General features: G+C 33.4%; 10 protein-coding genes across 18 annotated transcripts in view; 3 read left to right on the top strand and 7 right to left on the bottom strand.

Moving 5' to 3' along the window:
• Positions 1–25373: 25373 nt before the first annotated feature.
• On the bottom strand, positions 25374–34522 carry LOC148606613 (uncharacterized). 3 transcript variants are annotated; one of them, XM_088547169.1, is made up of 5 exons: positions 34366–34522; positions 29208–29332; positions 28206–28335; positions 27589–27768; positions 25374–26590 (listed from the first exon to the last, which is right to left on the bottom strand). In XM_088547169.1, exons 1-5 carry the CDS (start codon positions 34373–34375, stop codon positions 26283–26285), a joined length of 753 nt encoding a protein of 250 aa, XP_088403295.1. In that variant the 5' UTR covers positions 34376–34522; the 3' UTR covers positions 25374–26282. The 3 variants fall into 3 exon arrangements, with proteins under 3 accessions (XP_088403295.1, XP_088403297.1, XP_088403296.1); XM_088547171.1 differs by lacking the exon at positions 34366–34522 and adding an exon at positions 30352–33888; XM_088547170.1 differs by lacking the exon at positions 34366–34522 and adding an exon at positions 33815–33888.
• A 327-nt stretch (positions 34523–34849) lies between these two features.
• LOC148606612 (uncharacterized) lies at positions 34850–55018 on the bottom strand. Of its 5 annotated transcripts, none has more exons than XM_088547159.1 (7): positions 54772–55018; positions 52640–52716; positions 47043–47167; positions 45343–45472; positions 42605–42784; positions 40885–40955; positions 34850–37889 (listed from the first exon to the last, which is right to left on the bottom strand). In XM_088547159.1, the coding sequence occupies exons 3-7, from the start codon at positions 47157–47159 to the stop codon at positions 37575–37577; spliced, it is 813 nt and encodes a 270-aa protein (XP_088403285.1). In that variant the 5' UTR covers positions 47160–47167; positions 52640–52716; positions 54772–55018; the 3' UTR covers positions 34850–37574. The 5 variants fall into 5 exon arrangements, with proteins under 5 accessions (XP_088403285.1, XP_088403284.1, XP_088403288.1 ...); XM_088547162.1 differs by lacking the exon at positions 54772–55018 and adding an exon at positions 39590–39636 and having other exon boundaries at positions 37784–37889; positions 52640–53001; XM_088547158.1 differs by lacking the exon at positions 54772–55018 and having other exon boundaries at positions 52640–53029.
• Positions 55019–56272: 1254 nt separating this feature from the next.
• On the bottom strand, positions 56273–62172 carry LOC148606611 (uncharacterized). The gene is made up of 4 exons (XM_088547174.1): positions 62019–62172; positions 58498–58666; positions 57145–57514; positions 56273–56666 (listed from the first exon to the last, which is right to left on the bottom strand). The coding sequence occupies exons 2-4, from the start codon at positions 58651–58653 to the stop codon at positions 56470–56472; spliced, it is 723 nt and encodes a 240-aa protein (XP_088403300.1). The 5' UTR covers positions 58654–58666; positions 62019–62172; the 3' UTR covers positions 56273–56469.
• A 1974-nt stretch (positions 62173–64146) lies between these two features.
• LOC148606610 (IQ motif and ankyrin repeat domain-containing protein 1-like) lies at positions 64147–68862 on the top strand. The gene is made up of 6 exons (XM_088547175.1): positions 64147–64320; positions 65404–65539; positions 65870–65957; positions 66832–66966; positions 67638–67766; positions 68297–68862. Exons 2-6 carry the CDS (start codon positions 65413–65415, stop codon positions 68451–68453), a joined length of 636 nt encoding a protein of 211 aa, XP_088403301.1. The 5' UTR covers positions 64147–64320; positions 65404–65412; the 3' UTR covers positions 68454–68862.
• Positions 68863–74659: 5797 nt separating this feature from the next.
• LOC148606609 (N-acetylglucosaminyl-phosphatidylinositol de-N-acetylase-like) lies at positions 74660–91020 on the bottom strand. The gene is made up of 7 exons (XM_088547163.1): positions 90756–91020; positions 87559–87658; positions 85730–85820; positions 84354–84421; positions 83746–83777; positions 80542–80672; positions 74660–79804 (listed from the first exon to the last, which is right to left on the bottom strand). Exons 1-7 carry the CDS (start codon positions 91006–91008, stop codon positions 79688–79690), a joined length of 792 nt encoding a protein of 263 aa, XP_088403289.1. The 5' UTR covers positions 91009–91020; the 3' UTR covers positions 74660–79687.
• Positions 90946–105647, top strand: LOC148606608 (uncharacterized). The gene is made up of 9 exons (XM_088547131.1): positions 90946–92556; positions 93391–93513; positions 95791–95835; positions 97016–97148; positions 98527–98627; positions 99715–99764; positions 100620–100737; positions 103711–103808; positions 105395–105647. Exons 1-9 carry the CDS (start codon positions 91080–91082, stop codon positions 105590–105592), a joined length of 2343 nt encoding a protein of 780 aa, XP_088403257.1. The 5' UTR covers positions 90946–91079; the 3' UTR covers positions 105593–105647.
• A 291-nt stretch (positions 105648–105938) lies between these two features.
• Positions 105939–112613, bottom strand: LOC148606607 (serine/threonine-protein phosphatase PGAM5, mitochondrial-like). 2 transcript variants are annotated; one of them, XM_088547152.1, is made up of 5 exons: positions 112393–112613; positions 110838–111028; positions 109433–109647; positions 108660–108793; positions 105939–106550 (listed from the first exon to the last, which is right to left on the bottom strand). In XM_088547152.1, the coding sequence occupies exons 1-5, from the start codon at positions 112563–112565 to the stop codon at positions 106400–106402; spliced, it is 864 nt and encodes a 287-aa protein (XP_088403278.1). In that variant the 5' UTR covers positions 112566–112613; the 3' UTR covers positions 105939–106399. The 2 variants fall into 2 exon arrangements, with proteins under 2 accessions (XP_088403278.1, XP_088403279.1); XM_088547153.1 differs by having other exon boundaries at positions 108660–108790.
• A 4839-nt stretch (positions 112614–117452) lies between these two features.
• On the bottom strand, positions 117453–122276 carry LOC148606606 (cytochrome P450 1A1-like). 2 transcript variants are annotated; one of them, XM_088547143.1, is made up of 5 exons: positions 122036–122276; positions 120979–121711; positions 119972–120751; positions 119152–119251; positions 117453–117969 (listed from the first exon to the last, which is right to left on the bottom strand). In XM_088547143.1, the coding sequence occupies exons 2-5, from the start codon at positions 121337–121339 to the stop codon at positions 117720–117722; spliced, it is 1491 nt and encodes a 496-aa protein (XP_088403269.1). In that variant the 5' UTR covers positions 121340–121711; positions 122036–122276; the 3' UTR covers positions 117453–117719. The 2 variants fall into 2 exon arrangements, with proteins under 2 accessions (XP_088403269.1, XP_088403270.1); XM_088547144.1 differs by having other exon boundaries at positions 120979–121694.
• A 21-nt stretch (positions 122277–122297) lies between these two features.
• Positions 122298–140708, top strand: LOC148606605 (methylcrotonoyl-CoA carboxylase subunit alpha, mitochondrial-like). The gene is made up of 17 exons (XM_088547137.1): positions 122298–122466; positions 123520–123566; positions 124140–124279; positions 124565–124660; positions 125502–125623; positions 126109–126256; positions 127182–127303; positions 128026–128137; positions 128963–129044; positions 129628–129755; positions 131386–131569; positions 132712–132821; positions 133282–133495; positions 134364–134450; positions 137348–137535; positions 138585–138764; positions 140459–140708. The coding sequence occupies exons 1-17, from the start codon at positions 122411–122413 to the stop codon at positions 140606–140608; spliced, it is 2166 nt and encodes a 721-aa protein (XP_088403263.1). The 5' UTR covers positions 122298–122410; the 3' UTR covers positions 140609–140708.
• A 33-nt stretch (positions 140709–140741) lies between these two features.
• Positions 140742–144179, bottom strand: part of LOC148606604 (uncharacterized) — a 7839-nt gene continuing 4401 nt past the window's right edge. Inside the window, exons 3-6 of the mRNA XM_088547178.1 lie at positions 144151–144179; positions 143538–143657; positions 142345–142446; positions 140742–141688 (exon numbers count right to left, since the gene is read on the bottom strand). The exon at positions 144151–144179 is cut by the window's right edge and continues 76 nt beyond it. Of these exons, the coding sequence (XP_088403304.1) occupies positions 141583–141688; positions 142345–142446; positions 143538–143657; positions 144151–144179 (357 nt within the window). The 3' untranslated portion in view covers positions 140742–141582. The remainder of the gene's footprint in view (positions 141689–142344; positions 142447–143537; positions 143658–144150) is intronic.

Here is a 144179-nt window from a genome sequence, read left to right as displayed (position 1 = left end):
TCTATTGGTAGTTCAAAAGAAACAAAAAAGTTGATTAACGTAATTTGTAATGATCTTTAAATCAACGAAAAGGTAGCCTTTATTTTTTCCTAAATGTATTAGATCATCATTAGTTCACATAAACCACGTTGGACCTCTGTTAATAGTTATGTTAATTAGTCAATTAGACCAACAAACTGATAGACACGAGATCCTTCTCATGAGTTCAAATTACTGACTGGAATCCTTATTAATATTTTCATAATATGGATAAAACGAGAACAAGGAGACATTGATTTTTCAGTCACAGTGGTTAAAGGACGTGAGGTCCTTACTTTTGAAACGAGTGAAAGTTTTAAGTAGGTCAATGAGTGCCAAGGCTACATCAGTTTTCAAAGACCCCGATGTAGCATAAACATTGTCTACTATACATGACAAATATGCTGTCGTACCAGCAGACAAAGCCTAAAACAACATTGTTTTTTTTTTGTCTGCAAATCGTTTTACATCCAATGTTCATCATCAGAGGTAGACGTAAAAAATAATAGCAGTGATAAGACCTATACTGCTACCACACTCTCCAAAGAAGAAATTATGGAAAACCATAAATGTGTAATATCCTCTTTTGTAACACTTGTTACTCCCGTAGTGGTATTAATTCAATGTGGATCCTGAAACATTCGAAAGATCTTTTGGAGACGATCAGTTCAAGACTATTATCAGAATATAATAGAATTAAAACCTATGATTTTTCAACACTATATACTTCTATTCCACATACTCAGTTAAAATATCCCGACTTAAAAACATAATACATCGTGTTGTTTTCCAAAACAAATGGTACACCTAGATATATTGTTCTTGGTAAAGATTCCTCATACTTTGTAGGAAATAATTCCAAATCACGTTTACAAAATGCTGGAATTTTTAATCGACAACATATTTGTCCAGTGTGGTGGACGTGTTTTTCAACAAACGGTCGGCATTCTAATGGGATCAAATTGTGCACATCTACATGCTGACCTATTCCTTCACTCTTATGAGGCTGACTTTATAGCTGATCTGATCCGAAAGAACGAATATCATTTAGCTAGATCCTTTAATCTCAGTTTCCTCTATGTAGATGACGTATTATCTTTAAACAATCCTAATTTTGGGGATTTGATACATCGCATCTACCCAAAAGAACTTGAGATAAAGGATACTACAGACACTGTAAAGTCAGCCTCATATCTTGATATACACTTAGAAATCGATGGTACAGGAAAACTATTGCCCACACTTTACGACAAACGTGATGCCTTTTCATTCAAAATTGTCAACTTTCCTTTCATCTGTGACAACATCCCTTCAGCACCTGCGTATGGAGTGTTCATATCACAACTCATATGTTATGCCAGAGCTTGCCGAGACTACGCAGACTTTTGGTATCGCGCTAGATTTCTAACATATAGGCTACTGGAACAGTTATGTTGCTACAAGATTGAAGTCATCACTACAAAAGTTATATGGCCGTCATCATGAACTCGTGGATCGTTATGGTGTATCCATCTCTGGTTCAACATACATAAAAACAACCATTTTTGGTGCTTTGAATATTTTCATTTTACTCTCATATTTTCCAGAATACATAATTCCATTTTTAATGGATTCAATAACCTCCCATATTGTTGATTTTCTGGCTCACTCTTATAAAAATTTACCCCATGTGGGTCCATTTCCACAAGCTGCAGTAGGTCAACCGAAGAGTGAAACAAATCTGGATTAGACTCTCCTTTAATGTTATATGCTCCGTTGATTTTGTATTGCTCCAAATAAATAAGGTAATTTACATATGACTGGCTTATTAGGTATACATTGTGTGATATTTTAATTCTATTAGTGGTTTACATGTATTATGATATTTTGTATTTCTAACACTTTTAAATTTATTATATAGTACGTGAAACATATGAGTATTTAGAATAAACAAAGCCGATGCAATTATACGCCATTACAAAATTAATTTGAAAATTTTGAGTTCAATAAATATCTCGTCTCAATAAGAATCGATTGGTGTGGTAGCAAGTGCGGCATCTTTGTTCATTGCACAGTGTCGGTTAGCGACATCAATATTCTGCAAGTTTTCAATCCCTTATTTGATGACTTAAAAAATGCAACAACAAAAAAAAAACAAACAAACAAACAAAATAACTACAAACAAAAAACAATCAAAACAAAAAAAAAAAAAACAGAAAAAAAAAGAAAATAGAAAAAAAAAAAAATAAAAAAATAAAAAAATAAAAAAAAAAACAAGTATTATACGGACATGGTTACATATACTTAGTATTTACTGGAGCTTTTAATTCTACGGAAAATTTCGTTTGGAATTCGGTTAAAATATAACTTTTATTGATATATTTCACATGTTTCAGTCTGATATCAGGAATGCAAGTTAACTTTAAACAGAATTTAGAGGTAGTTCAGCACATCTTCGCGCCTTGATTGTTTTTCTACTCTTAACCGATACATTGATCATATGTATACAAAATCATCTGTATGAGAATTATTTTTCAGTTGGAGGGACATTGAATACAATAAATAAGGATACAAATTTAACAAAAAAATCTGACTTTAATATATTTTTTTTTTAAATAAATGTAAATAATATTTAGATTCAGAATTACAAAAAATAATTTGATATATATTTTTTTTAAAATACATATAATATTTAGAATCTAAATGAACTATTAATCATATTTATAAAAAAAATTCTAAAAACACCATATAATTAAGGAATATTTGGTTATAACTGAACAGAAACTTAAGTCATAGTATGCTCTAATTACGCCTACCATAGCTCGAGGTAGAGGCTTCGATGGCTTCTGCATTTGCTATGGTTACACAAATGCCTGACGAATGAACTTCCCCGCAGACTTTACTGTAAAATATGCTGATAGAAATCTGAAAGGAAATTAGGACTTACGTGTTAATAAATTAATCACATGTGTATTTTTGTAGATCATTTCAGTATATTGTCTAGATATTAATCTGTCATGGGTAGATCAAACGTAACTTTGCTAGGTCTGTCAATTCGTCATCTGTATTCATCTCACATTACAAACATGATAGCAGATCATAACTTACGAAAATATACATTAATAAAATAAAAATGAAAACGATACGGTAAGTTGCATTTTTATTATAAGTCGATAATTTTAAACGTTTTAGGAATACTTTCTTTTCCTGTAATATCGACAAACGTTTTGGAAAACACAAAAGATGAAATAAAGAAATAATAATTCCAAAATGATTATTTCTTCTTGAGATGCTGTAAATGATAGACCATGGTCAGCACGTCCGTTCAGACTCGTTAAAACATTGATATTACGATAATGAACGATCAACACAAGCATTCTTCAGAACGTAGAGCAGCTGCAGCTCTGTAAACATGTCAGACCAAACATTTCACAATTGTTTACATGATAAAATTTGAAATCGATTCGCCTTGTCATGCGTGTACCACTAATCATATGTCATTAGAGACTACGCTTTGACTGGAGTCGATGTCATTTGAATTTTTAAAAATGTTTATAAACAAAACAATTATCTAACATACTTTCATAGAGAAACCAAATTGACAGTAAAATGTATTTATCCAATATGCTTAAAAATGTAGTAGCGACTGAAATGGCAGTTCACATATTTTAATGGCAAATGTATCGAATATTTTCTCATGCAAAGAAATTGGAACAGGAAAATAGATGATGTCAACCAATTAACACATCAACCGATAGCACAATCGCTTATTGCTTTTTAACACACTTTTATGAAAAATGTTAAAACTAACTATAATAAAGAAATGAAAGAGTCAAATATTGTAGCGCTAAAATGCTGAATTTTCAATTTCAAAGTCAGTTTAGTTTTAAAACTTTAGTTCAAGTACACTTCTTATACAAACTCCCTGAAATGCACGTACAAGTCATAACAAAAAAAATAGCTTACCGTCGTCTTGGTATTTTCTGTTGCCTATTTCAACACCAAACCATCCAGGTGTTACCAAGGCAATCAAAATCATGAGGCCACTTGTCAAACTAAGGCTTAAAAGGGCAATATTACCTGACAGTGACATAGTTGAATCTGAAACATGCTAAACTGATTACAGTTGCGCACTACAAAATTTATCCCAGCTTTTTTGTTGTACCACACCGTGTCAGCACTTGAATTTGTGTCAATTTATTTATTTTAATATAGATGCGCTTCTGCGAAGAAAAAGGACCACAGCAAGTAAGGTACATGATCCTGCTCAACGAGTCATGTATTGAAAATAATACTTTTCATAGTGTCTCATTTACCGAGAAGCCTTACACAAAAATAACGTTTTCTACTAGGTTACCGGAACGGCTGGACAGGTCAAATTGTCAACAAAAATTGCCCTTTACACTCTAGTTTTTTAAACGATTGCTTTTTATAAATAATTTTGTTTTTATGCACGCAAATGCTATTTCATCACCACCGATACACCACAATTAAAGATTGAGATTTGGCGCGCTGTAAAACATAAATTTACCCCCCCCCCCCTCTTGATATTCTCTAATACTAGCTTTTACATTTAGTAGTTACTAATGCTACAAGTAATATTTAACTAAGTCTACCCCGGAGCAACTCGGCGAGTATTTATAGAAGAGCAATGGACTAACCTTCCGGTGCACCTGGTCCATGCTTCCAGTTTTCAGTGCAGTCCGAGTTGTTTATTCAATTTTGTTTTTTACATTGAACTTCACTTATTATATAGATAGCAGTGAGTTATTGAAATTTCCGTGTGTAAATAATTCGATTAATAAATTCGGTTAATTCACCCCCAGACTTTTTATACAGGAATATCAATCCGCCGATGACAGAAGTTATAACTTATGTTGAAAACAGCAATAAATTATGGAGAAAATTTATATATTAAATAGATAATCAATTGATTATAGTGAATAAGTAACGTACAACTACTCATGCCAAGAACGTTACAAGATTTATCTCGTGTGCGGAACAAGTTATATTTGCCACTTGTGATTATATTTTGGTTATTCACTTTTTTCAACTAATTATCAAATAATGATTAAAAACCCCACCGGGATGAACAATATCAGCTCAACACAATCCATGGGTTTCCGATAAACGACTGGGATACCCTCAACAGGAAAGACTGTCAATTTCTGTTAACTAAAACATTTAAACAAAATGTACATTTCACAGTGGAAAATGTTAATAAGTCATTTAAAAAAGAAAACAGTAATCTATTTGAAAATCATTTTCAGGAGAAATTTATTCCAGTGAAGATGGAAATGATGTAACACTGTAGACCTAGAAATTACATACGAGCCTCAGATAGAGTCATCTAGAAAAATCTTTTTTTTATAAAAAAAAAGATGATAAAGCGCAAGTTTATACAAAGAAAAACATTTAAGCATTAAAAATTATTTTTTTTTTACAAATTCTACCGCCAAAATTTGTCTTGACTTGCCTTGAAATCAAACCAACTTGAATTCATAAATCCAATTCCTGCTTTAACTTCACATGGTATTGTGGCAAAACTGTCGTAAACAAACATTTCCTAGCAGAAGTTATTGTATAGAAAGTCGTCATCGACGCTTCTATGTAAAACTGAACTTATTTCATGTCAGACGATCGGTATTTGTTAACAAATTGTATCCTTCACTTCCTGTCGTTTATTCCCACCCTTTATGCTTTCGCAACTCGAAAGGGTAACAAATGTTATAATGATTGCTTTCATTTGTTTGGTGGAATACATTACTTAAGGTTACCTCGCGCTCAATTCTAATATATTAGTATATCACGTACATCACAAACGGCGCAGATGAAATACACCGTAACAATCCACGAGTTCATGATGATGGCCATAAAACTTTTGTAGTGATGACTTCTGTTATGTATTCCTTACAATTTATCTCATAACAGGATTGAGTATAGAAGGCATTTGTTTAGATTAGCATTCTATTCTATACTGAATTACATTATCAATCTACATGGTATATAACAAGAAATCTCTGATACGGCGGTAGGTACTTTTAACCAATAGAACAATAGAATGTCACTGGGAAATGTTTATCATTACTTCATGGGTGTATGGAGTTTTATCAGTAAACTGTTGATTATCAATTTCCTAATTGTCATATATAACAACCTCAATCTTGTAGCAACATAACCCTGCTCCAGAAGCCTATTTGTTGGAATTCTAGTGCGATACAAAAAGTCTGCGTAGTCTCGGCAAGCTCTGGCATAACGTACGAGTTGTGATATGAACACTCCATACGCAGGCGCTGAAGGGATGTTGCCACAGATGCAAGGACAATTTTGAATGACAAGTCATCACGTTTGTCGTAAAGTTTGGTCAATAGTTTTCCTTTACCATCGATTTCTAAGTGTGTCAAGATATGAGGCTGACTCTACAGTGTCTGTAGTATCCTTTTATCTCAAGTTCTTTTGGGTAGATGCGATGTATCAAATCCCCAAAATTAGGATTGTTTAAAGATAATACGTCATCTATATAGCGGAAACTTAGATTAAAGGATCTAGCTAAACGATATTCTTTCTTTCGGATCAGATCAGCCTCATAAGTGTGAAGGAATAGATCAGCAAGCAGAGGACCAAAAGTTGTTCCCATTGGAATGCCGACCATTTGTTGAAAAACAAGTCCACCACACTGGACAAATATGTTGTCGATTAAAAAGTCCATCATTTTGTAAACATCTTCCTCTGTATATTTGGAAGATGATTTGGAATCATTTCTTACAAAGTATGAGGAATCTTTACCAAGAACTATATATTTGTATCTAGGTGTACCATCTTTTTTGAAAAACCACGATGTATAATGTTTTTAAGTCGGGATTTCAACTGAGTATGTGGAATAAAAGTACACAGTGTTGAAAAATCATAGGTTATAATGCTATTTTATTCTAAGAATAGTCTTGAACTGATTATCTCCAAAAGATCTTTCGAATTTTCACAGGATAGCACAGATTTCCGGTTTTCTACAATTTCTTCTTTGGAGAATGTGGTAGCAGTATAGGTCTTATCACTGCCATTGTTTTCTACGTCTACTTCTGATAATAAACATTGAATGTAAAACGTTTTGCAGACAAAAACAATGTTGTTTTGGGCTTTGTCTGTTGGTACGACAGCATATTTGTTATGTATAGTAGACAATGTTTTTGCTACATCATGGTCTTTAAAAACTGATCTAGCATTGGCACTCATTGACCTATTTAAACTTTCATTCGTTTCAAAATTAAGGCCCCCACGGCCTTTAACCACTCTGACAGAGAATCAATATCTTCTTATTCTCGTTTTATCCACTTTCTTGCGTAGTCCTCCACGGCATCCATAAGAACTTTAAAGTTATAATTCAATTTATGGAGTGCGGTTCACGGTACTTGGGATCTTTAGAAAGGATATTACGCAGAGATTCGTTTTCGATGATGGATAATCTCACGTAACGATGTGACCGGAAGGGCCATATTTGAATGGAGAGTTTTTGCAAGAACTGTTAGATGGTTTAGCCTTGAAGTCCCTAATCTCGAGGTTCTGCAACAGCCTTTTATACATTTTGGATGCAATTGGTGAAGTATAGGAATATGAAATAATAGGTATGGATTTGTCTTTGAAATATGGGGGAATTTTGTTGGTAACGTTTTTGTGATGGAGGATGTCAGCCAAATTAATTGCATCTATACCTTTGTTGACAAACGGTAGTGGTAGAAATAATCATTCTTCTTCATCTTAATTTTTCATACAAATGGGTTTAAAGAGTCAGTGGAAACCAATATCTAAAATTATAGCAACAAGTCAGTATAATGATAATGTAGGGTCAGAAACAGGAGTGTCAAGATTTGTTTTGTAAAGGGAGTGTAGTAGAGTGAGAGGTATAGAATAGAGTTTGGTTCTTGTTTGTTTGTTTGCTTGTTGAAGTTTAACGTCCGAGCAGCAATATTTCAGCTATATTTAGACGATGAATATGAAATTGATGATAAAATGAACGTGAAATGATGATGAAATGAAAAAGGGATGGAACACAAGGACAATGGAGTCGACAAATGTTGATTGCTACTGGAAATAGGGAGACGTGGGTAGGGTTGGCAATTTAGCCTCCTGTGGCAGATCCCTATGGTTCGTACTCCTGTAGAATACCACAGTAGGGTTCTTTAACGTGCGAGGAACATGGCATCTTTCCCAACATGGTGCACCACTATGGTTTGCGGTCAGGTTTTCCGTATTATAGCCTGACAGGCCCATAATGTAACACGCAAGGGGTACCCCATATTCCACCACCTGGGGCACACATCCCAGTTGCTCTGTGGGCAGAGCGCCCTAGCCCCCCGCTAGGGTTCTGAGCACTATTTAGTCGCCTTTTACGACAAGCTTAGTGCTGCTGCAGGCCTATTCGTTGAGCTTCTGGACCTGCACGGGGCGAGTTTGGTTGTAATGTGATGAAGTCCAAGAGGTTTTTGAATGAAAGGAAGGAAACCATATATTGAAACATCATATAGCTTAAAAATAGTGAATTTTAGAATCGTTAACCGAACACCTACCTTCTATAGTTAAATCCGTTTATGTTCAATTCTTTTTATGTAATAAACAACAAGAAGTTATGCATCAGTTATTGTCTATCATTTGAAACAAATAAAAAAAAACTTGGTAATTTTTGTTTATAAACATTTAGTTTTGTTTAGGTATTTCTTTCTTACCTTTTGTTCTTTGTCTTGTTGTTTTTGTGTGGGGCTTTATTTAGTTTACGAATTTTCCCTCTTTTCTTACTTTTTTTCTCAATTAATTCTGATAACGGTTTTTTTAATATTTTTTTTAATACAATAACAATCAATACAATAAAACCCAAAATAACTAAATTTGTAGTTCTCCGTATTTCCATTATCGCTATTAGTATTTCTATTGATAGGACCGTAAAGGTTTACTCTTCTAAGTATATTAAGTATTCAGGTTTAATTGAAATTGATTGTCTTACCTACTTAATTCTGAATTTTATGCATTTACTTAATTTATTAACATATATATTCACTTTGCTTTCATTTGTAGCCAGTAATGTAAAATAGAGCACTGAAAAGCATCATATAGTTTTACTCGTCATTGTTTCCGAACTATAAAACCACATGTCTTTCTGTAATTTTCATATTTTTCATTATGGATAAATATTAAGAGGGCATGCATGCACAACTATGCAGTGCGTGGCACATAACATTTTTTAAAAAGATTTTCCTCCATTTCAAAGATCGCAATTTTAAATGGTGGTTTCTGATTAACTACAACAAATAAAGAGAAAAATACATCAAAAGAGTTGAAAATTATTGAAAAATGAAGATAACTCTTTATCTTATGCAAAATTAGGTTGATCTTTTCGGAATCTATATAATCATTTTCTGAGCCTTCCATTATCGACTTAATGAAATCTTAAAACATATAATTTAAACGTTACATTGGGTCGAAAAAATTCAGGGCAATTAAATTTCCCCTGTGCCAACCATATCATGGGATCCTGATTTTTACATAGACTGCCTCTAAAGTAGTCTTAAGTATATTGACAATCTTTTCTTTCTAAAACTATACGTAAACCCCATCGAAATTAAGATATCATGGATTAATGACAGTGCCAATAATGTGACATTAAAACATAACAAATTATATTCTTTATGTACATCAATGTCACCCTTCTATGTATAAATAAGAGTATCTCACACAAAAAAACTGAATGAGAAAAGGGGACGGAGTGGGTAAAAAAGTTTGGCACGATATGTACGTCAAATCATATTTCCACTTGGCTTGATTTCAACTGTGCAGTTCAATACAAAGTCGTCAAATATTCCTGATTTTAATTTTTGAAAAAAATACGATTGAATTGTTGCGAATTTTGTCTGGTTTCGTATCCTTCCTGGTTCTTACAGGGAATATAACTGAATGTGTTTTAATTACTTTAGTTCGTCATTAAGTTTTTTTGTGTGTGTGAGATACTCTTATTGATATATATATAGACGGGCGACATTGATGTACATAAATACAATGGACAAATGATCGCCTGTCCCCTTCTTTTAAATGCCTTCTTTTTCGCACCTTCCTTTTCATGAAATTTTCGATCCGCTCCTGTGTTTTCTGTGTGTACTCATAATGTTGTTTTACCTTTTCAGAAGAAGCACCGCTTACTTTGGTTGTCGGTCGTTGGCATGGCAACGGGCATATTATTTATGATTAATAACATCAACTTGGACTTTGGACAAGATATATCACCAGTTTCGAGGTTTACAATCTATCCGATTTTTAGTGGCCGTCTGGGAAATCAGATGTTTACCTTTGCCTCTTCGTACGGAATAATGCTGTCAAAGGGAATGCGAAACAAAAAAACCTTAAATTCTTCTCTTTACAAAACATTCAACCTTTCTATTGGAATTCAAAATTATATTTTTGACTGCCATTCTGGTATAAGAGACATTAAAGAAAATAAATCAGGAGCCTTCGACAGAAACATAATGAACGACAATTTTGATGAACTGAAATATAATTTCAGTGAAATCTACTGAAAATGAACATTTCAAGGGCAGATAACTCTGTCACAAACTTCATTTTTCTTACATTCTACTGAAAAAAATTAGAGCAAATCCAGTGACACAAATCATGTTCTTTCCAAATAGAGAATGTATCTTTGATTGAAATTATATTGTCAGATTGGTGGGTTTTTGATATGTATGTTTCTGATTGATTGATTGATTGATTGTTGGGGTTTCATGCCGGAGCTGCAATATGTCAGCTATATTCAGGCAATGGACATGAAATGAATGATAAAATGAACATGAAATGATAATAAAATGCAAAATGAAATGGAACAAAAGTAACAGGGTCAACAAATTTTGATTGCCACTAGATAAAGGGAAAGATGGGTAGGGTCGGGCAATTTAATCTATGGTTCCTACTCCGGGAGAATAGCACAGAAGTGTTTTTTAGCGTGAGGGGAGCGTGCACCACTATGGTTTGCGGTCAGGTTTTCCGTATTATGGCCTGACGACCCCAGAATGTAACATGCCTGGGTCACCCCATTCCACCACCTGGAGCACACAACACAGTTGTTCTGTGGGCAGAACGCCCTAGCCCCCGGCCAGGGTTCTGAGCACTATTTAGTCGCCTTTTACGACAAGCTTAGCGCTGCTGGGAGGCTATTCTTTTGACACCCGGACCAGCATGGGGCAATATGCACGTTTTTGATTTTCCCATTAGCCTGATCCTTAAAGAAACCCAATGTACCAAAATGATATGAAAAATGTTGTCTTTTTCTCCTTAAGTATGATGGTGCAAATAGTCAAATTAAACTTCCATACCATTCCACTAACTACTTAATTCTTACAGAGACTAGCACTTAGTGATACATTTAAGTACTCGTGTGCTCAATTAAATAAATGAAACATTACTGCATATGCTTTGTTTGTAAAAGATGCAGTTTTGCTGAAAGCGTTGAAAAAGTAACACAACGGGCATATTGTTTATGATTAATAACATCAACTTGGACTTTGGACAAGATATATCACCAGTTTCGGAGGCCTCCTGAGATTTTAGATGTTTACTTTGCCTCTTTGTACGGCATATCACTGTCAAAGGGAATGAGAATCAAAATATACAAAAAATTATCTCTTTACAAAACATTAAAACTTTCTTTTGGAATTCAAAATTATAATTTTTGACTACCATTCTGGTGTAAGAGTCATTAAAGGAAAGTAAATCTTCGACAGAAACATATTGAACTTTAAACCAAACTCGTCGGTTTGTTTACAGAACTTTGTACAATCGTATCTTTGTTTCAGTAACTATACCGAATTCAACAGAAAGCAATTTGTTTTTTTTCTGAAAGTCGAATGATATATTCAAACGTGAAAAGCATGGCATTAAAGATAAGACGAGTCACACATTTATAGGTGTTCATGTCCGGCGTGGTGACATGGCGAGAGATAAAACGTCCGGTTATAGTTTACCATTTATACTAAACCTAAAAAAGCAGTAAAATATTATGAAGAAAAATATAGAAAAACTATATTTTAGTGATATCAAGTGATATTTTCTGATACCTCGATATTCACCTCGCCCGGAAGTCAACAAACATAATCCTGCTGTCATGTAACTTCCACTCAAGCTCCATGTTTTAGTTTTTCATGGTGCCGAAGAAACCATAATCCACCGTAACATGAAGAGGGGTGGTTGGGTTGGGTAACATGTCGGGTAGGTATAATTAATTTACAAAATTTCAATTTTAGAACAAAATTTGGATTGGTTTTTATAAAAATAACCGACCTATCTGACATATAAAAAATATGGATTTACCTTGATTTAAAAGCAATGATCCTGCTGTAGTTTCACGATGCATGGATTATGCTGTATCTTTTCAGCTAAAAGAAAGGCTTTGTCTAATAAAAGTTGAACCTATTCTCTGTACATCAATAGATCCACCTCTAGTTTTGAAAGATTAGATATCTCCCACCATTCTGAAAGTAATTGCATTTAAGACAAATTTCTCCAATTTAAATATTTTAGTCTCACAAATTTCATAGGTTCAAATTGAGGTTGGTTAAAGAACATCTAAAACAAGAGACATATCCTTTCTGGTAACAGCCTTCGATCGGGAGAAATGCTGACATTCAGGAATCTTTTCAATATGCGCAAAAACTGATCATACCATATACCGATATCCTGCGATTTTACTATATTTAACCCCTGGTCAAACAAGTCTGTTAAAAAATAGCACAATGGTCTATAGTTGCATTTTAGGGATCAAAATCTGTTCACCAGCAACTTAATCGTCTGATGTTTCAGTTGTAATTCTTCACTGTTCCTGTCCTCCAAAATGGTTTACACAGAATCAATTTGCGTTGGTACTTTTTCATGTGACACAGAATTTTTGGGACAAGGCACAGAGAATACGCATAAGCAGACATCCCTTCCTTATCTATAAAGAGAGCATCCAGAACAATGCATCTAGCTCTCTTGTCCACGAGCAACAGACTTCTGTTTTCCTATTCCTTTTGGAAGAAACAAGTCTATCATTGATTTTTCCAACAGATTAAAAATTTTATGTAGAACCTGTTCGTTCATACACCACTTTGTTGACTTGACTTGAAAGCGACTCAATTTGTCCGCCTGACATATTATTACGCCGGCAATGTGGACTGTTGTTCACACAACATTGTCCTCTAAATTTCCCAAGTCATCTGACACAGTTGTGGAAATCTGGTCAAATGTGCTTGTTTAAACATTGGACTACTGTCGTGTTGTCTGACCGAATTAGGACATTTTTTTGTTTTCTAATTAACTCAAAAAATATCTGAATGTGAGAATAACACTTCCAGCTCTAAATTGTCTATGAGTAGTGCTTTTATTTTGTTGGTTGATTGATTGGGTTTAACGCCTGAGAAGCAATATTTCAGCTATATTCAGGCGACGAACATGAAATGGATAATAAAATAAAAATGACATGATGATGAAATGAAAAAAAGGATGGGACACAAAGATAATAGGTTCGACAAATTTTGATTGCCACTAGAAAAGGGAAAGGATGGGTAGGGGATGGGCAATTTGACCTCCTGTGGCGAAGCGCAAAGGTTCAAATACCACAGCTGGGTAGTTTAACGTGCAAAGAAACGTTGCATCTTTTCCAACACGGTGCACCACTATGGTTTGCGGTTAGGTTTTCCGTATTATAGCCTGACAACCCAAACATGAAACACGCTAGGGTTACCTCATTCCACCACCTGGGACACACAGCCCAGTTACTCTGTTACTCTAGCTCCTGGCCAGGGATATGAGCACTATTTAGACAAGCTTAGCGCTGTTGCAGGCCTATTCTATTGACACCCGGAACTGCACGGGGCAAGATAAGGTTTCATTTTGTTGGACCATAGACCCTGAACTGTGTGACTGTTCATATGACGTCTCCTTACCAATGAAGTGTCTGACGTGATTGTCCCTGTTGTCGGATTGGTTGAGAACATCACCTTCATTGAACTTTTCTCTGACAACCAACAACGTAGTCGAACTTTAAGATATGCTGTATTCCGAATTTTGTAATCGAGACTCATTTTGGACGCTTCTCATTACTGAAGTAAATGTTTTTAAATCGGTTTAATGAGCAATCGACCGTACGAGATCAATTCCAAGCAAGATACCATGATTCCAAATACTACTAGGTACTGTCTTGCAGAATTTTGACCGGCTATTAAATATATTTAATTTCTTTCTTTAGTTGTTTCATCTTTTGTTCTGTTGGATAAAAACTACCCTGAATTTAATTTGACTTTTCCCCCTATGCTCGTATTTCTTGAGAAGGTTCTATGTGAAATTTTTGACTGTTCACAAAGAAACCTATTCGAACAAGGAGATCCAGACCACCTGTCGATTCTTAATCAAGACACTTTTCGGCTGATTGACTGCTAACTAATTGTCTAGTCTTAAACTTTATTTTCTCTGATGGGCAGCTATCTTTGAAATTATTTTTGAAAAAAACCCATGGAGAACTGGTCGGTCCGAAACAGAGTGGTTGAAATTGGTAGACTATCCTCGGGACACAAAACCTTAGACATTCCGGAAGAAATTGGCACATATGCATCTGTTAAACCCTAAGGTTACTGCCCAGTATCCTTGTTTGTCTAGATTCAAGACTGTCATCGTTTCAATTTTGACATGTTGCTTCCGAAGATACCTGGTTAAAGATCGAAGATTTATTACCGGTCTTCAATTCCCGGTTTTCCTTGGAACAAGAAAACGTTCCATATTTTGGTTGTCTGCAACTAATTCTATTGCATTTTTAGAAAAAATTTATTTCTGCTTTAATTTTTTTCTGGATTTACTAACGTTTGCTTGACTTCTAAAAATCGTGGTTTCTGTATGAATTCAGTTTGTACCCATTATCTATTATTGATCACATCTATTTGTCTATCACTTTTTCCTATGAAGGGAGAAAATTTCACAGTCGATCTCCAACAAGTTACTTTGGAAGTAATATCGTATTGCTTAACGAGTCATTGGGACTTGCCTCCCCTGTAGGCACTCCTTTCTTGAGTCCATCTGATTTTTTTTCTGCTGGCTGTTTCCTTTTCCCTTTTTGTTCTGCTTTTGTTCTGATTTCCGTTGACCTTTTAGATACTAACATTATTATTTTCTTTATTACTTGTCTGATCGAATTCAGATTTCTATTTTTCAAAATTTGTCTTGGCTTTATTAGGACCTGTGGTCGAGGCATCATTGTCAGATTTTCGTTTTCTCACTTTGATCTCATGACTTTGAAATTTGAGTAATAAATCATCTTTGTTTGACTTTAGTGTAGAAGCTAAGTGGTCCCTAAATACTCCATTTGCACAAAGGGGTAAATCAAATATATCTCGTTTATCTTCTAAAATGTGCCAAACCGTATCTCCGAAGGTTTTTTCCGAATTATATGGTGGAAAGTCCAAGTTATACCTTTTTGATCCAGACATTGCAATTGCGTATCAACTTGTCCTGAAAAAAAACCGAGTCTCTAGACAAACTCTCTATAATATTACCCAAGGACTACTGAATATACATTTGCATAACTATGCATAAATATTCAGCCTGCTGACCCCGGTATGCCAACTGACATATACCATTGTGTTTGGTTGTGTAAAAATATTTCTGCCCGACCAAGAAAATGCTGTACGTTTACTAAGCTTGTTCATGAGGCACCTTTCTAATATGTTATTTAATGATTGTTTTTGGTCTTTCCGCCTACTGGCCGGAGAATATTTTTCAGCAAAGGCGGTAATTGAATTTGGTAAACTTAACCGCTAACTACCTTCCAAAACTTGCTTCTGAGAATCATCAGGTTGTATTCTTGATTTCTGAACTGATTTGTTAGTAATGACATCAGAGCCAAATAATTCTCTGTCCTCACTTCCACTTTGCTCTGACTCTTGTGAATGTCTTTGTAACAATTTTTACCTCTATCATGTCTTTGTAACATGTTTTTAATGCTCTGTCTTTGTGACCTTTCCGAAGAAGAACATATTTGTCATGCCCTCTCAGGAAAAGCACAACTTCGTGCCGAACTTTCAGTAGATGCTGACCTTTGTTGTGCAGAGAATCTTAATAACTTGACAAAATTGTATAATTTACTATCTAGACATTTGTCTAGCTCATCCAACTTGTTACTCCATTTCTCATCAAGTAACTCGTATTTTGATTTTCTCTTTTCAGATCTATTACTGACCTTCAACTAGCACTCGATGTCCGTGTGGTACAGCTACATGTATGGTGAAAGCCACAATAGTATAACTGTCGAGATTGTCGCGGGAAAGTAACATCCGCAAATTTGCATATTTTCCACTGCGACGTGGCCATGGGCGGAAGTGAAGAATCTAGATAAACGATAAACCTACACGATTTTATTCTATCCAAGATACAACATGCAAGTTCATTAAAAACCTCCAGCTTACTCCTACACCACGCCCTCATGAGCCCTCACATTTACAAACACTCACAGCAGAGACTCTCCCGTGCGTCCCCTCTTCCTACGCACATCAGTAAGAGAATCAGCACTTACAATTCAATGATCCGCATCAAAACACACACCCGAATATATCGTCAAACTTTAGCCGTAGTAGTAACGATAGTCATCACCTTCAAAAGCTCACACTTCCCAAATTCGCCAATATCTCACTCACAAATGTACAAAAGTTCAACTACATCAAATCACAACTCGGAAATGAAGTCCTTTGGTCAATCTCAGGTTTTGCGCTCACGAACGTAAATTACGACGAGGCTATAAACGTATTAAAAGACAGATTCGGAAACAATGACACATTTTTCAGCACGTATCTAGAAGCCCTGGTTGAAATACCACAACCCAGAAATAAAATCCGAAGTCTGAAATCATTCTACGATCAAATTGGGTCATACGTTCGAAGACTTGGTGGTCTAGGTGAATCTCAGAGAAACAGCCAGAAGAAATGCGTAAAAACTTACGCAGAGTACACGGAACAAGTGCAAGGGTACTCAGCGATCTAGGAAGGAGTTTACTGGAGGAGATTCAAATTAAGGATGAAGGACAAGACCCCGGTGAACGCCAAAATATACCAACCATGTCATCTTTGGTAGCTGGAGCAAGATCGAAGCCACGATAAAATCAGAATTGGTACGTTCCACAACCACAAAAAGTAGAGAATCGCCCATGTATTTTCTGTCATGAAACTCACTAGCCGATCCACTGCACCGAAGTTAAAGATGTACCAGCACGTATAGCCATTGTTAAGAGAGAATAAATAACTGTCTCAGCAACAATAGAGTGAATGAATGCAAATCGAAATCTACACGTGTAGAAACTGCAAGAAGAAACACCACACAAGCATTTGTACACACAAGGGTGCAGATAACACCCAGAAACAGGGGATCAAATACAAATGACCTACAGAGACCAAGGACCACAACACGAAAACGCTTCCGTAAAATGATTAGTGAAGCTGAGAGTTTCGACACAATTGTATTGTACTCCCATACCATCGAGTCTCGGGTCCACATACTTCTTAAGACAGCTGTACCGCCAGTAGGATGCTACCAGACTTTCATATATACTTTCATTTTATTCGACGAGGCAGCACAGTGATCATTCGTAACAGAGGACCTTGCCAAGAAGCTAAACCTGAAAACAACAGGAACTGAAATAATTACCTTGTAAACGTTTGGCGGTGGAAACAAAAATACTAGGAATTGAGATACCACAACAGTGTACTTGAAAACGGAGTATGGTTAAAACTTACCAATCAAAGTATTGAAAGTACCAAAGATAGCTATGCCATTAAAGAACTGCATACGCAAAATTGAGAATACTTGCGTGCTAGCACATCTCATTACCCAACAAGAATCATTTGAAATCGAGCTATAAATAGGCGTCGACTAATATTGGGGCATCTTGGAAGATCGCATTGTCAGAGGTAATGGCCCAACAGCCATGAAATCAAAGATTGGTTACTTGTTATCAGGACCAGTGAAAGTAAACCGCGAGCAAAATGCAGATCAGCGATAGCTAGCATGCTCAACATAATGATATTGCACAGATCGATAAGCAAAACATTGAGTAATTTTGGAATCTTGAGTCAATTGGCATAAACAGCAAGGAAGCCGATGAGACCGAAAGTAAAGAATACTTGAAATCGTATCAAGAAAACTACATAGAATGTAAAGACAACAAATACATTGCAGGATCGCCGTGGAAACAAGACCATGATGAATTACCATCAAACTTTATCGTTTCAAGGAAGCAAACTGAGAGCTTTTTCGTAGATTGAGTCAAAAGCCGGACATGCTAGAGAAATACGGCAAGATAATAGTAGATCAGGAACGCCGAGATTTCAATGAGAAAATGAGTGACACAAAATTGAACGCACCCAAATTTCATTTTATACCACACTACTCAGTATACAAAGAGTCAGCTTCTATCCCGATCAGAATAGTATACGACTGTAGTTGTCGTCAGTCACCAAACAACCCGAGTCTAAATGATTGTTTCATGGACACCCCACCGAAGTCGAGTGATTTAACCAAAATATTGCTGCGATTTCGAGCTAACCCAGTTGCTATCACAAACGATATCGAGAAAGATCTTGAGACACATTTCGCAGGTATATGATCCTCTAGGACTAGTTACCCCCGCCACAATCAGATCTAGACCTAAAACATTTATCAACGAATTATGGAAAAGTGGACTCGACTGGGATGAACCGATATCAGACAGATTGAGAAATACATGGATCCAAATAGATAGCGATTTTCAAAAAGCTACCACAATTGCAATTCCAAGATCTTATTTTCAACAAAAGAGTTCGGACAACTTCACACTGCATGCCTTCATAGATGCAAGTCCGTTAGCTTATGGAACAGCTGTATATATGTGTAATGAATCCAATTCAACACTGATGATGGCAAACTCGAGAGTTGCGACCGTTAAAATACTAACACTTCCACAATTAGAACTAATGGCAGCCGTTACACTATAGAATCCAGCCTTGCGACACATATAAAATCAACGATGGAGTTGACGAAGGTGATTTTTTGGTTCGGCAGTTGTAAAGAATATTCAAGGGAACCAAGGTTATAGCGGTAATCAAAAGAATGTAATCCAGAGACAAAGACCCGACATGGAAAACAGACATACTCAACAAAGAACATAAAGTAACGAAAATCATACATACAAAGTAACAAAAGCAAATGAGCAACTCGGACTCCACTAAAAACTGGGAGCATGGACCAGGTGCACCGGTAGGGTAAGCGTCCTCTGCTTGTCTAGAAACACCCGCCGAGTTGCTCATAAAAAGTCAAGTCCGGGGTAGACAAACGAGGAAAGGAAAACGATGACCCGTTGAATAAATCAGTTTTCATGGTGCAGATGGATACACCATAACGATCCACGAGTTCATGATGACGACCATAGAACTTCTGTAGTGATGACTTCAATCTTGTAGCAACATAACCCTGCTCCAGAAGCCTATTTGTTAGAGTTCTAGTGCGATACAAAAAGTCTGCGTAGTTTAGGCAAGCTCTGGCATAACGTATGAGTTGTGATATGAACACTCCATACGCAGGTGCTGAAGGGATGTTGCCACAGATGAAAGGAAAGTTGACAATTCTGAATGAAAAGTCATCACGTTTGTCGTAAAGTGTGGTCAATAGTTTTCCTTTACCATCGATTTCTCAGTGTAGGTCAAGATATGAGGCTGACTTCACAGTCTGTAGTATCCTTTATCTCAAGTTCTTTTGGGTAGATGCGATGTATCAAATCCCTGAAATTAGGATTGTTTAAAGATAATACGTCATCTATAAAGCGGAAACTGATATTGAAGGATCTAGCCAACCGATATTCTTTCTATCGGATTAGATCAGCTATAAAGTTAGCAAGTAAAGAAGCACATGTTCCCATTGGAATGCCGACCACACTACAAATATGTTGTCGATTAAAATTCCAGCATTTTGTAAACATTTTCCTCTGTATTTTTGGAAGATGATTTTGAATTATTTCTTACAAAGTTTGAGGAATCTCTACCAAGTCTTACACTAGTTGAAATCGACAAAATAATTAAAGATTCGTAGCAAATAGGGTATACGAAATTCGGGAATCGACTAGCGACTCCGAGTGAAAATATTGCCCTACAGAACATAATCCCGCAGATTTAGTTACAAGAAGGATAAAGCAGCGGAATTTACTGAAAGTGAGCTTTGGAGGAAAGGACCGAAATGGATCACAGACAGAAATCAATAGCCAAATCAACGATTGAAAGCGAGAGAAACAGTGATGTCAACAATTGCAAAGGAGTCTGCAATCGAGATTACTAGTGAGAACGAACTTAACAAGTTATGCATTGATATTACAAGATTCAGCACTCATGGACAATTGATCCGTGTGACCGCTTACAATATGAGATTCATATCGAACAGTCGAAAATGTAAGAACGATAAACAAATTGGATTATTGCAACCTGACTTTGCCGTCCGTACTTGGATAAAACATTGCCATCGTATGCAACCGAATTATCGATATTGAGAAACACTGGAAGAACATCACTGAATAAGGCCCAGAGAATTCGACAACTTGGATTATTCATGGACAAACAAGGATTAATCAGATGCAATGGAAGAATCAACAACGCACCCATCCCATGTCTACAGCATAAAGAATATTTGTACAAAATTGGATTTTTCGTATTCACTATATACAGCTATCAATTAGAAAAATTAGTACCACATGTAATATGAACAAACCAATGTAACAATCCCGTAATTCCAAAAATGCTAGAAACACATTGAAACATATGGTCTGGGGAATTTTCAAAATTTCTTCATTCATTTTACATCGCACGAGCATCACTGGTTTGGATTTCTCTGACCATCTCTGGAGTTTCCCAAAATCTCTTCTTTCGTGTATTCCTACCAACCCAGTCACTCAGTTGTTTCTAGAAGTGACTTTTGTCATTCACCGAGCTCTTCATACCCAACTGTCTGGATTTTTTTTTAATTTCTAGTTTTCTTTTATTGAGTGTCCGTCCCTGTGAGGATCAGGCATCAGTTGAAACATGGTATAAAAAAACTCATCATTTCAATAGTGTAATTTGACTATTAGCACCATCCGAATCAAGAAAAGCACAAGGTTTTCCATGTCATGCTGGACCATTGATTTACTATTTCACTGAAACTACAAATTGAACATTTCAAGGGCAACAACCTTTTCTACGATTCTATTGTAAACTTTCTGCGCTAAGCCAGTGATTCAAAGATACAAAAAAAATGGTCTTTTCAAATGGTAAGAGTATCATTGAATGATATTACAATGACAGATCGGTGGGGTTTTGACAAATCTTACTGGCATAATTCTTGTGTATAGACGTTATTCTAATTCAAGATATCCAGAATTATTTTGTAATCAAACAGTCCAACCGAAAAAAAACTTGTACCAAAATAAACATATACATAAAGCATTTCTTTCGTCTGAAATGTTAATGGACTTCAAAAAGATCATAATCGACGCCAATGTTCCGTTTGTATATAGTAAAAGCATTCTTAGGCTTTAGGGATCTTAACATTTAAATTTTAAATCAATAAAAAAAATATTTCCATTGTTCTGCCCTGTTTGACCTGCCTTTTTACCCCCAAAAAATCTTCACTGGAAATGGGGACAAAGTTGAACAAATAAATATATTTAAAAACGTTCTTGTCACTATGTTACCCTTCTTGTCGCTTAATGGTTTTGTCACTTCTTAGCGCTTTTTGTCGCTAATTAGTGAGGGCGGTATTACTTTGTGTTTGCACTTAGTACAATCGGAACTACTCGGCCATTTCCGCTACACTAAAAATAACCTTGGATGCAGAAAGGAGAATATCTTCTTGAAAAAAAATTGCTGGAATAGTAGTCATACGAAAGTCTAATTAGTGCTATCCACCAGGTGGCGCTAAAAAATTTTTAGTTAAATTCGAGATTTTTCTTTTGTGTACCTAGAAAGGCTGACGTGTTCCGTTTGCGCTTAGTACTTTCTGACTAAAGCCTGAAATGCCTACTCACTCTTATGGTATGTTGGAAGCAAAACAAGTATCTGAATTTAAAAAATTATAGAAGACCATATTGAAAGATCGGAACAGACTTGTCACTTAAGATAGCTATTTATTAATGCGGATAGTTGGTAGGTGACGTTGAAACAATTGTGCCCGAAGGTTTAAGACGAGAGTTCGCGAAATAATGGATATTACAATACCTCCCTTATTTAAAACAATAAAATTATATAATGAAATAGCTAAAACTCGTGAAAAGGTCTCTAAATTAATTGTACTTCTCCTTGATTTTCACTTAAAGTATTTGCTCTATTGTTCCCATTACGAAGTCCTTAAAGAGTAATCAAGGGAACCAAGGTTATAGCGTTAATCAAAAGAATGTAATCCAGGGACAAAGACAAGACATGGAAAACAGACATACACAACAAAGAACATAAAGTAACTAAAATTATACATACAAAGGTGCGCGTTTATCTTTTTGTGGACTTATAGATGTTTGAACAGTCTGTTTCATTTTTCAACCCTGGTCTTTCTCTTGTTACTCTCAATAGCCTTTCTCTTCATTCAGCCTCCTCCTGCGCCTGTCTTGCGGGGGCCTATATTCTGTATCATCGTCTGTGTTGTTTGAATCCTTGTTCTTCTGCAAATTCCGCAAATTCCTAGGAATTGAATGGCGGCCCATTGTAGCTCTCTACTCGCTTCGGTGTTCCATGTGCTGAAAATATCATCCGGAGTTTTTCCTTTGTTTGGTTACATAGTGATTGGATTTTCCACAATGTCTACTTTGTTTTCCGTAAGCTGGACATCTTTTCTCGTTTCCGTGTCTGAAACCACAGTATCTACACATTGTCATCGAATTGTTCTCTCTTTCTTTAAATCGCTCTTGTTTTTGTACTTTGTGTGCTGACACAGCATCATTATCTCCTAATCGCATCTCATTTTCAGTGGCGTATCTTCCATTTGTCCCGCTTCCTCCACAAATTTATCAATGGTAACCTTTACTTACAGCTTTCCTAATCAGTTCTTGATTGGATATTGTTTGTTTGTTTTGTTTGTTTGCTGGGGTTTAACGTCCGAGTAGCAATATTTCAGCTATATTCAGACGATGAACATGAAATGGATGATGAAATGAACATGAAATGAAAAATGGGATGGAACACAAGGATGATAGGGTCAACAAATTTTGATTGCCACAAGGTAAAAGGGAGGGATGGGTAGGGTGGGGCAATTTAGCCTCCTGTGGTGGAATGCAAAGGTTCCTACTCTCATCGAATACCACAGCAGGGTTCTTTAACGTGCGAGGAACGTGGTATCTTTCCCAACACGGTGCACCACTATGGTTTGCGGTCAGATTTTCCGTATTATAGCCTGACAACCCCAGCATGTAACACGCCAGGGGTACCCCATTCCACCACCTGGGGCACACATCCCAGTTGCTCTGTGGGCAGAGCGCCTAGTCCCCGGCTAGGTTTCTCAGCACTATTTGATCGCCTTTTACGACAAACTTAGCGCTGCTGCATGCCTATTCTTTTGACTCCCGAACCTGCACGGGGCGATATTGTTTGTATGCAGTGTTCCAGAATTCTTTTATCACATACGTCACCGAATTAACAACATTGAGCTTTTTTTCTCTCAATTTTGTCACATATGCTGTAATGCTTTTTCCATTTAACGGTTTCAATCTCAGGAATAAATACCGAGCGTGGTGTTTGTTTCGTTTAGGTGTGAAGTATCTGTTTAACTTGTTTCTCAGGATTTCATAATCGTTCTCACCATCTTCATTCCTTAACCTCCTTTCTAGTCTAGATATTTCCTTTTCTATATAGATGATTAATGCATCCTTTCTTTCCTGTGGCTCATTTATTCTAAAATATCGAAATTCCCTCTCTATACTCTCCAACCACTCTTCCCATTGTTTCCCTGTTGAAATGTGGTCTTCAGAAGGTATGAATGGTGCGGATCGTAAATTTCTACTCTCTGTTATCACTGTAATCCGTTGCAGTTCTCCTCGATTCATTACGAATATTGTCATTGGGTTTTTGTTACTTCTCGCACGTTTTCCAGTTTTTGGCCTCTTCTTGAAATGAATCAAGTTCCAGTATGAAATTTCGTCGGTGTCTGCTAGCTTTCATCTGTTTTATCATCAATTTGTCTCATTTTATCCCATCCTCGTCGCCATTGAAAGATCGAAACAGACTTGTTACTTGAAGTTACATACCATTAATTCAGCCAATGAGCTTTTAGAGAGTACGCAAAAATAGTCCTACACAAGTTTTAGTGCACTTGTGTTATGTTGCTGTGGAAAAAGTGCACATCAAATCTGCACAAGTGAGCTTGTGTTTGGCAGGGAATTATATTTCCTTTATTTCTACAAAAAATGGTCACTATAACTTACTGAATTAAATATTGTTTATGAGTTCTGCATGAAGACCTCTTTTTGTGAAAGTTTGGGGAATTCCCATTCTATTTTAAGCATATTGTCTTCTAGGAGCCGGTGTCGCACTGCAAGGTAGTAAACTTCACATAATATTTTCAGGGCTATTAGCGTACACATGCAGCCTTTAGGTGATGTATAGACTTGTCCAGGTTAAACTTAAGGTAGAAGCTCCACAACTCATTGAACGTAGTGAAATTAACATCGAAGCCTATGGAAAGTGACATTAGTGGTTTGTAAACTTGAGTAGCTATTTTATTAATGGCGGATCGTATACATAATAGTTGGTAGGTGACGTCGTAACAATTGTACCCGAAGGTTTAAGACGCGAGTTAGCGGAGTAATGGATATTGCAATTTTTAGTGAAGAAGACATCTATCTTCGAAGCCCATGGAAAGTGACATTAGTGGTTTGTAAACTTGAGTAGCTATTTTATTAATGGCGGATCGTATACATAATAGTTGGTAGGTGACGTCGTAACAATTGTACCCGAAGGTTTAAGACGCGAGTTAGCGGAGTAATGGATATTGCAATTTTTAGTGAAGAAGACATCTATCTGGTTCTTAGTGTTTTCATGCTATGACTTTATTTCGCATTAAAAGCTTCAGCTTAGAATAAAGTTAATTTTCATAAAGTTCAGCGATCACGAGGATTGCAAGGATTTTTAAAAGGCGTTAAAAATCTGAAATAGGCTAAGTCTGAAGTAAGTACACTGTAAAAAAAATAATCAGTATGATAAATTCCGGATTGAACATTAAAGCGAAAGATAATCATGTGTGTGGCGTACAGGGAGACTACAATACTAGACATATGTGTCGATGACAATCAGTTTAGCAAAGTTAAGCAAATAAAGAGTTTGTTTTGGTGTATAAAAATACTTACATGCAAATACTATTTTTAATTAAAAAAAACATAAATACAATGAAAAGGAAAAAAACATATTCAATGAAGGCTTCATTCTCCATAGGACATATCCATAAGTCTTCAATTCGGTACAGATCATTACTGAATTAAAAACGTAACGTCCCCTTCGAACATTTAAGTAGTAATCAAGTTAAGAATCATGTAAAATGTGATTCATGGATGAAAAGCCTGCATATTATTACTTTTTTTATATTTTGTTAGAATCGCCATAGTAAACAGAAATTAATATTTGGTTTTTCATATAACCGGTGTTCTTAGGAGATAAAAATTATACTGAATGCACCCTAGACTTCACAATTAAGGGAGGCAACTCTGTAAATGACACTCAAATACAATAGAATCTATTGGACTTTCAATGTCGATTATCTTCTATGAGCAGACAGATTAGAATGAATAATTACACATTTCATAATATACACACATAAAACAAATTAATTGCCAAAATAAAAATAATTGCAAAAATAAAAATAAGTACATGTAGCCTTTTTGGGATTATTACATTTTTCAGATTTTGCAAGATTCTTACACAGACTACTACTTAAGTAACCGATAGATTTTACCATTTTGTAACAAGACACATCATGTCTTTGATATAATTAAAGACATGATGAAGTATGGAAAATCATTGCAAATGTCAACTTTTGAATTTCTTTATGTTATCAATAGAGTGATTAGAGAAATTATGTAACATTTATGCAAATATATTCATATTTTTTATGTTATTCAAATCCTTCATATTTTGTATCAAAAGCCATTATATTCTCTTAAATCTTAGTCAATATTGAGATATATACAACTACAAAATATTTTACAAAAACTAATCAAGCCAAAACAGGTTTTGAGAAGTATATATAATGCATTTGCAAAATTATGCAAACTGTGAATATGGAACTGCAGATCTTGTTGTTGAACTCTGGACGATGACTGTTGGTGCGTTTACGGAGGGAGTAAGAATTATCCCTGCGGCATCAGCTCGTCCTTTTGATCTTAAGCAGGCAATATGGACACAAACAGCAACCAATTCCACAAAGAGTCCGAACGACATGATCACGATGGAGTATGGGAAAGTTTTGTTCATGTCTACTGTCGCTTGAAACGATTCAGCCATGTCCATGGCTTCGTTTATTCTGGCATGTGCAATGATAGTTTCGATACACACGATTCCTCCACAGATTCCTAAAAGAGAAAAATCATAAAATTTAAGAACTGCCTTTGTTTTTCACAAATGAATATACTTGCTTTCCCAATAACAGAACTCTAGTATACCATCCACAAATCTATATGGTCAAAAGTACCAACATTAACACAAAGTGGTTGATTGACCCTAGTCAATTTAACAGACCTTGCTATGCACTATTCAGACATACTGAGACAGATCTTTATTACGCTAGCTCACATAAACAACAGCCCCACAAGAAGGCATGTCACCCTCCCTCGGACATATTATTCTAACACCATGCCCAACCAGCCGTCACTCGAACTCGATGGAGAAAAGCAATTTTTGAAGTCTTTCGAACGATTCGACTGGGGATCAAACCCACGACCTCCAATGCACACTCGAGGCATACATGCTACCATGGGAGAACCAAAGCGGTGATACAGAATATATATACTAGAACGTGATTTACTTATTCCAATGATGGATGGTACCAGTTATGGAAACAGTGAAATATGTCTAATTACCAAGAAACATGTTACCTCCGTTCGTGTTTGTTCCAATATAATTTAGCCCTCTGTCAATAAATGGGAGGATTCAGACACTTTGAAAAGAGGAGTACCAGCCGTGGTTACTCAGCAAAATGGGTACTAGGACATTATGTGCCACTTTTTGTCAATATTACACAAGAAAATGACATATTTTCCAATAAAAAGCGGGTGCCAACCCCCTGCACCCTCACCTGCAATATAACACAAGCTTATCAGTCAGAACGTGGTTCGGTACAGCAATCATTATGTTCGTTCCTGTAGTTTTGTTGTAAGATTTTGTTTCTGATTCTTTTCTGTTATTGGTTTTAGATCGAACTTCATTTATTGGTTTTAGATTGAAGGTCATTTAGCTCCTTTACTTAAAAATGTTTTTTACAAAATTAAATTCGTTTTATCGAAAACAATTCTGCAACACTGCTACTCAAAGACCAGTCATATTCTAACATACATCTGTACCAAACCCTTACCTCCAATGATAATGAACACCAACCCCGCTGTTCCTCTGGAAGAAGATGACTGTAAGGGGAGATTACTCCGTCCCCGGTTGATATTTGATACAGCAAATAAAGCGGTCAATACCGTACCTATGCCAATCCCAATTAACGAAACTGATGCTTCTACCATGAACTCAGTAAACCTCAAAGAATCTAAAAACAAAATACAAATGTAGGTTATATAAGTCTGCGGCTGAAACGTGTAAGGGGGCGAAATTCACGGATAATAAAAACATGGTGAAGTCAACAGTGGCGGATCAAGGGGGCACCTTAGAAAATTGCAATTTTTTTATTTAAATTGTGGAAAATTGTTCAAGATACCCTCAGAATACAAAATTTGATGTTTAATATTTCAAAATTTCCAAACCCCCTAGCAAATTCGGATCACCGGTCGTCCCGTCAAGATATTGTTTTTGGGGCCCCTTACCTAAAACTCGGGATCCGTAAAGGGTCAAGGATTCAAATTAATGTGGGTCAGAGTGAAAACCTCACATATACTCCCGCGAGGTAGGGCTTGGATAGAACAAAAAAGGTCTTCGCGGAAGTGTACATTGGAGCATGCTCCAAGTATGTTCATCGACTCTTCTTACCATAATTCGACATGCTGGATGCAGAGGCATGTTTATTCATGGCCTCTGCATTCGACATGGTAAGGCAGGTCACCGTGTCCAACAGATCACTTGTCACACAGACTTTACTGTAAAATATGCTCATTGACATCTGAAAGGAAATAATTGACCTGTCACATGTGTTTTAATTAAACGTGGTCTGATGCGTAGCATTATTAATTTCTCGTGTATCATACAACCTTGTACATGTCGAAAGTGTTTGTTGTTCAATTAATAATTGGCAATAATATAAATTTTGTCTATTGAAAAATAAATTTTCCATGTGCATATTGTTTATTGCGCGAAGAACAAAAAACAAAATATGCACATGGAAAATTTATGTCATTTTTCAATAAACAAAATTTTTATCATTGCCAATTCTTATAAATTAATTTTAAAACAAATTTTTATCTTTAAACATGAGAAAGGTAGCTCTGAATTTAACTGAAAATAACTGTCAATATTTTTTTTTATCCATTGAGAAATAAGAAAATTATTTTAACCAATCAGAATACAGTATTGACTTCAAATTAATTTATAAATAAATAGAGAAAATCCTGTTTTCCCAATAGACATAACTCTTGCTGACCAACACCAAAATGCCAAGTTTTTTTTTTCTCAATCAGAAATACTTGTGTTGTTAGTAAGATTAGTGGTGAAGGTTCTCGTATAACTTTTGGTACATGTAGTGCATACAAAGTTTTGGCAAACATATCGAATATCTTCGTATGCAAAGAAATTAGAACAGGAAATTGAAGAACATAAATTGATTCCACTTCTGCAAATAGCACAATCGTTTATTTCTTTTTATCACACGTTTACAAATATGTTCAGACAAGCGATCATACAAGCAAATAAAGAAGACTGACATGATAAATTTTCAATTATAAAACACTTCAACTTTTAACTTTAGATTCAAATACACTTTTCACCAAACTTTCGGAATTGCACATACAAGCCTCTAACCAAAAGAGATTATTTTACCTTTATCTCGGTGTCTCTGGAGTTCACATCAAAACCAAACCATCCCGGCGTTACCAGGGCAACCAAAATCAGAAGACCACTTGTCAAACTGAGGATCAAAAGGGCATATCCTGACATAGTTAAATCTGCAAGAAACAAAATCTGCTTACTGTTCTTGTTGCTCATAAGAAAGTTTGCCCGCGCTTTTTTTTGTTTGTTTTGTTTGTGTTTTTGTTTGTTTTTGTTTGTTTTTTTTTTTTTGCATGGCTTTCAGAAAAAAAATGAGGATATGGTACCTCACTGAAATAATCATAATAGTTGTTTATAAACTGGTCAACATCGTGACATTTAGACTGCCCGTAGGACAGTGGTATTGACTGCGACAGCGATAATGACCTCGCCTACAGCGCGGTCTTAGTCAATACCACTGTCCTCTGGTTAGTCTAAATATCAGGATATTGACCAGTTTATCGACAACTATTATATAACAAATAAAGAGAACCTAGATTCTAGTGAAAATCAAAAGAATGTAATCCAGGGACAAAAACCAGACATGGAAAACAGACAAACACAACAAAGAACACAAAGTAACTAAAATCATACATACAAAGTAACAAAAGCAACAAAATTGTAAACTTGTGATAACAATTAAGCTAAGCTGTAAACTTGTGATAACAAGTAAGCTAAGCTGTGAACTTGTGATAACAAGTAAGCTAAGCTGTTATCACAAAGATAACTAAGTTGATATAAGATGAGCCCCATATAAGAACTAGTCAAATGAGTGAAATCACCCTTTATTTTTCATTTATATAATCTGAAAATATTATGCAATTTCCTTTAGCAAATTATCACTCCTCCATTATTATATGAATAGAGTAACTGATCATGATGCATTTTGCATGTTAAGACTTACAAAGCATATTGAAATGATATCAAATGATCAGTTTTAAGGAAGAAAAACAGACCAAGTAGAGCTCCTACCAAATATACTGTTATTTCATTATTTTTTTTTTGTACTTAGCAGGATTGCCTCTTTGAACAATGTTTTTCACCCTTCAACTTTTTCAAAACTGAGTTTCTTTTTTTCTTTTTTTTGCTGATGGGTTTTAAGACTCTTTTGAAGACAAAACAAGTTATTTTGCCCTTTTAACTGATTAATAACTACCTTCATTTGGACCTCAGATTATAGTAAATATCTAAATTAAAGCAAAAAAATATCTAAGATTTAAGATTGAGGTAAGTTTCTATCACACAATCAAAACTACTCGGCCATTTCCACTATAATTAATACACAGAAATTAAATCAACGATTTTATACGACCGCCATTGTGGAAAATACGTTCGTATCTTGTTCTGATGCTATCATCGTCGTTGTAAATTCTTTGTTTACGTGCGATAACTTTAGTTTAAGAAAACTAAATGTCTTGAAATTTTGATATTTTGTTACTTGCTGCTAGAGGATGCTTCCTCTTTAAAATGGGGGACACCAGCATATACCGTTCTGCAAAAAGGGACCAAAAGGAATAATATATGTGTTTATTTAAAATTGACGTAGAAGGTTTATTTTTCATTCCATTTTGACAAGTTTTGCTTTAATTTGTTTGTAATGAATTCGGTGTTACGAATATTAATAAAATTATAAATAGCATATAGCATTTTCAGTCTATATTGGACCAAGATGGGGCCACGCCCTAAAAATCATTTTTTTTTTATATTTGGTTTGATTTATATTTTTTATATGACAATCCCAGTTTGTATGCTTCAGTCAAATTAATGGTATCTCTAACGGTTATCGAGTCACACAGTGGTCTAGGATTCCTATTTCCCGTTACCTGGGGCAAGTGAAATTTGGGTCAGGGAAAGTTAGGTACTTAGTTACACTTTCCCGTGGCAAGTTGAAAAATTCATATGCTGTAAGGATTTGTTTTGTTAGGAAAGCAGTCATTGACTGTGGGTAGTTGATTTTATAAGGATTTTTCCCGAGGAAACCTCAATTTCTGAAAAATCCTAGAACACTGGTCATAGGGGTCAAGCCACACACCCCAAAAAATCAACTGTTAAAAAACTTTAGCCCGATTTTGAATATTTTTATATTTTATTTCTTCTGGAAGTCCATAACTGCATTTCTATCTTCATTTGAATATTTCTCTCATCGTTTTTGAATAACAAGGGGTAAAAGGTGTAAAAAGCATATTTTTTTAGAAGACGAAATATTTCTTTTTCATCTTATTTTAATGGTTTTCTTTGTAAATTGTTCCCCTTTACAAAGGGTTTATGAAGTATGTAAGCAAATTTACTCTATTATTCACTTTTTTGAGATACAAAGTGATCCATAAAGGCACCATGAAAGCAGAGCTTTTTACCTTCTTTAACTTTTTCAATTTCAAGATATTGTGCATTAATGTTTCCAATCTGTAAATCTCTGCGTTTAAGTGTGTCAAAAACTAATATTGTGTCCACACTTGCCTGCACTGCGTCAACTGACTGCGGATGTATCATGCTGCGCTCAGCGAAGCTTTTATTCTACTTGGTAAAGAGAAAGGCTGAGTAGATCCAATTGTCTACAACAATGACTCATTTTTCTCTTGTTTAACAAAAAGATAGATGTCTCGCAATGGGAGGTTGTGTCAGAGAAACAGAGCCAAGTAATTAAACTTCATTGCATTTCATTGACGGTTTAATTTAATGTAATATGATTTTTTTTCTATGAATCCTGATTACCTCATTTTTGCACACAGTTAACAAATTTTCAAAAAGGGGGCTGCAAGCCCCGGACCCCTTAGATCCATAACTGAATCTTTCATTTAAGTTTGTTTTCGTGTCAAATGTACCATGTGGTTGACAATTTCGCTTAAATATCAAGAGTAAATTCGTACGTGCAGGGATTTTAAATACTATTTTCAAATACATTTTAAATTTGTCCAAATCGCTACATTTAAAAACTAGGAATGCATTGACTGATCATGTACATACGAGTAGGCAATTTGTAAAAGTAAACCGTATTTAAATTTTAGTCGAAAGCTAAATGGGGTAAAACAGTTCATTCCCAACCTAATTTAAGCAGTATGGGATGGGTCCATTCGTGTCAATAAGTACTTTCAGAAGTATAATATGTGTCACAAATATATTCTTGAAGTTACTGTGAAATTTGACATTTGGGCGGTAATGCAGTAAATCTATTGAGTACCATACACTCTACACGTTGACGTACTTCTAAAAAAAAGTTAGAGTGGGGAAACGCTCTCGGACCCACGTGGGGTCTGGGAGTAGGCCAGAGCGCCAACAGAGTAGCCCAGCCGCTAGTAGGGCATCCTCTGAGTTCTTCGGTTAGGTATCCCGAAGGTTGGGCTTCGCTACCTTCATCTACTAACAGACATAAAACCACAGAGGTAACCCGAAAGTTGGGCTTCGCTACCTTCATCTATTAACAGAAATAAGAATCAGGCATTTTTTCTAAAATTTGTCTTTTATGCCTCAAATACATTCAATACATCTAGAAACGACCGAAAAGCTGTTTGGAATTGAACGTGAAGCATCTATGACATAGTTATTTTTTGACTGCTTATATTGGGAAAATGTGCTGGAAAAATCTTCCTGCCATTTTTCCATTATGCATTTCAAGTAAATTAGACCTATTAATATCTTAAAAAGGAAACGCAAACTTTACATTTTGTTGTTTCTAGAGGTCATGAGGTACAAATACCTGGAAAATGCCATAAAATATCAGCGTTTACACCTTCATGCGCCACTTCTTAGACCGAGAAATACTTAAGACGTGGTCGGGAGAAAAATACCCTCTCACCATGCTTACGTGCACTCCATTTTAAATGGGATAGGAAAAGTATTGTTCAAGGTATAAAAATAAAAAGCTATTCACTAATTTATAAAAAAAAAATCATTTAAATGAGGTATCTAATCTAATAAAGATGGAAGTGGTGTACAATTAAACAAGAAGTTTATTGAGGAGAGTACGGAAACCGGATAGGGCCACTTAAAAATATATTGTTGTAATTATGGATATCTTAATTACAACATCACATTTTTTTTCAAGAAGCCCTAACCAGCTTCGGTAAGGACAGTCATACCGATGAAAATATTTTTAAGATCGAGATGTGTAACAATTATCCTTACTTCGATTTTACATTTCATAGTGTTAATATTGGCGTAAATGAATACCCCACAGCAGTAGTAAAAGCATAGTAAGTTTTACTCGACTCTTCTCTGCAAAAACTAACTTTGAAGATTAGAAATGTGAACCAACTTGTATCTATCCTATCCTGTCGTCCTACCCTCCCCCTTATTCTTTCACATAACAAAGGAGACAGTAATTGCTAACATTCGATATGCGGAATACACAAATCAATATCTCTTCGCGTTCAATTCTGATTATCATTACTTAACTTATTGATTTCAGATGTAATTCATACGCATTTAATTTTACAACTACGATCAAAAGTTAAACGTTTTCAAAACTATGATAAATTGTTTATTTCGTAAAATATTTATACGTTATGAACAACAAATACCAAGATGACTAATGCTATTGATTTTTCACAAAACTTAAAATTGTATTTATTTCCTATAACTAAAGCATTACGTAGAGAATAGTTAACCATAAACATACCTACCTTAGTTAAAATCAGTATTTAGTTTTATCTCTGAAAACGATTGGGATGGTTCGTTCTTTTTCTTTTTGTGTATTACACAAGACGTTGCGCATCATGAGGCGCTTGAAGATAATTAATGGAACGAACCATTTCAAAACGTTGTTTTCGTAATGAAAGCACAGTAATATTTTCTTTTTTTTGTGAATGAAAGATTTTTATTTATATTGCTTGTTAAAAAGGTATTTACTGTACAACATATATTAAAATTTTAATTAGTCATATGTTAATTAATAACGTATTATTTTTACTCTTCCCCTTTGGTGACCCCTTTTATTTTTCAAAGAAGGTAAACCGGATATAATCATAAATAATAAAAGTTTGTGGTCTACGTGTTTGGTTTTTCCTGATTTATAGTAATTGAGGACGGGGTCTAAAAGAAAGTTTTTGGAGAAAAATTGAGAATTAAATGATGACAAAGATTAAGAAGAACAATGATGACAAAACAGAGTTTCAGCAAAGTGCTATAATTATCCAGTGCTGTTTAACTTACTTCAGTAATTTTCCATACTCACCATTGTACATATTTGTAACATCAGCACTTTATATATCTATTTGTTTCAGGTACTTTCTCTTCAGTTTAAAAGTAAATAAATTTCAGATCGATGTATCACCGTCCGTCTAAATATCTCAAATATCTCAGGAACATGAAAAAAAAACGAATTGTTTTAAAATGGGAGAAACAGATACTCCTTCAGTAAAATAGAAATATTTTATTCCAATCGAAACAGAAGTAGAATCTATCATATATAATGTACATTTGATTTGGGATTTCACATTATACACTAGAAATTAACATCCAGACCAATTTTAAGCCGACTTTCACATTCACTTCCGTCCCAGAAAAGTTCTTCGAAGGGATTTTATCATATTCACGACTTTTACATTTAATTTTAAGTAGAGGGAAGAAATTCCCCAAACCGAAAGACTGGTTTAATGTCCGGTTGCATCAACAGACAACAGTAGACTTTTAAATTGAAATTTTTTGAAATTATTGAAGCTCCGATAGTACTTGAATACATGAAATAACTTACTTCAAATATAGGAACTTTCCGAAGTGAAAATTGTTGAAGTTAAAAAAAAATCTGTTCTCTTGTCCCAGATCCAGCCATTTTTGAAAAGGAGGGGTGCCAGTCGAGGTTCCTCAGAAAAAGGGGGTTCTAGGACATTTTTTGCCTTCTTCTATCAGGTTTACCCATGATAATGATAAACTTTCCAAAAAGGGAGGGTGCTCACACTCTGGAAGCGCCACTGAGTTCGTAAATGGCGAATGTGAAGTTCGTCTATATGCTGCCAGGTAAAATCAAGATTAGAAATGTTATGGAATTTTCATATGGTGCCTTCCAGTAAAAAATATATTTTTGGTGAAAGTAATCATAGAATATATTGGCAAAATTAGTACCATCTCCTGTAAAAGAAAATGATAGTGTATACCATTGATTTTCCCGCCACTAGGAGATAGATGCCTCTAATGAATTTCGAGTACTCTGGGGGATTCTAAACTTCTTTTTCTTCTTGTCGTTTGCCATTAACACAGCATATAAATTATTTTAAAAAATGTGACCCTTTAATGACCCCTGCATGATTGTTATGTAGACTGCTGCTACAAAAACATGTAAATGCGTTGATCGATCGAGTTTTGAATATATATCCGCATCCATTTTTAGTCTTCAGGCAATGTTTACCTATGTTTTGTTCAACCTATTTTTTAAACGGATGTTGTTCTTTTCCATGTTTTTTATGTCTTAAATTAACCTTTTGACGTACCCTTTTTATATGTAAATAGCATATTTTTTTTAATTTCATTATCATATGAAGAGACTTTGATCTCATTTAAAATGTTCTCAGATTGTTAAATGTTGTTGCCGTGATATGGCCTTAGTCGCCGAAACGGTATTAAAAACAACAGTCAATCAATCTACAGAGGCTCTAGAAGGAAATATTCACTATATACTTTGACTGGATTTCGAATAATGTGCGTAGTATTTATGATTGTGTTTTAGGTAACATTTACAAGAGTGGCATATATCGAAGCCCGAAGTTTTGAAAAGCTTGTATATCTAATATTTGATGCAAATCATGAGTATATATAATATGTAAACTGAGAAAAAAACGTGAATTGTATACAGGAGTTGGTCCAGATATTTACAGAAAGGTTGTAGTCGAGGCTTACATTTGCTCAGTTTTGCGCAAATTTTGCAACAACAAAAACAAATGACAAATTCACCCTTTCTACACTTCATCGCGGATATATGACGTCGGATATAATATTTCTAGAAAAGCACCTGGTTTATGTTCGTTCCTAGTTGTCATTGTTCTCAAAGTTTACGTTGTCTCCTCTTCGTCCCTTGTTAGACTAGTGTTTAGATGGTTAAATGATATATGTTAATGATGGCGACGACTGAATGGAACTTTTATTTTGATGATGCATAATCCAATTCTTATAGCTTATATATTAAAAGCATGGTATGGTACAAATCACAAACTCGAGTATGAACCTAACAGGGATGAATCCAAACACTTTGAAAAAGAGGATAGGACATTTTTTACATTTACATTTTTTGTCAATTTTACACATGAAAATTTTCCAAAAAGCAAGGAGGGGTGCCAACTCCAGCAACCCCACCCCTGAATTCGCCATGGACGTAAGACCTAAAAGCTCCTTTGTGGACTGGTTGGAATTTTTATCATTTAAGAACGGAAAATCAACGACATGAGTTCAGGTTCCACTCTTTACTTAATACACTAATATTATGCCACTGCGGATAATTTTATGACATTTTGTTGACGTATTGAGACATCCAAACAAGCAAATACCACCAATTTTTCTGTAAAAAATATATTTTCCAAATCCATACATCATGGAAATCCATGGGAATGATTGATACTCCCTTATATTTTTTTCATAAAAATCTGTAGCTATAGTAACACAATGGAAATAAATATCGGTTTAAATGACAAACTTTGGGTGCCTTCTCAAAATTAATTGTCAAAGACAGGTTTTCATAACTATCAGGCACTTTAAAACTGCAAGGGAAAGTAGGCAGGCATTTTTTTTTTTTTTTTTTTTTTTTTTTTTTTTTTTTTTTTTTTGTGAAAACAAACAAACAAATATGTGTACCCTTTTCTGCTCATTTGTTTATGATTTTAATTCTTAAAAGTTCGTGCATAATTGTGAAAATTAGGCTAGGTTTGTTAACTATCTTATGTATCTTATACATGTATTTTTATTTCTCGCCAATAGGTCCTTTTGTGCTAACTGTGAAGCATGCCCAAAATACACTTCCGCGAGGAAAATTCTTTTGTTCTACCCAAGCCTTACCTCGCGGAAGTGTATACTGAACATGCTCATCAACTAACCACAAAAGAGTCTTTTGGCTTCGCAAACATACAGTACACATCACAGTGATGTTACCGGTAATTCCATATGAACACTGAAAACGTTTAAACATGATAGAGTGGTCTATGATGTCAAATGCCGCAGACAGACCGAGCATTACTAACAGTGTGATTAATTGTTATCATCGAAGGCGATCACAATGTCTTGGTGAACCCGCAACATCACTGTTTCTATCGAGTAACGACCATTGTCGTGTGTCATTCGAATCAATGTGATGTTGGAGACGCGTTGACACAGCCTTTTCTAAAATCTTTGAAATTACAGGGGATTTCGGAACAGGTCGATAGTTATTTTGTGATTTAATGTCCAAACCTCGTGTATGGGTTAATTGCACCACCCTAGAAATCCAATAATACAAGACGGAACGAACATCTGCCGCTGCGTGGAGCTTGCTGAGAGAGTATATTGAATACGGGGGGACTGAATTTTTCGAGTTATAATTATAATAGGGAAAGTAAGATAGAAGTCTTTTGAACAACCTTCTCCGCTTCCTGATTTACTATAAGTATGTATCACTCCGCTAGACTCTGTTATATATGACAAGGCATCGACACTCCTCAATACAAACCCGCCAAGTTGTCCAAGGTGTAATGTACTAATTTGCATATTGAAGGATGTGGGTTTAGCGTTGAAGGTAACCTGAAATTACAAATAAAACCTTTGTTCTGGAAAATGTCTTTTGAATAAAGTCTGCATTAAAGTAAAAATGAAATTAAAAAAACAGTTATTTTATTATTTATTTAAAAAAAAAACAATACAGACATCATACTTCTCATTTGGCCGAAAACAAACTATGCTACATTAAAAAATATATCAATGTTATTCCCCTTATTGTTAGTGATAAGCATCTTGTCAACTTTCCTTTCATCAGTGTTAACATCCCTTCAGCACCTGCGTATGGCGCGTTCATATCACAACTCATACTCTATGCTAGAGTTTGCCGAAACTACGCAGACTTTTTGTATTGTGCAAGAATTCTAAAAAATAGATTTCTGGAACAGGGTTATGTTGCTACAAGATTGAAATCATCACTACAGACGTTTTATGGTCGTCATCATGAACTCATGGATGGTTAAGGTATATCCATCTGCGCCATGAAAACTGGTTTGTACAATGTTCATAGTTTTCCTTTCCTTTTCGTCCAACCCGGATTTGACTTTTCATGAACGGGTGTTCCTAGAAAAGCGGAGGACGCTTACCCTACCGTTGCACCTGATCCATGCTCCCAGTTTTTATTGGAGTCCGAGTTACTCATTTGCTTTTGTTACTTTGTATGTATGATTTCAGTTACTTCATGTTCTTTGTTTTGTCTGTCTGTTTTCCATGTATGGTCTTTGTCCCTGCATTACATTCGTTTTATTACCGCTATAACCCTTTTAACGAGTTCTGTGCTACAGGGCCGATCATCGGCCCAAAATAGTACTCCTTTCAGTGCCAGAGGGCCTATCCTTTCGAAAACATGTTGTTTTCTTAGCGTCACAGTAGCAAGGCCTTTGTGACGCCGGAACGTGACATTGAGAGGCAAAAAGGGGAGGGTCCATAAAGGAAAGTTTTGGTAGTTCACCAGTCATTTTATTTAATCAATTATATATTTTTTTAATTACCTTCGCTGGATGACTGGGGGTGAGTGCTAACGTTTATCATAAGAATTAAAACATTTACGGTAACATATAATCTTTAATAAAATGCTTATATACAATTTAGTGCTAGACAAGATGTTACATGAATTCATGTGTACATACATTCATTTAAATATACGAGCCTTTGCTAACCTGAACCTCATTTCCCCAATTAATTGTTTGTGTTTTAAGATGGCAATTGAACCGTTATTTGATTTATATCAGTTGCTACAAATTTTTTTTTTTGATTTTTTATTTTTGTTCTGTTGTTTCTATTATGACTTTTTTCTATGGAACCGAAGGCCACGCGTCTGGTCTTATTCCCTTCATTACCCTATAAAGCTGCAGGCATTGTATTTCTCTAGACATGCAAAGCTCGAACAGGAAGCTGATATCGTGGATCAACCAAAATTACTTATAATGTATATCACATCTTTATAAAGCCACACCAAATTTTGAAACAAACCCATCCATTTGGAGCCGAGATAATAGGACGGAATGACGTACAAACAAGTTGGCTTCAATGTCGTTTGTGGGGGGGATAGTCCGAATTTCCTCTGACCCTGCAACCCTCCTCTTTTTTATTTGGATATTGATATGTCGGGTTGGGGTCAGAACGATGTGCCATACCAAAATTTGTATATTTAGCGGTACCGCGGAGTGACGCCCTTCAACCGCTTGTAACGACTTTCAAGTTGAAATTGTGCATGTCACACCTACCTAGTTCGATTCCAGAATCATTTTCCTGTATGCTGATACCAAATTTGCTACAAAAATTACATTTATTATTGAAGTTTCGATAATTTTCCACGAGAGACCCTGTTTTGTAAAATAGTGTGAATTTTAAATCTGTCAGAAGCTTAATTTGTTAGCTATACCCCCCCCCCAAAAAAAAAAAAAAAAACCAAAAAAACAAATAAATAAGGAGTGATGGGTAGGACTCGTAATGCATGTATCTTGTCTGTCTTCCAATGTTTTGTTTGCATTTTGTTTGAATGTATATACGATGCAGTAAAATTATGACCACGTACGCCTGCAAAAGGGAGATCTTTCGATGGAAGTGTTTATATATTTTGAGGCTCAAAGGTTAAACTCCTCTTAAACTTTTTATTGATTGGAAAGACAATTGGATGCAAACTAAACATACTATCATTTTTATATGTATCGTTTGAATAGCATTTTTCATGAAGTCATTTTTGTCTGATAGTACTCACTGTCCTTTTTATGTTATTTTTTGCGGGAAAATTTTTTTATATGTACAATTTAAGATAAAAGCCTATAAAAAATGTAGGTAAAGTGAGGGAGCATCTTTTTTGCATTAATTTTATTTCCTTCAAAAGGTCATTCCCTGTCGACAGTGTCGTCTGCTTTTTGTTCATTTAGGTCCACATTTTGTAATTGATTTTTAATGTTTAATGTTTAGCTGCCCTTCAATATTTTCAGACTTTCAATCAAGGAAAAGCAATTTTTAAAAATGGCAATTAGGAAACAAGTGCGTGGTATTCATTCCATCCTCTTGATGCCTCATATCGGAGGCAGCATTGTAACGTCATACAATCGTTGCACGACGAAACGTCACAGAACAACAGCTCGGAAAACATTTTTGAAAATACGTCTGGCACTCTCTTAGAGAAAACTCTGGCAGTCAAAGTGTCAAGATGCACTGAAAGACTTGCAAATGACGCCATGATTTGAAACATAGGAGAATGTTAACAATTGTAACAGTTGAACTGGTAAACAAAAATATTCAAGTAGAAAACCAATACCAGTATTCTAGTCCAATATCAAGCAAATTTTGAATACGGAACCGAAGAAGTTGTTGAGCTCTGAACGACAACAGATGGTGCATTTACAGCAGGAGAGAGAATAATTTCAGTGTCTGAACGTGGTTTTGATCTCGTGCAGGCAATTTGGACAATGCCAGCACTGAATTCAAGGAAGAGACCGATGGACATGATGACGATAGAATAGGGAAACACTTTTTTCATAGTAAGCGTCGATCTATAGGAAGCTACCTCATCCATGACGTCGTTCATTCTCACGTGTGCTACGATTGTATCAATGCACAAGATTCCTCCACAGATTCCTAAAAGAGAAAAACACACACATGAATTAGACTCAGCCTATACAAGTGTTATTACTGCAAATGAATTAAACTCAGCCTTTACTTGTGTTATTGCTGTACACGAATTAAACTCAACCTATAGATGTCTTACAACTTCACATGAATTAAACTCAGCCTATAGATGTGTTATTACTGCACACGAATTAAACTCAGCCTGTAGAATGATGTGTTATTTCTGCACACGAATAAAACTCAGCCTATACATGTCTTATAACTTCACATGAATTAAACTCAGCCTTCATATGTGTTATTACAGTTTACTGCACACGAATTAAGCTCAGCCTATTGATCTGTTATTACAGCACATGAATTAAACTCAGCATATACATGTCTTATTATTGCACATGAATTAAACGATAAACAATACCCACAAACAGATTGTTAAGGATATCGTAAGGGGCATTCACGCTCGTTTGGTTACAATGAATATAGTAGTTTCAGATGAGAAGATTTTGAAAGTTGGAAATGTATGTAAAATTCAGGAGAAAATTCCATTTCATGACCCATAACTAAATCTCCATCAACGTATCTTTCTGAAAACTTCGGCATATGTCCTTCCCATCATGCTGAATTATTTTACTCCCTGCCAGATTTTAGCTAAACCCAACTGTCTTTGAGTAATTTGCAAAATTCTGCAATTTGACCCCTATGATCTATTATTTGTAATGGCGGCCATGTTTTTCGCCAGATGAAAAATTTGTACACAGGAATTGTTAAATATACCCTACGGAATATTCAAGCAAAGTTTGGTTACATTTACTCCAGCAATGCTAGAGGATGTCTGGCACGCTATTTGCTGACTTGGTGCCATCCTAACCTCCAGCATCTGACATGTTGAAAGCCACCGCAAATGTTAATTAGCTGAACACGTGTTTTAAAATACTTTATGTCTTTTATTTACACAAAAGAAATCTGTCCTACCAGATATCGGATGATAAAAATCCTAAATATTTGTTAAATACCTAGAAAACATTTGTAATGAAGACAGTTGTCAAAATGACAAGCAATTTTGAATTAAGTTACTAATTTTACACAATACAATATATTTTTGACAAAACGAACTTAAAGTTGGTAAAGGCAATTCGTTGGTTAATTTGATATGTTCATTTCGCAAATTTTAAATCCGTAATTTTATCAACCGGAATTACAAACTCAAAAAGCCAAAAACCAAATATGAAGTTCATTTTAACTGCTTTTACAATGGATTTCCAGGATTGCTGGATTTTCTCATCAGGTAGGTCATTGTTTTTCTTTAGTTTAGTCACCATCTCCCGTGTAATGGTAAAGAAAGAGTATAATACGTTTTAAATGGAAAATAATTTACTATAATTCTGCCGAATTAATGAACGGCGGAACGAACGTTATGCAATATGGCGCTCGGAAGTAAGAGGTTGGGGTATGGAGGAATGGAATTCCCACCTCTTACGTTGTAGGAGTAGGTTACATTCTGTTCAGTAGTTTCAGAGAATAAGATGTTTGAAAAAGTTTATAGACAACTAAGAACGACGACAGACATATAGAGATGGCAATAGCTCACATAGCCTGCCAAGCCAAATGAGCTAAAACAAAAATTTAAAAATCCGAACTGTTTAGTCTTAACAAGTCTTTACCTCCAATAATTATGAATACCAGACCTGCTGTTCCATTGGACGAAAAACCCAAGTGGGATTGGTTATTACTTCCACGGTTGATGACTGACTTAGCGAAAAAAGCGGTCAAAACAGTGCCTACGCCGATGCAAAATAGTGCAAATGCTCCCTCTACCATAAATTCAGTAAACCTGAAAGCATCTACAATTGAAAAAAGTAAATACATGTAAATACGGATAAACAAATATAAAAGGAAATAGTTTAATTGTAAATTAAGAATACTTGAAAACAAAAACAAAAAATACCCCGCAGTCTAATGAACACTGTACGTTTGGGGATCAGTGAGGACCCATGCTTAATATTGGACACACTTTTTATGTTGGATATGTACTAGGCATCTTTTACACACAACTATGCTGTCATTTCTACAATGTAAAACACACTCCAAACCACAATCAGTACTATCTTTTGTTGTTGTTGACAACACAATGACAGAATATGACCTTTAAACGTAAATTTCTGACAAAATGGTAATTTAACACTCCATTAAGTTGCATACTAATCCTGCAAATTGTTGAGGAGGGGTTGCGGACAACACATCAGACCAAGTTTTGCTGAAAAATCTCTTAGTCCTTGTGACTACTTGAAACAAGTGTACTGGTAAAACTGGTATTTTTTTATATTTAAGTACCACTGGGTCGATACCACTGCTGGTTGACCCGAGGTCCCCGAAAGTATTCACCAACCCAGTAGTCAGACTTGTCTGACCCCTATTATTATTATATTTGATCTACCCTATTTATAAAATCTGGCAGTATTCCAAATTTAAAAATACGTAAAACACCGAGGCTTCATTCCTTGCATTGCATATGGTAGAACCTCTCGGTGATGGATTCGGCTTCCTCTTTCGATTGTTTTGGTTATGAGTACTTCTTGTATACAACTAATATTTTGATAATGATCTTCCTACATACTTGATTTTAATGTTGCTGATGAGAGGTTACTCCTTGAAACATGTGTACAGCATATCGAAATTTACAATATATAAACTGGTATTTTTTTTGTATTCCAAACAGCCGTCACTTCTCCAATTTTTGCACAAACAAAAATATCTGACAACATGCACATTCCAACATGGTCGTCAAACACTCCATTGAGTTACAATTCTGCAAGTCGTTAAATTAAGGAGGAGTTGCGGACAACGCATGTAACCAAGTTTTGCTGTAAAATAATGCCTAATTCTAGTCCTCATTTCTACAATTCTTAAACCTAACGTGAAGCCCTGGCAGTATGTACATCTCCATGTGATTATATTACATCCCACAAAGTTTCATAACAGAACTGCAAGCTGCTGAGAAAAAAGTTTGGACAGAAAGGTTGAAACTTACATACCCCCAAACTTCGTTTGCAGGAGGGGGTGTATAACACAAACAATGTTTGTTGAGGAAAACTAGTTCATGGTAGAGTCTTGGTGGAGTGATGGTGTTTTCTTGCTATGTCTGGCATGCATGTAGTTTGGTTTTGTGTCCGTGGCCCATCGGACACTGCATGCCTTCGAGGCTGGCCTGGTAAATAAAGATTTCAAGTTTTCAGTCTTTATTGTCCTAAACGTACACAGTGATATCAGGGCTGGGTTGAGCTCCCTTAAAAACCCAGTATCACGCGCTGTCGGACCTGTCTTTTATTTACCAATGAAATCTCTTAATTTTATTTAATTTCCAAAGATGAATATTCATAACGCCTTAGTATAGGAAAAGTTTGGTTATGTAAGATTACGTTTACTCAAACTTACTTTATCTTTTTATGACTGATACTGTTTTAATTTATTTATCCTTAAACAATGGAAACTATTACCTAAAGCAATTAAATATATTTTGCTAATCTCTATAAAGTGTCAGTTGTTTACCTAAATTATTAGCAAGACAATTGAGCAGGCACCACAGAATTCAAACCTATTTAGTCTATCGTCACAGATTACGTATTATTTAATGTTACAAATATTTCTTTCTTTAGGCTAAATGTACAAATATCTCAAGACATTATCAATTTACTTAAGCTAAAATGCAATTTTATTTATTTTTAATTTTTGCTGAATCATATAGAATTTTACTGCATCACAGTTGTTCCTAAAGATATCACTCTCTGTCGTGCTTCCTGGTGATATTACTCTGTCGTGCTTCCCCATCATATATCACTCTCAGCTGTGGTTCTTCATATCATTTTCTGTCGTGGTTCGTTATAATATCACTGCCATGGTTCATAATCATATCACTCTCTGCTATGGTTCCTCATGATATCAGTTTCTGACATAATGTCACATAATATCACTCTCTTCCGTGCTTCATCATGATATCACTCTCTGACGTCCTTCCTTATGATTTTTTTGTTTTTGTTTCGTACTTGCTTCTTTTTGGGGAGGAGGTCGGTTACTTTTGTTTTTGTTTTGATTTGTTAATTCAGTTCAATTTTGTTAATTTCTTTTTGCTCTTCATGTCAAGTAAGTTTTTAAATATATTTTATGCTCTCAAATTAAGGAAGTAGATCTAAGGTAAGGGACATAACTCTAAATTAGTGATTTATTTGTATTATATTGAATTTCAATTTCACCAAAGCCTTTCAAGCTTTCCTTTGAAACAGAATGAAATCAGTCCAAGTTACTTTGATTCTTACATGAGATGGTTGTAAAATGGTAAATACAAACGTTCCAATGATTTGTAAGAGTTGTGTCTCTTACCCTAGGTCTACCTCCTTAAACTTACATTTATCTGACATGCGGGAAGTAGAGATAGATCTACTCGCGGCATCTACATTTGAGATGGTCGTGCATTCCACAGTACCCAATGAGTCACTTGATAAGCATACTTTACTGTAGAATATACTCACTGCTACCTGCAAAGATTTAATTTCAATCTAATTAGCATCTATTAATGCCTTTTCGGTGTCTTCTGTAACTTGAAGCACAATATAAAATAATCCACAAACGCAGCTTGATGTGTTCACGAGGGTCGCAACCATGAACTGTTGGGTTAAGTATGGATGTTATATATTTAAACTTGATGTAGCTTTGAATATTGAACATGGTTAGATTGTTGAAATGAAATGAAGTTTAATTTTGAACCCTAGTTAGGACAAACTCCACAAAAACGGGCCCAAAATAAAATATCTACATACACAGTAAGATTCAGCTGATTTAAGTATCTCATGAATTCTCTTTTTGTCAAGTGAAGTTTACTTTCGAACCCTAATTTTAGACTAACTTGAAAACCAGACATCTAATAAAAACAAAATAAACAGGGTCAGATCAGCCTATCAAAGAATCTCAAGATTTCAATATTAGACTGATCGGACCTCCATTTGGACTAAATATAAAGTTGGGCCAAAGAAACCAAAACTTAATTAATGGTGAGATTCAGCAGATTTCTCATGCAAAGTTGCTGACATTAAATTAAATCTAATTTTGGACGCCAATTTGGACAAACCTGACAAAACAGGTCCCAAAACAATATTCTAAATACTGGGTTTCAAAGAATCCAGAGAAGTCTTTTCTGTTGCAATAAAACAAAGTTTAATTTTAGACCTTTAATTGTCAGTTCCTGTAAGAATCAGGCAGTGGGCGAAACACGGTATGAAAAAAAACATTTTGATAGTGTAATTTGACTATTTGCATCATCAAAATCAAGGAAAAAAGACAAGATTTTCCATATCATGCTGGCCCTTTGAGTTATACAATTTCATTGAAATGCACTGAAAATAAACATTTTAAAGGCAAATAACTGTCAAAAACCTCATTTTTCTAACATTCTATTGACAAATTTCTGATTAAATAATGGTCGTTTCAGATACAGAAGGTATCTTTCAGTGATATTTATCGTCAGATCGGTGGGGTTTTGATATGCATGTTTCAGATTTTTTTACCTGATTCTTACAAGCACTTACACTTAATTAAGTTAGTATCTAAATTTGAACAAATTTGAAAACAGATCCAAATTTAAAATCTAAAGGCATGAAGTAAGTTTCGGCATTTCAAATAATTTTAATCAGAAATCTTAATGCATGATTTGATTCTGCATTTCATAGAATCTTTAGAAGTCGTGGCTTTAAATTCAAATGAAAAGCACAATCGGAACTACTCGGTCATTTCCGCTAAACTGAAAAAAAAAATAAATTGTGTAACGAGAATGTCAGAGGAGTTACGATTATAATTAAGCTTTTTTTTTTTGGTTCGTCATTTCTAAACAGTTAAAGCAACGTAACTAACCAACAATATTAATCTCAACCTTCTTATGTGGTATGGAGCCTAGCTTATGGCAAGTTTTTATTTTGTATTATTTTCAAAATCACTAATTGATACGAATCAACGAAAATGTTTGCGTGTTAATATCAAATGCTTAAATGTTGTACGACTGGAAATAAGTGGTGCGTTGTTTCTGTGTCCTAGTATATAAACATATTGCCGTACCTTTATCTTGACTGTAGAAGTGTCCATATCAAGACCAAACCATCCCGGTGTTACTAGAGCAACCAGAATCAAAAGACCACCGATCACATTGAGGGTCAAAAGAGCATACCCTGACATCGTTTAATCTAAAAGAGGTTATTATTAATTACTCAGTTCTTTTCCTTCACCATAACCATTGCATGTACACTATGACTCGATTTATCATTTGTGTTATAAATAATGTACATTGGCGATACATTGATTCTAAAAATGACTATTTTGAATTATTTCTCTCCACACGAGATGGTTCAACGTGTGAATTTCAGAAAACATGTTGAAACCTTAATTTTAACAATTAGAGCGTGAAGAAATGGTTTAAATAAAAAAACAACCTTGAAGACTGGAAGAAAGAGTCATAGATTTGTAGGGCGAAACAAAAAAACAAACAAACAAACAAACAAACAAACAAAAACTAAGACAAGCCATATTTATGGAACGCCATAACTGTCTTATCTGGTCAATTACATTTATACGTGGTGCTGTTTTCTGTATATTTGGTACTATCTTATTTAAATGCGGTTGTATTATCTTTATATGTAGTGGTTTTACCTTTATATTCGGCGGGTTTACCATTATATGCGGTGGTTTTATCTTTATATGCGCGGATTTACATTGTATCTTTGTATGCAGTGGATTTACCTTTATATGCGGTGGCTTCATCTTTATATGCGGTGGTTTCATCTTTATATGCGGTGGTTTTATTTATATATGCGGTGTATTTTCCACATCAGATCTCTTCTTTATATACTGTTTATACGACTTTACATGCTGTTCAAACTTCATTATATACGAATTATATGATTATATATTATGTAAAAAGCTTTGATTATCTCAACGCAAGGCTTAAATGTTCGGAACTTTTAAACATTTTGCACAGCACATTGTGAAAAAAAATCGAGGAAACTTTGCGAGAATTATGATTCGAGAATCTTGTAGAATCATTTTTAAAGGAAAAAATAACACCCGACATCTATCTTTTTCTCTAATAGAACAGTTAGGTGTAAATGGTTGATCGGAAATAATGAAATTACGTCTGAAATATTTGCCTTATGGAAGTCGATACCAAGTAAAAAAGGTCAAAACAACAGAATGAAATGAACTATAGCAAATTAATTACAGGATTCAGAAACAAGACTTCAAGTTTTAATATATCAATCCGTCTCCTGAAATCATGAATAATAATATATATCATTTATATATAGCATAGCTCAAGGAAGTAGTGCTCTTATGTTCATACATCGTGCATTTGGTAAATTAGGTGCAAAGTGAAGAATGTAATGCTCTAAGTATTTACTCAGGTCATAAACAATTTTCAAAATTATTCAAAAGAAATAGCTCTATAATTTAGGTTTTTAATTTGAAGCGTTGGATCTGTATCAAAACGGTTTGAACCTTGGTAAACATTTCGACGTTTTATTCACCCGATATCTCATCTGATCCATATTACATTGTAGTCCATGGGCTGCTGGGGGGTCCTACGTGCATCCCCTCACCACATATCAACTTCATGATGATTTGTAGGCACCTTTATACCTCCCATTACAGAATCAATTTGTCGCAAAAGAATATTCTCGGATTACTTTTCAGCATTAGCCTATAATTGTACTCCACTGGGTCAAAAAGTCTAGATTTTTATGATTCAATTGCTTGAGCGTCTAAGCCTTCGTGGGATAGCATGTGTAAACAAAATAAACATATTTAGGTATCATCATATAGCCTAATGTCTCAGCTTTACAGTGGTACCTAGAAAGTTGCATAACACTTGGTGTTTTTGGGTTAAATGAAAAGAATGTACCCCTACCCTGCCGAAAAAAATCGCTTATATTGACATATTTTTCAATATCAAAACCCCTAGAGTATTTATACTTCAGTAAAGAATGGCTTATTTGGTATTTTCTGTTTCATATTTTCAAAATTTATACTTCTGGCGATCTTTGGATGATTTTTGGCGATTTTCGTAGCCATAATTTGTCCAAAAATGCAAGAAATGGAATTTTCGAATTTTCCGTTAAAAATCAGATAAATTCGATTCTACAAGTTATTGCTCAACAAAAACGTCTCAAATTTGTCATCATTCGATGGATAATGTAATTTTCTACATAAACAAACAACGAAAAACTAATTTTCATGACAGAATTTTCAAAAAATGTTGAAAATATTACCCACACCCCTAGAAAATTGGTCTCAATATCAAACAGAATTCTCAATCACAGCATACCGACACTGTAGTACTAATATTTTAAGCATTCATAATTTTAGATTAAGATGTACCAAACATATCTGATCTATTCAGGCACTTAGATTTTCCTTTTAGAGTGACAATTACTATAAAATCGGACAAATGGGAATTTTCAGAATTTCAGAATTTTCTTCTACATCACCCGTGATTGTCCTATATCGCGTATTTTTCGGTTTCAATATGACAATTATGAAATTTGCATAAAAAGTGGATTTTTCGGAATTTCACATTTTCTTCCATTTCCGTAATTTGCGTTTTTTTTCAAGTACTCTACTTCAAACAAGGTTTTGCATATTCAAACACACATATGAAGCATCTAAGCTGTCTAATGAGCCAAGGCAATACATACTTTAAAGTATTCCAGGCCATTTAGGCGAAAAAATTGTACCCTATACCTACTGAAATTTCCGTAACAAAACACAATTCGTTTGTGGTAGATTAGCATTTTTTAAATGGTGTTGGGTACATGTTTGCAAATCGTTCACCGTAGCTGGTTCTATGAAACCTTATCCTTATATGTGTAAAAATAACGATAGCAAACAAAATCAAATCATGTAAAAACTGTGATATTTTAAACAAAAATTCACAATTTACGTGCTAAAATGCCTGATAACCTGTCTGATTCTTAAATTTCCCTTTTTTAATATTTTGTCTCAAAATAAAGGGGGCAAAAAAATGTTTGTTTGTTTGTTGGGGTTTAACGTCCGAGCAGCAATATTTCAGCTATATTCAGACGATGCACATGAAAAGCATATTTGCTTGACAATATGATTGATACAAGATCTCAATAATAAATACCGGACAGACTTTGTGTACAGTTCGTGTATGCTATAAACGATCATTTTCCTCCACATTGGGGCAGAATTTATTAATTTATTAATTTAATTGGGCAATTCCTTGGCTCATTAGTAAAGTAAGATGCTTAATCAATGTTTGAATACACAAAAGCTTGATTAAAGTGTCGTAGTTGAAAAACAATGCCTGTTACAGGTGAAATGGAAGAAAATATGAAATTTCGAAAATTCCCAGTTTTACGAAAATCTCATTATTGTCAGATTGAAACTGAAAAATGCTCACCTGAACGAGAAGCTATGTTAAATTACATTCTTTTGATTACCGCTATAACCTTGGTTCCCTTGATTACTCTTTCAGGAGACGGATTGACATAAGATTTTAAGTCTTGTTTCTGAATCATGTAATTAATTTGCTATAGTTCATTTCATTCTATTTTTTTGACTAGGTGTTAAAATATGCAAATAGCTTGATACATGTTTAAAGAGTAATCAAGGGAACCAAGGTTATAGCGGCAATCAAAAGAATGTAATCCAGGGACAAAGACCAGACATGGAAAACAGACATACACAACAAAGAACATAAAGTAACTAAAATCATACATACAAAGTAACAAAAGGAAATGAGCAACTCGGACTCCACTAAAAACTGGGAGCATGGACCAGGCGCACCGGTAGGGTAAGCGTCCTCTTCTTTTCTAGAAACACCCGCCGAGTTGCTCATAAAATGTCAAGTCCGGGGTAGACAAACGAGGAAAGGAAAACTATGACCCGTTGAATAAAGGTGCTGATGGATACACCATAACGATCCACGAGTTCATGATGACGACCATAAAACTTCTGTAGTAATAACTTCAATCTTGTAGCAACATAACCCTGTTCCATAAGCCTATTTGTTAGAGTTCTAGCGCGATACAAAAAGTCTGCGTAGTTTCAGCAAGCTCTGGCATAACGTATGAGTTGTGATATGAACACTCCATACGCAGGAGCCGAAGGGATGTTGCCACAGATGAAAGGAAAGTTGACAATTCTGAATGAAAAGTCATCACGTTTGTCGTAAAGTTTGGTCAATAGTTTTCCTTTACCATCGATTTCTATGTGTAGGTCAAGATATGAGGCTGACTTCACAGTGTCTGTAGTATCCTTTATCTCAAGTTCTTTGGTCTATATGCGATGTATCAAATCCCCGAAATTAGGATTGTTTGAAGATAATACGTCATCTATATAGCGGAAACTGAGATTGAAGGATCTAGCCAAACGATATTCTTTCTTTCTGATCAGATCAGCTATAAAGTCAGCCTCATAAGATTGAAGGAATAGGTCAGCAAGTAAAGGAGCACAATTTGTTCCCATTGGAATGCCGACCGTTTGTTGAAAAACACGTCCATCATTTTTCCAGCATTTTGTAAACATCTTCCTCTGTATATTTGGAAGATGATTTGGAATTATTTCTTACAAAGTATGAGGAATCTCTACCAAGAACTAATATTTGTATCTAGATGTACCATCTTTTTTGGAACAACAACGATGTATAATATTTTAAACTAACGTCATCAAAGTCATGCTTGCTTAAATCGTGCATCCTCATTTTTCTATACAGAACACTTTCAAAAACCAAAAGAATCTTACTGAAGTCCACATACATGTATATATAATTGTAAAGTTGCTTTCTAATAAGTTTTCAAGTAATTCCTTTGGAATCTCGAAATTTTCACCCTTTTACTTGGTTTCAATAAGACAAATATTTCAGACGTAAATTTATCATTTCCGATCTATCCTTTACACCTAACTGTTCTATTAGAGAAATAGATAGATGTCCAATGATGATTCTACAAGATTCTCGAATTCTAATTCTTGCCAAATTTCCTCGATTTTTTCACAATGTGCTGTGCAAAATGTTTAAAAGTTCCGAACATTTAAGCCTTGCGTTAAGATAATCAAAGCCTTTTACAGCATATAATGAAGTTTGAACAGCATATAAAGTCGTACAAACAGCATATAAAGAAGGATGCTGATGTAGAAAAATACACCGCATATAAAGATGAAACCACCGCATATAAAGATGAAACCACCGCATATAAAGGTAAATCCACTGCATATAAAAATGAATCCCCCCATATAAAGATAAAACCACCGCATATAATGGTAAACCCGCCGAAAATAGAGGTAATACCACTGCATATCAAGATAAAACCACTACATATAAAGATAATACCACCGCATATTAATAAGAAAGTATTGAATATAAAGAAAATAGAACTGCGTATAAATATAATTGACCAGATACGACAGTTATGGCGTTCCATATATATTTGACACCTAATAGCTATATTAAACTCCGAGGTTGCTTCAGGTAAATACATTTGTATGAATAAGAAAAACAATATCTATGTTTATATTCACAAAAAGACCCCGTTCCCAGATTTCACGCCAAAACTCCACTCTGTAACATGTATACAATAGATATTATAACAATAAAGAGAAGAGCGGCTTACTTTGGTAAAAACTAAAAACTAAAATATGCCTACCTTTTACTACAGATGATTTCTTTCTATCTAGTTCTGTTTGCGTGTAACACAATAGAATGCTGTATATCAAGAGGCTCCTGACGGGAATATATCAATTTTAATTCAAATTATGACGTAAATAGCTTTTTTCATAAAAAGCCAGCGAGTCTGTTTTGTTTGTAAATTATGGCAAAACCTACCAGTTGAACAACTTACTGGCCTCTTACATGGTATTTCCAAAATAAGGGGAACGTGGTTTCACTAAACGGATATGTGTTTTCTAAGAATTTAAATGACTAAGAAACATTGTGGTCTGTATGGAATGACGTTAAACATTTTAGGCCTATCGTTTGAGGCGATAAGATGAAAACATAAAACGTGTTGAGAATAAAAAAAAAACAAAAAACAAAACAAAAAAAAAACAGAAACAGAAACGAATTGTCAAGTTCGGTGTTAATGTCCGTTTACACGATCGCACTTTCTTCAAAATTTTTAAGTAAGTTTTCTTTAACTGTGTAAATCTGTATAAAAAACGTTTTCAATCGACGTCGGGCGACTTAGACAGAATTTGACAGATCAGTTGTGTTTTTTTATTCAACTCTTTGAAATGTGAATAAAAAAAATAGCATGTACATGTATGCTTCATTTATTTCTCGTTCATTTGATGGATTATTAATTAAATTTGTTTGTGTGAACAGGCCATTTTTATTAGACCCTTGTGTCCAAACTTTTGGATAGTCGATGAGCATGCGTGGAGCATGTTCAATATACACTTCCGCGAGGAAAATTCCTTTGTTCTACCCAAGCCCTACCTCACGGAACTGTATATTGAGCATGCTCATTAAATTACCACAAAAGGGTCTATTGATGACATCCGACTTAATCATAAATAGTACGTATCAGATCTGTTACTGTATGTGTTACGTGTACACTGTTTTCAAGTCGGCTATGCATGTTCAAGACAAGACTTTCATTAGGAATGTTTCTAATTTTTGAACATTTCATACGAAATAATATGGTTATTGGTAGTAACAGTGGGAAGTATAAAGTAGCCCAATCCATATTATTTCGTACATCCTGTTCAAAACATAAAAACATTTCTTTTAGTTTATAACTTCTAATGGATTCAAATCCAACTATCGAGAGCTTGTTCCTTATCAAAACGTCATTTTGGAGAGTTCGACGTTGATGATGTCACTTGAAATAATGAACCGTAATGAAAGTGGAAGGTTTAGTGCTATAAAACCTTTAGAGCGGTTCTAAGACATGTCTTTTTCTTGAGTTTGTTTTAGGATATCACCTTACGTTAAGGCTTATCATGTTTTTTTTTACGACGAGGAAACCTTCACAGTGACACCACATGGAAGGTTGCAGCTGCCCTAAAACAACATAATGCACAGATAAAGCCAAATAGTTGCCCTTTTAGACTCCAGTATCATACACGAAACCTGAAAGTGAAAACGAAAAAAGACAGAGGCCAGAATTTTAAAGCCCTAACTTGGGACAGGCGAAACAAAAAAAAACATGGCGGTGTAAAAGTACTTTGCCATGATCACAACCCCCCTTTTAAATCTTATAATACACTTTTAAATATAAACTTAATTTTCCTATGTTGGACCTTCATTTTCTATTGTTGGTCGATATTATAATGAAAAAACGAACTGATTGCATATTGCTTATTTACAAATTTACAATTAAGTTTGTTTTTGTCTGCAAAAATGTCTGTCCCCTTTCATGAAAATCTTTTCCAAATTAACAGAGGTAAAATTTTACAGCTATATATATATGGCAAGCCGAAGTGGACAAAAATGAGCATTTTCTAATATAAAAATGATTTTTTTAATATTACAAATTCATTTTCTAATATTACAAAATATTGATTTTTGTCCACTTTGGCTTGCCATATAAACATGTACATGTACTAACTGTACGTGCATAGTGCGTAAGATGAAATAAGAGAGGTTCCGAGTTCCATGAACGAAATATCCAAATTCAAAAGACAGTTTTTACAAAAAAAACTCTATAATATTCATTTTTTTCATGTATATCACATCACCCAGTCCGTGGCAGTTAAATTCAATATATCCACCACCCAGTCCACGACAACATATGTATCCAAAACCCATTCCGTGACAATTGATACACACACCTACCTGCAGTCCGTGACAACGAATACACCCAACACCCAGTCCTTGACAATTAATGCACCATACACCCGGTCCGTGACAATACAACACCTAGTCCTTGACAATTAATACACCCATCCCCCAGTCCGTGACAGTTAATACACCCACCACCCAGTCCTTGATAATTAATACACACTACATCCAGTCCGTGACAATTATTACGACCAAAATTCAAATACAAATGAAACGCAAGTTAGAAATCGATCTACAAAATTTTACTCCGAATGTGATGTGTTTTACTGCTATTGTTATCGGTATTTCCATTTTAAATTCCAGGTAATTACGCCCGATATGTATGTTTTGCAATTATTGTCTTGATTTTTTTTCCGTATATCTCACAGTAATTATTGTGTCACAGAAATGCAAATACAAATGTATTTGAAATACATATAAAGAATTATCTACGAATATTTGATCTAAGATCTTATAAAAGTATATAGAAACCAGTTTCCGTCCCAGCTACTGTATTAACTTAAAATTTTACCTTAATCACTACAAGACTTATCGCTATATTTTTGTCTTTTTTTAAAAGGTTGAACCCTGATTTAAAATATTTACAAGCTGCAACAAAATGACTCCACAAAATGTTGTTTAGAATTATGCAACTTAAATTTATTTCTTCTGAAATTAAAAGGTTTGAAGGTATACATGGCATATGGCCACACGCTTCAACAACCATTTTGTCAAAAATTATGTAACTTAAAGTGAATACGGTTTATCTAAGGTGTGTCTTTATTTTGGATTATTTTAATATAAACTATTTTTGTTAAACTATTTGTTTTAGAAAGTATTTTTTTCAATAACTAACTTGAACGAAGACAAAATAGTATTTAACTCATTTACACGGAAACTGATATTTCAATGAAAAACTAGTGTCTTTGATAAATATTCTACTAATGTTTAATGTGTAATGTTTAATTGGAAAGTTGAATTAAATGGTATCTTTGTTATTACAACTTTACAGTAAATATTGACATGACATAAGTCAAGATGTAACTTGAAGACAATTTAGTTTTGTTAAGACATCCTACCCTACAACCCCCGCCAGAATCAGAGTCAATATTAATTGGTCAAATGTCTATTTGCAGGTATATGCCTTAATTTGTTCACTTTTAAGAACAGGTCTAAAGACAAGTACGTATTAAAAAAAACTGGTAATACGTACTTGACTCGACCACATTATTAAATGGATACAGTAGATTTGTTTTGAAAATCAAGAAACGGAGTTACTCACCAACTGAGTGGGAACTTATTTATATTTCTACAGAGGAGTGTAATAAAACAATTATGACTGCTCACTGCATGGAATATCATGTTGTATGGAACACCGAAAAGAGCTATCGACCTCGACCATGTGCTTCAAACAATATTTTCGGTGTTCCATAAAAATGATATTGCATGCATTCAGCTGCCATAATTGTATAATGCATTTATCAAATGCCAAAAAGAGTTTCTACAGGTTTCGACAAATTTTGTGGATATTTAATATAGTAAATTATAAAAACAGTTCAGAAGATACATGCATTACCTAAGTTTTATAGAAACAATGAAACATAAGTAAATTATAACATGATAACAGAGTAAGTTACACAAGGAGGACGAGAAAGTGCTGAAACAAGAGCATACTGTTCGAGGTATTTCATGGTAATTCCGTCAAATGAATCGTCAGACGCATACTTTTGTTATTAAGCAAGCTAGAACACCGTGGCACAATAGGATGGAAGTCATTGACGAAACAATGTTTTTAGCACCATTGATGTTCCCTAACCCTATGATCGCTATATCGGCACATCCATAGAACTGTTCTTGTGGTCCACAACCTATACAACAGTTATTGTCTTTGTCACAGCCGTTGGAATTCCCTGAAAAAAATTGTTTGCATTTTTACAAAACCTATATAACGTTTTCCATTTGTTCAATTTTCATGCTGCTTGTTCCATAAGTTGATGACCAGTCTGATTTGAATTGAATTATACCCCTATCTACTTACTAGAATTTTATTGTTTGGTATGATTTTGGCTTCGTTATATTTTCACTTCAGGGATTATGTGGAAGGACCTTGAGCTGATTTCCAGTCTCGCCATTTTATCTCTGTCACAATCAAAATGTCTTCTTCACTTTAATCGAGGTTGCCGTTTTATGTACTCTACAACACGCTCCAGACTTTGAGCTTTGTGTATGTGTATGTGTGTTGTCTATTTTTAAATTTTGTTTTAGTTAAGTTACATGGTTCAGTGAAGGGTAATTGGTGATAGCACTGTCAATTCCAATTAATACAGAATAGTTGAGACAAGATCCGAACGCCATTTAAAATGTTATTAAACTGATTAAATTATCTACCTGTATTCCACTTCCACTGAAGTACGCACTGTTTGCAAGTCAAAGCTTTTGGGAGGAGGAGGTTCACAGTGTATGTACCTGTTGCCCCTGGTTCATAAAATTTTGTCTGTCCATCTGATAGTTGCAACAAATGTTGATCTAAACACCCCTGAGTTGCTGAAGTTTTCGGATTATTTACTGGACAAATACGGAATTCGTGGTATCCTTTATGACTTGCAGTGATTTGTATTTTCACCTCTAGCATTCCACCTGAAGTGTAGTTTCCTACAATAGTTCCTGTTGCGTACTTTCCTCCTGCCTCGTTTTCACGCGGACCATCCCAAGGATCGCCACAAACGCCACATTTTCCTTTATTTAAAGTCCATTGTTTCTGTGAAAATATATTTAAGTATAGGTCTGTCAAATACATTAGGTAAATTTTAATGTCAAAGTTACTTTGTAGAATTTTGGAGCTTATCTTTTACTCCCGTAAAAAACGCAAAAACTAATTGCAAACCAATGGGAATACAACGAAACCTGTCTAAACTTACCCCCTTTTGGACTGTAGAATTTATTGATTAAGACAGATGTTCGGTTTACCCAGGTTCAAAATACAAACTGATATAAAAGGTCTTACAAAAGTATGTGGTATAGACAGTTTTTTCCAGGGTTTGCTTTGGATGTGTTTTAATGCATAGATAGCCCAGACGTATAACACACTTTGAGCATGGACTCGATTCCTCGGATGGGTACATGTTATTTGGTCTCATCTAAGCATCCATCAATTAATTGTTCATGCGATACCAAGTAATACAGACGCAGGATCAGTCGATATATTCGTGATAGCTCACATAAAACTTTTGGAAAGATGACAAATTTAATTTTAATGGAAGGTAAACCTATGAGCACGTCAAAATAGTGTGTGTAGCATCTGAAGCTCGCTCTGGAGTAACGGGCTTTTAGGTAGAGAGAGCTAATAAATCCATACCCAGAAGCAGATACAACAATTATTTTACCACACAGAAATGGAGAATTAACAATTTAAAATGACTGTTTAAGTGCATGGTCAAGAGTATTTTTTAAAAGTCGAACCTGGAGCGGACAGACCTCTAGATTAATTTTAGCGGAACCAGAAACGCAGGAGGACAATACATGTGTACAATATATTTATACAGCAGAAAGTGAGCAGGATTTAAAAGTGGCGGATCCAAATATTTTGAAACGGGAGGGATTCCAGATTGTTATTGTTTGCCAAAATTTTGCACAAAAAAAAACATTTTCCAACATAAAGATGGGCCCAACCCACAGAACCCTAGATTCGTCACTGTTAAATACGTTGAACATGTGCAATAAAAGTTCTTATTCAATGCTTACAAAAAAGCCACCACAAAATAACTGGTTATCGTTATAATTTGGCGGTGTGGAATAACCGTAGCGCCACATAGTCGATCTTCCTGGAGGGGAAATAAGCCGTCCATGGCCGTATACATAGGCCAAAAGTGATGAAATTGTTATGAACCAGGATATCATGACTTCTCAGTTTCTGAAACGAAAAAAAGAGAAGTTCACTAGTCTTGAAATCGAAACAAAACAGATGTAACTAATTTAGTTTTAACCATTATGAGTTGAGGTTTATGTATGCATTGCAAACAAAGAATTATCTACTGCGGCAAAACAAGCTGGTTGTTGTTCGCAGAAGTTTATGTTGACTTAGATAATTGTCCACATGGTAAGATAAAATGCTGACTGCTCTCATCGATTTAACAACCCATTTCGTAATGTACAGAGCTACGTTGGATTTCTTTTCCTTTTTCGCCTTTTTCAGTTATAAAAATAGTATTTAACAAATGTATAAGGAACCTGGAAAGGTAATTCTACAACTGACATTTTTAACTGTTACAGCTTTTGAAAGATGTGCTCGGTAGCAACCATAGTATCATTTCAAAATTCATTACACATATGCAAATTTTAGGGCGTAAAAAGTTTGGACTGGTCGCAATTTATTTAAGAATGCTTAGCGAGAGTAATCAAGAGAATAAAGATTCTAGCGGAAATCAAAAGAACGCAATCCATTGCAGGGACAAAATCAAGAAAAGGAAAACAGACACATGCACAACAAAAGGTCAAGAACCGCGTCCTTTTCCGTTGTTCATAATTACATTATTTGAAATGATTTTTTATACAACTATGAATCTTTTTGTCTTAACTGCGGGTGCATAAATGCTTTTGCAAGGTAAGGCTTTTGAGTAGACCAAGGTTAGATCAACAAAAAAAAAAAAGTGTTGAAATGAGATTTTTAACACATCCCCCGAAGACAATCCTTCATAAATTATCACAACCTTTATTCAAGCTTATTAAATTTGTAAATCAATTTCGAATGTTAAAATGGAAGGGAAATGTACCTTTAGTAACTTAAATCGGACTCTGTGAATTTTTTTATTCTATACATGTAACATGATAAAGTGATATGTCATTATTAAAATGAAGGTTGGGGAATTTTAACGATTTTTTTATATTCCAGCTAAAGGAGTCTGGCATGTGGAGTAATGACCATGTCCGTTGGTCATACTTTTTGTGTGGATGATGATCAAAATACCGCTCAACTGAATCGTTTCATTTTTTGACACAATATTCTTTATGTCATAAAATTTGTATTATTACCGTTCGGGAGTTACGACAGTTCTTGTTTCTCTTCGACAATTTATAATACTGTATGTCATCAATTTCTGTAGTTTCTCATTTTAAGGATAAAGACAGTAAGACGTTGAATTTTGGAAAGAATTGAAATATTAGTATAAATCACAAAAGTGAGATTGTATTGCTTCACGAAATAAGATACATTTGTACAAAAGAGTTGAAGTGTAGATTCATATCAAAATCTACATATGTGTATGAAAGAGTAATCAAGGGAACCAATATTCTAGAGGAAATAAAGGGATGTAATCCAGGGACAAAGACCAGATATGGAAAAAAGATACTAACAAAAAAGAACATATAAAGCAACCAAAATAATACACAGTGTACGTACAAAGGAACAATAGTAAATGAGCAACTCGGACTCCACTAAAAACTGGGAGTAAGCGTCATCTGCTTTTCTAGAAACATACTAGTAGTTGCTCATATAAAGTCAAGTTCGGGGTAAACGAAAGAGGAAAGGAAAACTATGACACGTTGAACAAATCGATACAAATCCTGATAAAATTCACATGTAATGCAGCTAAGATTTGTGGATTGTACTAAGCATATTCCCTTATACAGTCAAATTTTCACGTCATGAAAGCATGAAAAAATTCACAGTGAAAAATAAATGTTTCTTTCTATAAATTGGCACATACAGAGAAAAACATCATAGTCGGATCAAAAAGCAGAAGGATGGATCTTCCTTAATGCCTTTCAGCTCGAAAAATTTGGACGATTCAGTAGAAAATCAATGGATCACCGCCCCCTTTTCGGAATTAGTCGGATCCATCACCGAACGCAGCCATTCCAAGCAATTTCTCTCTGTTTGTATATCCGTCCATGGGTGTCTTCCTCGAATGCCAACATTTTTTTTATGTTACCTATTCCTTGAATGCCAACAAAAAATTTCAATAGATGTTTATATTATAACGATAGGTGTTTTTGTAACAATTAAAATGATTTTATAAGTATTTAACTGTTGAGATTAATTAGTGAAGTTGGTAACATTTTATACCTTTTTTATATGGAAAACATCAGATTTTTGAAAATGTGTAAGAATATAATAAAATTGAATTATTAAAAAGTAGTAAAAATACAATAAAATTTTAATATAATTTAAACTTTTATTCTAAGAAATGTATAAACTATATACAAAAATATTAAAGAAATTCAGAAATTTAACATCAATAAACATGATTTCAAACTCGGAACTTTATATTGATGATTTATTTCATTCTTTATTATTCTCAAGTTTAAACTAATTAATATGAATATATTTTTTTCTACTTTTCATGCCTCATGTGATTTTAAATTATAGTAATAAGAGTATAGTCCTTAAACCACTTACTGCAAAAATGGATCTTCTTCATTGTTTTGCAATTACAAATATTTTATTTAACTGAACAAAAACCTCATACTTAGTAACTATTCTAGTACTAGTATTCATACATAAAGTAGAACGATAGATTGAAATATTTTCAAGTTATTGGACTATACAAAAATAATTCAAAAGTCTTATATTGTGCTATACATATACATGTATGATTTTGTGAAGAAACCGCAAAAAGAAAAAAAAATTAACAACTGGAATAAATATGAACTGAAATAAGTCACCTGTAATTTACTCTTAAATTCTCTTAATTAATATGAATGTTTTGATAAGCATGCACCTTTGTTGTAATAACCACTGACACCTATTCCTTGAACGCCAACAAAATTGTACAGGTAAATTGTCGGTAGATCAAAGGATGTAAGTGCACTCAATATTTCACGTACATCGTAATATGACTTCTCATTTACAATAAAAAAAGGGGTGTTGTTAATTCTAAAATAGCACTTGTTATTTTTTCAAAGCTGGGCGGACACTTGAGAACGACCCTGATCATGCCATCCTACTGTTCCCAATTTACTAATTTAGGTCAAGTAAGCCGTTTATGTTATCAATTAGTTTGATGAATTTAAAACTGTAGATTTTTTTTTCTATTCTGAAATATCCATTGAAAAGAAAGGAATACCATCAAATTGAACATTTCAGGGGCGGATCAAGAGATTTTGGAAAGGGTCCGAAAAAAGTGGGTTGCAGTCTACTTTTTTTGCTCATTTTATGCCAATATTTTATACGAAATTAATCAAATTTTCCACAGAAGGGGTGGGGATTCTTACACCGGCACTCCCTGGATTCCCGACAGGATTAACCCATAGCTTCATGAACTTACCGGGGAATGTCAGTCAGTCCCATTCACAAATAATAGATATAATCCCGTGAATATGACGATAAGTTTATTTATATTTATCCAAAATTCGTCATTCAAATTACACAGTTTCTCTGTTGAAACAAGTAGAATAGGAAACTTCTTAAAACCTCAACCTTTCCGTTTTGGTTTGAATTTACCATAGTGAAAAATGATGATGCGAGTGTAATCCTTCATATGATAACTAAGTAAACTACAGTATTGTGAGATTAATTTTGTTTGGAAACGCACAAAGACGTTGATATTATATAGCAGCCAAAGAATGCGAGCCAGAAGGCTTAAATCGTCTTCAAATTTTTTTGTTGTAGTTTGCGCCTACTCATGCCAAGGAATGTTTTGGACAAGATGGCATTTAAATATATTACTGATAAATGGTCAGTACTTTATTAAGTTACGCAACCACATTATAACTTTTATACAAACAGAACATTGACTAAATAAACTTTCCTTCTAATCTAGACTCACGCAAGTCAAAGTTTTAAAGTTGATATATAATACACTTTCAGTGCTCATTTGTTAAGTAAAGCGAAATTTGGTTCAAAACTCGGACTAAAATAACTGAAATCAATGGTGGGTCCAATGGGAGTGGCCCCTTTTGTTGGAATTTATTTTTACATTTTGCGAAAATTTTGCAAAAAAAAAAAAATTAGCAGATCCCCTTTTTTATATTATTAAATCGATCCTTTCCCCTTTTATATTTTTTTACATCCGCCCATGGAATCAAACTATTGTAACTGCACAGCCTATGCGTGTATTCGCTTAATCATTCCTTCGTTATCTGGTGGTGAGGATGGTGACTCCGGGAAAATTGGCATTGCCAGAGGCGTAGTGGCATGTATGGCAGTTACGGCTGGCGCCGTACCAATAATATCTGTTGATAAAGGCTTGCCATATCGAAAATTCTCGTAAAAAACAGACAAATCAAGGTAAATTCACTCGGTAACTCAAATTATAACAAGTTGAAGTTCAAACATGCGTTGTTTGAAACTCCCGCCTGACCAATCGATATTTGGGTGTTACGTCTCTGCAATCAGTCTATAATACACTGTCAGTGGTTTTCCATATTGGCTTAGTTATTGGTCCGAATTGAGTTTTATAATTTGTTCTAATATGTGCCGCTTAAACTTTATAGTTTTCCGTTTCCTTAAGAAGTAACATTGTGAAATATACATCTGACTAAGATACGAGAATGACCTTTTCATTTTGATGAACCCATTGAAAGAAGTACTATAAAGTAGTACAAGCATCTTATCTTACCCGATTTTTAAGATGATTCGGAAATAGAGTTTTTGTTGATATTTGACATGCCTGTATGTAGTTTTGATGAAATAGTTCGAATAATCACGGTTTTTTTGTAATAAGTGCATTAAGAATAACTTGGAACCTCTTTCACTTCAAAAGAGAAAGGTTTGGTGGATTCAACTTCAAAAATTTAAAAAGGGGTCAAGGGTATCATTTGCTGATTTTTGCCAAAATTTTGCACAAAATTTATAAACTTTCCAACAAAAGGGAGGATGGTTCGAACCCTCGGAACCCCCCCCCCCCGAACCGTCACTGTAAAATAGTGTATAAGCTAGTGTACAGACGTACATACCCCTCCGTTTTCAATGGTTCATTTCCTGATGAAATGGTAACTTTTTCATCATGAAATTTCACAATGGGGCGGAACCAGGATTTCAGGTTAAGGAGCGTCAAAAGAATTAAATGCCGAGCTAAGCTAGGCAGGATTTTTTTTTTTTTTGGGGGGGGGAGGGGGTCCGCCCCCCCCCCCATAAATCCGTGTCGGCAATGAGTGGGATAAAATATTAATCATATTTGAGACAACCCAACGCCTGGAGACGTACAAAAAGGCCTCACTAACCCTAACTATTACATTGTCTGAACATCGTACACTGAGATTCCGCAAGTAAGAGGTGGCTGTATTCCAGCAATGACAAAGGTTGTCCGGCAAACTATTTCCTGACTTGGTGCCGGAGCCTCTTACATTGTAGGAGTAGACGTATTTGTTGACCTTCACCTTGAATCATAAATCTGCATTGTATTTAAAGTTCTAATAAGATCAATACTTTGATTGAGAAAACTTTAGGTGGTTTTAAATTATATAGAACAAAACGTTAACGTCATATATATATAACTGTAAAAAGTGCTTTTGTTGCGAGGATTAAATACAATTTAAAATGAATGTATAAGTACCACGACTTTTCAGAGTACCAAAGGACTATTAAGATCTGGAGTCCCACAATTTAGTTTTTGGATATTTTATAAAGTAAGTAAAACCCCATACATATGTATTATCAATCGTAGTATAGTTGAGGCAATTTGAGCATTCTTGAAGAATTTGTTTCGACAACAAAATTTCGAGTCCATTTCCGAATTTTACTTCCGTTTCTTATTGGTATATCCTTTGATACTTCAGGGTGTTTCAATACTTGTTGAAGTCCTTTGTTGATCTATGAAAGTATTTATACTATTTTGTATTACGGTTGTACGTTTGTGCATTTGTTGCATTTCATGTTCCATAGTTTCACCTAATCCTACAACATAAACGGTGAGAACACCGTTCCTCCGAACTCAAAGTTAGGATGTCACCAAGCCAGCCAACCACAACCATGGTGGAGTAGTCCGGTCCTATGACTTCCTTTTCATGTTGGAGTCAAACATTTTCTAGAACTGAGGGCTTTAAATCAACAAGGTCAGGCAAGATTTGAATTCGTTTCTGTTCATTTGTACTTTTTGTATTGATTTGTGCTTTTGTCTTTGTTTGCTTCAACCCTTTAGGTGCGTCATTCGGAAAACTGTAATACTTGTAAATAAGTCTCCATACACTTGTCAAAACCGAACAAATGTCTAAAAGAGGTTCGGTTAAGAAAGGTTCATTTGTAGTTCACAAATAACATTTACAGAAACCTTAACTGTCAGTCTCTGTAATAATCAGCCAGTGGTGAATCATGGTATGAAAAAACACCATCATTTTGTTAGAGTAATTTAACTATTTGCACTATCAGAATCAAGGAAAAAAGAGAATATTTTCCATATCATTTTGGCAAATTAAGTTATATTTCATTATAATGCACAGGAAATGAACATTTCAAGGGCAAATAACTGTCAAAAATATAATTTTTCTAACATTCTATTAAAACAATTCTGAGCCAAGCCAGTGATGCAGAAATCAAGTAATGGTCTTTTTCAAATTGAGAAAGCATCCTTGAATGATATTACATTGTCAGATCGGTGGGTTTTTGACAAGCATGTTTCTGATTTTTCCCAATTTGCCTGATTCTTATAAAACACTTACGCTAAATTAGTATGCTATCAACTGTAAATAACAATACACATTTGATATACTTAGACAGTGCAAATGCCACCAAAGAAAGCTGCACCAAAGCCTGTTGGAGCTAAAGGAGGCAAATCTACAAATGCTACTAAATCTGGGGCATCTTCCAAATCTGGGGCCACACAGAAACCTGCTCCTGCACCAGTAGTTGGTAAGGTTTTAGCTTAATATTCTTTATGCATATCAAAGTTAATGTACGCAACATGAAAGTACTGTTTCCCTGTCTGGGCACTTGCTTTCGCGTCCTCTTTCGTTTCAGTGCACGTTAAAAGAGAGGGCCTGCATGGCACCTACAAATTAATTGATTATTTGTGCTTAATTTAAAAAAAACCAGCATAACTCCGTATATGTGTAATATAATTCACAATATGATAATGCAATTTTACGGTAAATGATCATCCGTAAAAATACGACATGGGGTAGCGAAGACGGTTGGTAGAGACGTTCTCACTTAACAAGACAGTTTCTTTTGTATTTTCAGTTACTACAGCAAATGAGACTATGTCACTGAAACAGTTAACCGGGGTAATGACTCCAAATCCAGAACTTGGTTGGTGTAAATCTGGAAAGTAAGTTTGATCAGATCAGTGTTTATTCGCCGCTCGTCTCATGTAATCATATTTTAGATTTCTTCATATGCCTTTTTTCAAAGGGATGTTAATATTGAATCATTTCCTTCCAAAACACTTTAAATTTAATGCACAACTTTAAGTGGGTCACCGCATAATGGTGGACCGAGGGATTGGAGCCCCTCACTTTTTCCGACGCAGTCGGTATACGGTTTCGCTTTTTACCCATTGGCCATAAAGACGCTCTTCCATGGAAACGCAAGGCACCTGATCGCGATTCTGTTTCCCGATTGGCCACATACTGCTAACTTAGTGGCGATTGAAAAAAAAAAAAAACAGTATCGAAAACAGGAATTGCGTGCCATATATTGTTTCCTGAATGAAATGTAGAAAATTGTAAATAAAAATATAACAAATTTTACTGCGTCGGCTTTCTTAGTACTTGTTTGATAATTGTTACAACTTCGTACATGTGCAAAATTTCGTCGAGAATGAGTAAGCAACAGCCTGGAATTCCCCTTTCCTAAATCTCTGGACCCGCCTGTGGGGTGGGCGTACATAATGTTACAGTACATTTTAAGTGATATATTTTTAACTACTCATATTTCCTTGAACGCCAGAAATTTTTGCGTAACAGACTTTTTAATCAAAGGTATGAGGAAATGAATTGGTCTCTTACCAAATTCTTTCAAATTCATTCTCAAATATAATTTCAGATAGCAGTACTTGGTTGAAAAATACTCAGTTTCTTATAAAATCAAAGGCTGGACCTTTGCGGTACTAGCTACTCCGATGGTTTAATATCTATATATTTTGGACTTGACTTGATTATGGATCAGATGTGTTCCGTAATTTTGTTGTTACTCTTATTCAGATGGCCATGTGTTCTTGACCCCAATGGTACAGCGGCCACTTTCTTGCGGTACCGGAATGTTAATATGCTGGAAGCCATGAACAAATCGGATATGGACGGAGAAAAGATCAGACTTGCTCTGCTTGGTGCTTTAAGGTAAAAAAAAAGACAAAGAAAACCAAAAGAAGTGATAAAAGCTAATGAAAATCTCGGAAATGAAAATGATGTACCGCAAAAAAAAAATCCCGACATTTTCATTTCATACATAGCCAATAAAAAATCTCAACTGTTCACAACTCTTTGTTAGTTAAGAGTGTTTTCTGAGTGAACAATAAAAAATGTCTGCATCTTTTTCATGCTTGCCACCTACTGCCATATTCTAACATTGATCATTAATGTATAGCTAGGTTGAGCGTGGTGCACAGTGGTACGTGCGTTTTTTTAATCGGAACTACTCGACCATTTCCGCTACACTAAAACATTTTTTCTTTTGTGTATTGAGAAAGTCTGAGGAGTTCCGATTGGGGGAGGGGGAGCTGGGATATGTTTCAGATATAATTTTGTTTTCGCGCAAGCACTACATGTTTATTCAAATTTCAGCAGCAACCAAAATTAATATTTTTATTTGAAATCATAGGGTAAATACACAATCATTAAATCATTATTTTAATTTTTTACAATGAATGAATAAAACAATTTAGTGCATGTATTTTTTTTCTGCAAATGGTCCCTGCCCCACCTCCCCCTCGCTAATAAAATAGTCGGTGCCTTACTTGCATCGAAGGCCGAAGCTTAATGTGGACTAATTAAAGTTAACAATATTTCAGATTTGGCAAACCATTTGTTATAGACATGGGTGATGCTGATATGTTTAATGTGATAACTTCAGAAGCTAATAATCTACAGGAAGGATTGATGGACAAAATACTGAATAAAGAAATTCTACAAGAGCCTCAGTAAGTACAAGTTTTAATAATGGTAATCTCCAGCTGCATGCAAGTTTGTTAAACAACACGCTGAGCAAAGAGAAATTATCATACTAAAGGAAACCCAGAGGCAGTTAAGACAATTTGAAAGCGGGGGGGGGGGGGGAGGGATAAAAAAAATCCTCCTCAAAATAAAAAAAAACCAGTTGTTTTGATTGATTCCCGTGACTACCTTGGATACAAATTTAAAAGTTAGTACAGACATTTTCTGATTTTCATGCAAATCAAACTAGCAAAAGTTGAAATTTGACAATATACAGAACTGATGGATAATAGTTGAACCTGTACTTTTCAGAACAGCAAAATAAAATCATTCAAAATAGACAATATCAATGTTGAAACAGAATGTCAACCCCTGAAATCCCAAACCAGGATTTAGAAGAATAAGTCAGTTTTAAATTCAAATCACAAACTATGATGTTTGGTAGCCTAAATTCAAAGAGCTCAATGATTAACCTAATGTAATCCCAAATCATTATCTTATAACAATCTCTTTTCAGCTTCAAAACTTTAGTAAAGACGACAGACTCAGATGAGTACAGACCAGACAAGTTTACAGGAGGAATGTCTGACCAGTTTGTATTTATTGTACTCATGACAGGCAATGTACCTCCACCTAATGCCTCAGACAAAATGTACTATATTCTTCTGGAATGATATCAGATCAATGTCAAGAACTGTGAACCTTCAGCTAATGCCTCTGACATACCTGTAATATACTATTTTTTAATGGATGAACTTCAATTACAAGAACTATGAACCTGAGCCTTACGCCTCTGACAAAATACAATATATTCTATTGCAATAATCTCATATCAATGAAACTCCATCTAATGGAACAGACAAAATGTACAATGATGTACTGGAATGATCTCAAATAATTGTCAAGAACTATGAACCTTAAACTAATCCCTCATACAAAACATAATACATGTACATGTATTTTTTACTGGAATAATCTGACATTAATGACAGGAACCTCCAACTAATGGCCAAGTTATATTAGTTTATAATAACAATCGTAATTAGTAAAGTGTCGGTGAAAAGTAAACTGCTGCTAATATTCTGTTTGTTGTAATAAATAATTTTTTTTTTTCATAAATTATTAATGTAACTAATGAGCTGTCAATGTTTCACAAGCTGAAAAGCAAAAAGTGGACAATTGGTAATAATTTTTCATGTATGAAATCCATTACAGATGAAGAGTTCAGATGTAGAGCACAAAATTTAAAAGATAAGTTTTCAAACCATCCATCAAAAAAATTAATATCTGCAAATTGACGATCATCATGACAATCATTTCACACAGAGAACTACTAAAATTGTTCAATCGGTGACATGAATGTTTCAAACTTGACAATTTTGCCAGATTCTTGTGAGAAATAGAACTTGAATGGAAAACCAGCTTACACATGAAATGTCTACTACCACCCACCCCATCATTTTGCTGTATTTTAAACTGTCTGATAATTTAAACAAAAAGCTCCCAGGAGCCTGAATTGCTCACCTCGTTAAAGTTTGTCTTTCAAGGGTAATAAATTTACCAAGGAGGTGTCCAACAATTTTGACTCAAGAAGCCTTTGGTAGGAGTGATCTGACAACTTTGATCTCCACACACTTTTGTAGGCCTTATCATAAGGATCATTTCAGCAATTGGAAGTTTCTTTCTATCTATTATAGGTTTCAAGATATTGGCTGAAAATTGTAAAAAAAAAAAATTCGTCTTTTAAGGACAATAACACATACAAGGAGTTGCCTGACAACTTTGATCCCTGAAGACCTTTGAAGGCCTTATAATAAGGATCATTTCAGCAATTGAAAGAGTTTGGCTACAACTAATGATTTTGAGAAATAAGTGAAAAACTACTGTCTGACCCCTATGTTCTATTTTTAATAATGGGGGCCATGTTTTTTGATGGATAAAAAATCCCCACATCTGTTCTATGCAGGATATCACAAGGAACATTCAAACCAAGTTTGGTTTGAATTGGTCAAGTAGTGTCAGAGAAAAAGATTTTTGAAAGAAATAACGTTAAAAGTACCAAAAATCGTTGAAAAAGGGCAATAACTCCAACATGGCTTAACGGATTAAAACCAAAATTTGACCAGGGATAGATCTTTTCATGCTGAACACTTTACCTATGCCAGAATTTAGCTAAATCTAACGATTTTGGAGATATATGTGAAAAACTACTATTGGACCCCTATGATCTATTTTTAGTAACAGCAGCCATGTTTTTCGAAGAATCAAAAATCCCACATCAGTTCTATGCAGGATACCCCAAGGAACATTTATACCAAGTTTGGTTCTAATCAGTCATGTAGTTTCAGAGGAGAAGAGTATTGTACAAATGTTAACGATGATGACGACGGACGCCAAGTGATGGCAATAGCTCACATGGCCTTTGGCCAGGTGAGCTAAAAAAAATGAATAGGAGCAGAACATTGAAAACATATGACAATATACCAATACATTACCAAATATAATTATCTCATGGCAACATAGATGACAAACATTGAACCAAATATCATTATCTGTTGGCAACATAGATGACAAACATTGTACCAAATATCATTACCTGTTGGCAACATAGATGACATTTTTGTACCAAATATCATTATCTCTTGGCAACGAACAGACAGGCTGTGGTCTATTACTAAAAAGATGAGGATATAAAATGTATAAAAACATCAATTTTTTATTATAAATACAGCAAATAAAAATAATTGTAAACATAAAATAATCAAAAAGCTTCTAAAAATCAAAATCACTAATAAAATCATTATACACAGCATCAATAATGGGCCAACAACATCATAATGTCTACTTAGAGGTTAAAATAAGCATTTTCCTGTTAGCCCACAGCAAGGAAATTTCATAATGGGCAAGTCAAAGCCAAACAAAACTTGCCAACTAGGCAACTTAATTCTGGATGTCTTTTTCTGTTCAACATATCATAAGGGTTAGTAAATATCACTCTGGGCAAGTTCAGATTTGACAAAACATGTCCACTCGATCAGTTGGATAAAATTTGTTATTTCTACCCCTGTGACAAAAAGTCTAGTTTTACCCTTGAAAATGTAGAAAACTGTTATATACCTGAATTCTCGTCAAATAAATATTTTTTATTTAAATAATAATCCCTGAGTGTATATATGTATGTAAAGCATTCAACTTCAAAATAACCTGGGAAAACCTTTCACATAAAATGTTAATGAAATATGTGATATAAATAGATGTTAAATAAATACACAATAAATATCCCACTTCCCCAAAAAATCAATCTTTTAAAGTAACATTATTATCTTAACTATTAAATAAATACAAAAATGTTTCATAATACACAGCAAAAAGTGTCACACGTGAATCATGGTTTCAGTTGACATATGATTTCCAAATGATTATCAGATGTTTCAAAGCAAAAGTTAACAGATGATTACCAAATGATTTTCATATGAATCAAGTACCATATGATAATCATATGTGGCACATTTGGCTGTGTAAGTCTCAAAAAAAAAAAAAAAAAAAAAAAAAAAATGAGAAGTAAATCCCATTCATTGTGCTAAAAATATATATCATTTTTGATTAAATAAATACTTAAAAGTTTTAGATAAGCGTCTTTACTATAGAAAATATAATTGGCGGGTATGAATATTTGAAATACAAAATGCAATAGCAAGTTCAGTAAAAGTGCAAGGAAAACATTTCATGAATGAGTTAATAATTCTTGGCACTAAAAATAGGGTATGTAAGTCTCGACATGTGACCCCGTGATTTCATGAGAATGGGTCCTAGTCTACCATTCAAAAGCATGGAGATAAAAAAATTAAGAGAGCGTTGAGTTCAGTATTCAGGGCAAAACATCTTCTTGTGTAAAAAATATTGATAAAAAAAGAAATATATCTATTTCAACATGATAAAGGTATTAAGATAAAACATAAAATAGAAGATTTTGCATTTTTATACAGCATTTCGAGTACCCCGGTACCCAGAAGTAAACAATAAAATGCAGACCGGTCTTAGGTTTTCAATACGTTCTATGTTAGAAATTCCGGCAAAGAAAATGAAACTAGAACAAGACTTACATACCCTATAACAATTTGGTTAATCACAACTACCAACTGAATAGTGAAATCTGTCTGAACTGACTCCCCTTTAGAACTGATTCAGTTCAGTCGAGTGTTTAGTTTAACAAGGTGCAAAATATGTTTAAATTGATGTAGAGGGAATTCAAAAAGTGTTTGTTTCAGACAAGTTTTGTTTGCTTTAGACATGTTTTGGCATAATTTAGGATTCAGTTGTGATTATTGGTTTCACTACACTACTGTAAACATACTAATTTTTCGTTGTTGCTAATTTTTGTGCGGATTCTATCAAGTGAACATATTAGCAGGAATAAATTTTCACAGTTTCAAATAAAAAATGTTTAGCGCTAAATTTAACTGAGCAGGTATTATCATATAGATACCAGTTTCATCGAATGTTCCTAGATTAATAAATTTCGATAATTCACACTGAAATAAATTTGAAATTTCACTCTCATACTTTCTCCCTCCAAAACATCACAATTTTGATATCAATCCACCAATCACAGAATTTAAAATTCATGATGAAAATATCGACAAATTATGAAGAAAATTTATATCATCAAGTGGTAAACATTAATAACCAAAATCACTCATACCAAGAACGCTTGAGGATTTAAAAGTTCCACACACTCATTAATCTAGGCGTTCTTCGTCACTCGAGATAATATTTTATTTATTCACTCTTTCCAATCAATGATCTTATTATTACTTTTCAAGGTTTTCTGTCCATCATGAAAATAGTGAAAATTAGTGTGTTTACAGTATTTTATCAAATAGTTTTTCTGTGTTAACCAGAAAAACTGAGAGCAAAACTCACTTATGGATACTCCACTCCCCACATCTTTAACCATTTGGTCAAAATATAAAGTTGTCAAACAGGAAGTTGGCATCAAATCCCACAGTATGGCATATTGATAAAAACTTTCTATCAAAATATAAACAGTCGTCAAACAGAAAGTTGGCATCAAATCCCACAGTACGGCATACTGATAAAAACTTTCTATCAAAATATAAACAGTCGTCAAACAGAAAGTTGCCATCAAATCCCACAGTATGGCATATTGATAAAAACTTTCTATCAAAATATGAACAGTCATCAAACAGGAAGTTGCCATTAAATCCCACAGTATGGCATATTGACAAAAACTTTCTATCAAAATAAAAACAGTCGTCAAACAGGAAGTTGCCATCAAATCTCACAGTATGGCATAGTGATAAAAGCGTTCTATCAAAATATCAAGAGGTTGTGATAACTAATGAAAAAGTTGTGGACAAACAGACAGACCGACAGACACCATAATAACTAAATACCTCCTGCAAAGCAGATGTATAACAAAATTATTTTCAAAGATAACCTAATTAAAAATAAAAACAAGTTTGATACTTCATACTCATAGTAATAATACATAACATCATATATGTGACAAAAGGAAAGCATTGAGATGTAAAGGAAAGGAAAGTTCAGGGAGTGAAAAGAAAAAGGTAGTATCACAATTCATTACACAAGATAATACAATACATATGTATATATAAATAGGTATTTGAAGAAATTTATTATACTGGAAAATCTATCTCTATCTTTATAATACATGTACAACTTATTACATTGGTCGATCCAGGAATTAAACCCCTTCCCCTGTTGGAAATTCGGGTAATTTCCTGCAAATATTGGACAAAAAATAAGCAATGATGCCCTGGAATCCCCCATTTTCAAAATTTCTGGATCCAACCTTATATAACATTACATTACATTACATAACATTTTTCTAAGATACTAGCACCAATACCAGGTAAAATAGTCAGTATCTAATGATTAAAAAAATTAATAATGCTGATATTTCTTGTAATAATACCTTTTGGCATGTGAAATACTTTGAAACATATAATAAAACTTCATTAAAATAGGCCAAATCAAGTACATCTATATATTCTCATTCTCATTTCCAGTGGGAGGGTTCAAGGGGTGGAACTGTCCCTCCTTTTTTGTCAAAAAAGAGCAAATAATAGCCTGGAATTCCCCTCTTTAAAAACTCTAGATCCTCCACTGCATTTCCCTAACACTTTTGAGATTGTCGTGAGGATTCCATTTCATCATGCTTATATTTCTTTGTTTTTAATCTACTGCAGGGAAATGTCAGCAGTTTTTTTTCTTAGAATATTTTTGATGTACTTACAAGTTTGTTTCCCTATAAATCTTGCATTTAGTGTAAAATGGTCAACAAGTTTTGGTGGTGAATTTTCTCAAGTATCAGTTTCTTTATTTTCATTGTAACAAGGGGCTCTGACAAACCTTTTTAAACTGATCTTTTTGTGTGTTTAAATGTGTAATATTTTTTCCACGGTGGCCAGATTTTAAGGCAGAGGGTTGTGATCACACTAAAGTACTTCAATCCCTCCACATCTTTTTGTGCTGGTCCCATGTCAGAAATTTACCTGCCTCTGTTTGTCTCGTTTTCATTTTCATCTTAATTTTTTTATGTTACTTGAATATATAGGGGCAACTCTTTCACTGTGCCTGTGTATAACAATGTTTTGGGGACAGCTGCAGCCTGCCCTGTGGTATGAGGATTTCCTGGTCATTCATTAAAGACCAATGGGTGGCCTTGAGCTAACATTTTCATCCTGGTGGTGGTGTGGTCTCTTTGACAATACACCATATATACTATTTTAGGCCTAAAAACAGTCTATTTATTTTAGATAAAAAATACCAAGATTTGTTTTTTTGAAAGTTCAATACTCAAAAGTATATGGGCAATGGTGAAAGGAATAAATCATTGTAACAATCTAAAAATTTACTTCAATTGGCCTCACTATAAATATCTAATAAATAGCCATGAGAATTAAGCAATGCATTAAATATTTTATACAGAATATACCATTTTAACTTTTGATTGATTTACTCTGTCTTGGTTTCAACAACAAATAACTTATCTAACATGATAACAAGAGGTCCCCAGGAGCCTGAATTGCTCACCTAGTTGGGTTCAGTCTTTCAAGGGCAATAAATTTAACAAGAGTTGTCCAACTATTTTGACTCAAGAAGACTTTGGTAGGACTTATCATAAGGATCATTTCAGCAACTGAAAGTTTCTTTCTATCATAGTTTTCAAGATATGGGCTGAAAATTAAAAAAAAAAAAAACAACCTTCATTTTTACCCTTTCAAGGGCAATAACTCTTATAAGGAGTCATCTGATAACTTTTATCCCTGAAGACTTTTGTAAAAATAAGGATAATTTCATTTTCAACGGATCAAAAATCTCCACATCAGTTCTATGCAGGATACCCCAAGGGACATTCGTACAAAGTTTGGTTTCAATTGGTACAGTAGTGTCAAAGGAGAAGATTTTTGAAAGAAATAACATTAAAAATAGCAAAAAATGATGAAAAAGGGCAATAACTCCAACATGGCTTAATGGATTAAAATAAAAATTTGACCACTGATAGATCTCATCATGCTGAACATTTTACCCCGTCAGAATTTAGCTAAACCTACTGGTTTTGGAGAAATATGTGAAAAACTACTGTTTGACCCCTATGTTCAATTTTTAGTAACAGCGGCCATGTTTTTCGATGGATCAAAAATCCCCACAGTAGTTCTCTGCAGGATACCCCAAGGAACATTCATACCAACTTTGGTTCCAATTGGTCAAGTAGATACAGAGAAGAGGAGTTTTGAAAAATGTTAATGACGACGGACACCAAGTGATGGCTATAGCTCACATGTCCTTTGGCCAGATGAGCTAAAAATATAATTTATTTTGTGTAAAAAATAACTACAATAAACATTTCCCCCCCCATTTTTAGATTGTTGGCTACTAGTAAAAAAGTGTAGACCCCAAATTATAATAAAAATTGATATGCGACAGCAAATTGTTTAAAATAAATGTGTATAACACACACACAGACAGATGGATGGAATGGAGCTTCAATGGCAGGGTTCTATTAGGTATCATCCTCAACAATCCAATTATTCAATTCAGATTTCAAAACAAATAAAAAACATTCATTAAGTAAATGTAACAGTCACAAACAAATGTTACAGCATTTAAGAAAAAAACATGATTCTTGAAAAAAAAAATAAATATATTGCACCTTTCAGAAAATCTTTTTTTTTTCTAATTGCTACAAATTATCAATTAAAATTTAAACAAATATCAATCTCAATAGTACTATGAACTGAAGGAAAATGTGAGTTAGCTAATCAGACCAGAATATAACAGCGTGGGAGTCAAGGGTCCCCTTGGTAGCAAATTTAGGGGTCATTATCGAAAAAAACAGGGGGTCATAAAAATATGAATGAGAAGATAACATCTTGTCTTGAACTACTATATGTGTTTTAATTATTGTTGTTCTTTTTATAAGAAAACAACAACTTGTTCTTTAGTTATTTGTTCATTCAGTAAGGAAGTTTCGCTTTTTAGCTTTATTGCATATATTCAAATAAAACTTTTGACGCACCACTTGGGGCATATGGTACAGGTAGTACGGCTTGGAATGAACACTGAAAAAAATAATTTTTTATGTATAAATGGATCAACAGATCAAAATCTTATTCTTAGGCTTCTCAGAGTTAAGTAGTAGCCTTCAAGGGAACCAAGGTTACAGCAGTAATCAAAAGAAACATGCAAATTCTGTAAAATGTGAAACACCCCAAAAAAGCAAAAAAGGCAACACATTTTTATTTTTGTTATTAAGTTGCTTTATAGGTCTATATGATAAAATGTATAAATATTCATTCCAATCTGTCTGCTCTTAGGAGATAATCCAAATGGAAAATGTAATAGTTTCTATTGTATTTTAGTGTAATTTACAGAGTTATCTTCCTTAATTTTGAAATTTACAGTACATTCTATATAATTTTTATCTCCTTTGAACAAGGGCTATATGAAAAGCCACATGTTACTTTCTGTTTACTATACAACAAAACATCAAAAATAAAAATATGTAGGCTTTCCAACCATGAATCACATTTTGCATGATGTGGAGTGCTAATTAAATACAGTGATATCTGTCCAAACCAAATCCTGAATTAACCAAAACTTGTCAAAACCATATACCTCTATATCAATTAAAAACCATTTTGAAACTTAATTAATCAATCACCAGTATTAACTGAACCAATTTCAAAGTCAAAAAGGGGTTCAGTTAGAGAGGACTCACTGTATTGGGTTCTTAGATCCTCCCTCATCTCTACTCTTGGTGCCTCATTATAAATTTTTATTGCCATATCAACAAAATAATAATAAAAAAAGCCAAAAAAACCCAAAAAAACTGGAAGACCCCCACTCTTCCTATTTTTGCTTATAAGGCTAAAAACCACTAATTCCACTTCCCATAGGCTTCTATGCTAATTTCACAATATTCAATGGCTTCTCTGGACTTTACCTTAACTTTAACCTGCAGATGACTATATATCAGCATGATTCTACATATGTCAGCTCACAATCCTCAGAATGGCATGTGGGGTTAGCAGACTTGCAGTGCAGTACTGGTCACCGGAAGTGAAGGGTCTATAAATAGCATGGGAAATCCCAGTGTTTTCACAAGATAGGGGTATATTTAGAAATCATTATGGAGATTAGGCTTCACATCACAAGAAGCAAAATGCACCTATAAAATGTACAGAAATGTTTTTCCTTTCAGAAACTGTTTAAATTTTTAAAATAAGATGACAACTTTTTTCACAGCACTATGAGGAACAGGGGTAATTTCTGCGTAGGACTATTTTTGCGTACGTTCCAAATGCTCATTGGTTGAATTGGTGGTCTGTAACCTAAAGAGTCACTTTTTGTCTTAGAAAAAATAAATAACTATACAGGTATCTTCCTACAAACATACTGAATGCATTTGCAAAGTTTCAGTGAAATGTGACAAGCACTTTTTTAAATATTTGATTTTTAAATATAGGGTAACCAAGTTGTGCGAGCAAAAAAGTGAAAATATTCTACCATACTGAAATGCATTAAATATTTGCAAAGAACTTTTTCTGACTTTTCAAATAAAAAATATCAATCACAACTTGTTTTTTAACAATATTAATGAAGAAATAGTTTTAAAAGTAATCATTTTCTGAGAAATTGGTCTATTTTTAAAAATTTATTTCTGACATGCCTCCCCCTTTTTCTTGATCACATGTCAAAAATCCTAAATCTTTAAATTTTCACAAAAGGTGATATATTTGGCTTTATATTTGTAAATACAGTGTTTTCACATTAAAACATGACCAGTAAAGGGCACCTAAAGCAAAAAAAGTGCTCAATAATGGATTTTCCATGTTGCCATAGGGGAATGCTTATATGGCCTTAACCGCAGTAATGAAAGTGAGTTTTTCCTCATTTCTAACCTAATTTTTGCTCAAATCTACACAAAACTTGATTTCAAGTGCTTATTACTACCATATTTAGGTAAATATAGCCCTCAAAGTTTAATATTTGATATTTTTACTAAATTTTCTACACTTTTTACAAGATAGGACATAAAAATCAGCCAAAAAGACCAATTTTCCATAATTTGGACCTATAACTTAAAAAAATGCATATTTTGAAGAATTTTTGTAGTGTATTCCTCTCATGGCAAAGTTAACAAGATCTTCAAGTAGTTTAAAGCTATTTCAAGAAACTTTTCATTTTGCCATGGCTTCAGCTTAAGGCTAAAAACCACTAATTCCACTTCCCATAGGCTTCTATGCTAATTTCACAATATTCAATGGCTTCTCTGGACTTTACCTTAACTTTAACCTGCAGATGACTATATATCAGCATGATTCTACATATGTCAGCTCACAATCCTCAGAATGGCATGTGGGGTTAGCAGACTTGCAGTGCAGTACTGGTCACCGGAAGTGAAGGGTCTATAAATAGCATGGGAAATCCCAGTGTTTTCACAAGATAGGGGTATATTTAAAAATCATTATGGAGATTAGGCTTCACATCACAAGAAGCAAAATGCACCTATAAAATGTACAGAAATGTTTTTCCTTTCAGAAACTGTTTAAATTTTTAAAATAAGATGAGAACTTTTTTCACAGCACTATGAGGAACAGGGGTAATTTCTGCGTAGGACTATTTTTGCGTACGTTCCAAATGCTCATTGGTTGAATTGGTGGTCTGTAACCTATAAACAATGTAAAAAGCACCTTTTTCACTTACTTGGGGACAATAAAAAAGTAAATATAGAATCTACAATGATAGTGAGATAAGAGAAGTTTCATAATCAACAAACACATGTTGTAGATTCTGTTTCTTTCAATTATTGAAAACCAAAATTTAGGCATCATTTGGCATCTGTGTCATGGTGAAAATTCTAGTTATTGTCTGTCTATGTCACCAGTTGTTATGAGAGAACAATGTTAGAAATGTCACAATATTGCTTACGACCAATGAGATTTTATAGACAATGCCACACAACCAATATACCTTTTCTATTTCTGCCAATCAGCACCTGAGAACTTAAATCTCTCTACAGACAACAACTATTTTTCTCACACTGGTCAGGTGGTGCGGAAATTGATTAAAAATTTGAGAAAAATATATTAAATATTCCTAATTGGTTTTCATAAACCAAGAACTTAACTTTGTCTTTATAAAATCTAACCATTACAACAACACAACAAATTTACAACCTTGAAACCTGATAAAATTATAAAAATACTCTAACATTATTCTTCCTGAAAAATATAATGTAAAAATCTTAACAATGAAACAAAAATAAACAATTCTACATTTTTAAATTTTAGGTCGTTTTTTACTGGTTGTCATGGCAATGTATATAGGTGATTGTAAATGAACACTAAAACATCTGTCAGCAGTCACCATGGTGACATACTTGCTGTAAATCGTTGACAAACATGTAGTTGCTGAAGAAAATGTAGAGAAATCTGAACCACATCAGCTGACTTCTGTGTGCAAACATAGCTTTCTGAAAATAGATAATTTAATAATATAAAACAGAACTTAAATAGACAACCACAAGCCACTAGCACTTATGTACATTAAAATCCTTTTTCTCCCATTGTCATCCAATGTGGAGGTGACTTTTTTACCATTAGGCAGTAATGTAATTTCTGTAAGAGATTTCCTGCCATTTAAAATTAAATAAATTTTTCTACTAAATTAAATGGAAGAAACCATTCCCCTTCAGCCTATTCTTGATATAAACTATGTCTCCACTCTCTATGATAAAATTAAGATTTAAACATGCTCCCTAAAGCTTGAATCTCGAAATAAAAATCTTAATTTTATCATCTTGAGTAGAGCAATTTACAGAAGGAGAATCTATTTCTCTAATTTCAGCAAGTGACCAACATGGGTGTGTAAGTTTTTAATAAAAAGGTTGGAAAATGTTCCCCATACACATGAATATCTAATACTTTTAACCATCAATTATATTTTTATTCCTATTTCTGTGCAATTTCAGTGTAAAGTATACTGTTAACATATTAATTTTTCCATGCACATGTGCTAATTTTAATGATTTTTTATGGTTGACATAAAAGAAAGAAAGTACCTGCAAAAAATTATTTTCAACACTTTGAAACACTTACCACATGTATCATTCTTGAATACTGCAAGAATTTATACCCAAAAATATGATCAATTGACGAAATCTTTGATAATTAGCAACTAGGAAAAAATACTCTGTTAACAGTATATTACCCAAGCCTTGAGTGCACTCATAGGTGATGAGACAAACATCTTTTTAGAGGTCAGACATGTCACTGGTAGATCTAAGACTGATAAATACTTCCTCAACATGGAATGACTCCTCAGGACATACACTAGTGTATCTAGAAAAAATCACAAGGCACAAGTTAACTAAACACACCATAAAGTTGCACGGGTTGTCGTGCAGATACTTGATATCAGGCAGCAACCAAAATCACTTACAATGTATGCCGTTATCTTTATAAAGCTATATATCATAGGAGAAGGAGCCATAAAGGGTTTTATGGGCTTAAATAACAAGTTCACCAATATAAAGATTTTCTGTCAAATTTTGTACTTTTTTGTCCCACTTTTGGCAAGGAAATGGTGTACAAAGTCAAGAAACAACTTCATATTTAATAAATACTTTCTTTATTACATAGTTTATCATACATGAAAATAAAAAGTTGTTTCTTGGGTGTGGACATAGTTTTCTGGATGCAAATATGTCCAAAAAAAAAAAAAAAACCCACAAAATTTAAAATGTTCAGCAGTTTTTGTTAAAGGTTACAGACCACCAATTCAACCAATGAGCATTTGGAACGTACGCAAATATAGTCCTACACAGAAATTACCTCTGTTCCTCATAGTGCTGTGAAAAAGTTCTCATCTTATTTAAAAAATTTAAACAGTTTCTGAAAGGAAAAACATTTCTGTACATTTTATAGGTGCATTTTGCTTCTTGCGATGTGAAGCCTAATCTCCATAATGATTTCTAAATATACCCCTATCTTGTGAAAACACTGGGATTTCCCATGCTATTTATAGACCCTTTACTTCCGGTGACCAGTACTGCACTGCAAGTCTGCTAACCCCACATGCCACTCTGAGGATTGTGAGCTGACGTATGTAGAATCATGCTGATATATAGTCCTATGCAGGTTAAAGTTAAGGTAAAGTCCAGAGAAGCTATTGAATATTGTGAAATTAGCATAGAAGCCTATGGGAAGTAGAATTAGTGGTTTCTAGCCTTAAGCTGAAGCCATGGCAAAATGAAAAGTTTCTTGGAATAGCTTTAAACTACTTGAAGATCTTGCAAACTTTGCCATGAGAGGAATACACTTCAAAAATCCTTCAAAGTATGCATTTTTTTAAGTTTTAGGTCCAAATTATGGAAAATTGGTCTTTTTGGCTGATTTTTATGTCTTATCTTGTAAAAAGTGTAGAAAATTTATTAAAAATATCAAATATTAAACTTTGAGGGCTATATTTACCTAAATATGGTGGTAATCAGCACTTGAAATCAAGTTTTGTGTAGATTTGAGCAAAAATTAGGTTAGAAATGAGGAAAAACTCACTTTCATTACTGTGGTTAAGGCCATATAAGCATTCCCCTATGGCAACATGGAAAATCCATTATCGAGTACTTTTTTTGCTTTAGGTGCCCTTTACTGGTCATGTTTTAATGTGAAAACACTGTATTTACAAATTTAAAGCCAAAGATATCACCTTTTGTGAAAATTTAAAGATTTAGGATTTTTGACATGTGATCAAGAAAAAGGGGGAGGCATGTCAGAAATAATTTTTTAAAAATAGACCAATTTTTCAGAAAATGATTACTTTTAAAACTATCTCTTTATTAATATTGTTAAAAAAACAAGTTGTGATTGATTTTTTTTATTTGAAAAGTCAGAAAAAGTTCTTTGCAAATATTTAATGCATTTAAGTATGGTAGAATATTGTCACTTTTTTGCTCGCGCAACTTGGTTACCCTATATTTAAAAATCAAATATTTAAAAAAGTGCTTGTCACATTTCACTGAATCTTTGCAAATGCATTCAGTATGTGTGCAGGAAGATACCTGTATAGTTATTTATTTTTTCTAAGACAAAAAGTGACTCTTTAGGTTACAGACCACCAATTCAACCGATGAGCATTTGGAACGTACGCAAAAATAGTCCTACACAGAAATTACCTCTGTTCCTTATAGTGCTGTGAAAAAAAGTTCTCATCTTATTTAAAAAATTTAAACAGTTTCTGAAAGGAAAAACATTTCTGTACATTTTATAGGTGCATTTTGCTTCTTGTGATGTGAAGCCTAATCTCCATAATGATTTCTAAATATACCCCTATCTTGTGAAAACACTGGGATTTCCCATGCTATTTATAGACCCTTCACTTCCGGTGACCAGTACTGCACTGCAAGTCTGCTAACCCCACATGCCACTCTGAGGATTGTGAGCTGACATATGTAGAATCATGCTGATATATAGTCCTCTGCAGGTTAAAGTTAAGGTAAAGTCCAGAGAAGCCATTGAATATTGTGAAATTAGCATAGAAGCCTATGGGAAGTGGAATTAGTGGTTTCTAGCCTAAATGATGTAAAATTTTGCACCATTCTGATGTCATTGTAATGAAATACTGCCACATGTATTATTTTTCTTCATTTTTATATCTTTCTCGTTGTTATGTACAACTTTTATGCTTTTACAACAAAGTTGATATTTTTAGGCAATATCCATAGCTTAATGCCCCGAAATCAATCTGTCCATTGAGAACCAAGATTTTTGTGATGAACATTTTTGACAGAGGGAATGAAGGACAGACAGATAGATGTTGATGGATAGACAGAAGAGCAAGGTGATTCCAATATACCACCAATTCATTGAGATGGGGTTATACACAAGGAAAGATTATTAATCATCAGCATGATTATAAGCTGTATTGAGCAACATACAGCTGACCTAGAGCATAATTTGCGCCCATCCCCTTCTTTTCAATAATTGACTCCAGACAATTGTGAAACTAAAAAGCAGAAAGCATTGAATTTCTTCAATGAATAAAAAACCCTGGTATAATCCTCCAGTGCTGTAAGTTATTGTGTGACTTGTGGATGGAGAGGGTTTATATTATGTATTTGCACTAAAAAACCCAAAATGATTCACAATGCAGTAAATCTTCCTAAGGATTTGAAAATCATCATATTTATTGATAAAGGTTTTAACATCCTATGGCAAATATTCCATGTACATTTCAGGATGAGAACATTTGACCAATGGAACAGAACCTGATTTGTACAGGTCAAGCAAGATCAGCTGGATCTTTACTGAGCTAGCTCACAGAAGCAACAGCCCGCAGGTACAATGTAGTCCAGCATGCTACCCCATGACCACCGAGTTGTTTATTACAGTTAGTCTTAACCATACATGAACTTACTTTTAGGCATTTTATTCTTTAGACACACATCTCTAAAACAACAAAAAAGAAAACCTATAACTCCATTTCATTTATTTAATCAGCAATAGTGTATTATGGACCTACATAAACCTTACTTTAAACTGTCGGAATAAAATATTTAGCTCCAAAAGGGGTTCTGTTAAGACCAGTTTTACAGCAAAAATTCTAATTACGAATACAAGGATCTGTTTATATTCTTTATTATTCCAAATTTCCCAAATAAATAAAAAATTTGACAGACATTTTCTTATTTAAACATGTTAAAAAAGAGTATTGGATATTTTTCAAAAAGCTTCTATAAACATACTAAGTTTCCCTATTTTCGGATTGGAGAGAAAATGCGACAAATAGTACTGGCAAAATTGATTTTTAACACTATATAATGCTAGTCATTTTTTGAAACCATGAAAATTGATACCTGTGAATATGTTCACTTGACAGAATCTGCGAAAAATTGATACCTGCAAATATGTTCACTTTACAGAATCCACGAAAAATTAGCAACCATGAAAATTGATACCTGCGAATATGTTCACTAGACAGAATCAGCGAAAATACTTCTACAGTAACATATATATGGTACTCACTTTACACATTGGTATAAAGCTCTATGATTTCTGTGTCCACTTACTCCATAACTATCAAATGTAATAACCTGTATAAGATAAATCACCGAGTCAAAGTCCAAGAAACAAAAATTATTTTTAATGTGAATATCTCAAATAAAAAACATTGGATAACATTTATATATTGTACTAATAAAAGAATCATAGCTGAGTTATGAATTAGAAATAAATCGGCTTGTGCAGCCTCTGATGCTGTAATCTGCTTAGGAAAAAATCTCCCAGAAAGAGAAAGTTTATCCAAAGCTGCCTTTCAAAGTTCTGAAGTGAACAAAGGGCCATTAGTCCTGTATTGTACATACATCAGAATCCTAACATCACTAATTTTTTTTTATATCTCTCTTTGGTATTTCCCATTACTAAAGAAAACTTACCTAGTGATCAGATATATACATATGTAGTCCTGCATTTCATTTTTTAATTGAAAGGGGCAATGATTCCTGAACATAAATGCAATATATGTCATAATCAAAATTGACCTGTAATGTATGATTCAAAGCAGCATCGTAAGTACCATTCCAGCTAAGAATCATTCAAAATGTGAAAGATGGTTGGAAAGCCTACAAAATTTTTATTTTTGATATTTTGTTTAAAATGCTTTAGTAAACAGAATGAACACTTGGTTTTTCGTATAACCTGTGCTCATAGGAGATAAAAGTTGTATATCATGCAATGTAGAATTCAAAATTAAGGGAGATATCTCTGTAAATGACACTTAAATACAACAGAATCTATTGGATTTTTAATGTTGATTATCTTTTAAGAGCAGGCAGATTTGAATGAATAATTACACATTTCATAACATAGACCCATAAAACAACTTAATTACAAAAATAAAAATATGAAGCCTTTTTTGGTGTGTATCACATTTTTCAGATTTTGCATGATTCTTACAAAGACTGATACTTAAAGTTTGAAAAGATTTTGTTTAAGCAGTTTTTGTTGAAATTATGAACTAAAATCCAAACTTTTGACAGATGAGTGGATGGATACTGTGACTAAATGTCAGAAATTAAACAGATGAATGGATGGATACTGTGACTAAATGTCAGAAATTAAACAGATGAATGGATGGATACTGCGACAAAATGTCAGAAATTAAACAGATGAATGGATGGATACTGCGACAAAATGTCAGAAATTAAACAGATGAATGGATGGATACTGCGACAAAATGTCAGAAATTAAAACCTGCAGTATGTAAATGTATAAATTAAATTGGACTAATTGTTCAGTAAAATTTGAAAGTTTCAAATAGACTGGTTAGTATAAAGATATTTAATTTTCTTTTGTTAAGTAAAGTTTTAATTCATTATTTTCATAATCCAATATATTTGTACCTCATTAGGCTGCAAACCATATATGTGGAGTAAAATCTCTTTTTCTAGCAATTCTTGATCCCACTCAATGTTAGGACTATCCTGTAACTTTCTATAAAACGAAAAAGAAAAACATAAGACTAGCATACATATAACGAAAATGGATGTGGTAAATAGATCAAAGATACAACACCTCCACCAGGAAAAAAAGGTCATCTAAAAGTTATCCAAGGGTGTTCAATGAACAACAAGGAAACCTTGGAGCCACAGGGCAGATAGCAGCTGGACCAAAAACAATATTTTAAACAAGTACAGCAAATAAGTTGACCTTATAGTCTCCAGCAACACAAAATAAAACTTAAAGTCAAATCAAAACAAGACATAAAAAGGCTAGAAATTCATGACTTGGGACAGGTACATATAGATACTAGACACAGACTTGGGACAGGTACATGTAGATACTAGACACATACTGTTCCTCTCTTTTTGTTTTAAGAAAACATTGCATGTACTTTAGTGTATACATTGTGAAGGAATTGAGTGTAGTTGCCCTTAGGCTCAGAGATGGGGTACACATAATCAGTAATTACAATCAGCTGTAATTAATTACATGTTTTTGAGTAATCACATGTAATCAGTAATAAGCAACTTGCTCTGTAGTGTTTATTTTTTAATTTCTTACAGATTACTGTTTCTTTTGAAATTAAGAAACACTCGAGCTACGAATCATGCAAAATGTGATACATGGTTGGAAAGCCTACATATTTTTTTTTATATTTCATTTAAAATGCTGAAGGAAACAGAAAATATTATGTGGCTTTTCACAGAAACCCTATTCTTAGGAGATAAAAAATTATATAGAATCACGACAGAATTCAATAATAAGGGAATTAACTCTGTAAATCACATTAAAATTCAAAGGAAAATTATCTCCTAAGAACAAACAGATTGGAATGAATGATAATACATTATACAATTATGGCCCTCTGAGGAGTTGAATATCTTGGGCTAAAGCCCTCAGGAAAATACCTTTGTTTGGGTTGACAATTCTGGATATTCACGGAATTAGAGTGCTGTAATTGTTTTATTATACTGAAGAAACAAAGGACTGACAAAAAATGCATAGTTTCAAATGTGCTAGGAATATTCACCTGCTCTTGAATTTTTGATGGGTTATTCAATGATGGCATGAATTATGGGGGTTATTCAACCTTCCTTGCCATAAAAACAAAAAAAAAAATCCAAATTAATCTATATCACATGATTGTATTTCATCCAATAGAATTAATCCTTTATTATGTAAGGTATAATAATTCATCATATACACCTATAAAGCAACTTAATAACAAATAATAAAAATGTGTAGCCTTTTTTTGGGTGTATCGCATATTACAGAATTTGCATGATTCTTACAAAGAATCCATAATGATCTTGTTCATAGATACATATTTTACTTCAAATACCTAAAAAAAATGTAAATGACTTATTCAACAAATATATATGGTATTTATTGTAATGGGTTCACTCTGTTTTATCACAGTGTTGTTGTGCAAGTTTTGAATTGACTTGTGTGAGGACGTGATGATGATAGATTATCTCCCTTATATTCAAATCTATTATAATGTAAAAGTAAAAATGTTCAAGTTGTGTAAATGCACTTATTTTCCTTAATTTCACAATAGTCAAATAATCATGAAAATAGTATGAATTGACTTTTAACATTATGGAATGCTATTCATTTTTAAAAAAAAACAGAAATTGATATATGTGATTCTACTACCTTTGCAGAATCTGAAAATATTAGAAATCATGAACATTAATTCTGTAACAAAATTGTGTGTTCAACTTACATATTATCTACAATTTTTACATTTTCCACAGGAACTCCTAGCAATCTACAACTATTAATGAGTTCATATCTTCTTGTTTCCCCAACACCATAATAATCACCTAAAACAAAATCAGAGTTAAAGCTACACAATATAAAAATGTAGTGGAGTTGTACATGCACATACATGCACGTGTGCATGAACCAGTACATGAGTTTCTGTTAAAAATAAAGAGTCTCTTTCAGATTTATAAAACAATGTACAGCATTAGCGACATTTTATTTTTGTGTGATTTTCAATGTGTTAAAACTTTAATGACTATGCAGAAATCCAGTGAGATTAAAGTTCATGTAACTATTATTGAGTTAAATAAAACTAATACTATACATGTAAAACATTCACATGTATATGGTAGGATTTGTGCAAGCACAAAATTGTAATGTACTAAATTTTAGGCTCAGGAAATTTCAGCAATGCAAGCATTAAAACAGACTTAATTTGGAATGTTAGATGTAGGCAATCTCAAAACAAACAATATAGATGTACATGTACAAATCAAATAAAGTCTCAGAAAGAATCAGACAATATTAAGAATCAGCAAACCACAATTAAAAAAATTAAAAACTTATCTCTGCAGATACAAAATATATAAGTTTTTTATAATAAGGTACAAACAGATTAGAATTTTTAAAACTTACTTATACATTAAATGGTCATTTGATCGGGGGTGTTATTCTAATCATATTTGTTTTATTGAAACAATTTTTCTTTCCCTAAATATTTTTTTTCCAAAATCACATGTATCAAAAATCCTTACTTACATGTTTATACTACCGGTAAGTAAGAAATATTTCCTGAATGCATGCACTACATGTACATGTACCATATCAAATGTACAGAGTATAGAATCAATATGTTGTCCTTATTATGTCGATATTCAAGACGTCAAGTGCCAAACTGTCACCTTCAGTTACATCGTACATTGTAGGTCTTAAAATCATATTGTACATCAAAATGAATGAAGCCTTCCAGCTTTGTTTTCCATTTTACATCACCACATGACCATACTGTATCCTGTTTGACACTAAATTAAATGACTACATGTAAATTTCCTTTTTTTAAGTCAGTAAGTACATGTATTTAATAAAATACATTTTATCAGCCAATCAGGGACACTTGAGGGGCAACTGAATTACAAATATGTATGATTATTGATTAACATTTACCTACATTGTATGTACAAATAACACATGTACAATGTACATCATGTACCATTTCAATCCACATTAAATTGCAACAGATTCTGCAATTATATTAATATTGATTTCTAAATATTTAGGATTTAGGATGTCTATATTGCCATAATGTAAGGCCATATTAAATTTCTTAGCTTTAGCTAAGGTGACAAACTGACAAAGAAGAATATCATAGTACCAACGCTCACTTTATTCTAAAGCTGATTTGACAGCATATTCCTTTGATCTAATATTTCCCTTTGACCTTTCAAACTTGTGCCAAATCTCATGCATTTGCATCTTAAAAGCTTGCAAGGTTCATTTTGGGTGATTTGATGGTACACCCTAAATTGTGTAACCGGTATCTGTACCGGTACCAAATTCCGTGTACCAAAATCACTATTTTCCTGATTTTTCTATTGTAACTAGGAATTTTATACTGAAATCTTGTCCTAAAGTTCTGAATGATGTTTTAAGTCAACTGAAGTTAAAACATTTATGATATATGAACTCAGTCCATTTTATGTTTTCAGATGTCCCAAAATGTGTAACCTGAAGTTATCATAACAAACTTATAATTAACTATTTCTCACTTTCCACTGCGAAATTTACATTTTTTAAAAAATCATTCAGAGGTTAAAACTTCACTTTAAGACTTTGGATAATGTTATGAAATATTTAGTATTGTTTTAAAAAAGAAATCTTGTAGTTTGAATTCCATACCGTAGCAGTGTGGGAAACCATTGCTTGCCAGCTTACCAAATATAAGCAGATGTGTAATTTGGTGAGTTCTCATTAGCTAACACTCATCAATTAGGCCACCGTCATTTGATTGGCGAGTTCCAACAAAAGTTAACAGCCAACATGTTATTTAGTGAAACATCATACATTAAAAATATATTCCCTACATTTTAAAATGGTTAGCTTTAATATATCAAGTGAATTTTGGCATGATATGCACAATTTTATTGACTTGTAAAGAATTTTCATGATCTGCCATTTTAATTTCCTGTAAACGGGATGTGCCAAAACCTATGTGATGGTCCCAATCTCATATTAGTATTCAAACGAAATTATCATAGTAATTTAAGATACATTAGTTACTTAAGTTGTTTATTGTCAAAATAAAAATGAACAAGAAGCAAATGATAAACATTTCCTTGTTTCATGATGAATCTGTAGAAATATAATTTTATTTTTAAAATATCAGTTCAGAAATGGAGTACTTATTCTGTTACTGTAAAGTACATAAAAAACTTCAATGGGAGGTGGGAGGGAATATTAAAAAATGGAAAAGTTTTTGATAAATATAAAAACTAATGAACAGATAGTTGAAGAAAAAAAAAGAAAGGTAGAAAAGTCAAATCCAAGAGAAAACAGTTGATAGTACAGAAGAAAAACCCAAAAAAATGTGAAGAGCATAGGAAGCATAAAATGGATACGATTATATCAAGAATGAAAAAATGAGTCACAGAAAAGGAATCTGATGCTATTTTAATATATTGTCCAAGGATATTTTATTGATATTATGGTGTCCTGATGTGAAATATGTAATAAAACTGTACATATAACAAAAATACCCGACTGAATTTGGGTATGGGAATTTTGGGTTACACATTTCATTACTTTTGAAAACTGAAAATTGAATGAAAATTTAATGTTTGGAAAAAAAAAACATTATAAAAACGATTCATTCTAGCCTGTCAATCATATTATTTTGTAAATGTGTACAGATCACCAGCAGGAAATATCTCGTAGTAATGAAGAAATCGGCAAGAAATGGGTACAGGGAAAAGTTTGCACAGGTACGGGTTACACATTTTGGTATGTACCTGATTTGACAGGTTACACTATCATTGGGCATACCATAATCACACACAATCATACCACCCATTGATAACTAAGCTGTCAAATCACCCTTTAATTTTTTAAAACTTGCACAGAAATAAATATAATAAGATAATACATGCTACAGCTAGGAACCTTTTGAAAGACAGATAAGGTAAACAAAGTTTCCTTTGTTAATTTCTGCTTGGATAGTTGGTGAGAAAAACATGCACTCATCGTCTGGATGGGCGGTAACGAGCAGGATTTTCCTACGACATTCTTGAGTCGCAGTCTTTTTAAGTGTAATTTTTACATATAGAATGATGCAAATCGCGGTATATGCTGTAACGATCAGCGCAAAACCATTTTTGGATATCAACTGTTCAAAAATTTCTTCCAGTCCCGCCATGTTTGTTTTGAGTAGTGTCTAATTTACGAAACTTTAATGGAGACCACGCCCATTTATCCGGAATTTTCAAGATGTCTGCGCCCATGTTGCATCACGTTGCAAAACAATCGTCGTGCAAAATGACAGTTAATCTTAGCTTAAGACTGCTTTCAAAACGATGTAAACTGTACAACAGACACAGTATTCATGTTGTACGACTTTCATCTAATATTTCCCATGAAGAAGCGCAGCTTTCTGAAGAGAAAGATATTTTTGGTATTAATGAATTTTACCAAAGTAATCTATCAAAAGAAAACCCAGACCCAGGTCTTGATAAACAGAAACTCATGGAAAAGTACAAAATTGCAAATAGACCTAAGCCCAAATATGATACCGTTCAATTAGCATATGGAGAGGCACGGCTAGACCCAGGGGTTGTTGACCTGTTTAAAAAGAGTGAGGTAGAGAACAACACAAAAAAGCCTTTAAGCAGACGAAAACAAAGGAAAGCAAAAGGTTCTTCTAGTCCTACAATTTCCAATGAAAACAGATCCAGAACAGGTATTGAAACTGGAGAAAGCATTTCAGAGGAAGCCACATCAGAGCTAGATGACAGTATGTGTACTTCTCAAATGACTGAAGATTTTCAAAAACCTCAGTTGGCTGTTAAAACAAGTACAGAACAAGTCTTTTCTAGTCGTATTCATGATGATATTGAAACTACAATAAATTCATTTTATGATACTGATAATTCAAATAATTTTAGCAATGTTGAATTTTCTGATCAAAGGGGTTCTAATTCACAGCAGAGACAGAGCCAAAGTCTAAGTTTCCTGGATTGGCAGTATTTTGATGAGGTGATTGGGAATGGAAAGGATGCAGGTGTTTCAAAGACTCAAAATACAATTGAAAGAGAAAATACAAAACAAAGTTTTATAGAAGATCAATATTTTGAATGTGATCAAATCTCTCAAAGGATAACTTCTAATGATGAAGAGGAAGTATATGATTCTAAAATGTCTCTTTCAGGAAAGGAAGGTAGGAAAGAACTGGAGGAGAGTTTAAATTTTATTGATGGTCAATACTTTGAACATAATTACAGAAATGCACAGTCAGAAACATTAGATCAAAGAAATAGAATGAACAGAGATCAAGAATGTGAGGAAGATTTTTTTCCCTCAAATCCTCTTAAGAAAACTTCATCTGATATAAATGAAAAAGAAAATCAGTTTTTTGGATCTCAATATTCTGATAAATCTGAACCTAAATCTTTAAAGCAAGGTCAAATTGGAATGCAACACAGGGGGAAAGAAAATTCTGAAGACATTTATGGAAAGAACCATGTACATCATCAAATTACTGATGCGTCTTTAGAGAGTTACAGTAAACTTGAATCAGAAAGTCAAAACTCATTATCTAGAAAAACAGATAAAAGTAGGAAATTTAGGGATTCTGTTGATATTGTACAACCTTTGGAAAGGAGGCAACTAAGCCAAGAAAAACAACCTAAATCAACTGCTGAAGAAGCTGCCAAGAAAATAAGAAAAGAACTGAACTTGGAATCTAAAGGTATACTGTTATGAAGCTGCCTATTCAAGTTAATTTCATGGTTCTTCACATTCTTAGGCCATTTTAAAAGTTTTTGAAGCCTTATAGTCTTTGTAGTAAGGCCAAGAAAAAATATATATGTATTTTCAAGGTAACATGTACATTGTGTAAAAAATACATGTAGGGCTGGTACATGTACATGAAGGTAGGTAAAATATTATTTTTAAAAATTATTTTATCAAGAAACTTATGCAAGGATTTGTTGACTTCGATAGAGCTCAACTACAAAAAAAGTTAGTAACATTTCATAAATAAATACTAATACAATGTACTAGAGTAGGCAGAAAAAATAGGGTAGAAAGAATTGATTGATTGATTGTTTGGGTTTAACGCCTGAGCAGCAATATTTTAGCTATATTCAGGCGATAGGGTAGAAAGGAACCAATATCTATTTTTTTGGCTTGATGATAAAACATTGATTTGCAATGTACATTGTACATATACAAATATGTAGTTTTCACCTCAGTCAAAAACTTGATTCAAGTAAGAACATTAATTTTAGTAGCCCTGAACATACATGTAAGAAGCAGATATCTTGAAAAGTGAATCTGTCAATCCTTTCCACCAAAAGCAAATCACTTCTTGTCGGATTTAGTGCTTGATGGAAAATTTCATCTTGAACATAGAAAACTAACAAGACTTAGTAAAAAGTATCGCCAGATCAAATGACATAGTTTGAAGTCTGTTTCAAGTAAAAAGTATTTAGCTGATTACAATAGCTGTAAACTGATTGTCATTATTTCCATTACAGTTAATTTTATTTTTAATTCTCAATCTAATCTGTTATTTGTTCAGCAAAACCATTAGATCCAGAGAGAGCAAGGAAAAGACAAAGTAAAGTTCTACATCAGACTATTGAAAGAATGACTTCGACAGAACTTGTTTCTAAGCTGTATGACAACATTGTGTTTAACAGAGGTAAATATCTCTAAAACAAGATTAGATGAAGAAAGTTATGAAAAGATGAGGTTTGATCCAGAATTTTGTGAAAGGGGTTTTCAGGCTGTCATTTGCTCATTTTCTCATACATTGTATGTAAATTTACAAAATTATCCTATGTAAACAAAAAAGGAGTGCACGTCTAGGATTCCTCCCCTTGGATCCAGCACTTATCACAGTCTTGACCTAGTGATGAAATGTACAAGTATATAAAACAAGTTAGTCTGATTATTAACTTCCGTGTTCAGTCAGTAGTCATTCAAATTTGATGGATTTTTTCCCCATTTACACTGCAGTAATTTATTCTGTTGCTAAATCTTTGTACACAGATATGTATACAATATGTTCTTGGGAGTACATATCAGAAAATAAATTGTTTCAACAATTATATTACATTTTATTATATGACAATACTGAAGTAAACTTTTGAAATATTACTAAATTTTCATAGCAATTTTTGGTTTTTGTGATGTAAATGAAGCCTTGTGATGTTGCTGTCGTAATTTAAATCAAATACCAACATCATCAAGTTTACAAGTACACATACATTTAATGGAACCATTCAAAAGCAATTTAAAATTGATATTGTGCTTTTCTGAATAAGTGAACTTGTTATTTTTCAAATGTTTTGATAATGTCTTTGTAGCAATCTAACTAAAGTACAATGTAGATACACAATCATCTTGCATAATCATACAGTGTATAATGTATTTTCAATAACTAATTTTAGATGATGTAAAAATATGTTTAAATTATTTTGAAAGAATTTTTGACACAAAAATTTGTATGGTAGAACTACAAAATATTGTAAAAGCAATCTATGTGTCTCAAGGGGAGATAATAGGAGGGAAAATCTAATGTAAATACTGTTGATTTTTTAAATATTACAACAAAAAATAGTTTGCTGATACCCAATTTTCTTTTTGAAATATAAAACATGTCAGATAAAAAAAATAAAGGGAATCTATAATAAACTAATTTTAAATAGTTTGCAAATTAGTGAAATTTCCCAACTGAGCACATGAGTGTATAAAATGCATACATTAAGGCTGAATTATCTTGAAATCAAGTTTGGTGACCTATGTTTTTTTTTGCATTCAGGATCAATTTTGATCAAAATTAAAAAAAATGTCTATATCAGGGTAGGGTTTTAAGGAGGTAGACCTAGGGTAATGGACATTACTCTTGAAATCAGTGTTATGTTTGTATCATATTCAATCTCACCAAAACTTATCAAGTTTTCATTTGAAACAGATTGAAATCAGTCCAAGTTACTTTGATGCTTAAATGATATTGATGAAAAATGCTGAATACAAACATTCCAATGACTTGTAAGTGTTGTGTCTCATACCCTAGGTCTACCTCCTTAAATTAGTAATGGTCTGGGTCCATAACCCACAATTTCTACAAACAAACATTTTATTTATCCTCAGACACTGAGGTGTACAAGAAGTTGATAAGTTTTTTACATACAACTTATAAATAGCTGAATCATACTCAGACGATTTGGCTCACTCTTGTGTACATTATATCGCTTCCTTGCCTTGTGGAACATTTTTCTATGTTCGTAAAATTGAGTATTATACCATGGCTTCGAATCAGGCTTTATTTTTATTAAATATTTGTTTTCTAGTTGAATGAAACACTCCACAAATCTTATCAATGACATTATCCATGTGATTTTGGTCATTCATGTGTAAATTATCAATATCTTTTAAAATATCTGTCAACTCATTTTTTTCTCTCCACTTGACTGATTTTGTAACAGATTTGTTGTTTTCTTTTTGATTCACTCTACGTGAATTAATTCTAAGAGAAATGTGTACTAAGTTATGTATATCGGACAATACAGGGTCAAAGTCAACAATATCAAAATGACAAACATAAGGAAATGAACTGGAAGATAGCAATAAATAATCAATTACATTTACATTATTTTTCTGATACAGCACCTTTGAAGTTTCACATACAAAGGTGTAGGACCTTCAACTGTGTTGATACATGATAGAGGACTTTAGTTTTTCTTCAGGTTGACCATTCACTTAAAACATGAAAAAGTCTGTCTTTCTCATTTGAAAATATATTTGCTAAAATATTAGGTATTAAACCTGGTCTACTATTTATTCCTTTCAAATACTCCATGTAGATAGTGACTGATTAGGACATTGGTAGCTTTGGTACATATACAAATGTAGATCCAATCTCAATTAATTGAACTGTGTGTGTTACTACCTGTAAAACTTGTTTCTTTTGCAGATGACATCATAGCTATAAACAAGCCATTTGGATTAGCTTCAGTTGGTAGGTAAACACCAGTTATTTTATTTATAGTGTACTTTTATTAAATTATTGTTCTATTCAGGTTTATTCTATGATTTCACACATGAGCTATCCCTCTTGATTTGTTGATTTATGTGGGAAATGATTATGAATGTATGGTTTTATTAAAAATATTGATCTGAATAGTGAATACAGAAAGAACTATCATTATGTAAAATTACAATGCATAGCAGATGAAGAAAAAATAGCATTGTTTATTTTAGTGGAAATTTCTGCACCATGAATCACTTCTACAATAGGCAGTGTCTGAATTTTACATGGATCGATACTTAAAACAACTATCAAGATATCATGGTTAAGTGGAAGTCAGAGCGAGAACCAGTAAATGGTATCAAGAATATTACCATCCTTGGGTTTCTGAAAATATGGAAGCCAGAGTGCAACCATTTGTGGGTTTCTGAGAATGTGGTAATGAGAGCATGACTGTCTGTGACTTTCCAATGATATAGTAGTGTGAATGAGACTGTGGCTTTCTAACAATGTCATAGTGAGAGTTGAGACTATGGGTTTTCAAAGGGTGTGGTAATGATACAAGACTGTCTGTGGCATTTCAATGATGTTTTTTGTGGTAGTGAGTTTACTGGTTTCCATCAATATTGTAGTGAGAGTTGAGACTGTCTATGGGTTTGCAGTGGTGTGGTAATGATATGTGACTGTCTGTGGCTTTTCAACGATGTTGTTGTGATAGTGAGTCTGCAGGTTTCCAACAATATTGTAGTGAGAATTAAGACTGTGTATGGGTTTCCAATTGTGTGGTTGTAACAGTGAGACTGTCTGTGGCTTTTCAACGATGTTGTTGTGATCGTTAGTCTACAAGTTTCCATCAATATTGTAGTGAGAATTAAGACTGTGTATGGGTTTCCAATTGTGTGGTTGTAACAGTGAGACTGTCTGTGGCTTTTCAACGATGTTGTTGTGATCGTTAGTCTACAAGTTTCCATCAATATTGTAGTGAGAATTAAGACTGTGTAAGGGTTTCCAATGATGTTGTTCATATAGTTATGAAACTTCTAATGTTTACACCCGCTTTCTACAAGAGATTATTGCATAAGTATTTTAAATGATATAAAGTGTCACTTATTCTATATTATGTACATTTGTTAGCTATATGTGAAGGTTATGTTTTCTTTCAAAATCACAGATGGCCCTGGTGTGGATCATAGTGTCCATGGATTGTTGGGGAAGTTAAAGAATAGGATTGACCCTGAGCTGAAACAGCTACACCTGATTTCACACTTAGACAAAGATACAACTGGTGTCCTATTATTGGCAAGGTAAAATGTCTTGTTTCTGGAAAAAGTAATTTCATACCTGTTAAACTTCCCACATTAGGGGGTAATTCCTCCAATTCAAAGAAAAATTTAGAAATGTAAGATTTATGGGAGGTTTTTGGTTAAAAGTACCATATTTTGTGTGAAAAAATAGTAAGTTATTGAATTTTTCAAAAAAAGTTGCTTTTACATGTTTTAACATTAAAATCTCCCACACCAGATGGTGTCAAATGGGGATAATCTCCAACATGAACTGTTTCAAAGGTTAATAGGCATAGTAATTTGTTGGATCTGTTCATGATGATAATGACATGATAAACATTTACAAGCTACATGTACTACCAGAAATGCATAAAGCAAATCAGGAACAATGGAGTACATTGAGAAAATGTCCACAGCTTCTATAATGAAAGACACACTCATGATTTTATATGCAGAATTGGGTTATCAATGAAAATGTCAGCAGCAAAGATTTTTCAGTTTACTGTATTTAATCCTTAAAGCTGCATTAGCTGTCATTTTCGTAAATTTTTGTTTCTGTTGAAATATGCCTTAACTTTGAATTATTTCTACTAAATTGTACTTTTTCTATATAATTTCATTCATATCCACAAATAAAAGGCATTAAATAAATGAAATAGGTGTCTATATATTTATTGTCTTGCAAGAAAAAAAATTGACTTAGATAAATTTGTATGCATGTTACTTATTGCTTCAATTGCATTACTACAAACTTATTTCATTGAATCAGCAAAATTCAATCAGACTTGGTCAAATTTGGCAGCTAATGAAGCTTTAAGGTTATGACCACAAAAGAAGCAGACCTGGGATACAAGTAAAAAATTTGCTGAACTTTTAAATTGCTAAAATGACATTTACATGTAACAAACATGTAATTTTTGCAAGATATTGGCAAAGACTACTACATGTACTAGATGACTTTCAAGATTTGACATTGATCTATTTAAGTGTAATGTTTTGTAAGAATCAAGCAAATGAGAAAAATCAGATTTATTCATGTCAAAACCCCACCAATCTGACAATATAGTGTCACTTTAAGATGCTTTCTGTATTTGAAAAGATCCATTTGATCTCTGCATCACTGGATTTGCTTAGAAATTTGTCAATGAAATGTTAGAAAAATTAGGTTATTGATGGAGTTATCTACCCTTGAAATGTTCATTTTCAGTGCATTTCAAGAAAATTATCTCAGCTTACCAAAATGACATGGAAAATGTTGTCTTTTTCCTTGATTCTGATGGTGAAAATAGTCAAAATAAACTTCAAAGTGGTGATATTTTTTTAAACAATGTTTCACCCACTGCCTGATTTTACAGAGACTGACACTTAAATTTCATTACTTCCTGATCTTTATCAATAGAACAGAACTAATGGCAATACGCCTAACTGAAGCATTTAAGAAGAATGAAGTGAAGAAGAAGTGTTTGATAGTAACCAAAGGTGTTCCTAGGCCTGAAGAAGGTACATGCACATATAAGTACGGTATAGCCTGTAATTTTTTAGTGGTATACTTTTGGCGTATTTTAGCAGTGTGATAATTTGCCAGATAAGTCTGCATCATAATTACTTATGGCTTAAGGAGGTAGACCTAGGGTAGAGACACAACTCCTACAAATAGTTGGAATGTTTGTATTCACCATTTTACATCAGTCTCCATTTTATCATTGTTTTACCATGGGCTGGCATTTATGTCATATTGTTTTATCCTGAGCAATAGAAAGGGGTTAAATGAGAACATAAATGGCCAGCTCGTGGTAAAACAATTATGAAAATGGAGTTTCTGTGTTTTATTTTGATTCTACATTATAATAGGACTGGTTACTTCATATTTTTTAATAGACACAGCCTACACATTGCAAGAAATGGTGACTGCTTAGGAGTAAAATTCTATTGTGACATCTGTAAAATTGGTTAAAATTTAAAATCTCTAACATCACATAAAAGAACAACATATGTCTATGACGTTGATCATATTTTAATCACTTTTTTTACCACGACTGTTGTCTAAAGAGCTCTGAAGCACATCACTAGATTTCTAATAGGTATGTAAATCTCGTCACGTGACTCCGTGATTTCATGAGAATGGGTCTTCATCTCCCATTAAATGCATAGAGATTCATCATTAACATAGCATTGAGTTCAATGTTAAAAGCAAACTATCTCTTTGTGAAAAAATACTGATAAAAAATGACAAATATCTTGTTCTACTGGATAAAGACGTAAAGAAAAGCATAAAATAGAAGATTTTGCATTGTGATACAGCGTTTCAATTTCCCGGAAGTAAACAATAAAATGCAAACCGGACTTCAGATTTTGATATGTTCTACTTCTAAAATTCCGCAAGGGAAACTGAAACTAGAAGGAGACTTACAAACTTATTGGGAAAAATGACTGAAAATCATAATTATAGAAATTCTTATTTTTTTCAAATCACATTTTTACGAAAAAATGGCAAATTGAAGTATCGATAATTACTTCAAGCAATTATCTTTGAATAAGAGAACTTTTTTATTCATTTTAATATTAATTTGGAGTTGATTCTTTACAGGTGTTGTTGATATACCTATGACAGAGGGTAAAGTTCAGGGAAAATACAGGGTAAGATGAAGCTTGAAATGATCATTTTAAGGTGGTAGACCTAAGGTAAGGGACACAACTCTTACAAATCATTCGAATGTTTGTATTCAGCATTTTATTTCAATCTCATGCAAGCATCAAATTAACTTGGACTGATTTCATTCTGTGTCAAATGAAAGCTTGATGGGCTTTGCTGATTGAATATGATAGATCAGATACAAACATATCAATTATTTCAAGAGTTATATCCCTTACCCTGAGTCTAACCCTCCTCCCAATGATAATAATTGTATGATGCCTTAGTAGTCTCTCTAGAAGGTTTACTTATACAGTGTATGTGTGTGATGAAGCGCACTTGATATTTGATTAATAATTTTGTCTGTAACTTCTCCAGTGCTGTAGATTAGGGCTTATAGTAGCCAAAACCAATTCATTTTCTGTCATAACAAAAAATTTTCTCTGTCTGTGGTGAATTTATTACTTCAGTACAAGTCCATGTGAAATAGGCACTGCCAATTATTCATGGTGAAGAAAAACCCAGCAAACAAACCATGCTTTTTCAGTCTATATAATGCTATATTTTTTACAAAGCGATAACACTTTCTATATTTTGAGAAAATCTTACATTCATCTCTCACAACGTCAAGCAAATTGAAACAAACCAAGAATGACAACTCTTGCAAAATGCCAGTATTCTATACAATATATATATAAATATATCTTTTTTTTTCTCAAGAGTGCACAAACCATATAAAAAACTGAGGCTGATTATGTGATCAGTAACTGTTTCTGAATAAGAAATAAAAGTGAGTTTATTGGTTTTTTGACATGCATGAATTATTTTTAAAAAGACTTATATATTTGTATATTTTCTAGATGGTTGTTCGGCCTTATAGTTACTGTAAACAGGAAGGTACCCTGAAAGCCATCACACAGTACAAAGTCATAGCCACTTCAGCTAATGCAGCTTTTGTGGAGTGTATTCCTCACACCAGTAAGTAAGACAAAAATAACAAAGAAAATATACATTTCTGTTAATATGGTAGGTTTATTTGTTTGTTTGTTGGGATTTAACGGCCGAGCAGCAATATTTCAGCTATATTCAGGCAATGAACATGAAGTGGATGATAAAATGAACATGAAATGATGATGAAATGAAAAATGGGATGGGACACAAGGAAAATGGGGTCGCCAAATTTTGATTGCCACTGGAAATAGGGAGAGGTGGGTAGGGTCGAGCAATTAAGCCTCTTGTGGCGGAGCCCTATGGTACCTGCTCTGGGAGAATACCACAGTTGGAATTTTAAAAGTGCAAGGAACGTGGCATCTTTCCCAACACGGTGCTCCACTATGGTTTGCGGTCAGGTTTTCCGTATTATAGCCTGACAACCTCAGCATGTAACACACCAGGGGTACCCCATTCCACCACCTGGGGCACACAACCCAGTTGCTCTGTGGGCAGGGTGCCGTAGCCCCCGGCTAAGGTTCTGAGCACTATTTAGTCGCCTTTAATGACAAGCTTAATGCTGCTGCAGGCCTATTCTTTTGACACCTGGACCTGCACAGGTCATTTATATGGTAGGTGAAAATCAGATTTTTATCACATTAGCTACAATTTAAGTAAGCAAAATACTGGAATATTGTCCATGAGACATGTAAACAACATGTATTTAATTCTGATGATAAAAATACTAGAGGGCCCCCTCAAATCTGTAACTTACTTGTAACAGTTTTTGCTCTTCACCTACGCATGCGACAGTAAACATAACCGTACTTCACTATAGTATTTTTATACCCAGTGGAGGTATTAAGTGATAGTGTTGTCTGTCCTTCTGTCCGTCCCTCGATACTTCCTTCCTTTCTTCATTTCTTCCCTTACACATGCAGTGTTCTCCCCAGGATTTTTGTATAGTGCTGTATTTAGCATGTATCACATGACATTAATAGGTCCAGTGTTGAGATGTACCATATTGTAATTTATGTATTATTTATTTACTGTAATTGTTTGTCTTTTTTCTAGTTTTTGTTACTTATAATATATATTTATAGATTTAGAATTACATATCATGTACATGTACTAGACTACTCTGGTCTTAAAAAGCATATTGCCCAGAAAAATTCCAAATAACAAATTTTAGGAAGTCAGTAGTTTGGAGCTAACATAGTTTGCCTGAAAAAAAAAACATAAATCTTATTCTTGTTATTTGAAGTTGTCTCACTTATTGTTTTGTTTTGTTTATCTTTAATTATTATTATTATTAACATGAATTGCATTTATTCATGACAGATTATTTAAATCATGACTTAAGTCCATATTCATTTATCACACCCATGGTACTATTTTTAGACTTGGAAATGTTACTTTCTACTTCTTAACTGATTTTCCTGTCAAAAACCATGTGTTATCGAGAGATAAAGGGTGTTACACAACATGACAATGTAAATGAATGGCAGCCGTTTCCTTTTTTTTTTTTTAAAGTGTTTAGGAAGTATATGTTCTTTTATAGGGAAAATCAGTTTGTAAATGTTGAAAACATCTTATGACTGTGAAACATTCAACCTTGCATTTATAAACAGTCATGTGCTTTGGGTGGGGTTGAGTTACCTTTGGTCATAGTTACTTTTGATTGGCTCAGTTCAGATATTTGAATCTGATTGACACCTCCCTTAGAATCAATTTGTGGCCAGTTAGGGTGACTGATTAAGAATATTATTGGCAATGTCATAATTAAGTGGTCATGGAGTGATCAACAGACCATAGTGTGTTTAATGCTATCGGTTAAGCTACGGTAATTACCTTGTAGGACGCCATAAATGACCTCCGTGGGTCATTATGTTTTCTGTCATATTGATTTTTAATCACATTAAACTTTATTGCATAGCGCTGGTAGCAAAATAGCACAGTACTTAGGTCAATAGCGCAGTGCTCAAACTTGATAGCGCTGTAAAGCTCAGCACTTTGATGGCATGTGGAGAGCACTGCACAGGGATGACCCATTTCTTATCCATTACTCCTCCTATACCACTCAATGAAACTTAATTAAACTTTCACAGAATCTTTATTACATGTTCCCATTGTGCACCTTGTATTTTAAATTTTGATCCAAATCAATATGGAGGTCAAAAGATGCATGCTATCATATGGGGGAGTGGGGGTATCAAGTTAGTGAGAATTGTTCACAGTTTTTCTGGTTTAAAATAAAATATTTTGTGGGTTTTTAAGTTTGAGTAAGAATATTAAAGTTTTTGCAACTTGTTTTTCTGGTTCACATAGGTTTCCTGATCCAAAAAAATGACAGCAGTGTAAAGAAAAATATGAAATAGAATTGCTTGTTCTCTGAAATTTTTAAGGATTTGATATTTTACAGGTAGTGGAGTAACATTCAGTGTAACATTGTTAATATGTTAATTTGATATCAACATAGTTAATATGTTAATTTGATATCAATAGTCTCAATGTTAATATACAATCTACAACAGTAGCATGTTGATTATGGAAATTTCTCGAGATGTGAGAAATTTCATAATAGATGAACTTAAGTTGTAGAACATGTTTCTTTTATTTTTTCAAAATGAAAACTTAGGTGTCATTTGTCATCTGTGTCATGGCAAAAATTCTAACTACGTCTGTCTATGATGTCACAAGTTGTTAAAGGAGAACAACGTTAGAAATATTACAACATCACTTTCAACCAATAAGATTTTATAGGCAATGCAATACAATTACACAACAACAGATAACCCATTTCTGTTTTGACCAGTCAGCACTTAAGAGCTTGAATCTCTCTAGAGATGAGAACTATTTTTCTAAAACCAGTCAGGAGGTGTGAAAATCGATTAAAAATTATTTATATTTTCAAAACAGTGATTTACATTAATGCATTATTTGGCCTACTCAGACATTATAGGAAAAAGTATGGTATGTATATCAAGTCAATTCAATAAAATGACTTTTGAATTTTTCCAGGTGTAAAGCACCAGATAAGAGCACACATGTTTTATGGACTTAATACACCAATTCTAGGAGATCACAAGTACTCACACTTATCTAAAATGGCTCCTCAGGTATGTTTGAAAAAGAACACTTACTCATCAATAATATACTCTCCACTTGCAAAGTTAAGAGGGGGTATACAGTGATAGGGGTGTACTTCCTTTATTCTTTCTGTTACGTGGGGGACCCATCTCTTACCTTATACTACTCCTACACCACGGAATGGCATTTGATGAACTTATCACAGAATCTTAATTACATATTCCTATTGTGCACCTCCTATTTCAGATTTTGATCCAAATCAATTTGGGGATTTCACATGTTAAAAAGGGACTTTGAAATTTATAAATATGGGGACATTGGGTACCAATCTCTTATCCATTACTCCTCCCACACCACTTATTGGAAATGAATGAACTTTTACGAAATCTTTATTTCATATTCCCATTGTGTACCTCCTATTTTAGATTTGGATTCAAATCTATTCAGAGGTCAAAAGGTGAATGTTATCAAATGGGGAATTGGAGTTATCACCTTGCTAGTTTTACAAAGCAGGGGATAATGAAACATTGTATTCTGTACATGTATATAATCTAATTTCTTCTGTGTGTTTTCTTTGCAGTTTATGTTGCTCATTTTTTTTTCATTTGCCTACTGTCAACCCATTCAACTTTTTGTTATTTTCATCTAAACTCCCAACATGTTGAAGTAACAATTGCAAAAAGTAAATATGATTTAACCCATATGTGTGATTAGATTGATTCAGAATTAGATGAGTTTTGATTCTAATTTGATTGTTCGACTCAGTTACTGCATGTAGGATCTTCCAAGACTTCACTATACTTTTCGTTCAGGTGGCCTTTTAGATTGGTAAATCAGATTTACTATTGTGAAAGCTGTGTAAAGGGGCAAACCTAATATAATTCTGAAAAGGTCATCATACCTATTTACTCTTCCACAATAGCTTTTTAGGGGGAGACTCTCACTAAATTAAAAGTTAGAATCTCCCATATAAAAATGAAAGAATTTGGTTTGTGGGTGGTTTTTAGTTAAAATCATTGTATTTTTTTGTGAAAAATTTTAAATAAATGAATTTTTACATACAAAATATGTTTTTATGTGTAAATCTTTGGAAGAATCACCTACATGAAAGGTTAACAGAAGGTTAATTAGATTGTCATTAGACCCTTAAGATAGTGAATGAATGGACGATAAGAAGGTCTCATATCAATGGCTATTCTCTGCAAGAATCAAGCAGTGGGTGAATCATGGTGAAAAATGTACACTTTCATGAAATCTTATTCAAAATGTTATCTGAAATGCAGAAATGACATCTATTTCTTTTTCAAGTGTAAGTGATTCAAGATATGAAATGCATTGCCATTTCCTTATCAAAGAGAGATAACTCACTCCCCCCCCCCATCATTATATTGAAACTTTGAATTCCCTTTTTAGCACCCTCTGACACTTCTAAGACAAACAAACTCAATTCAACTTCAATAGACCATAATTTATATGCCCACATTGTCAAATTTGATTTCAATTTTTTTTCTGAGCAGGATTCATTTTTCTTTTTCCATTTTGCCTGATACTATCAGAATCCAGCATTTATTCAGACTGTATGATTTTAATCAAGTTATACGATTTTTAATTTTAGAAGCTGTACCCAGATATGTTGACAGGTCTGAAGATTCGTCAGGCTGAGGTTCGTTACATTCCACTCCACCTACATGTATGGAAGTTAATGATCCCAGAATTCATGGATGGGCGAAATCTCAACATTCTTTGCAGAATACCAGACTTTTTCATCACTAACATGAAAAGATTGAGACTCGATTTTAAGAAGCATTTGTGATATTTTGTTCGTTTACCTAGTTACCACACATGTGATAAAGTAGTTTCATTCAAAACTGGAGGTTTTTTTTATCGCAATTAATATGAAATTTATGGAGGACCTATTGCATCAAGTTCAGAGAGCGGTAGATTTTCTGTTTCCAAAGTAAAATTGTAGGAAGGTTCTCATTCAGGTAGAAATAACCTCCTGATTGGTACGTTCACATAAACTAGTATGCAGGGATGATTTTTTTCCTGTTTTTTAGTGAAATTTCGCTATCTCAAATCTGGCATTTACCATAAGGATTCTTGCCAAAAAAATCTTGAAAAGTATGTCCATCTGTATACCTCTAGGTTCAAACAAAGCATAGAAAAAGATAATTTATTCTACAAAAACAGTTTCATATAAATCTACGGACTCAATGTAATTAGACATGCGAACACTTACATGTTAATCAATTATTGTTACTTCTCTACATCACAGTCGGGATTCTTTAAGAAAATTGAAGTTGAATTTAGAAAACTATTAAACAAGATATTTATTTCTGGCATTACAAGTTTTTTCAAACAGTAGTGTTTATGGTCAAAATTAACATACATATATATATATGAACAAAGTACACAGAAGACACAAATATTCTGTAGGAAAGCTGTGACATCTTTCATGAAAAACAGATGACAGTGATTGTAGTATATGTGTATATAATGACTGTCTAGAAATGCATGCTCTATCAATATCCTTATTTAAATCTTTGGAAAGCTCTTCATGAAGGCATCAATAATCCAGTGTCCTATGAAATCTCAAAAACTTAAATCAAATCTGCAAAAATTAAGCCACAGACACTTTCTCAGCAGGCATGAATCCACTTTCCCCCATACCCCGCAGTCCAACACGTCCTGAGGGTCTAACGGTCAACCATGTAATACTGCCGTGGTTTAAACTTAGTCGTAGCCAAGCTTCTGGAGGTAACTGTAATGCTCTAAAAAAAAATACGAAAAAACATATTACGAGAATGGATATGGTGAATATGTCAAAGAGACAATTACCCTACTGGGATGAAAAATGTCAGCTCAAGGCCACCCATGTGTCTTCAATGAAAGACCGGGAAACGGCCACCCATGTGTCTTCAATGAAAGACCGGGAAACCTTCATACCATAGTTCCAAAACATCATTTTACACAGGTACAGCAAAATAGTTGCCCCTATAAACTAGTAAACTGATAGTGAAAACCTTGTTTGCCATTAGAGTAGATTTCATAATCCCTGCAGTCATGTCCTATGCTTCCATGCTAGCTCAAACATAGATTTATTATTAGGGCATACAGTAAGTGGGGCTCACTTAAGTTTTATCTAAACATCTTTTAATTGACTCATTTATATGCACTGACATATTCTTTAAAAAGGTTTTTGATACTATATGATGGAATAACAAAATATTAAAGTTTCATTAGTTTCAGAGAATTTGAACTGATAAGGTAATTATGAGCAGTAGTTTCAGAAAATTTGAACTGATAAGGTAATTTTGAGCATTTTTGAAAAATTTCAATGTTCAAAGGACTCTAATCTCGAAAAAATTAGGGAATAAAAATTTCCAGGTAATATGCACAATTACATGTGATGTTCTTGCAACATACCATGTTTCGTAAAATTTGGTTCAATAGTTCAGAGGAGTTGCGTTGACAAGGTATTTTATGAGGATTTTAGGAAATTTTTAAGTTCAAAGGGGCATAACTTCTACAAACATTAGAAGGTCAAAATTTCCTGGAAATATGCGCAACTGAATATGATGTTCTTGTTCATACCAAGTTTCTTAAAATTTAGTTCTGTAGCTTGAGAGGAGTTGCACTGACAAACTAGAATTATTGTGACAGACAGACATACAAGCCAAAAACATTATGCCAAATGACATAATTTAGGCATAATAATAAGTTGCACCTGTCGTCATGCTAGAGATACCTTCACTATTACAGGCAGTTGATATCTTTCTGCAATCAAAATCACTTTGACATAAACCCCATCTACATAAAGTCACACGACATATTTGAAATTAATCCACTCATTGGAGTCAAGAAAATTGTGACAAAATTCGGACCAATGTACAAGGTGATTCCAATATACTGCCCACTCATTCAGTGAGAGTATAAAAACACAAATATATTATTATTTCAATGTTTTTGAAATTTCCTTAATGGAAATCGTTAAATAGTCCTTTTTCATATCCCCGACTTCGGCTTCGATTTTTTAAGATTTTAACCAAAGAGGAGTAACTTTCTACAAATTTGTCATCCGAAAGACTGGGTTTACTGTCAAATTGGAGCAACTGACAGCAGAAGACTTCAAATATTTAATTCATTAAAGCCGTGGTAAGTACTCGAACACTTTTAAATAACTTATTTCAAACCATTCAGGTACTTGTTGAAGAGAAAAAATTTTAAGTTTCTAAGAAAAATGTTACACTGTTTTTCCTTTCCCCAATGAGACAGCCAACCTGGTTGTTGGTGGGTAATTATGTCCCTTTGAAAAACTTGCTAAGATGGCTTGCATTCCTTAAATATGAAAACAAGTATACCAAATTACCAAAAAGGTATCTTATTTGTAAGTAACAAGGTCCTTTATGAAAAATACTTTTCTACTTATATATAAGTATATTAAAGTTTAATACAATAATGTGTTCTACAGTATAAACTATCTAAAGTTAAATTTAGCTTTGAATGCATTAAAATATCTGCTATAATTGTTTGGAAAATTCTACTAATCTTATGTTGTGACAGTAAGTACAATATCATTTTGTACTCATAGGAAGAACTTGTATTGTGATTTTTCCAATATGGGGTACAGCTTCAGGAGGTAGACCTAGGGTAAGGGACATAACTCATGAAGTCAGTGATATGTTTTTATCATATTCAATTTCACCATAGCCTGTCAAGCTTTCATTTGAAACCAAATGAAATCAGTCCAGGTTACTTTGATGCTTATATGATATTGATGTAAAATGCTGAATACAAACGTGCCAATGATTTTTATGAGTTGTGTCCCATACCCTAGGTCTATCTCCTTAAATTATTCTCAATAAGCAATCAACACATACCTACAAACAAAGTATCGTATAACATTGGCATGACAAACAAATACTTCATAGCTATCTTCTGTCTGATCAGGGTCAGCTCTGTGTACATATCTCCTGAAGGCAGCTTCAATCCTAGCACCATCCTGGAAAAACTGCTATTTAAAAGTGTAAAGATAAAAATTATTGAATATATAACATTTCATGGCCTCTTTATAACTTCAAGTCACATGGAACAAGAGAAAATAGTTTTATTATGACACAATCCCAAGAGTAGAAAAAAACACTCTCCCTTTGGCCCAAGGCAAGCAAATTTCATGACAGGCAAGTCAGTCAATACAGAGCTTGCACACTGTGCCACTTTATTTTGACGTACATATATACCACAAACTTCACTTTGGCCAGTTCAGTTTGGGCAAAATTTGCATGCTTGACCAGTTGGGCAAACTATTTCATTTCCATCCCTGAATCCTGTGGTAAAGGGATAAAGCAAACTGGAGAAGTGGTTAACCGACTCCGACACAATAACCCTAAAAATCATCTGTGTGTTTTTACCTATAGTGTTGACAGTACATATTTCTGTTAATAATCGAAGAATTTTAATTCACTGTTTATTTCACAATCTTAAATGTCAGAAAAAAACCCCAGTCTTTTAATACCCTACCAAATTTCACACTTCTGAAAATTTGATTTGAGTAATAAATTGTTTCCTTTTAACTTGCACTGTTTTGATTTCACAATACATTACTAAATCAATAAAAAGATCCTCCTTTCGGTCATAGGTACCCAGTGCTTACATTTTTTGCAGGAGCCCAATGTCCTACAGGGGGTTCTGGAGGTATTGGTGCACCTTCCCTTAAAATATCTGTTTCCTCCCTTGGAACATCAGGTATACTTTTGGCAATGATGTTTGCAGTCTCTCTAGCACGAGTCATCGTGGAGCTTACTAGTCTCGAGTATGTGAAACCTAATTCCTTTAATCTAAGGCCAGTATATTCCGCCTGTGTTCGACCTAAAAGAATTATAAGCAACAACTTATAAACCACAGCAAATAGAGAATATTCAATTTAAAGGATTTTTTTTCAATTAGTTTTTTTTTGATAACTTACATGTATTATGGCATAATGTTGACAAAAAATTGTGTAACAACTGGTGAATATACAACATTTTGTCTTTATTTGTTAATAATTTTGTTGTGGATCGATCCAATGTTTATGATAAAGAATTCTATACTATAAACTATAATGCTAACCCTTTTAATTTTGCTTCAGAGAAACAATGTTTTTCCTATTAAACCTAAAATACATGTACTGTATTATACCTGTGTAAATCATACCTTAAATAAAAGATTGAAATAGCCTCAAGAAAGAATAAATTAATGTACACAAATATACATTTGTATTACCCAATGCTACAGTCTGTTATTGACTTTCGTTAAGGCTGAACAATTGTTTGTCCAATTTTGTCACCTCACATTGTCTACTAATTAGAGTGACGTACACTTGGTCTACTAATAAGAGTGAAATACAAATTTTCAATGTACCGTAACTGTCAATGTACAATTTTCAAAAGTCATGTTTATCACAGCTGAAATTATGTATATAATACACAAATTATTTCTCCTACTTTAAAACTATATAAATTGTTTTGCTAAATATATCATAACATTACCCCGGCCAATGTAATCAATTCCATTTGAAATTATGAGTAATCATGTAACTGATAACGTTTTTTACCCCATGTTAAATCATAATGTAATCATTTACAACGGTAACCCTGCTACATAAAACAGATTTCCTCATTTTCATTCACTTAAAACAGGGATAGATTCTGGCAGAGGCGTGGCGGGTGTGCGCTCCCCACCTCCCCCCTAAAATATGCAAAGCATGGGTTGTCAGGGGTAGATTTAGGCAGTTTCAGGTTGAAACTTCAATTTCTCACTAATTTGACCACAAAAAATCTACATTGCACCTAATCAAGAAGAATTTTTCAAAAATTTAACCTAAAAGAATTGCTTGCCTGGCTCCACTCAGCAATATATTTTAACTGTGCCCCCCCCCCCCAAATCTAAAATCCTGGATCCTCCCCTGTAAAAGATCTAAATTATACATTAAATAAGATTATTTTACTACATAAGGTCTTGAACAGCAAAAAACGCAAATGATTGATGTTTACATTTGCTTCGAAACTATATATACACACCTAAAGCAGTTAAATATCTGTCAATGTCAGTTACCCCATCTAAATTGTATTGCCCATGTCTAATAAATAGAAGATGCCTTGAAGCTATAGGGGTCTTCTTTTTAATTTCATTGTCCAAGTCTTTCTGGTCTTTCTCTGTAAGCTCAGGTGATGGATTTTTCTTTGGTTTTACTAAACTCTGTGGGTCTCTCCTAAGGTGAAAAGTAAGCTATCAGTAAATGTTAAGTCATTACTCAAATTATACATTTGTTTAGAATAACAAATGCATAGTAGATGATATATTTCCAATGATTTTTACCTTTATTTCTGCACAATATAGCTACTGATATAAACTTATTACAGTGAAGAAACCAAGCAATCCATATTACAGGTTTTTTTTTCATCAAGTCTGATATTATATTAAAATTTTAAAGGGAAAGACCATGTTGTTGTGAACGTCATAAATATTTAAAGTAATCTGTTAAATATTCATAAAAATTAAATTGAAACAAATTGATTTCCTTTTCTTAATTAATAAATCGAGATATATAATTAGGAAATTTGAATTTCCCGCGCCTATGGGCGCCACCATGACCAGTTGAACTGTGACGTCATGAAGTCAGTTTGTAAAGTGAAAGTAAATAGGAAATTGATGAATTTGTTTTCAAAATGCATTTTTTTATATTTTTGCCAAATTGGACCTTCTCTGTCGTAATTTTTGGACTTTTCCGCTATAATTTCAACCAAAATAAATAGAAGAAGAGATTGAGGCACAACATATATAAGCAAATGTCAGACATCATTGACGAACAACTGGATTTGCAGCCGGATGGCTAGTATTTGTAAGGAAAATCGTATGGCTACTTCCGAAGAATGTTCGTGTTGCTGGTACAAAAAACTTTTAGAACATTTCTCTTTTATCATTCGTGCAATCATAAACTTGACAAGTCATCGTGTTTTGGTGATTAGATAAACATGATTGTAGAAATATTTACGGAATATTCTTTGTTTACATATTATTTGCAGTACTTGTATCAATACCAAACCAACTAAGTGACGTCACAAGCCAATCGGAAGCTATTGGTAAAAATCAATAAAATCTGGCTATGATCTTCCTTTAGATAGGAGAGTTCTGCAAGATGGCTATTTCCTTATATTTCAAGGATTTCGAACTTTGCATAGCCTTCAACATTTTATAAAAGCGCATGATTTTGCATTAAAGGTTATTTATTTTTGTTTACGTGGGTATGTTTTATCATAAAGAGCCCAACTTAAGGCAAAGGTGGTCTTTCCCTTTAACTGCTGCTTCTTAAGTTGGGTCTAGAGAGATAACTGGAAGATAAATAGACAATGACAAGCAGACAGACACATGCTTATTAAAATTTTGTGAAATACAGAACCCCTAGTGACTAGTGTAATGTTACTGAGACCTTTGATATAAGCAATAAATCTGATAAAACAAAATTAAAAGAGAAAAAATTAATACCTGTCCCAGAACCCCTAGTGAAATGTTACTGAGACCTTTGATTAAGCAATAAATCTGATAAAATAAAATTAAAAGAGAAAAAATTAATACTTGTCCCAGTTGTGGTCCCATTTTACCCCTGGTTCATAACCAGTTGTCCAGGAGGCTAGAACTATATTCTTTTCCTTGAACTGTTCATACAACACCACTCCACTTGCAATAACGAAGCCGCTGATTCCAATAGCATTCTTCTTGCAAAAGGACACACAACGTTTCAAAACCATGCTTGGAAAAAAAATCGGGGATGTTTATCGAAAGGGGAAAGAAACGGGTTGTAGACAGTTGTAAAAAGTAAAGGGTGAAGCTAAAACTCGGAAGATATTAATTTTGATTGATTTTAGGATTTTTTTATACCGGTATACTGAATTCTTGAAACCGAAAAATCAATGCCTTCTGCACAGGAGTCTTTTTTTGCTGGTCAAAGGTTAAAATTATGGGAGACTCCCACAAAAAATAAATAAAAAAAAAATAATAATAAAAAAAAAAAACCGGGAGGGTTAACACGTATGCTATACATGTACTTTACATTTGCTCCAAGCACAATTAAGTGAAGCATAGTTTTGAAATAATGATCATGCTTTTAAAATATACAAATGTTGTTTATTCCAAACAGGGATTTTTTTTAGTTACATATATAAATTCCCTTACAAAAATGTATAATATTATCATAAAAATCCTTCATTTTTGTGCGGACTATATAATACTAAAAAGTTAGTAACATGTAGTCACTAATTTTTAGAAGAGATTAATATTATATGTCCTTTTTGTGATAGTTTCAGGTTTCTTGTTCTAAGTGTTGTAAACCCCATTTTCTTTATTTTTTTTATTGATGATTTAACAAAACATCTCGACCATCCAGAGACGGATCCAGTGGTCAAAGAAGAATCCTCATTTGACATTCTCTTATATGCTGGTGACATTGTTTTATTGTCAGGAAGTAGAGTCTAGTTTACAAAATTGTTTAGATAAATTGCACTTTTTGTAAATCATGGAGACTTGAGGTCAATGCAGACAAATCTAAAGTTAGTGTCGTCAATTCTAATGGTAAAACACATGAAAATTCATTTATTTATAACAATTTACCTCTTGAAATGGTAACACATTATACATATTTGGGTTTAACCATTAAATATAATGGAAATTTCTACTTAGCAATAGATATTTTGATTGACAAAGCTAGAAAAGCCTATTTCAAAATTAAGAAAGTTATGGGATTAAACAACCCATGTAAACTTTTAGAGCAACTTTTTGACTCTTTCGTTTCTCCAATTATGCTTTACTGCAGTGAAATTTGGGGAAATGTATAACTTCTAAAGAATACATTAAATCACCTTGAAAAATTCATACAAAATTTATTAAAGTACTACTTGGAGTCAACTGTAAATCTTGCAATTATGCTTGTCGTGCAGTCACCTATGTAGATTGCCCCTGCAATGTAAAATTAATTTTCCAATCATTGGATTTTTAAATCATATTTATTCCAATAACACTACTCTTTTATACCATTTTTTTTACATTACAAAGGATTCAAACACTTGGAAAACTAATACCAAAAGGTTACTAGATACCTTGGGCTTTGGCTATTTAATGAATAACCCAAGTGCACTAAAAATAAAGTCTCCAATTATTAAACAAATAATATCAGATCAATATTTACAAGAACAAAATTCATATATCAGTAATTCTTCAAATTCATCATTTATAGAAAACTTTATAGGTTTGGAACTAGATCAAATTATATAGATGATTTGTCTAAATTGGCTGAGAGACCCATGATATCCAAAATAAGAATTAGCTCTCATCAGCTTATAATTGAGAGAGAAAGACATCCCAATATTCCAAAAGACAATAGAATATGCCTGTATGCCACATTAACATTGAAGACGAAGAACATTTCTTATCTGAGTGTGATTTATACAACACAATAAGAGATGAACTAACACTGAAAATTTCTTCTTTATATAAAAACTGTTGATATATTATAAAAAAAACTAAGTGTAACAGTAAAAATCCTAAATTACTGAGGTTGTCTTCCAATATCATATCAAACTGCATGGAAAAAAGAAAAAGTCTTATCAATTGATATATAAATTGTATTTTCATAATCCTCTATAACTTCAATTCAGTAAGCTACATTTGTAACTACATGTACTGTACATTATAATACATGATCAATATGTTCAATTCATGTAATTTTAATATTGACCAAAACCACTTATTATTGCTGTGTTAGAGCTAAATAAAATATTTGTATTTTGTAAATATATATCATCTGTTTTATTGATAGAGTGATAGTTTGCTACTGTCAAGTTTCATAGAAATCAGCCAATATTGTTAAAACTCTATGATTTGGTAATTTTATCCACTTCTTGAACAGCTTAATATTTTGCATTGTCATACCATTGGACAATGTGATTCAAACTAGTTAGACACAAAAAAATTACAATTGTGATTTGCTGTGACTGATTCTCATTAGTTGGCAGTAATACCATAGACAATTGATAGGATTTGTGCCATAACAGATGTTGAATGTCAAGCAACCAAATAAATGTATTCCAAAGGAATCAGAGAAGGATGAATAACTCATAAAATTTGAATATTGCAAAATATGAACCGACTTTATTCAACTTATTTGCTAGTTATGATGCTGATAATATGTAACTTAATTTAATATTTTGTAATATTCAACTTTCACTCATTATGAAACCTTATATATCTATCAGGGTAATAACTATAACCACAGATTATCTCCCATTCGGAACAACAGTCAAATCTCAAAAGAAGTAAATTCCGTCTTTTCAATTCAAACATCTTATCTGTCCTTCTCTATGGAAGCGAAATGTAGAAAATGACCAAAAACGATGATAACTTGGTGGACACCTTTCTTCATAAAAGCCTAAGGAGAATCTTAAAGATCCACTGGCCACAGAAGGTAACAAACAATGAGGTAGGAAGAAAGCTGACATGGAAAATATAAGAGCTACCATCAAGCAAAGAAGGTGAAAATAGCTGGGACATGTACTACAGATGGATAAAACCAGGCACGCAAAGATAGCCATCTCATGGACACCAGATGGTAAAAGAAAGAGAAGCAGACCAAAGGAAACCTGGAGAACCATTAAAAAAGATCTAGGATTTCAGCTATGTACCAAAGCAATCAGGGTGGCAAACAAAAGAGACAGATGGAGAGGACTTGTTAATGGCTTGATTCTCCTCAAGAAGACGGAAATAACAACAAGAACTGTGTTATTTGATGATATAAGCCTACTATCACCTCAATAACCTGGAGATGATATAGAGAACAAAATTAATTGATTATTTACCTATAATCAGGAATTCCCCTGGATTGAATGTTCTTGCATGAACTATTGAACAGAACATACATTCTATTGGGCACTTTCATTAAATATATATTTTCTCAAAAGAATCATTCATTTAGTAAGCTATTTTTTCTGAATAAATAATAGCACCAATTCCCATACATGTATTTGAGCATATTAAGAATATTTCTGCCTTTTTATTTTGAATGGGTCCGGTATTGAAAAAAGAAACAAGATTTTTTTCAGTCAATAATTTAATATCACTCAATAACAAAAACAAAAAATTATAAATAAAAGAAGTTAACAAAATCAATCAACAACAATAATAAAAAAATAAATTTTGTAAAGAAGGTTATTGCACACTTACATCATGAAAAAAAATGTTCTAAAAACTTACTAAACTTACAGAGATCATTTTGAAGATTTTTTTATAAGCTTTGATAACAATAACATTATTAACACTAACTTTCCTATAAAACAAAAAAATCAATAGGAAACAATAAAAACAGGAATCAGTTACATAAGAATGTGTGCTAAAAAGTTTTATTTTTTAAAAATAAAATTAATTATTAATACAAATATTGCACATTTTGTTTATGCTCTCTAACTGACTTAAAACTAATCCTAATTTCCAAATAAGAGTAAAACTAAAATAGACAATCTTCAGATAATGTTTTACTTGTTGAAAAGAAAAAAAGACAGTTATTTGCATATTACATAAAAATGTACTAAAAATTACTGTTATTATACTTATTTTTATGAATTTTGCGGTCATGCACTATCCGTCAAATTATGTCCACACAAAAGAGAATTTCTATCGTTATTCTTCACGAAAAAAAAATACTATTTCCACCAAAAATAAGTTCCCACAATTATGTTCATAGACCAATAATGCAAAAATAACTCCAATTACAGCACCTGCTTAAAATGCCAGAAAAAGGGAGATAACTCATAAATTTCATGGGAAAACAGACATTTTTATTTTTCAAAACTTTAAACTTGCAAAACTTCTAGTGAAAAACAAACACAAAAAATAATACAGAATAAAAAATAACAACATAAAATGCATAGCTTGCAAACTCACACATTTATATTCAATTCCAATAATAAGAATACCAAACAGTTTAATCTATAAACTGACCATTTGTTGCTTCATCATCGAAGTCGAATGCAGGAAATGTGTTATATGAACAGCAAATTAATGCTAAGTGTTTTTCTAGTTTCATTTTCCATATCAGAATTCCTAATGTTGAAAGTATCAATAACTGATGTTGAATCTGCATCTTATTGTTTACTTCCAGGATCTTGAAATGCTGCACCCTTTATAATGCAAACTCTTTTATTCATTGCTTTACTTAATACTTCTATCATGAAGAACTAGTTATTTGTCATCATTATCATTTCTTTACAGAGAAAACTGTTTTGCATTTCATACTACACTCAAAGCTCGGTAAATAGCAAATTTTATTGTAATTGTGGTTAAAATGAGGAACCAAAAATGGGAGGGCCTGAAGATATAGCTGGCATAATGAAGGTCAATCATCAAATTTCGAATCCATGTATTTACATTTTGTAAAGAAACGATAACTTAATAAACCAAATTTGTTTATCCATAGACTTTCCTATTTTATTAGACTTCTGGAACAGGGTTATGTTGCTACGAGATTGAAGCCATCACTACAGAAGTTTGAAAGTAGCTTTCTAAAATAAATGTTTGTAATCTTCACTATCATATTTATTGTTATACAAAAAAATCTATATTTTAATTAAGTTTTCATGCCATAAACAATATTTGCTAATTGGAAATATTTATTTATATATAAATTTGCAAGATGACAGATAAAGATGTTCCATGTATAAAATTGATATGATCTACAATAAATCAAGCAAAAATATAATCAACCATACTAGTCCTTGCTCAGATCTGAATTGCTATGACAGATTTCAAGTAAATTTAAAAAAAAAACAACCAAAAAAAGAACTCCATATAAAAATACAAATTATTTGTAGACAATACCAGTAATGCTTTTATAATACTTGTGGAAAATTATAACTGAATTAATCATCATATACCCTAGATTGTACATATATTTTGAAAGGTTTTGGGTGTACAATCCCATTAAATTCTGACTCGAGTTTAAAAGCCTGTCCATTTTCTCCAGCAGAGATTGAAACTTGATGCATTATGTATGTAAAGAACAGGAATATTTCCACGTCAACAAGAGTCTCTCCTGGACAACATCGTTTCCCTAAACCAAACGGCAAGTACTGGTCTGGTATGGCCAAGTTCTGTTTATCATCAAGGAACCTACAATATGAACAGTGCACATGAATTAATAATTAAATTTTTACTGCAAGTACTGATCTGGTATCACCCAGTTCTGTTTATCATTAAGGAATCTATAATATGTACAGTGCACATGAATTGATAATTAAATTTTTACTATCTATAACTTTGTTATTTTATACTTAATATGTTATTTTTGCAGTGAACGAACATGCATAAAAAAAAGAACCCACCAATTTGATTTTATTATTATGATAAATGTATCAGTAGTTATTTTCAAAACTAAAAAATGAATACTCTTGAATATGTTCATTTGACAGAACCCTAAAAAGAACAAACATCCAGGAAAATAGATATGTTTAAAGTACACTAAAACAGCGACCATCTCTTTGGTCAAAACTGAAAAAAAGAAACAAAAGTTAAACTCAAAGGAGAAAAAAGTATAGTCTAAAATATCGAATGCTATGGATAAATAAATGTCTAATAATAAAAATGCTAAAAATAAACATCATAGCAGGATCCTTATAAACATTACAAGGAGAGTACAATAGCTTAAGTTTGGGAATGAATTTAAGCAAGAATGCATTTCCAAATGGAACAAAAATATCATTGTTTTGTTAGTCACATCTTTAGTATAACCAAACCATTAAGTTACTTTTGTTAATAAGCACTGTAAAAAAATATTTCTACATTTCAAAAAAGGAAGCACACAGAATAACTGTGATATGATATGGTAAACTAACAAGTAATGTGACATAGTAAGAAGGTAATATGACATTGTAAACCCAGTGTGACATACATGTAGTTAGAGGGTAGTGTGACATTGTTAACATTTACTGTGACATTGTAAACATGTAATGTAACATTGCTAACAGGCAGTGTGACATAGTATCAAGGCAGTGTAACATTGTAAGTTTACATGTAATGTTACATTGTTATAAATAGGCAGTGTGACATTGTAAACATGTAACAGGCAGTGTGACACTGTAAAAAGATAAATAGTGTGATTTTGTAAACAGTGACTAGTGTGACACACATGTAGTGGGTAGTGTGGTAGTCCTATAACATAAGTAGTTGCATGATTTTTAATTGGGTGTTTAAATGCAAAACACATCTAAACATTTAAATTTATAAAAGTTGACAACTACGAAGACTTATGTTTAAGTACAAGGCAGTGTGGTATTCTCAACTAAAAGTTTTTACCTCATTGGATCAAATCTCATTGGATTTTTCCAGTATCTCTTATCATGATGTATACTCCAGACATTAAACATCATTATTGTATCTTCTGGAATGTCAAATCCTGGAAAAATGAAATATTCATATATTTAAGTAAATGAAGCAGTATATAAATCTGGTGTAAAATTTACATTTGTATGTGATGACATTAGATAATTTAAACACAGTGCATTGTGAGCCAAAGAACTACAAATGGGTCTATCATGAAAATTAAACATGATCTACTTTCATAGTAGTAAACAATCAGGCAAATTATGAAAAAAAACCCACATATTATTATCTGTTCTTCTGTAAATAAGTTTTCATCTGAAAACCACCAGGGGAAACAGATGGACAGACATTTGGACATACAGATGAACATGAGTTGTCCTTCAAAACAAAGGGAATCACATAATACCACACTGGTATGTGTGACTGGGTATTTTTTCTCCATGTTCAGTAACATGTGGTAGGTAAATGTTAATCCTATATTACATACTTCGATCCCAACTCTTGTGCCAATACACCTGTACTATGCCTGGAATTTGTTTGGAGGTTATTCAAATACATTGTATTTTTTTTCAAATTCTGCTATATAATGTACATATATTATGTACTTGTAATTAAAATAACTGTCAAATGAGTAGATGTTGTTGTTAAATAGGAACAAATGATTAACCCAATTCTGTGTAGGAGAGCCAGGACTGACCTGGAAACTCTGCTGCTTGGGTTGTGTTCTGATGGGCATTTTTCCAACTACTCTTTTTTTCTTTAAACCAGTATGCATTAAATAATTTCTACAAACCTTGAAAAACACATCTTCTAGTGGTTCTGTGTGGCTTCAAGAATGGAAAGATTGTTACTATTCTATGAACCTCTAAAATTACAGCCATAGTGTAAGGAAGATACGGTTGATTAGCAAGAGATGGAAATCTTTCTCTTCCAACAACTTCATCAATTTCTCTCTGAACTAGTTTCTGGCAATCTGGAAAAGCTATCATATAACCCATTAACCATAAAAGTATCGTTGGAACAGCTTCAAATCCTGATTCAAAAATTTCCAACAACAGATACTCAATATCATCAGAATCTATTAACCCTTTGTCTTCATCTGTTTCTATAAATAGAAGCAGATGATCTACAATGTCTCGCAGCCGATTTGGATTATATGTGTCTTTATGATGGTTGAGCATATCTCTCTGAATACAGAGCTGAAGGTTTGTCCTATCTGCAACCTGCTGTTGCTCATCTTTGTAAAATGATTGTAGAAAAGGAAAGAAATTACTGAGTGTAAAAACTCTCTTTGCTTTTGATCTTATTAACAGGGATTTAAATACTTCTTGTATAGTCTGATCTTGAGCTTGGTGGAAAACTAATGACATCATAATATGCAAATGAGCAAATTGGAATGATTCGGCAGGGTCAAAGGCTTCTTCCTGCTTTAAGAAATGGCAAAGTAGATTTACAGCTTCTGTTGCAATCTTGTCTTCAATATTTGTGTACAGCGAACAATAGCTCTTTAGACAGTCGTTGATGAATTTAGATTTAATGGCTGTTTTCTCAGTGTAGTCAGCTGTACATAGCCCTGTAAAAAAGAAACAAAAAAAAACTCCTTGGGTTAAAATAGTCAAAAATATGTTAATTATATTGTCAACATGTACATGTATGATAGAATCAAATTGTTTTTAATTTTCGATATGAGAAAACTGATTTTGCTTCACACTGATTAAAATTTAATTATTATTAATATTAATCTCAATTCAAACTCATCATTTTAACAATTTTAAATTCTGCACTATACAATGCACTTACCTCTTTGTCGACATCCATGAAAGAGCCAATCAGAAGATGGTAGATTAGGCCTCCCGTCAAATATTATATCTGATAATTTGAGTCCATTTGTTATTCCATCTAATGAACAAACAACAACAACCTTTTGTTTGCCCGCTTGAAGACTAAATATATCTCCATATTTGGTTTTCAGGTTGGTAAGGCGTATGTGATGTCGGCCTTGAAAAATCATAGGATTACCAAAAATTGGCCAAGGAAAAGGGCCCGGTGGAAAATTTATGTGAACATTTTTCCAAATATAAATTGAACTCAGAAAGAAAAGAAAGAAAAACATAAACAGTTGGCTTGTATCTAACTCACTTATAAATTTCATTATAGACATTTATTAACCTTTTGTTATTTTTAAAAATTATCACCTTTCTGACTTTGTCAAAAGTATTTAAAAATAATGATTATTTTTCCCCTTTTTGTCAGTAGAATTAGCATCTAAAATAGTAATTCATAAAACCTTTCACAGATTTATGTAATTTGAATAAAATAAGACTTTATCCATTTAATTTCCCCTTGTTTTGAAAACATATATGATTTTATCTTTTTTTCTTTCTCTCTTGTAAGCCATACAACTGATGGATTTATACGTCTATAATTATGATGTTTTTATGCTGGCAACTACTTTTTTAAATCATCTGCACATTGTACTGTCATCTGTTTGATGATTCTCAATGTCACATCATTATCTAAAATTAGTACAGGACTGCAAATACAAATATAATAATTCCAATGTTCACATGTAAATGTGCAAATAAGTTTAACTTAACATGCATAAAAAATATTTCTTGGTGGGTCATTTTAATTAATCAACTTCAAACCTACATATCATATATAGTTTCCAAATTATAATTTCTTCAAAAATTACCAACCGCTGGTCAAGTGTGTCTCCTACACTAATCTATGGCTATGCAAATACTGAGCTTTGAGACTGCTAAAATACAATATAGATAAAATATTCCTTAAATGTGTTTCTTGGATATCAATGAGATATTCGTGTTAAGTACATATAACTTTAATAAACGTTTACCTTTTATTTTTGTTTCAGCATCTCCAGCTTCACAGTGCTTCAGCAACTTCATCTGTGTCAAACAAATGCTTGTATGTTGTTTACATCCCATACATCAACGAAAAAATGTGGTGGTGATTGGGTATATTCTAAGATAATACTTGTCATATTAAAATCTGTTTTCTTTTTTGATTGTTTAAGACGTTTTTGTTACTTTTAAAACGGCTCATTTCTCCAATTCTGTCTTCAATGCAAGCTCCCAAGTGACACTGATTATGAGAAATTGCTCACGACATTGAAAAAGTGTGGACGGCAAAGGTCAAGATCAACCAAAAACTTATTGAACTAACACAGAAATTCGAAGTTTTAGTCCGATTCTGGTGGCAATACAAGGAAATGGCAAACACTCTGCACAGCAGAGTTGCTGTTTCAAAACTTTTTCAGAATTTCAGGTTAATTGCGTTTTTTCTTAGAACTAGAACAGTAGAAGTTAGATTGCATTTTCAATTCCATAATTTGGCAAGAAATTTATCCCCTTCCCAGGCATAATCCACAGAAAAAGGAAGTTTTAGGCTAGAACAGGTGTCAGTCTCACAGAAATTGCAAGCACTATGCAGATATCATAATAAAAAATCCAAATTTCAGGGATAATCCTTGATTCCAGGTCCATTCTTGTACCAGTTGGCTCTGCTGCCCTGAATCTGCAAACAGTCCTGATACCAGACTCAACAAACATCGATCATGATTAATTTAACTGTTTACTCTGAACCTAATACTATTAATTGAACACAACTTGATTACATCTTATTCAATAATAATTTGTAGGAGCTTTAAATTGCTTCAATAACATGCATCTCTGTCATGTCATGTGCACAAGTAGGAGTTTAACTTTTAACTTGGTTATGTTTACATAACTTTTTAAAACATTCATTTATTATTCATCAAAAACTAAATGTTCTTTATAAATATAAGCTCACTCTTAAATGTATAGAAATTTGTCTAAAAATTTCATCTTCTGTCTTCAAGACTATTAAGTCAAAACACTTCATCCCAATCTATTGAAGCTTTTGAAATTGTCAGAAATGTGACCGACAATTTTACAAACATCTGGACTCCCCATCCCCAGCTCCAAATAATGAAAATTAACAAAAATGATAAATGGCATGAAGTCTACAATTTGAAAAGGAAATTAGTTCTCTATGCTTCACATGCACTTAATGCCAATAACTTAGTTAAAAGCAACCCATTTTATATTGGTGGCTTCATGTCTATTTAAGAAACAAGATACGATGTAAGAATATTTTTTTTTCTTGATAACATTTTTTTGTACTGTATTCATTATAATGAAATTGTCTGTACACAACTACACATGTCAAACTAGAATGTAGTTCACTTTTTGGTATCTATAAAACATATTTTTTTGTTTAGATTTTCTTTGGTTTTTTTTATGTTGTCAGAGGGATTCTATTCAAGTACATGCATGTACAATAATTTATCATTTGCAGGTCAAGAATTAAAAGCTGTTACCTTGAAAGAGTTCTATCTACAGATGGTAAGTCAAAAATTTGTCTAAATTATGCATGTAGATGTATTTTTATTTAATTATATTGATGCATCATGCATAAGTTGTATTTTACCCTTTTGAAGAATATTAATCCTGGAAAATGTCCTTTTGAAAATACCAAGACATGTAGAAATTAATTTTAATGAATCCAGGATTTTTGGCTATGATAGGGCCAAACCAAAAAATTCTTCAGCATACATGTACTTTCAATATGAGATACATTGTAGGTAAAATCTAAAAAAAAGCGATAGGTAAAATCTAAAAAAAGCTTTCACAGGTTTTGTCTTGATATTACAAGAGTTGGGAGTAAATTTACATATATGTATAATATAAAACCTCTTTTTTGCCATATTTCCTGATTTTCAAGACCAATAATACATGTACATCAGATCCTGGATTTTCGTTTTACCATTTTTGGACTTCTATACCATTTATTTCCCTTCTGTAATATGATATGCCTTCCTTCTCAAAATATTGGAGCATGATATACATGTAAGAATGTAATGAGAGAATGAACATTTCTTTCAATGAATATATACATGTACTTATCTTACATTGTAGGTGTTAAGCCCATAGAAAAAATTTTGATTGCTAACAGGGGTGAGATAGCATGTCGTGTAATACAGACAGCTAGAAGATTGGGTATTAGAACAGTTGCTGTGTACAGTGATGCAGATAGAAATTCACTTCATGTTTCCATGGTAACTTGATTTATAAATAAGTTTTGCATTTTTTGTATGTGACTACATCAAATAAATGTCTTTTTGTAAAATTTTGATAGCATGACGTTTTTAAGCAAAATCTTGACTAGGTTATACATATAACTCCAAGAATTGAAATATGGTCTTCTGTGTTTTAAACATGATTGTTGTGGCTTATAAAAGGTCATCTTTGGTTTGATTCCAACCATAAACTTCATTTATAGTTTAGACCATTTATTATGATTTAAGAAAAAGAAATAATTCTTTTATCCTGATACTTTGTAGGCAGATGAAGCTTACCACATTGGACCACCAGCTGCTGCACAGAGTTACCTGTGTCAAGATAAAATCATGAATGTTGCCAAGTCCTCAGGGGCTCAGGTATGAAGTAAATAAAACTATTGATGTTGCCAAATCTTCAGGGGCTCAGGTATGAAACAGCATGCCCATTCACATGCTGCAGTACGTATTTCACCTACAATAAAAATCATGCACATACAATTTCAGAAGTCAAAACGTTCATGCATGTACAATTATAATGCCCTATTTTTATTTTAGAACACGTTAAGTTCAGTGTTAAGGGCAAAACATCTTTTTGTATAAAAATACCAATAAAAATTGACAAATGTCTATTTCTACATGATAAAGGTATTAAGAAAAAAACATAAAATAGAAGATTTTACATTGTAATACAGTGCAGATCGGTCTCCGGTTTTCAATACGTTCTACGTCATATATTCCGGTAAAGAAAATGAAACTTAAACGAGACTTACATACCCTATTTTTGTCCACCACTGTTTCACAGATAGGGACATAGAAATAGTGCTGTCTGTTTGGTTACTCTTATGGATGCAACTTCTCAGAAACCGCTTGGCAGATAATGTTCAAATTTTGTAGGATTGGAAGTTACATTTTTAGTTGATCATATTATGGGGCCATTTTGATAATACAAATTTTTACTGGGACTTTAGCACTTTTTTTGTGACTGCAGGTGTACATATGGCTATGAGTTGCTTGTTTACTTAGCACAACCTTATTTTTTTCTGTCATTTTGAAAAATACACTCTACCAAAAAAATTACACTAGAAAGATAAACAAAACAAAAAAAAAATTATACAGTTGAGTGATGTATGGATTAGAAAACATACAAAAATACTTAAGTGAGTAATTATCATTCAGCTTTCTAAAAAAATATTTTAAGTTATTTTCTTCCTTTGTTTAGGCAATTCACCCTGGATATGGATTCTTGTCAGAGAACACAGAGTTTGCAGAGCTTTGTAGTAAAGAAGGGGTTATTTTTATTGGTCCTCCAGCATCAGCTATCAGAGACATGGGCATTAAAAGGTAAATAAGGAACCAAAACTTTCCAAAATAAATGAGATATGAAATTTGACTTGTTGTCTTGAGAAAACAACTGAAGAAAGAAATAGTTCGTGTTCGCATGTATCAGGAATGTCTTGCTGTATGTAAGAGTTCACTTTGCACAGTATTGATTTTTGCATTGCAGCTAATGTGAACATTTATAATATTTACAGTTTCTTTCAAGTGAACACATTCGTAGGTTTCAATTTTCATAGTTTCGAAAAATGATTAATGTTATATATTTCTACAAATCAATTTTGCCAGTACTTTTTTTCATGATTTTTTTTCAACCACGAAAATAAGAACTATGCAAATATTAGTATGTTTACAGTAACTAGAATTGTATTTCTAGATTATTCAGATCTTTCTTGACAGATATTACATACATGTATTATTTCCTAAAGCATTTTACATAAGCTCTCAATTTTCAATGATTATAGTAAGAATCTAATATTTTAATTTTCCAGTACCTCAAAACATATTATGTCTGCTGCTGGTGTGCCAATCATTGAAGGTTACCATGGTGAGGACCAATCAAATGAGAGATTGAAACAGGAAGCAGCTAGGATTGGCTATCCTGTGATGATAAAAGCAGTTAGAGGTGGAGGAGGGAAGGTACATTTGTAATGATATAAGACAGAAAAAAATGTGTTAAAATTTACTAGTATACTGTAATGAATTATAAATATGATCAGATAATATGAGACAGATGCTGTCTTAAATGCCCTGAAGAAATAATAACAGATGCTGGAAATGGTTGGAGTTACCTTGTTATGATCAGTCCTTTGTGTGAAACAATGAGAAATTGTAGACGTTTGTTGATGACAGTAACTGTCATGGCTGTCTTCTGCTTCCACAGCATCTACTCATTAGGCCATCAGAAAAGTTGGAGATCTTTCACATATGGAAACCCCTTTTCTGTCGTATTTACAATTGTTTTGGCCAATGGTATATCAGATCCTTAGTTTTCATTGTGCCATTCTGGATTGGCTACCATTTAGCCCCTGTTTTTGGAGCAAATCATATGTAAAATGAATTTTCTTCTTGAGATTTAAGAGTTTATATTTTATCTCCATTTAGAATTGAAATTTATTAGGCAATAAAAAATATTGTAATATTTTAATTGCAAATCTGTGGTAGATATATTTTTGTTCAATGAACTAACTAACCCAAGAATACTTTTGGGCAATTTTCTTCATTTTTAATCAGTATGTATGTTGTTTTAATGAAATTGTCATGATAATGTTTCTGTTGTTGTGAGGTTTTCCATTACAGAGTTATGGAACTTTAAATGCCTATGCCATAGCATAACTCAGTATTGTTTATTTTGTTGGAATATGTTTGTGTTGGAATGAAGCCAACTTATATAACAAACATAATGTGTTTGTCATTATGTGATTCTATAGCAGAAATATAAGATTAAAAATTCTGATGTTTTCAAATGTGTCACACATTGCAGAAAAAAAGGAATAAATACTTACATGTAGATTATGAAGTCATTTTATCTAAGTGACAAAAATTTGTCTTTTTTTCTCTTTAGGGGATGAGAATTTCCATGACTGAAGAAGAATTTGATAACCAGCTTGAGTCAGCTAGAACAGAAGGCATGAAATCATTTGGTGATGATGTCATGTTGGTTGAAAAATTTGTTGAAACACCAAGGTGTGTACTGAGAAAGTACTATTGTTCATGGGCTACCTATTTTTGTGGTTTTCGTGGGTAGACCAAACCATGAAATTTGGTTCCCAATGAAAAGGAGATTTCCATTGGTTTCTCCACTGAAAGCCTCAAAACCACAAATTCAAGAATCTACAAACTTGTGTTTCTTCCCTAATCCACAAAAATTGGTATCCACAAATTAAAGTGCTTTCACAGTATTTTAAGTCTTATTCAGATTTTTGTACTAATAAATTCTTGTTTTGAAAAATGTGATGAGGATGCCTTTTACTTACTTTATGACTGAAAAAAGATCGTGAGTATTGCATTTTGTTTTCACCTTTTTTTGATACAGTAACAATATGGGTAATGAGGCACCCTTAAAAAAAATGTGTCTGGGCCCAAGAACCACGAAATTAAATTTATTTGGCCTTATCAGTATGTAAGGAGGTAGACCTAGAGAAGGGACATAAGTCTTACAAATTGTTGGAACATTTGTATTCAGCATTTTACAAAAATCTCATGTAAGCATCAAAGTGACTTGAACTGATTTCATTCTGTTTCAAATGAAAGCTTGATAGGCTTTGGTGAAATTCAATATGATACAAACATACCACTGATTTCAAGAGTTATGTCCCTTACCTGAAGTCTACCTCAATAAATCATCCCAGTTTTGTTGAATTTTGTTGGCTTTTTATTTGATTTTATCCTGTATTCTCTTACTGTAGACATGTTGAAGTCCAAGTATTTGGTGACCATTATGGTAACTATGTATATCTGTTTGAGAGAGATTGTAGTGTACAAAGAAGACATCAGAAAATCATAGAAGAGGCACCTGCAGTAGGTTTGATTAAATGAAAATGTTTTTTGTGGGTCCCTATATGATGATTCTGTTCATGTCCTAGTATGTCTCTGTGCATATCCTTAATCCTCCTGTATTAGTTGGGAGACTCCTACACAATCAAGGAAAAATTGAGAATCTCCCACATAAAAATGATGCAAGATTTGTGGGAGGTTTTTGATTAAATCTACTGTATTTTCTGTGGAATAACGGAAAATTACTTTAAGCTAAAGCTCCCACATTATACATCATCAATGGGGAAGAATATACCACCTGAACTGTTCCAAAGGTTGTCTCTAGGTTCCAATAGATATGGTGTTCTATCTAGATTCTGACATTCATGCTCCATCGTGGAAAAGAGATTACTGAGGGTAAAAATAATGTGTTCTTTGCAAGTTTTGGACAAATGGAAAGTATTATGCTATTATCTTTTGATTAAAACTGATAATAAATATATCTTGAAGATATGGAAATATGATATCTGTAATAGAAATTATCTTTCATTTTATTAAGTGTGGAAAGGTGATACACCCTATATTTAAGACTAGCTGAGATACTAGGTAAACTTTCAGACATAATTTTCCTCCACTCTTTCAAATCCAAATTTTACCATTATTGGTCCTTTTAGCTCACCTGGCCGAAGGCCATGCGAGCTATTGCCATCACTTGGCATCCGTCGTCTTCATTAACAATTTTTTAGTGTATGCTTACTTCCGATTTTGGCAATTTCCACTTTTTTGTTTGGCTTGGTAAAAAATGTCTGAATTTGAAGAATGACAACCTATAATGAAATCAATTAAATCATATTGATTTGTCATTTTTAGCCTGGACTGACGGAGGAAGTGAGGAAATCTTTAGGAGAAGCTGCTGTTAGGGCTGCACAAGCTGTCAACTATGTTGGGGCAGGTTAGTAAGATATGACTGAGGGGTTTTTATCATCCTTGACTACCCTGTCAGGTCTTGAAGGATGGGAGTGAGATATGGAAAAGTTATATACAGGGTTCAGAAAATTATGATTATCCGACTAATATGGTAAAAAAATACAAAATATGGTCAAAAATACAAAAATTGTGTTGGATATATATACATGTATATGTTTTTTTTTTTTTAAAATCTTATACCAATAGCTTTTTTAAATTCTACGTCATGCATTAAATGTGACATGAATGGTCAGCCAGGGTAAAACGGAGTTTAATGGAGTTTACATTTATTTGGATTCTAATAGGACTTCTTATTATTTGTACATATTTTTAAAAAGATACTGCCTATGTTTTGCAGGAAATCTTTGTTGATGTGGCGCAAAATTCTGTTGAGATCCTGTGAAATTGGATGAAACATCTATGATGTCAGGAATAAGTCGTCTTTGACTTTGGCCATATATTTATCAAAGTATTACTTACCATGGCTGTGGTCTAAAGACATTTGAAGCTGTCGTATTAGTAAAGAGTTGGGATAAAAATATTGAGATTTTTCAATTTATCATGTTTAGGTACAGTTGAGTTTATTATGGACAAGAACCAGAATTTCTACTTCATGGAGATGAACACCAGATTACAAGTAGAACATCCTGTTACAGAGATGGTTACTGGAACTGACTTAGTGGAATGGCAGATTAAGGTACTTTTCTGACATACAGTGAAAATTATTTAAACCAGACCCTTTGTAATCCAAACTCTGAGATAGTCCTAATGTAAGGGATACAACTCTTACAAATCATTAGAATGTCTGTATTCAGCTTTTTATGTCAATCTCATGTAAGCATCAAAGTAAACTGATTTCATTCTGTTTCAAATGACAGTTTGATTGACTTAAGTAAATTTGAATATGATACTAACATATCACTGATTTCAAGAGTTATGTCCCTTACCCTAGGTCTGCCTCCTTAAACCAAACTCTAAATAAATCAGACCTTGAATAAACATTATCGTGTGTAAACAAAACCCAGAATTAACTGAATCCTATATAAACTAAGCCGTAAATAAACACTGAATAAACCTAATTCTGTTTAAACTAACCTGTATGAGCCAAAAACCTGTGTAAACCAACTATTTTCTGAAGGGCCATTCATATCAGTTTCTAAGCATTTTATACTTGTGTGAATTGAACACCTGCCTTAAGTTATAAAAATCTTCAGTTTAAAAGTACGTTGTTTTTAACTGGTCATACAAACAATTTTAGATCTTTGATATTTTACATAAAGTTCTGCAATCATTTCTACAATGAATTTAAACCATAAATTTTTTTTAGGTTTTTATATGACCACAATTTTTGCAGTCCTATTATGTTATTATTCTGTCGTGTTGTTCTCATCGTGAGCTTTTTTGAATTAACAAGAAATCTTATTGCGAAGGTGTTTTTATGCCCCCGCGACAAACTGTCAGGGCATATTAATTTACCCCTGTCCGTCGATTTGTCTTTGTCAGTCTGTCTGTCCGAATTACACATGAGCATAGCTTGTCCGGCTATCTCCTTGTACAGTTTTTGAACTACATCTAAAATATTTTACAGGATATTTCCACATATGATGAGGGTGTGCAGGTCCAAAGGATTTTGATTATCGTGAAATGTTACGGAAATTGTTGATAATTACATGTTGTCATTTTACTCAGAAATAAATGGATCATGGCTTGCCCAGCTATCTCCTCGTACAGTTTTTGAACTACATCTAAAATATTTCACAGGATATTTCTACGCATGATGAAGGTGTGCAGGGCAAAAGGATCTTGATTTTCATGAAATATTGTGGAACTGGGTTAGACTTTATTATTTTTGTCAAAAATATATCCCAAGCAACAAAGTTAGGGATTTGTTATAGGGGATATTAACATTTTTTATGTGTCCATTAATTACGTCCATCGGTCCCCATTTTAGCGAGCGGGGCATCATTAGTGTCTTACAGACACATTTGATTTCTTAATAAGATAAAAAATCACCACTAACAAAAGAGGCGGGGGCTCCTGTGATAAACAGGTCTTCTATTTTGTTATTATAGTGAAACCTGTCTAAACTGAAACCTGTATTAACCAGACACTTTTTAAAGTCCAACTTTTGACCCTTGGTACACAAAACATTTAAATTGAACAAAAGTGTGAAAGATGTTCAGTTTAGAGAGGTTTCACCATATCTAATTTACTTGTATATGACTTATAATAGTGAATAATGAGGCACCCTCAAAATGGGCAAGGGAGAGTTTGAAAACCAGGAAATTATTTTCTTTAACCTTTGTTCATTCTTACTCTGTTTCTAGGTTGCTAGTGGAGAAAAAATACCCAAATCTCAACAAGAGCTAAAGTTGACTGGGCATGCGTTTGAGGCAAGAATTTATGCTGAAGACCCTAACAGTGCCTTTATGCCTGGTGCAGGGCCACTTCACCACCTTGTTACACCTACTCCTAGTGATACAGTTAGGATTGATACTGGTGTTAGACAAGGTATTACAATACTGCAAACTGAAATTTTCATGGCAGTTTAGTTTTTGCTATTTTGTCAAAAAAATAAAACCAAAAAAAAAAAAATGCAAAATGTAGATAGTATGAAAATTTCCCAGCTTACAGTATCTTTGTATCTACTGGTAATATGTTTTTTTAATGTCTACAAATACTTAAAAATTTGAATGAATGGAAAAGTAGCATTGGAAGATGTACAACAGAAACACCAAAAGGAGAACAAATGAAAAACAATACTGTGAAAATGTCTTGATTCATGGATACCAATTTTCATGGATTAGGGAAAATGTAGAAGTTCATAGATTCTTGAATTCGTGGTTTTGATTTTTACAGTTTTCACATCAACATGAATCCCTTTTTTATTGGGAACCAAATTTCGTGGTCTGGTTCATTCTTGAAAACCATGAAATGGGTACCCCACGAAAAATAGTACTTTAACAGTATGCACAACACAAAAGAATTAGAAAGAAAACAAGGTCAAACAGCATGAATAACACAAAAGACCAGGCATGAATTTTAATGATTTAAAATCAATTCCTGTATCATTTTTTTTTATGGCCCCGCGACAAAGTGGTTGGGGCATTTAGTTTTACTCTTGTCTGTCATTACATTCTTCGGCGAAGACCAGTTTTCTAGACTTTTTTTCTTAACGCCTTGATAAATTTAACATATTTATTATACCTTGTTTTTTGATGGAGCTGTGCCTATTAACTTGGAAAATATACTGTAATGACAATATTTCCTGAATTTTTTCTAAAACCTTGGGATATCGACTGTTTTTTTGTATATATTTTAAGGCTGTTAAGACATATAAAAGATTGTTGCTGAGTTCTTCATTATACTAAATGCATGCAACATAAATCTGAAAAACACATTCAATGCTATACTCGATAAGTTTCCTACAATTTAAGTTACTGCTTGCAGGATATTTTTGTGCTGACACATCTCTCTTTTACAATGGACAGTGTGAAAAGCACCCCATCACTTTTTGGGGCAATAAATACTTAAAAAGAAATGCCTACCTCCTTGTTTCATGGAAAATGGCCTGCCATCCACAAAACTTATTTTGAATGGCCTATTTGTTTTCATATGTATTCTATTTTGTGTGTGTGTTTTTTTTTTTTCAGGGGATGAAGTATCAGTGCATTATGATCCTATGATAGCTAAGCTCATTGTGTGGTCTCCAGACAGATCTACTGCGCTCCGGAGTGTGAGGGCAGCATTAAAAGATTATCATGTAAGTGAGGTCCAATTGACAAGCATTCCATCTGTTTTTTATACCACCACTCATTAAAGTGGTGTGGCTATATTGTACCCCCTATATTGAAATTGGCTTGTCCGTCTGTCTGTCCGTTACACTTTTTTCTTGTAACAGGTTTCTCAGCGTCTACAGGAGGGAATGCTTAAATATTTAGTATATTGCTTTTTCATGATGACTTGTACCCAGTGTCCTCTTTCCTGATTTGTGGCTCTTTTACTTCTTGCTTACTGATCGCCTCAGGAACATTCTCCAAGTTCTTAAAATGTCACATCCAGGATGATCTCAGGCTCTTCTCGAGGATAAAAGGGGTACCATACCCATAGGGCAGGATGTACTGTGCTTCTATATATTTGGGTACCACACATGGTACACAGGTCTTCTACAACGTGCAATGAATTGTGTACCGTGGCATTAATTAGAATTCAATATTTCATAGGTAATTGGTCTGAACACCAATATACAGTTTCTCATGGATTTATCAAAGCATCCAGAATTTGAAGCGGGTAACGTACACACAGACTTTATACCTCAATACTCAGCTCAACTATTTCCTGAGCGGACCCTGTCATCTACAAGTGTGTGTCAGGCTGTTGTAGCACTGGTCCTCAGAGATAGAGAAAAGTCCAAAATTAGATATCAAAATAATCTAGGTTTGTATTTGTATTGTGTAACCACTAGCCATTTGCCCAAATCTAGTTAAAAAAGTGAAGATTCGGAGGAAATTTATTATTCATGCTAGTAGCTGAAAAAGTTTTTGGCACATACTGATACTGGGATAAAAACAGTAGAGGATGCTTACCCTTACAGTACATTTGGCACATATACTGTTAACTTTGACATTTTTCCAGTGGTTATATTTTTACTTATTTTGCTGAATGACCTTTGATGGAAAGATAAAGTTGTTTTCTTGATAAATTTCATACTATTTGATAAACTTAGTCCAGGATTTAAGATTGCACACTGTAAGTAGTTAGTAGAAAAATGTTAATATCGACATAACTCCAAATATTTCATGCAGTCAACATATATTTTCTGTGATTTATTTATTGTGTGTTGTTTCAATCTCCCTATTTGTTTCAGTTATGAATATTTTTTTCTTCATGTAGATAAAAGTTTTAATAAATTATTCGGTTTCGTTGTTTGATATTTGATATTTTAAACTATGAAACATTTTATAAACCTTGTCCTATTGGGCAAGTGGACGAAAATTCTACTTGCTGAAATTGAAATCTAGGTTGTCCTATTGTAAATGAATACTGAAAAATTAATAAGATTTTGTTGTCCTCTGACTTATATAATTTAACTTTACTTGTCCAAATGGTTAATTTCACTTCCATTTGAACAATAGGAGAACCTTAAACGTCATACCATGAGCTGTGAGGTTCAACCATTCTACAATTAAAAAAAAATATATTGTTACATTAAATTTAATAGTTTGAGTATTGTACTCACTGGAACTTGTACTTTTACTGTTACCGTTCAATACAAGACAACATTTTTTATAAAAAAATTTTTCAGATCCATTTTCTCCATTTTTACTGTGTTCATCTGCCAGAATCAACAACCAAGCCAAGAGAACAGTTCATCTAAAAGATGGGGATAATGGTAAGGCCAGCTAATATAATTCCTTGGTTCTCAGCCTTTCTTATTATACTCCCCACTTGCTAAATGGGGATATACAGTCGAACTTCACTTGCTCAAACTCGGATGGCTCGAACACCTGGGATTTCTCGAACACAATTCAAAGAACCAAAATTTTCTCCTATATAATCAGTATAAATAACCATGGATTTCTTAAACTTCGATTTCTCGAACACACAAACGGACTAGTCGGTCCGTTCAATAGTAAATCTTAGAGAATGACCATCACTAACTCAAACTCGACAGCCATTTTGTCAGCTTGGATAAAAAAAGGTGTGAAAAACTGAAACCCTTTCATTAGTCAGTGTCATTTTAGTTAATTACAGGTAATACTTAAGTCATCACTAATTAGGTAGTTTTGATCTAAGTATAGTACTGATTAAAGTTCGAGAATGTTCCTTAGTCGGTATGATGAAAGCATGAAAGAAAATCAGATAAAAACAAATTATTGACCAAGGAACTCAAACTCTGAGCATTTTTAAAAGCGAACACAGCATTTTTAATGTCCACAAATAAACATAATCTTCTGAAAACAAATGAAAAGGATCCATGAACTAACACAATTTCGTAATAAGTAAGCAATTTCTAATGATAAAGTCGAACTTGGACAGGCAACGAAAAAAATCCGGAAATATTCGAACTTCAATTTCTCGAACTCTCGATAACTCGAACACATTTCAATGGTCCCTTGGAGTTCAAGCTACCGAGGTTTGACTGTATAGTAATGATGGTGTTTGTCCTTTTTCGTTACGAAGAGGGTCTTTTATCTGTTAGGTCTCCTACACCATTGAATTGAATTTAATGAAAATTTCACAGAATCTTTATTACACATTCAAATTGTGTACCTTCAGTGTGGGGTTTTCACATTAGCAAAACATTTATGAGTATGGTGACCTTTGTGTACCTATCTCTTATCCATAACTCCTTCCACACCACAGAATGGAATTAAGTGAAAGTTTCACAGAATTTAAACTTATGTACATATTTCCATTGTGCACTTCCTTTTTGAGATTTTGATCCAAATCAATTTGAAGTCAGAAGATGCATGTTATTAAACGGGGGTGCAGTATCAATTAAATGAGTATTGCTTACATTTATTTTCTAGTTATATGTAGTATAGTAAAGCCAACCAATATAATGTCTTGGTGCTTGGGCCCTCTCATATCTCTGTTTGGGGAAGCTCTTTTACTATTTTATTTACATGCCACCAAAATTATGGTAATATTAAAAATTCAATTTCAATTACATGGCTTAATGATAAAATTTTTTAAAAAAAACCTGAAAATTTTTTAGTGGAGTCCGAGTTGCTCATTTGCTTTTGTTACTTTGTATGTATGATTTTAGTTACTTTATGTTCTTTGTTGTGTATGTCTGTTTTCCATGTCTGGTCTTTGTCCCTGGATTACATTCTTTTGATTACCGCTATAACCTTGGTTCCCTTGATTACTCTTTCAAATTAATGTCTGAAACATTATTTTTTAGAAAAAAATTTAGTACGATTATGTTTTATTATACATGTCTTTAAAAGCAATTGACAGTAAATAGCAATTTGTATGCATGACTATTTAAAGCCTTTTTATTTTCACAGTTGCTAATTTTGTGCATTGAAGTAAAATTATTCATTGGTATTTTAATGGCTTTTAAATAGAAAATTAGTTCAATGGTATCAAAAATCAATTTTGCAGGTACTAATTTTCACACATTATATTCTCCATTGTGACTATAGTGATTAAAATCCTTACAGTTAGCTAATGTTCTAGCAAAAACATTTATGGAATACAAATGAATTTAAAATATTTTTTAATACCCAAGATTTCATGTCAGGTTGATATACACCTTGCCATAAACAAAGTACAGCAGTTATTCATTTACCATTCTGTGTACGAATCAGGCAGTGGATGGCACATTTTTTGCCACAGATATAGAAAACAACTGAAAAGCTATTTAAATCTATTCTGAAGCATCTGTGATGTAGATATTTGTTGAGTGCTTATATAAGGAAGAAGTGCAGAAAATTTGTTCAGCCATTTTTCCATGGTGCATTTAAACTGAATATATCAATATCTTAAGACAAATTAAATATTTTGATGGTAATTTCTTGAGGCTATGATGTATAAATACTTAGAGAATACACATTTTGTTTGCCTGATTCTTGGTCAGAAAAGTACTTGATTATTTTTTTTTTTAAGTTACCATCATTATTTCATTATTTTCAGTAGTGAAAAATAGTGTACAGACAAAATATTTCACTTGATTTTCACACGTTTTACTTGATTTTACCTTAAATGAAGCTATGGACTTCACATGTATATTAATGTAAATTGAGACTTCACATGAAATTCACATGAAAATTATGTGAAGTGAAATTTATCTTAAATTCATGTGACTTTCAAGTGAAGCTCATTTCATATTACTTTCATATGAACTAAATTTGGTCGTATACCTATAAGCATTTTTTAAAACAATGTACCGTCACTGTCTTTTGCCTCAGTCTTAAGTTCTGTTGGTCCTAATGAGGAAAATAATACTGTGAAAGTATCATTGTTTGTGGGGTACCAATTTTCATGGTTTTCGTTGGCTGGGTAAACCATGAAGTATGGTTCCCAACGAAAAGGAAATTTCCTATTCATTTGTATGGTAGAGTTGTCAAATCCAGGAATTCAAGAATCTACAAACTGATAATTTTTCCCTAAACCACGAAATTGGTTACCCACGAATGAAAGTACTTTCACAGTATATGGATTTTTTCACTAATGTGCAAAATTGATATCTTGGAAATTTTTTACTGTTCATAAAATCTGACATTGAGCAGAAAACATCCTTAAACTTAAAGCCTACTTTTTATTCTTGATTTTTTTCAGATATTTTAATATCAGTACAGTGCAACAGTGATGACTCATTTGATGTTGCCATTGGTAACCAAACTCACCATGTGACTGCTGAATTAACTAATGAAAATGGTCGTACCTCAATCAGATGTGATATTGATGGGACAATTTCTTCTTCACATGTGGTTATTAGGGATGATGCATTACATTTATTTACAACAGTAAGTACCTACTTTTATGGCCCAAAAAATAAATTGGCATACCTTGGATTTCCTTGAGATTTGATGTTAATGATCCATAAGCCAATCATTGCTATAAAATGTTTTCTGGATTGATATTTTATTATTTTATTATTATTGATATTAAGGAGGTAGACTTAGGGTAAGGGACATAACTCTTGAAATCAGTGATATGTCTGTATCAGATACAATTTCACCAGAGCTTATCATGCTTTCTTTTGAAACAGAATAAAATCAGTCCAAGTTACCTTGATACTTACCCGAGATTGATATAAAAGACTGAATACAAACGTTCTAATAATTTGTAAGAGTTGTGTCCCTTATCCTAGGTCTACCTCCTTAAGTGCTAGTGAACTGCCAAAATATTTTAAGCTTTTACTTTTCTCAGAGTGTAAACAGAAAATTTAAGTTCCATCTTTTTTGTGGCTTCAGCAGTCAATTTTTAGCACACTTTTGAATGTGCAGTGCAGTTTCATTATTGATGCTAGATATTACTGGATTATACTCTTTTGCAATATGGCTGTGCCAATGATGGAGCAGGATAGTTTACCCTTCTGGTGTACATGATGTCACTCCCATTTTTTTTGTGGGAGATCATAATGCTAGTGCTTTAAAGGGTAGTTTTTTTGTGTGACATCTTGTTTTCCTTATTATTAGTTTTTTATGTGTAGTCTTTTTTTATTTGGTTTGCTACATTGCGTATGTAGATCATATTTGTTTCATATGTTCATGTTCAGGCCGTGTTTTGGGATTTTGACTTGTTTGGATCATCCCACTGCTGATACTTCAGATTTTTTTCCCGATATTCACAACTGTTTAATTTTCATGTTACAGGTCTAATCACAAAATGAGTGAAAATTAAAGTGCTGTGAAAATTTCACAGTTTACAGTATTATAAATTCTAATTTATAATATCAGTGAGAGTATCTAGATTTATGCAAGTCAGTTTGTAGATTAATTTGCAATATGAAGAAGTACTTTATATAGAATTTAGAGCTTTCAAATTCACTATGAATAAATTATCATTCTAGGAAGGCAAACACGAGCTGAAGTTCCCTGTACCGAAGTACTTGCGGGCAAGTCTTGGGGCAGGAGGTGCTGATGATGCTGTTGCCCCAATGCCAGGAGTCATTGAAAAAGTTACAGTTCAACCTGGGGCTGAAGTTCTTCAAGGAGACCCATTAGTTACAATGATAGCTATGAAAATGGAGGTAGGTTACCATTTTTATGTGGTCATTAATATTTAAGAACCAAGCCATAAAAAAATTCAGATACTGCCAATAATAGAGGTTAGGCAGGCTGTAGAAGAAACCACCATACAAATAACGATTGTTTTGTCTACAGTACTTATACCATATTCTTAAATGTCTATAATCCTTTATGTATACAGATCTATATTTTGAAAAAAAAACATATATTCATCCTCCACTACGTCAAAGCCAATAACTTCTTATCTCAAAAGTGCAACTGTTTCTGAATTTAGAAATACTAGTGGTTTTGGTGGATTTTTGATTTGCCTGTTTCACCTCCTGCCTGATATTTGTAAATGCTGATACTCACTTAATGCTTTTCTGTGTAAACATTGTAATGAATTTTCAAGAAAATTATTGCTACTTTACAACCATGTGTTTTAAATATATTATCAGAACATCATGTATGGAATAAGCTGATATCTGGTAATTTATAATACACATGGAAACTTTTGCATCGGGATAATTATTACGTTATTTATATTTGCAACCATGAATTACTTATATATGTATCCTTAAAAATAACCTGTAAGTGAAAATTTCTGTTTTAATTAGTTTAAAACATTATGAAATTTGAATGCAAAATTAACACTTATGGAAAAAATGTTTGACCCAGCAAATCACAAAAAATTCACAAATACAGTGTGATGTCCTTAATTTATTGTGTATCAATATTAACCTCATCAATATTTGTTCATAGAAGTTGTTCATTAAATTTATAATTAGGGCCCAGCCACAAAATGTCTGCCCCCTATTGCGATAACTCTGTCCATTAGTTACAAATTGTGTCAGGGCTGCAACTTTTTTTGTCTTTCGTAGTAGGCTTTTGATATTTTGCCTGTGGGTTGATCACTTAAAGACAATATGTTGAGTACCTTTGATATTGACCTATGATCTTGAACTTTGACCTCAAGGTCAAATTCCAGCTTTTTTTTTGTGACAAACTTGTGTTCAGGCTGCAACTTTTTTGTTTTTTGAGGTGGGCTTTAGATATTTGGCATGTGGGTAGATCACATAACAATGATATATTGTGTACCATAGATAGTGGTCTATGACCATGAACTTTGGCCCTTAGGTCTAATCCCCTCTTTTTCAGTGACAGACTTGTGTCCAGGCTGGAACATTTTGTCTTTCAATGTGTATTTTATACTTGGTATGTGGATTGATCACATAAAAGATGATGTGTCACATACCATGAATAATGCTCTATGACATTGAAATTTGACATCAAGGTAAAACAAAATAAAACTGACACTTGTTCCCATAGAATTTTTTGAATTTTTTCCTCTCATCAGATAAATTTGTTGGCTTTCCATTCATTTCCCACCACTCCTTGTGATAAAATGGCTGAATATCTCTCACTTGTTGAGGAAGTATCTTTAGGCAGATCCAATGCCCCCTTGTACTTAAAAATTTTGGTTAATTAAATAGTAAAGTGCTGAAAATCACTGGAGCAGGTTCTTTCTTTTTGAAATTCTTGGGAGCCACTGTATCAGATCTCCAATAGGGGCTCATTGAATTACCAACGTGATACTAGTGTAATCTTAAAGAGTGAATGGTTTCTCCAGGGATCACAACATCTTGTTAATAAAAAAAAAATAAATGGATTTAAATACCTGTATATATACTGGTTATATTTTATGATTCCATTTCAGTATGTTATCAGAGCACCAAAAGCTGGAGTCATTGAAAAGGTCTTTTACAAAGTGGGGGATACTGTTTCTAAAGGAGCTGCACTGGTTCACTTTAAAGAGGAGGAGACCAGTAGTGAAAATGACAATGGTAGTGACAGTGAATCTAGCTAATGAGGAAGAAAATTGTACAGTGTTAGTTGATGGTTATGAATTTTTGATGATCATGAATATTTATTTTGTGAAAAAGTAATAATAAAAAATTCTTAAGATATTGGTATTTAGTTTCATTGCCAAGTTTTACTGATATGAGCACAAAAATCAATTTTATTATACATTATCTTAGCAAAAACATAAAGATTATTCTATGTTTGCTGTCTGACAAAGCTATTATGACTGACACTATATCATATTTATGGTTTTTATGTTACCACAAACAAATAGTGGTCATATTATGGTATTAAGCTGTCATCACTAGTATACTCATAGACTTTTGGTGTCCAAAAATGACTTGAGCACAAATGACTTAAATGCCCATTTTAGTATCAGGCAAGGGGTTGATAGACTGTTAGCAGGTCAGGTCATAGCACCATGTAACATGTATGAAAAAATATTAACACAAAACAGATACATGAGTATGTCTCTACATTAACAATTGTTTAATTAACATTCAGATAACATTATTAATTTAAATTCACATTTTAAATTGTGTTAAAATCATTCTTTACTATACATTTTAATTAACTGCCATGGCTTACATCTTTTGTTACATTTTACTGTACATTTTAATTTACAATAATATCAATCACATTCTAACTTCCACAGAATTTACATCATCAGTTTTACATTAAAACATTCCCTGGAAAAATGTATGCTGCCTTTTCTGAGAACATGTACATGTATATTTGTATGTCATAAAATGATCCATTGCAGTGGGGTTCCAGGTTATTATTTACCTTTCCAACAAACCTTTGCACACTATTACCCTATGACCCCCACCCCTTTCTGATCCACCACTGCATTAATCTACTGTCAGAAGTCTTGTGTTTTGCACAAAATTAACAAAATTTTCCCCAACAAAAGGGAGTTGGTTACAACCCTCTGTGCCCCCCCCCCAATTTGATTCTCCACTGTATTGATGTACCATGTCAGAAGTCTAGTTCAGTGTTCGTTATTTCCGAGTTCAGTTTAATCAGTTCAGTATTTTCCATGCTAATGTTGTTTTCCTTCAGAAGTTTTTCAAGAATTTTGACTCTGAAATGAAAACGATAAATGAAAATTAAAATTAATTCTAGAATTCATTTCAACCTTTAATTTATATCATCACTGGCAACATGAAACCTAATGGTTTTGACCTATGACCTATGAAGGTCACGAGGGTTCTCGGGTGACATTGGTGATAAGAATCAGTTGTATATGATAAGAACGGAAGTGGGTAGTTGGAATTATTGCTGCTAGACTGTAAATTTAAATAAATACGAAAAATAAGATGTTATTGATCTGTTTCAAGTGTATGCGTTTCTGCCTATGGCTACTGTAACAGTTACTACCTACAAATACTATACTTGTTTGGAATCTGAATTATTATAGACAACTCGATAATAACCAGACTTAACAGGTTAAATATTACACATGCAAGGGCCATGGTAGTGGTGGATCAAAAAAAGAATTTTAGAAAATGGGTACATTTGTAAAAGCTGGGGTCCCCCTAATTTTTGTTTTGCACAAAATCTTGATTTTTCACAAATTTTATGCAAATAATTGTTTTGCTTCGATGCATCTTATTTTTTTTACATTCCTAACCTGAAATCCTGGGTTGATAACTGATTTCTTACCACCCCCCCCCCAAAAAAAAAAAAAATTCCCATTCCTGGATCAACTTCTGACTATTGACCAATTTAAAATCTTACCTTTTGTCCAAAACCTCATTTACAGCTTTTTCTTTCTTTAGTAGCCTAGATTTTTCTTCTAATTCTGTGTCAGTTTTCATGATAGTATTAATGCTGATTTTTCTACAATATTATCAGGTTTTCTATGTAAAGCGAGTTGTATAGAAATTGCCAATGTTATGGAAAAAAACATCAAAGGCTGAAGGCTATATTGGATATATTCTATCGCACAAATATAGGGCAGACAATTACAGGGCCGGATCAATACACTTTGAAAAGGACGGTTGCCAGACGAGGTTCCTGTGAAAAAGGGGTGCTTGGACATAATTTGCCATTTTTGTCAATTTGACACATGAAAATTACAAATTCTCCAATAAAAAGGGGGATGCCAACCCCGTGCACCCATCTGAATCTGCCACTGAGTTACAAAGTTATAATTTAAAAAAAATAAGTAGGACAAATGCTATGTGATCGAACAGCATGATAAGGCATACGTAATGGGTTAGGTGGATTTTTTCTTTCTTTTTTTTTTTGATAAGTAGAAACAGAATCGTTTTCTAGAGTTACAGTCATTGTTTTTTTTTTTTTTTTAGAAAGATCTTATTTCAATTCACTGAAAAAAAACCAAAAAAACATGAATAATTAGGTTATGTGTGGCTTAAGATAAACGTTCTGAAACAAGATAAAACGACTATTCACGAAAATGAAAAAATAACAATAATACTGCCAAAACTTCTTTCATCAAAATTCCAAAATAAAGAATGAAGCAATTGTAAAAAGAAAGTCAACAACTAAGTCATGAATAGCGGTTCTGAGCAATCTGAGTACTATCAAAAAACTCCGAAATTTACCAAATTGATAAACATCGGCAAAAATGTCGAAGGACAATTCAGTCCAAAAAAAAAAAAAACATACACAAAACATGAAAACATAAAATACAGATAATCCACATACATCAAGAATGATAAATTACATTGTATGAACCAAATGTCCATAGATGCTTGCGGAAAAAAAACGACTTTTTTATAGAAATCAAAACATAATCATTATTGTTTTTCCGACAAGTTTTTCATTTCTCAATAAATGTCGTCAAAACAACTAAAAAAATCTTTCGAGGCACATTCGGCGCCGAAAAGTGGAGGGCTTCCACGAGTTCTTTGTGAAGGACGGACGTAGTGGTTACCTTTTTTTTCAGATGCCGATTCCATACGTACCGCGGAGTATCAGGATCTGTAAATGGTTCATACGCTTCTGTTTTCAGAACATCAAATCGAGGATTTTTATTCCGCAAATATTCTTCTAGCTTTTCAATCGTCTTTTCCAATGCTTGCTTGCTGGAAGAAAAATTCGTACATGAAGAGTTCTGTCGTCTTTGACTTTGTTCTATTGCTTTGTAATTCTTTAACATGTGTTTGTATACTTTCAGTTCGCACTTCCTTTGACGATGCAAACTTCTTTCTTTATTATTTGGATATTTCAAAAAAGAAGGAAAAAGGAGATTTTAAGAGTCCCAGGAAATTCGGACTTAAATTCTTAGTTTTCCATACTTTAATTTTAAAACGTGTAAAACTTGCGATCACTAAGTTTAAAGTAATTATAAAATCCCATTTTAATCCCTGAATGATTTGCCGATGTTACTATATATGTATATACCTTTGATTAACTTAATTCAAACCACAAAGTTTCCTGTCTTAAAAGTAATTCAGAACTGATGTTTATGAAGGACGATTTCGAGATCTCCGAACAATCAGAAAAAATAAGAAAGTAGTTGGGTAGTAACTGGAATAAGTTCAAGATGGCGGCCCTAAGACTTCTCCATAAACGAACCTTTTAAGCACCTCTTCTTTCTCTTCTTG

The sequence above is a fragment of the Perna viridis genome, chromosome 9, assembly GCF_037379345.1.
Source record: "Perna viridis isolate PV_CMFRI_1.1 ecotype Kerala chromosome 9, ASM3737934v1, whole genome shotgun sequence".
Classification (NCBI taxonomy): domain Eukaryota; kingdom Metazoa; phylum Mollusca; class Bivalvia; order Mytilida; family Mytilidae; genus Perna; species Perna viridis.
Note: the sequence above shows the minus strand (reverse complement) of the source record. Positions and strands in the feature narration are given on the sequence as shown.

Coding starts and splice junctions, on each gene's coding strand:
- LOC148606613 (XM_088547169.1), bottom strand. Junction 27,769..28,205: donor ATCCAGCATGTCGAATTATG/GTAAGAAGAGTC, acceptor TTTTGTTTTTAG/ATTCTTTGAGGTTTACTGAG. Junction 26,591..27,588: donor GGTGTTCATTATCATTGGAG/GTAAGGGTTTGG, acceptor TTTCTCTTTTAG/GAATCTGTGGAGGAATCGTG.
- LOC148606612 (XM_088547159.1), bottom strand. CDS start 47,159: ATGTCAGGGTATGCTCTTTTGACCCTCAATGTGATCGGTGGTCTTTTG. Junction 45,473..47,042: donor CTTCTACAGTCAAGATAAAG/GTACGGCAATAT, acceptor AAATCTTTGCAG/GTAGCAGTGAGTATATTCTA. Junction 37,890..40,884: donor TGAACGACGTCATGGATGAG/GTAGCTTCCTAT, acceptor TTGTAATTTCAG/GTTACCTTCAACGCTAAACC.
- LOC148606611 (XM_088547174.1), bottom strand. CDS start 58,653: ATGATATCCTGGTTCATAACAATTTCATCACTTTTGGCCTATGTATAC. Junction 57,515..58,497: donor TATTTTGTGGTGGCTTTTTT/GTAAGCATTGAA, acceptor ATATTTTCACAG/AAACAATGGACTTTAAATAA. Junction 56,667..57,144: donor TCAGTGGAAGTGGAATACAG/GTAGATAATTTA, acceptor AATTTTTTTCAG/GGAATTCCAACGGCTGTGAC.
- LOC148606610 (XM_088547175.1), top strand. CDS start 65,413: ATGCCACCAAAGAAAGCTGCACCAAAGCCTGTTGGAGCTAAAGGAGGC. Junction 66,967..67,637: donor GCTCTGCTTGGTGCTTTAAG/GTAAAAAAAAAG, acceptor ACAATATTTCAG/ATTTGGCAAACCATTTGTTA. Junction 67,767..68,296: donor GAAATTCTACAAGAGCCTCA/GTAAGTACAAGT, acceptor ATCTCTTTTCAG/CTTCAAAACTTTAGTAAAGA.
- LOC148606609 (XM_088547163.1), bottom strand. CDS start 91,008: ATGGCGGGACTGGAAGAAATTTTTGAACAGTTGATATCCAAAAATGGT. Junction 87,659..90,755: donor CCTTATCTGTCTTTCAAAAG/GTTCCTAGCTGT, acceptor ATTTTGTTTTAG/GTGATTATTATGGTGTTGGG. Junction 83,778..84,353: donor GCTTTATACCAATGTGTAAA/GTGAGTACCATA, acceptor TTGTTGTTTTAG/AGATGTGTGTCTAAAGAATA.
- LOC148606608 (XM_088547131.1), top strand. CDS start 91,080: ATGTCTGCGCCCATGTTGCATCACGTTGCAAAACAATCGTCGTGCAAA. Junction 93,514..95,790: donor CAACATTGTGTTTAACAGAG/GTAAATATCTCT, acceptor TTTCTTTTGCAG/ATGACATCATAGCTATAAAC. Junction 99,765..100,619: donor AAGTTCAGGGAAAATACAGG/GTAAGATGAAGC, acceptor TATATTTTCTAG/ATGGTTGTTCGGCCTTATAG.
- LOC148606607 (XM_088547152.1), bottom strand. CDS start 112,565: ATGGTTTTGAAACGTTGTGTGTCCTTTTGCAAGAAGAATGCTATTGGA. Junction 109,648..110,837: donor CAGATATTTAACTGCTTTAG/GTGTGTATATAT, acceptor TAATTCTTTTAG/GTCGAACACAGGCGGAATAT. Junction 108,794..109,432: donor ATTGGGCTCCTGCAAAAAAT/GTAAGCACTGGG, acceptor ACTTTTAAATAG/CAGTTTTTCCAGGATGGTGC.
- LOC148606606 (XM_088547143.1), bottom strand. CDS start 121,339: ATGTCTATAATGAAATTTATAAGTGAGTTAGATACAAGCCAACTGTTT. Junction 119,252..119,971: donor TAGAAGATGTGTTTTTCAAG/GTTTGTAGAAAT, acceptor TCATTTTTCCAG/GATTTGACATTCCAGAAGAT. Junction 117,970..119,151: donor ATGAGATTTGATCCAATGAG/GTAAAAACTTTT, acceptor TTCATATTGTAG/GTTCCTTGATGATAAACAGA.
- LOC148606605 (XM_088547137.1), top strand. CDS start 122,411: ATGGCAAACACTCTGCACAGCAGAGTTGCTGTTTCAAAACTTTTTCAG. Junction 129,045..129,627: donor TGTCAACTATGTTGGGGCAG/GTTAGTAAGATA, acceptor TATCATGTTTAG/GTACAGTTGAGTTTATTATG. Junction 138,765..140,458: donor TGATAGCTATGAAAATGGAG/GTAGGTTACCAT, acceptor ATTCCATTTCAG/TATGTTATCAGAGCACCAAA.